Raw genomic sequence first — 142203 nt, forward strand, 5'->3', positions numbered from 1 at the left:
GTCGCCCTCCAAGATCGAACTTTCGAATAAGATCAAGGCTTCGGCTCGCGTCTCTTCTGCGGCGCCGGTATTCCCCACTATATTTGATCGGGTGTTTACTTGGGCTCCAAGGATAGAATACACGTAAGCTTCTATGCTGCGGTTCAAACGGGCAAGGCCGGCTTTGGTTAGTCCTTTACCTTCTGGGGGTATGAAATTAAGATATTGCTTCGTTTGCTCGTCGTTGGTAATCTTAATAATCAGTGGATTGGCCCCTGCATACTTACCACCCTCGTCTTTGAACAGAGGTCCGTCTCTGACTTCCTTAGTGGTCTTAGCGTTTGGTTCAAAGAAGGTGCTACTGTCGTGAGTTTCTTTGTGATACCCAGTGTTCCATCGTAGATTCAATGCATGAACTTCCTTATCACTTAGCTCGTGTCCACCAATCCCCCAATAAGCCCAAATATGTCCCAAACCATTGTTAGCACCGGCAGTACATCTAAAATCCTTCCCTACAACACCGAACTCCTTACAAAGCCTGTCATAGGCCGGAACGTTGTATTTATTATCTCTTGCATAAAACGTGGCATCTCCCGGCAATGCAGTAACACCCATCTCATGCAGTATTCTTCTAACCGTGAAGTGAAAATGAAACATAAATATTGAATTCTTCATCAAGTTCGCGCTTACCCCACAGCCACTGGTGGCGCACCAAACTGCAAAGTTTAGTTGCTGCGGCCAATAACGCATGTTAGGACCACTTAACCATTCATGAGATTCCTTAGCGGTGGTATGAACAATGGGAACTTCTTTGAAGATATCTCGCACCTTTAACGGAAAGGAATGGTTGTTAAAGACCCGCATGTTCAACGTTAAGTCCAGGCTTGGGTGTTTATCAAATGAAACTGCGGGTATCGGATAAGTACTGGTACCAAGCAATAATTCCTTTGACCAACCTTGCGTTACCGTGGGATGCTGCACAGATACCGTAGGCGTGGGTTTTGGTTTAACGTAACCAGGATTCTTCAACTGATTGTCTATCTGATTAACCAGCGTAGGTTTCAAATCCTCATTACTATACATTCTTTCGCCGTTATAGTAAATCCCATCGGGTCTTCTTTCGAACTTACTAGGGTCTGCATGCGGAAACATCTTCCTAAAGGCCCTCCAGTTCCAGTAATCCCGGTTGTCGTGATGCGGCTGCTCCTGTATATCATTCCCAAAAGCGTCGTACATTAGTATATATAATGGATGTTATACCATCAGCACCTAAGTTGTACCCAGATGTTCCCTATACTACGCCTAACGAACTAAACGCCGAAAACTTTCGTCTGAATAAAGCGAACTTAATCTTGGCTTACTTGGAAGGGCAGGCAAAACACTACGAAAAAGTCCGAAAAAAGTACGTCAGAGCCCGGAGTACGCTACATAAGATTTCGATAACTTCAGGGTCCATATCTGTTGTGTTAACGGGCTCCGGCGTTGCTACTTCGCTTACTGGACCGGGAATAATCGTTGGAGTTCCTTTGGCCGGCGTTGGGGCAGCCTGTGGTATTATTTCGGCTGTTGCTACGGGCATTATGAAACAGTTGTCAAGCAAAATATCAAAACACGACACGACAATAGCTCTGTCAAGGGCTAAAGTAAATACTATCACTGACCTTGTCTCAAAGGCTTTGCGTGATAGAAAGATAGACGACGTAGAATTCTCGCTTATTCTAGCTGAAGAGGAAAAGTATGAGAAATTAAAGTCGGATGTAAGAAATAAAAAAACAATTGTAAGAGATCTTTCCGAGGAATCTCGCAAAAAGATCTACCAAGAAGCAAAAGAAGAGCTTCAAAGAAAGCTTGCTCAGTAAACATCTGCTTCGAAAAGAGCGTGACGGGATTCTATTTACATATCGAACGTCAGTCTAGAAAATATGCAAATTAGAGTGTAAGACATAAATATAATAATTTTCACATACATAAGCGTCCAGATGTGTCTGGCGTTCGCTTGTGATCGTGGACTTTGGGGCTGGGGAGGCCTAAAGTCCCGAGTTCGAGCCTCGCTGTAGACGCATTTGGACCGGTTGCTGTGAGTGAAAAAAAGCCTCCCCCACTCACAGCAACCGTGGGGGGAGGGGTAGAAAGTGCGATTCAACCCCGCGATGGGGGGTTTCGCGATTGGAAAAGTTGGAAAAGTCAGGGGGTGTCTCGGGACGCTGTCCGGAGTTCACCCTCTGGTGGGTCGTAAGAAAGATATATGTGTATGTACTAGAGGGCCTCTGGCGCGGGATGAAATAAGCCCCGTAAGCCCAAAATGCAAAAAACCCCACTGGGGATAGCTTGGTGTTCTGCGCGATGCATTCCCCAGTGGGGTTTCTGGCAAAATAAACGCCAGTTTTGCATTTTTATTTTCTCGGAATCCATCCTAACAGGGGGTGGTTGGGGTCTATTTTGTAAAATATTTCGTAAATTACGTCAGGATAATAAGGAATATCCTTATCCAGCCGACAAAACATCCACTCGGCTTTTGTCATATCAGAAACCTCAGGAATAGACTTACCGGTAATTTCAGACAAAAGATAGGGGATACTTTTATAATACTTCCCTAGCTTTAATTTTTCTAGCGTTTTCCGCAGGCTTTGTGGCGTTGGCTCTTCTAAGTGGCCTATAATTCTTTCCATTACTTCGTTATCTAAATATACTGGCTGATGACCTTGTATGTAACTCATCCAGTCTCTGAAGTATTTTATTCTTTTGTATGGGGTCTTCTTACGGCCTCCATTAGCGTAATACTGCTCTCTGGTGGCATTTGGTACGGCATTACGAATATTCTTACCACACTCGTAACATTGTGCTGACGTGTCGTCTTCTATTTGCATTTTCTTACCACAACAAATATACTTATTTGGCTTAGTAGGTACAAACTTGGGTTTTAAGCACTTTATACAGAAGTCAAAAACAAACTCTTTACAATCTTCGCACTCCATATATAGACTAACATATCTTACATAGACGCGGGATGCGGGTAATCGCGGTACGAATCGAGGTGGGTACTTTAGACGGGTAATCCTCCGGTTGTCGTTGCGCTGGAACCCCCATCCCCTATACTACTCATCTACGATGGGGCTGCGAGTGCTAACCTGTGCTCCTAGAATGCAGTAAACAAAGGCTTCGATGCTGCGGTTAATCCTTGCTAGGTTTTTCAGTCCAATGCCCTTTGCGGCAAAGAAAGGCGCCCAAGGATACTTCTCTTTGCTCTGAATGAAGTAGATTAGATTTCCCTTTGTTCCACTACCTCCTAAGTCTGAGAATTCGTAGAAGCTAGGATATCCCATGCCCGGCGTTTCTATGCTGGCACCAACATACGAAGCATAGGTGTAAGTCTCTCCTAAACCATGGGCGGCACCCTCTTTGTTGCGAAAATCAGGGTTGGTAAGCTTAAACTCATTCCTTAATCGCTCCCATGCGACTTTGTCATATTTGTTATCCTTTGGGTTAAAGGCAGTGTCACCAGGAGGCGGCGCTCCTAACTCAAACAATATCCTACGAATAGTAAAAGCAACGTGGAATCTTAGGAAAGGAATATGGAACATATCCGCGGCTATACCGCATCCTTTAGTAGCAGCCCAGACAGCAAAGTTTAACTGCTGCGGCCAATACCGCATGTTGGGACCTGATAAACATTCTCTGGATTCTTTCCCTGAGGTATGTTTCATGGCAGTTTCTCGAAAGATGTCTCTGACTTTTGTCTTGAAAGTCGTAGGACCCACGGGGATTTCTAAGGAGGTAACCATCTTAGCAAAGTCATCCGCTCCACCTTTGTTGTCGTAAAATGGGTAATTCTGGGTTGTCACTAATAGATTCTTTGGGAAGTTTGGCTCCTTTTCTACCGTCTTAGGATGCTCGGCGGTCGCCTTTGGCTCCAAGTCCGCATTACTGTACATTCTTTCGCCGTTGAAGTAAATCCCATCGGGTCTTCTTTCGAACTTACTAGGGTCTGCATGTGGAAACATCTTCCTAAATGCTCTCCAATTCCAGTAATCCCTGTTGTCGTGATGTGGCTGCTCCTCAATATCATTCCCAAAAGCGTCGTACATTAGTATATATAATGGATGTTATACCATCAGCACCTCCACTTTATCCTGAACTTCCTAAGGAACCTAACGAATTAAACGCTGAAAACTTTCGTCTGAATAAAGCAAACTTGATACTGGCTTACTTGGAAGGGCAGACAAAACACTACGAAAAAGTCCGAAAAAAGTACGTCAGAGCCCGGAGTACGCTACATAAGATTTCGATAACTTCAGGGTCCATATCTGTTGTGTTAACGGGCTCCGGCGTTGCTACTTCGCTTACTGGACCGGGAATAATTGTTGGAGTTCCTTTGGCCGGCGTTGGGGCAGCCTGTGGTATTATTTCGGCTGTTGCTACGGGCATTATGAAACAGTTGTCAAGCAAAATATCCAAGCATGACACGACAATAGCTCTGTCTAGGGCTAAAGTAAATACGATCACTGACCTTGTCTCAAAGGCTTTGCGTGACAGAAAGATAGACGACGTAGAATTCTCGCTTATTCTGGCCGAAGAGGAAAAGTACGAGAAATTAAAGTCGGACATAAGGAATAAAAAAACAGTCGTAAAAGATCTTTCCGAGGAATCTCGCGAAAAGATCTACCAGGAGGCAAAAGAAGAGCTTCAAAGAAAGCTTGCTCAGTAAACATCTGCTTTGAAAAGAGCGAAACAGGATTCTATTTGCATATTGAACGCCGGCTGTCTGGTTCATATTCAAATTAGAGTGTAAGACATAAATATAATAATTTTCACATACATAAGCGTCCAGATGTGTCTGGCGTTCGCTTGTGATCGTGGACTTTGGAGCTGGGGAGGCCTAAAGTCCCGAGTTCAAGCCTCGCTGTAGGCGCATTTGGACCGGTTGCTGTGAGTGAAAAAAAAAGCCTCCCCCACTCACAGCAACCGTGGGGGAGGGGTGGAAAAGATAGAAAGTGCGATTCAACCCCTCGATGGGGGGTTTCGCGAGGAAAAGTTGGAAAAGTCAGGGGGTGTCTCGGGACGCTGTCCGGAGTTCACCCTCTGGTGGGTCGTAAGAAAGATATATGTGTATGTACTAGAGGGCCTCTGGCGCGGGATGAAATAAGCCCCGTAAGCCCAAAATGCAAAAAACCCCACTGGGGATAGCTTGGTGTTCTGCGCGATGCATTCCCCAGTGGGGTTTCTGGCAAAATAAACGCCAGTTTTGCATTTTTATTTTCTCGGAATCCATCCTAATAGGGGGTGGTTGGGGTCTATTTTGTAAAATATTTCGTAAATTACGTCAGGGTAATAAGGAATATCCTTATCCAGCCGACAAAACATCCACTCGGCTCTGCTCATATCAGAAACCTCGGGAATAGACTTACCGGTAATTTCAGACAAAAGATAGGGAATAGCTTTGTAATATTTCCCTAGTTTTAATTTTTTCAGCGTTTTCCGTAGACTTTGTGGGGTTGGCTCTTCTAAGTGGTCTATGATTTTCTTCCTTACTTCGTTGTTTAAATATACCGGCCGATAACCTTGGATATGACTCATCCAGTCTCTAAAGTATTTTATTCTCTTATAAGGTGTTTTCTTACGACCTCCATTGGCGTAATACTGCTCTCTGGTAGCATTTGGTACGGCATTACGAATATTCTTACCACACTCGTAACACTGTGCTGACGTGTCGTCTTCTATTTGCATTTTTTTACCACAACAAATATACTTATTTGGCTTAGTAGGTACAAACTTGGGTTTCAAGCACTTTACACAGAAATCATAAGCAAACTCTTTACAATCTTCGCACTCCATATATAGACTAACATATTTAACTACATAAACACGGGATGCGGGTAATCGCGGTACGAATCGAGGAATTCACTTTAGACGGGTAATCCTCCGGTGGTCGTTGCGCTGGAACCCCCATCCCCTATACTACTGACCTCGATAAATTCGGAGCTAATCAATCTTAGTTGCTGGCTCAAGGCAAACAAATTAAGCTTGAACATTACCAAAACTTAATTCATGGTCACAGGCTCACGGCAAAAGCTAATTACCCAGTTAAATGATGATATTCATTTTAATATCGATAACAAAGAAATCAAGAAGGTCCGACCCTATAATAGACGGTAGCCTCTCTTGGTCTGCTCATGTTGAGGAACTATGTAAAAAATATCCATAGCTATTGGAGTTCTAAAAAGATTCAGACCTTTTATCTCTCCCTCTATTGCTGTCCAGATTTGCAATGCTTTAATTCTCCCTCATTTCGACTATCGTGGTACAGTATGGCATGGATTAAGCTGCCAATTAAGTGACAAATTACGAAAGCTACAAAACCGTGCAATTCGGACTTGAAGACAAACAAGACTTCGATCGAAGAGCTGCTTTATTGTGATATTTTATAATTGTCATAGATAAGTTTTTGTGTGTGTGTTTGTAACGTGTCCAGATAAAATAGTCAAAAATCCGAATATCTTAGTCATATACATTGAGTGTGATCGTCGGTTTACTCGAGAAAAAGATTTTACGAGAGGTATGTATATAAGAAAACCAAGGCATGATTCAGAACACCAAGTTTTCTGGAGTATTGAATTCGAATACTTAAGGTGAACGACACATTTTTACTGCGTTTTGAATAGTAAAGAACGACCTTCGGTTAGGGTGACGTTTTCGACATCAGAATATTATCGAAAATTTGGCTTTTCACACAGTGTAACACAAAAACATCAATTTGCAATGTCCTTTAAAGCTGAGTAGAATCTATATAGTTGCTCTACAAAGACAGAGTCACTTTGAGTCGCTTAGAATTTTTTTTTTTTTTTTTGAGGACTCATCTAAATTTATAAAATGCATGGCATTTACTCCGTGCCTGGCAGTCTGTAATCATGGTATCATAAAAGCATTAAAATAGCAACACCTTAGCCGATTTGGCCTATATTTGATATAGTATCGCGAATATCCTATAAGTCATAGCATTTGATTGACCGAGAAAATGGCACGGCCTTTTGGCATCGACGTTCGGCTCCTAAATGCGATGGTTCACATCTCAGAACAAAAAATGTTTTCTCCTTTTTTTCCTTTTTACTTGACAAAAAGTAAGTTCTTTTATACTGAAAGATGCTTCTCATATTATTTCACAAATTCTGACAGTAATGAATAATAAGTCCCTTGTTGAAGGCTGTTTCCCGAAATTTGGAAATCGGTCTCATTTTTGTTTAAAATTGGCGATAAGTCATCAAAGGATGATTGTAGACCAATATCTATCCTGCCCACTGTAAGCAAAATTATAGAAAAAGCTGCTTATTCTCAGCTTTATGCCTATTTGGAAGATATTAACAGCTCAACATAAAAGCTCAACAACAAAAGCTTTATTCAGCTTCACCAATAATCTCATCAAAAAGATAAATAATGACCAATCAAAAGAAGTGGTTTTCTTGGATTTGCGAAAAGCGTTCGAAACAGAAAACCACACTATAGTTATTAAGAAACTTAAACTGCTGCTGGGTGTTAAAAGAAATGATTTCATTCATATTTTAGCGGCAGGACGCAAAGAACAGTTTGGACTTAAGAGATGTCCCCTGCGGCTAAGGTATCTATTGGTGTTCCGCATGGGGTACATACTTGGACCTGGTATACAACAATGGGGTACGTAAAAAGAAAAAAACATTAAAAGAAAATTAATTAAATATAGAAAAAGAAAAAGCAAATGATTAAATCTGAACAACACTTATTGGGTCATCACAACTGGTGTGTCACAGGTAGACCAATAATAAGAACTGTCACGTCACGTGTCATACAGCTTGCACCACGCTCACTTCTTGTTTGGTCATTACTTATAGAAACGCTGTTCAAGAGAAGAAGAAGACTAGATTGGCGTGAGTTAAAGATTTTTATTGAAGTCTTTATATGAAAAATGGAATTACAGATCACTGAAAAACCACAGGATGCGCAACCTCATTAAAAGTTGTTCTTTGGGTTTTTGTGTTGAAGTGCTTTTTAAATAACAGTAATAAACCAACATTATACCTTGCTATGCAAGTTTCTACTCAATTCTCTAAACCAATATTGTCGGCTCAGAATTACCACGCCTGGTTGGCTCATAGCATTTGATTTGACTACGGGAATAGCGCTTATTGGGGATTGAGGACTGGCTTCTAAATGCAACGCGTTCACATAGGAATGTCATCATCTCTATCAGAAAAAAAAAATTCATTTCTTTTTCAACTTTATGGCACAAATTATTTCCTGACGATGTGGAACATTACAAAAGTTTTATATACACTAAACAAAACTTAGGCATTGGTTTATAGATTGATAGTAGCTGAATTGGACATTTTTTCGAAAGCAGGTGAGCCCATGATTTTACCCACCGCTTACTAGTTTTTTCAGCCTTGTACATTTATAATATCATCAGAAAAACACATAAGCCCAAAAAACTGCTCTTGGGTTCCTTGTATTGCGCATCTTTACTAAACTAATATGGTTAATATGCTGCAAAAAATGATCTTTAATTGGCAAAGCGCGCGGAAACGAGCAAGGAACTTAGGTGAGTTTTAAAGTGCCTATCAAGCCTACAGGATTTTTTCCTGATTTTAATGCTCTTATAGAATAAATAAGAACGGCTTTTCCTTTCTTTATGATATCTCTTTTCGTTGCCAAGATATTCAATATAGAAATCACGAAATGATGTAGTCAATCGAGGATCCTTATAAAAAGTTAATTCATCAAATAGAGAAAATCTCTGTGAGAACTAGCTCATAGTGAAACTTATGTTGGTTATAGTGCACTATGACCACCAAAAGTTTCAGTCAATTCGTCGAGCTAATTGTGTTGTCGTCTGAGAAAGCATGCATCTTATGATCACGTGATAGTGATTATTACAAATTTGAACGTACGTGTTTGCGTTAAACATGAAAAATAGTTAAAAGCCTTCAAAAATCTAAAATATTTACAAAGAATGCATGGCTTGGGTACATGTCTAGTCCAGGCACCCCAACCACACATTCTCTGTAATCCCCAATCTTTCTATACCGTAAAGTCTAAAATCTGCTGACTGGGAAACCAATTTCCAATTAGTCATTTCGAGGATGAGGGAAAAATGGAGTAGAGTTGGTTTTTATAGTGCACTGTGGTTCTGTTTTGGGAGAAAATATTTCGATAGCGTTTATTTTGTCAGCTAAAAGATCCCTAAAATACACTGTGATGCCAATGAGAACAAGCTTTTTTCCTCAACCTCGGAATGGTGAATACGCAAGACTAATTGAACGCATCTTATTGTTACATTGTGTTCTTATAAAACACTTCAATGTCATCGATGGTATATAAATCTTCAATGCCTGTAAAGAAGTTACAATATTGATTATATGCACAGCCAGGAGGAATGGCATAAGCGTATGGTTTATTAATATTATATTTCATTGTCGAGGCATGAGTGTGTATTTTGAGGTCTTTTAAACCTCCAAACGCTGGTCCATAGTTATGATGATGATGGTATACAGCTATGTTGGTTTTTATTATGTTAAATTTCTGAGGATTGAAGCCACGGATGTTGAATAAAGTGAATATGAATGACTTTGTAGAATTGTAGAAAGTATTGGTACCTGTTAATAAATGGAATATTATCAGATAAAAAAGAAAAAAATTATGATACTAAGGACGTTAATGAGCAAAGATCCTAATCGCCATATTTCTTCTAAATTTTGCATCATAATAAAAGTACATTTTCTCATTCTAAAAGTAACATGAGAAAATAAAAATTGCTGGGGGTCACTGGCAGTATGCAAACATGGAAAAAAATTGTTATCGCTAGTCACAAGAAGACCGTCAAAAAGAAATCTTATTTTCCTGACATATCTTCCCAATTTTTCACTGAGCTATAGAAAATGACCCAATTTTTTTTCAAACGTCAAGCTGGAAATTAGAACTATGTGGCATTCTTGATATTTTGCTTATCAACACATTGGAATGATTGTGACGTCATCACGTTGAACACGCACGCAATAAACTATTGCATAGAAAAGCTGCGCGCGAACAATGAACACGAATATTGTTAATGACTCAAGCGAGCAAATACGTTTGGCATATTTTCCTTAAAACTTTGCATGGTGCAATAAGATTGTCATAGAATTTAGAAGAGCGAATTTTAAAAAATGGGGGATACCAAACCTAGGGAGAATAGATCAAGTATCAAAATCATTTTTTTGTAGAAAACATAAATGGATTGCTAAACGTTTCTTGAAACAACCTTGGAACGTCTAATAACTAATAACCTAAAGAATACTTTTATGTGTAAATGATTATGAATGCCTATAAATAACACTGTAGTTATTGAATCGAATTTACAGGCAATTTTCAACATTTGCTTTGCCTGGCGCGACGTAGGTTGAAGTTTTCATCTAAATACCTATTTTCATTATGAACTTTTCATAATTTTCTTCAAATTTGATACATTATTGATAGCTTATCTAGCAGCTCATTTTCATCAAACAGTCACGTGCTGATACATCACTCTGAGAACAAATCGATTCAGCTAAAGGCCCCTTCATTTACGTGTAGAAAAGGTTGTGACGGATAGCAAACAAACTTTAAATTAAAGATTTGATCTGTGTTTTTTCTGACATTTTTTTCGAGTTAAATATTATTAAAGAACAGAAATCATTTTTTTAAAATATATTCACCTTATACAAATACACCTTTAGATATTTAGAAATATCTAAGCTTTTTATTGCTTCGTATCTTACAATCGAAAGTATCGCACAAGGGAGAAATAGGGTTTGGATATGACATTCGTAATCCAGCAAAATTTAATTAGATAAACAAAAAAGTCCGAATTTTTTTGCTATCCAGTAAGAGTCGTGTGTTTATGTATTACAACTGGCGTATTTTTTATCTTCCAGGTTGTTTACGAGATAATACCCGCGAAAGGACATGAAACATGTTAATCATTTGATGTTCGTATTAACTTACTTGGAGACGACCATGGCACATCTGTGTATCCACCCCATATGTACTGGTTCTTCCTTACTAAGGTAACCGTAGCTCCTTTACCGTCACATTGAGGATGGAAGGTTCTTGTCACATCAAAGCCGTCGTTCTTGCCCGACCAGCATCTTGTCCATCGGGTGTTCACGACATCTTCGGGTACTTCATCCATGAAAGTCTTTAAAGCGGCATGATAACTATAATTGCCATAATCCCTGAGCATGTCTGATTCCAACGCTAATTATGGAATAAAAGGAAAATTGAACCATTGCTTTGTGAACCATTGCTTTGTGAATGGTAGAACGAAGGATCTGAACGAATGGACAAGCGAACGAACAAACGATTTGATCAACAAACGAACGAATGAGCAAACGAGCAAACGAAATAAGAGAAATAAAAAAATAGATGCATGGATGCATGGATTCGCCATGGAAGAATTGACAACCAACGTACCAATCGTAATCTCTGTACAGTTTCTTCCGTTTCCAACGTAACCATCTTTGCACGTGCAGTTGAACGAGCCAATGGTGTTGGTACAATTAGCATTGCCACTGCAGTCATGCTGTCCTGTGGTGCATTCATCGACATCTGTTAAGATTCAAAAGAAAAGAGTAACACTTTTAACAAGTGTGGAGAGCGCTGCTAATGCGCCGCTTCTCCCTAACGCGACCTGGGTTCCGTTCGCGCACTCGGTGTCATCATCCTCTGTTTCCGAAGACTGAGCTATCACTCCTTGCATCTTCCACGTAAGATAAATTACTTTTTTTTCCCATTTACAATTTTACACTACAATTACAAAATACGGTTCTTAAATCTATTTTGTGTCATACCTTTGCAATACTTGCCTTCGTAAGGAGGTCTTGGGCACAAACATTCATAGGTGTCGTTATCATAGTTAGGAATGCAAGTAAAATTGTGAAGACAGGGAGACTTGCTGCATTCGGACTGAAAGAAAAATTATTAAACTAATGTTTACAAATTCTTTTTTTAGGAGAATTTTTAACTTTTAGTTTTTAATTTCTTTATGTTCTTCGTGATCTTTGATCAATTAAGTATGCGTAGTACTATACTCTCAGAGCCTACAATCACATGATTATATGTGAGATATGGAGTGCCTCAAGAGACACGTGAAACACATCGCTTATCAAATTCCCATGACTTGACATGAGCATTTTTGCGAATACCCGTTTGCTAAAGAAAAATGCTTTCTACTCCTTTGGAACTAAAAATTAAGAGATTGTTCTCGCCCTCTGCCACGAGATAGCAAGAGTAGACCTTATTCTACTAATATGTGAAGTTTGGAGCAAAAGTAAAAAATATGTTTTGTTCCTCCGCTTGAAAGTGGGAGGTTTATCAAGTAATTCCCGGTTATACTTCTACCGGAAGTCCCTAATACTTCTTCCTGTTTGAAGTGGAAATCATTCAACTTAGCATCTGAAGAATGACTGAAAAATGTACTAAGAATGAATGAAGTGAAGAACATTCTATTAAAAAATCCTTATCGACCCCGATCGACCTCTTCAAGTTTCCCTGATATTTTGGTTTTAATGGCAAAGCGTGTAATTGTAATGCGACACACACCGACACTCGCAACGCTCAAAGCACTAGATTTTCCGAATTTTATGAAATGAAAACCACCATAAATTTAGAAGAAGTCCTTAAGAACACACAGCAGCAATAGATGCTTAACAAAAATTAAAAATTAAAAAATAATCTTTTTATCATAATTTTGCAAATAACGAACTTTTTTCTACCGCTTTACTATTTTTAAAAACTGTGTGGGAATCCATTTCCAGTCGCGTTTCAATCTTTGACGATAATCAACGTGGTCATCCCAATAAGTCTTTCGTAAAACCCTCCTCACCAAGGAGCTCTCTCAGTAATGAATTTCTAGACAATGCCATTGTTGGCAAGGAACGTTTGTGACGCTGATGTTTCAATGACGTTTTTGGTTTGTGTTCCTAGTTCTTGTGTACCTGCCTTAAAGGTTTTAGCGTTGTCTGAAAGGATATGTTATGGTACACCTCTTGCTTCTAGCATCGTCTTGGACGTGATGAAAATAATTTCAGTGACTCCGCTCTTCCATTTTCTTGCATAGTGAAGAACGAGAGCAGTAGCTTTGATTGCTCGATTTATTGTGCTGCATTTTGCAGTGTCGATGGTGTTTAGTATGCTTGGATGTTCTTCTTTTGTGGCAGTTGAAAACTTCATTTGGATTACTTCCATGTCAGCACTGGTTGGTGTTCGATTCCGGTCCTCTGGCCACATTTGCTCTGGTTGCTTTACCATCATGGTGGTCCTTCAAACCATAGCTTTTCTTTGATATATAAGGGTTTGGTATTGACACCTCGAGTCAAAGTACCTCCAGGTGTTTGGGTTCTCGCAACTTTGATTAGTTTAGTGGGTTAAGGTTATTAATCTCCAGCTAATTTACTTTTTGTTGCTATCAAGGCATTCATTTTCTTGTTTTCATTGGTGTCAAAATACGGTTCACATAAAAACGTAAAACTCTTCATATGGATAACCAAACATCTTTATGTAAAGGTAAGCTTAAGCTTATAATTTGCTCGGCTTTTTGAAAGAGTTTTCAAGTCTGTCTTTTGGATGTCGATTTATCTTTAAAAAGTTGGGAAATCTTCAAAATTTGGATTCTAATGAAAGGCATCCAAGGTAAATTTCACTAAATTTATATTTTATTGCATTACCTGTAATTATCTTTAGTTTTTCAAGTAAAATTAACCAGGAATTCGAAGCGTAAAAATGTCGGCTATGGAAAACTTTGTCGTTAATTAACAAAACTAGCCTCTAGGATGGCTGGTGATGAGTTATGCATATGTTACAAAATTCCTAAGTGGGAGAGAATAGTAAGGTCGAAAACAAAAACTCGTGCAAAGGAAAATTATGTAGTGCATTTCAATTTGATTTTTTCACTTCATAGTTTTCATTTTGGGGGACATTATCTTCATCTCGAATAAAAAAAATATTGAAGACTTTTTACCCGTTACATTTTAACATTTCAGTTTTATCTAAATTGGGCTCCATGTGTCCATTATAAGCTCCGCTTTTAGGCAGTGCCTAAAAGACCTGTATTGTTTTCAACTGCTTTGTACGAGTTTGCGTAATTTATTAAACAATAACAAGTGGATGAAATTAATAATAAAGATATCGATAGTGAAAGATCTAGAACTTGTAAAAATTTGATCTTAATAGCCAAACAAGAAAATTTCAATTAACTTAGAACTTTAGCAAAGCTCTGTACTTTACAACGGTCAGAAGAAATTGCGCAAATTCAATTGCTTACCTATCGTGCTTTGTGAACCCGTGTCGATTGCACACCACTGAAAATATGATCAAACGGAATAGAGCGCAAGCAGCATGCGCGGTCAGAAAAGCAATGAGATTATAAAAGATAGCATAGAACATTTTAAAAACAATCATAATAACCTCAGGTTTTTTTTCTCAAATAAGCTTACTTCGGGTTCGTAAACTCGAAAATGTCAAAACTTGCTTGAGCAAACACTTGACGAGCAAATTTCCAAAGCATTAGGATGTAACGAATGAAGTATAAAAAGAAAAATTATATCATTCTGTAAACAGTTCAAGCAATAAAATCATATTAAACTTCATCTGATTTTATTACAATGAAAGTGGAATTTTGATAAAAACAAAGTTTTCAAAAACGGCGAGCATTTTCCAGAAACCGTTTCTAGGGAAACGAATATTAGGTAATGAGAATCGGAAGCAAATCAGGATCACTTCCCTTGCTTTTCCCTTCATTTTTCGAATTGAATAATAGTAGAATCGCGATAAAAAACTAATTGCCATTTTGAGACGGCAATACCACAAAATATTGACTGCTAGTTAGGAGAAAATATACTATGCATTGGGCTCCGTCGCTTTGCGACTCCGCCCAATACGGAATATATTTTGCATATAATATATACTTATAGAAATCACGATTAGGCCCCGTCCACACGTATCCGAAAATTTTTGTATCCGCAAAACAAAATTTGCGGATACAAAAATTTCCGGATACGTGTGGACGGGGCCTTAGAAACGTACTGAAATTTATGTTGAAGGAATTCGAAACCCTGAGTTGAGAATACGACGTCATCAACTTCCTAATTAGCGTAGACTTATAACTTGACTGAATTTCTCTCGAACCAAAAATGCTAACAAGAAATGCATATGCAGAACTAGCTAAGGCCTCGTCCACACGTATCCGCCAATTTGTTTTGCGGATACGGGTTGCGTCCACACGTGTTCGGAAATGTTTGTGTCCGTATCCGCAAATTTTACGAAAACGGATACGTGTGGACGGTGAAAACGATTCGAATACGCTGCGTGTGGACGCAAACATTTTCGTATTCGCAAAAAATAATTTGCGGATACAAAAATTTCCGGATACGTGTGGACGGTGAAAACGATTCGAAAACGATTCGAATACGCTGCGTGTGGACGCGAACATTTTCGTATCCGAAAAAAAAAAAAATGCGGATACAAAAATTTGCGGATACGTGTGGACGGGGCCTAAAAGAAGTCACAAAACAATATTGAAAACAAAACTGTTGAAGCATACGTTAAACGGATTTAGTTGTTTAGAATATGACAAAGTACAGACTCACTTCCTTACAAGAAATATTGAGCCATATTTTTTCAGCCATCAGAAATGAAATATTCTATATCATATTTGATTTCTTTTTTTTTTTTTTTTTCTAGAAAACTGTATATGCGTAATTGATTTTAGTAGCAGCAGTTAAAATATTGTCCTTTAATAATTAATTTGCTGTTCTCTCTGTGTTATTGTGAATAATTCATTGTGCGAAGTTTTTCTTGCAAAGACGACAAGGAAGTTTAAATATACATACTTTATTTGGTAATACAGGTCAAATATTCAGGCAGCCAAGGGCTGACCGATGTGGACATGTGTACTAAACTAATTTATACTGATATTAAAAAATACTTACATTTACATATAGTTATAGAATTATATAACTCTTGACTTCACCAAGAAAATATGTTTCAAATTGAACTTTCAAAAAGCTATTTAATGAACTTTAGTAAGTAACTTACCATCAAATGATTGTTCAAACTCCTCATATTTGATTCGGCGAAGTTAAAAGGCAAATTTAAAGTAAAGTTTTGCTCAATCGTTTCAAAACGTAGGGGCCGTATACATGATTCCGGAATGAGATTCATTTCGGAACGAGTTCATTCCGGTTGCCATATTTGTTTACATGATACCAGAGTAAAGTTTCATTCCAGAACGGAATGAGTCATCCCGGTTTTCATTCCGGAACGAAACGCTCATTCCGGAACGATATTCCATACCGTTATCATGTAAACGTGGAACGAACACTCATTCCGGAATGAAACTCTCTCTGGGGAGAATGAAACAAATAACGCATGCGTATCAGACATTTCAATGCGATCGTAGCTTGAACTCGTTATGTGGATTTTTCTCATGTAAACGCGATATGAAATTTCATTCTCGTTCCGGAATGAATTCATTCCGGTATCATGTAAACGGGCCCTTAAGTTTTTTTTTAACTCAAAAACATATTTCCTTTCCATTATTTTTAAAATAGCATTTCGAAAAACTTACCCTGATGCTGTAGTGATTAAAATCTGAATTCGGACTTTGAAACTTGGACGAAGAGTTGTATTTATCAGTCGGCAACATCTCACAGAGGTACTGGGCTTTCCCTTGGTAAAAGAAAATTGGCTTTTTTCCAAAGTTGATGGATAAACAAGTCAGGTTACTGGCACAAGCAAGAAGACATTGTTTATAGTTCTGGGCGTGGAACTGGCGTGTGTCGTCTACTTCTAATGTACTGTTTGGGTGAAAAAGGAAGTTAAGATAGCCGAACTCTGGTTTTCGGTAATAAGGCTGTTTTCCAACATTGAAAGTTATTTTGGTTGAGTTCGCTCCGCTGAAAAATATAGCGAAGCAAAGCACCCAAAGAATAGTAAGTGCCTTCATGTTTTTCTGATTCTCTTAGCAAAGTGTTCAACCGATGACTAATATCTTCAAATGATTGTGAATCCAATTGCGGTGTCATATAAAACTTGAAATCCTGTCATCACCTGTTCCAACGCTTTGTTTTGAATGTGAACAAGAGTTAATTTAAAATGCAAACATAATTACAGGGGGTAAATACAGTTATATTGAAGTTTATTATTGTACGTAGTTTTCATTATTATAGATGTTTTGTATCAACCACGTAATACTTTGTTCTTAACCAAGCTTTTTATTTTCAACTATAGTTACTGTATTCTATGCTTTTTGAATTTACCTCGCGCTCTATTATTATTTTCAATACCCTGATGGTGTAGAATTATCTTCGAAAGCTTGGAAGAAAAAAGTATTACGTGGTTGATACAAAACATCTATAATACAGTTATGTTATTTGAGAAGGGGAAGGGGGCGGAAAATATAGGCTTAATGGAAGCAAAAGGAAACCAAAGGGAAATATTTTAAATGTACTTTCTTGAAATGATGTTTTCTGCGTTCTAGGCCTGAATAAACATTATCCATCGGATAAATCCTTATCCAGCTGTTGAAGTTTGTCCAGATGGTGTGATAGTTCAGTTGCACAAAGGTTAAACAAAAATTTTCCACTGCGTTTTATCATATGGAGCTTTATCCACTTGTCAGTTCATATTCGAGTATAATTTATTCAGACTTTGTACAACGGGCTCCAGCAGGGCAACTGTTCTTAGAAATATTGAATATTGTTCTTATTTTAATTATGTTTCGCCTAGCACAATGTTTTTTAGGCCTGTTCTTGGTATACTCGGGCTTGCTTCGGAGAAAAAGGTAAAGAAATTTTTGGTTGAAAGTAAACATTTCGATAAATAGTTTTATGAATATTTTTTTAAAGAGAGGGAGAGAGAGAGAGAGAGAGAAAGGTTTGATTTCTTTATCCAGTGAAAGATTTACTTGGAACCAAGGCAGATGTAGTACTTATATAGTAGTGCTTCTCACCACAGGCGTCTGGGGTTCTATTTTTTTTCCGGTATTCCCTCCTCCGCAAAACACGCGAACAGATTCAGTTATTAAATATATTCCTTGCACAAAAAGTTGCTCTTGCATTTCAACTGAATATATGGGTGGCTTTTGTATATTCTAGGCTTTGAAGATTCGTTTTCAATAATGAATGTTCAAATCGAATAATAAAATCAAGAATCCAAAAATAAAGTCATTGGTTTGACTGTGATTTTAAACTACTCCTTGGTGTAGTATTCATTATTATATGGCAAGGTAATTTCACGCGCTATGATTGGTCAATTTGCGGTCCATAACTTACGGTACGGACCGAAAAATGAAATGGTTCACTGAGTGTACGTACTTATGATCTTTTAAAACATTCAAATCTTTATCAAAAAAATATATATCTGGATGAAAATCGTCGGAAAACCTTCAATAAATAATTAGAGATAACTGAAAGTCACTGGCATTTAATGTAAAACTTATCAAACAAGCGACAACTCTTTCATACAAGCGAAACTCTTTCGATCAAGGCTCTACACGGCACTAGTTGAGCGATTTTGTACGACTAGAAAAAACTAGAAAAACTAACTATGCTAAAGCTAAAACTATGTCAAACTACGAACTAAAGGGTGGTGAACAGCGGCTAATTCAGTAAATGAAATAAAGATAGGTTTACGAGTAGAATTAACGTAAATTTGTTATTTCAGTGAGCTAACAACGTCCAGTTTGAACTTATCTGAATCGATCGGGTGAAGAAGCCAGTAGTTTCTTTCGTAAACGTTTTAAGCAGTTTTCTAGGCTCATCCGCTCTTTAAGTATGTCCATATTTCAGTAATATTTCACCCCCACTTGAATTTGAATGTATTTTTAGACAGGAGAGTTGGCAGTACCTTTTTTAATTGAGTCGAAAGTGTGCCTTCTTCATGACTTCAGACATTGTACATATGGCGGCCTGCTTTAAACAGTCAAAACGTTGAAAATTGACGAAAACTATCCATGTTCAGCCAGCCGTAATTTTCCAAAGCTTCTCATTCATTTCTGGAGACAGTTTTTGAGTTTTTTTCTCAATAAAAGGCAGGAAAACAAGCGGAAGGCTGTAGTATTTTACATCTTGGTTGTGAATATCTTGAAGTTTGAAGTACGACAGTTTTCTTCTCAATCTCATGTTGAGTTCTTGAGGTCTTCTTTTGATGCCTTTTTTGCTCTGCATTTATATGTTTTGCAAAAGAAAGCCTCACTTTTGTTAACTAGTATTTCAGAAAACTTTAAACTTTAGCTAAATTCTTTCAAAGTAAACTAAAACTTCGCCTTTTGAGCGACTCAAACACTACATGACTTTTGGAACGTACAGGAAGCCCTTCCAATGCAGTTCTCGTTTGACATGCGCTGTCAACTTTACTTTTTGTTGCTTCGCCTCTTTTTGATCTCAATGCCTTGCCATATAATAAATATCTTATTAACCTCGTTTGCTCGGTCTGTACCGTAAGTTATGGATCCTCGTTTTTTCCACTTTTTTATGGCCCGCGCGCTACGCGCTTGGGCCATAAGGCAGTGGAAAAAACTCGGTCCATAACTTACGGTACGGACCTCGCACTCGGTTAATAAGAGCTATGTATTACTTTATATTGATTTGAAGTTGAATTATTATTAACAACTTTTTTGTTAACCAACTTGCGTCATAGCTTTTCCAATACGTGACTACTTCCATAGAAAACAAAACTACCAGCACGAATATCTCAGTCATTTAATACTTCAGCACGCCAACACTTCCTAAGACAAAAAGAAATGAGGTGTTTGAATAAATAATAGCGGATTAACTTCAGGTACTTTTCAAGGTTTTCAACTGAAATTTCAGTTCATGTTTTTTGTGTTTAAATGCAATCTGCTTTTCGTAGCCCATGATACTTTGCATTTTTGGGGGTAACTGGTCAAAAACGGTACCAAAATTACAAACGTTCATGTCAAACACATGAAATAGTGTTTCCGTCCTCCGATTTCCAAACACCGAGAAGTTAGGGACTGTTTATATGGATGCGAGCCAGCCTAGTAAGCAGGCTAGCCCGCTTTACCGAAATCTCGACTCATCCTACTTTCTTTTTAAGAGCGACTGTCGGTAAAAATCGACCAAAATCGAATGTTCATGGCACTAGTCAAAAAATCGATTTCGCTCATATTTTGTTTTTCAATAGCCCTTAGTGTGAAATAAATAGAGGTGTTTTTAGTTTCGAAAAAAATATTTCTCACAGGAAATCTATTTCGCCCAAATGCACGGAAAAAATAACCGCCGAGGTCAAGTAATTTAGTGCAAAAATAGGCGCATCCTACAGCTAAACCACCTAAGGTGGAACCAAACTAATTCAGAGCAAATTTTGGACAATTTAATCTCGCTTGCTTAGCAAACGTAGTGCGTCATTTAAACGGAATTTTTCATATAATGTGTCTAATAATTCAACATTCTAACTATGTATTTCATTTCAAGGGTTTTTAAGTTTTTAGCCTGTTATGGCCGAAGAAAATCAAACAGTGCTATTTTTAATTTTTGGCTTTTTTCTCCTCATCCTCAGGTATGATTTTTCTGAAATTTTCAGAATCTTATCATCTAGACTAAGGCAGCCTTTATATAAATTTGGATGGAAAGTCTAGGGCAGGAAAAAAGTTATGACGCCGCTTGATTGAACTTCGATTCAAAATTTGTTGAAGCATATAAGAAATTGCGCTGTAGAAACATTGGCATTGAATAGATTAAATAGAAGGGAGGTGTTCCTAAATAGCTCACCTCGTCGATCGAAAAAAACGCTCACGGTCGTTCCACAAGTTCGGGAGAATATTTGCATAACGAAACGTTCAATGTCATTGTGTTTATGCAGAATTCTGACGAACCTGTCACGAAGTTAACCTTGTGGAATGTCCGAGAGCGATGTTGTCGACCGATTTTTAATTGAATATTTCTAGCGGGGTGAGCTCTTTAGGTACACCTCACCTTAAGGTGGCTCCATGGGGTTTTATCCTCGAGCTACCATGCAACTTCAAATCGCAAATACGCGGACGCAAATAATAATAATAATAATAAATAGGTGCTTTTAGGGCGCATTTCTAACCTCGATGCGCCTAACGATGCATATTTCTAACCTCAATGCGCCTAGCAACGCATATATATATGATTAACTGAAAAATCAAACAATTCAATACTAATTTTATTTTTAGACATTTCAAGGGAAAGATGAAATTTTCGAATGAAAATGTTTTTACTGAAATCGGAATTAATATTAGATCGCTGTTAAGCGTTGGTGCGTTTGCTTTATTGCCTACTTTCTCCAATTTTTGACCTAGGTTTTCTTATTTAAAGAAAAACTTTTTATTTACTGAGGGTATCCAATCTTTCCAGATTTCAAAATCTAAATGCTCGCTTTCCAAAGTTCGTTACAATAAATAGTCCGCCGGATGCAGATCGCGCACAACCTAGTCAATTATACAAAAATTATACAAAATAATCATTTCCAACGCTTAAAACCAACTGATTTATAATCTGTACGATCTAATGGACAAGAAAAAATATTTTGACAGTCATCGAATGAAACAAACAATATATAAAGCGATTTTTCTGTTTTGCATGGTTATTTTGTATTATGCTGACAAAAGAAATTCAAACTAGGCAATCAGATCACAGCAGTTGTCATAGAAACAGAACAGCCTTCCCTCTCTGGAAGTTCTCAGAAAATTCAAGATGGCGGATTTTCATCTTAAAAATGGATTCAAAAATGCTAAAAAAGTCAAGCTTCATCAGTTGAAAACAGCAAAAAAGGTTGAGAATGGCAAAAGGAGGACTCCCTGCTTGCTATCTGAGAATTAAGAAGGAAAGAAAAAATCAGTTGGGCCATTTTACAGCTGTTCAAGGTCCGTTGACACGAAAATTGAAGCGAGAGACGTTGAAACTTGATGTTGAAACTTTAAGAGCTTTCGCCTACTTTATCCGTAAAGAGGTAATAATACTTCTGTACAAAGAAAGCAGCTTATTCAACTTTCCTCTTAGTGTTTAGGAATTGAAAAAAGAAGGATATTTGATGATGATTTATGTAAGTTTTGCAGAATTTCTTCGCAATACGCTTACTTGTTTTCTCAAAAAATGTTGAATATTTGAAGTCTTGAAGATAAAAAAAAAAAAAAAAAAAAAGATTTCTAAACATGTTTTTACTTAAATAAAATATTGTTTTGTAAACCGATTTTTGACAAAAACTAACGAGTTCTTCGCTTGGTGCATTTTTTCCAACAGGCCTTTTTTCTATCTAATTTTGGTTCGAAATTTTTGCATCTATATTCGCACTCACGGGTTTTCAAAAAGCTCAAATAGCACTCGCCCTATTGGACTCGTGCAATTTTGAAAATTTTGAAACCCCGCTCGTGCAAATTTAATCCAAAGTGCACTCGAAACCATGCGATTTCCTATACAAATTGTTGTATTGTGTGTGTTTCACTAGTTTGTGAAAACCACTCTAGTGAATCAAACTAGAAATACGTTTGTTAATTCATGAAGTCACTAAAAGATATATCTTTTTTCAAATATTCTCCTTTAATTTCATATGCATTGAAGGATTTTAAGGCAGTCAAATAAAAATAAGTACAAAGTTGTGAACTTGCGAAAGAACCTCATTTAGAAAAAAATCGTTCGACGATTTTTTGAATGCCGCCATTATCGATATTTTCTATCGCTTTTGACAACAAATGGGGTCATTTAGCTTCATATCAAAAAATCCATAACGTTAGAAAAAAGTCACAATTTGATCCATACTCGTATTCGAATTCATGAATATACACTAGCCATCCTGATGACGTAATAGGTATTATATAAGGTAGCATAAATTATATAGATGTGTCACTTGACGCGAACCAAGTTCGAGAGAAGTCACTGTTTATGACTTCGCCGTTCGTCCAGCAGAGATGGCCGAGAATGCTCAGCAAATGATTGCCGTTTTAGAACCCCCTTCATCTCAGCCGACCACTTCAACAACTACAGCTTCAATTGTTACGCCGCTTTTGAGTTCTTCAACCTCGGTAACAACAACTACTTCAAGTTTAAGCTCATGCTCGATTGCCACGGCCACGGAATCTTCATCGTGGGGCTCGATCTGCGACTCATTTCATGGAGAAAATTACCAAGCTACAGAGGTATATCTTAGTTTTCTTAGATTTTACAGTGTTTTTTTCTGTTTGGGATATCCATTTTTCGCGGTTTAGGCTATTTTGCTTCGCTTGCCGTTGATTTTGTACAACATGGTTATGCTAATTAGTAACGGTCGATAAGTGCAGCTATCTGTTTATGCCATGCTTTCATTGTTGTATTGGGGACAGAGGAGCCCGTTTTGGCATGAGGGGCCTAACTCTATTTTAAGTTCATGTAAGGCCAGAGGTGCCTTAAGGCTTGAGGAGCCTTGTTTCAGTTACATCAGAGTAAAGTATGGCCTGAGGTGCCTTGAATTGAAAGGGAACAGTGTGAAAGGAGAAAAAGATTAGTGTAAACATTGTAAATTATTATAATATCAAATGATCAAGCAGTTAATGTTCAAGCTGAAACTCAAAGGGAAGTGGAGGGGAATTCAAAGTGAAAGTGGCCAGAGATATCTAAGACCAGAGGAGCCTGAAGTTGAGTGTATAGAAAGTGATATTAGAATTTATGGAGTTTCCCTGCTGCTGGGAGAACGCGTCCATATGCTCCATACCTTCGTGTTCGTGGTCCTAGAACATGTTTCATTTGTTATCAGGAAGGGCATATTGCTCGGTTTTGCCCACATAACCAAGCTGTTAAACGCTATTGTGTACGGAAAATGGCTAGGCACTTCGAACGGAAATGGAAATGAAGTTGATATTAATGATATGAATCAATTAATAAACTCTACAGTATGTAGCAATTTCTGTTGTTTTCTTGAGAATCTATTTAGGTTAGTTAAGTGCAAGAATATGACCACAACGAGTGCTTTGTCCTTTAGGGCATACCCTTGAGCCCGCATCAGCGAGTTATTCAGCTGTCATCTTCTAGGGCTTGCGGCTTTCATGTTTATTATCTTCGCCGGATTTCAATGTTCCTTTTCTTTTACGTTCCTAGTTATTCACCAGAGCCTGTTCTGACTCGGTGCGTTTAGAGCGTCGTGGTGTAAAGAATGAAATAAATTGGATTACGGCTGATGGAGACCCAAGTCCAGGAAGAATGAATGTCAAATGAATGATGCCAAACGAATGGTAATTGGACTGTATGTAAAGAGAGTATGTTTGGGTGTGTCATCATAATAAGGTTGGGGATTTTACTAGGATGTCATGCTAATAGGTTGGTCTTTATTTGGCGAGCTCACAGGTAGCCCAGTAGAAAAGACATTTTACGACTGACCTTCACAGGCAACCCAGTAAAAACTTCGTTGCGGGATATCATTTTGAAAAAAACACCTAGACATTCTCTCGCTCACTACGCTCGTGAATTTCTCGCTTCGCTCGAATAAAAAACTCTACAGCAGACAAGTCAAGTATTTTAAAGCCTAATTTTATCCTTGTGAAAATGCCCCCCGTAAAGAATTGACATCTTTAACATAAAAAGGTACCCTACTTTGAATATATTAGCTAGCTTTTAATGCCGGAAAATGTTCGTGGATATTGATATCAATCCTTAATGCTAATTTTCATGAGGTCACTCGATATGTGACGTCATAATTGAAAAAAGTACCTAACATTTAGGCGGTGCCCGAGTTTAGCTATGTACAGGGAAAAACTAAATACGGAAAGTTCATGAGTGAGCACGACGAACAGCTTTACGTTTCTAATTTGCCTAGTTAGTATAACCAAGTTTTTCAAACGACAATTTTTTATGGCCTTGAAGTAAAGTCTATTTATAGAGTCAGTATGTTTCACTTATTCAAACTCGTGACCGCATTTTAAAATAAAAACCGAAACCTTATACATCTTGAATTAGTCAGGTGATCACTCTTAATTCAACCCGAGATCCATCTATGTACCAATTTCCATCAAAATCTAATGAAGTTTGTGGGAAGAGAAATAAAAACGTGTTCGTGAAATACTAACTAAATCGAGAGGTCGAATTTAATTGGAACAAGTCTATCAAGACTGTACAGTCCAAAAGGAATTTCTGGTTTATGAGATGTTCTTAAAACGTACAATCAGACTCATTCAAAGCTAGGGTTTTCCCATAGGTAAAGCGTTGCAGGATAGACTGGAATGTATTATTGGTTTATCAGTAAGTACTTGCAACAATTCAATTGATCACTTCACTCTTAAAAGCGATGTCTGATTATGATGGCGTCAAAACGCCGAGAAAGTTGCAATAAACTTTTCGTCATAAATTTTATAATTAAAACTTTCAAAACAAAATCGACCTCAAGCAGATAGTACGGAAAGTTTGGAAGGTTGGTCAGCTTTCTGCATCTCATTATTCTTAAAGTGCTACTCTGACGAAAAAGGCTCCAAACGCGCCAAACGACGCAGCAGAGGAGCGCCTCGAGCATGATGGGACAGGGACAGGGAGCCCACAAAGAGATACAGGTAAACCAGGCTATCCACTTCTATAAGAAAGTATGTAGTAAATAGATTTTGCTAAAATTTTGTAGGTTTCGCTAAGATTCTGGAAATAAAACTTCGAGTATATAAAAAACAGAAGTGTACTTACCGTCTGTGGTTTTTAAATTAAAATTTGTTTGGCACAACGTTGTCCCCACGAGGATTGAGTGACCACAGGCAGCCTAAGCTCTGTATTTCACTTTCTTTTGATCACATTATTTTGTGGAAAAAGAGAATAACATTTACCGACCTTAGTTTAAAGTCTTTATCTGTTTGTCTCTATGCAATGTACTCAATTTCAGACGATTTGGACGGTTTTTCTTTATTTTATCCATCTTCTTAAAGTGCTACTCTGACGAAAATCGCTCAAACTTGGATTCAGCTGAAACTTCCTAAGAATACTCTTTAAAGGTCCAATAATCACTGTATGAAGTGTTTTCTCGATATTCAGGACGAAAGTATGATACTTTTACGATGATTTTTTGGAGTCTGTGACGTCATACACTCAACATCAAACGTTGCTACATATATTTCTTTGTATATAAATCCTTAATTTTTTTTTGTTTCTATGAAGCCCAGAGGGTGGCTAACGTGGGGAAAATGTTGTGTCAAACAAATTTTAATTTAAAAACCACAAGACGGTAAGTACGCTTCTGTTTTTTATATGCTCGAAGTTTTATTACCTGTGTCTCTTTGTGGGCTCCCTGTCCATGTCCCATCATGCTCTAGGCGCTCCTCTTCTGTCGTTTGGCGCGTTTGGAGCCTTTGCTAAGGCTTCGTTGAGGTGTGAGTGGGCAACGGTAATATTAGTGTTGATCATTATAGGCCATCTCAAGACGTCGAAATACCGTAAGTGATATCGAATGAATGATTTCTAATTCTATTTTTGATTATTTGATATTTAGAGTGTGATATCGGTTTGAACTAAGCACGAAATCAAGCATTTTGATTATGCAAACCTAAGGACTTTATAGGCCTGTGGCATGTGTAGAAAAACTAGAATTTCCTCAAAAAAATCGTCCTCGATGCCCTTAAGGTTAATCAGGCTAGACTAGAGAATGCAGGGCCAAATCTGAGACGAGCCACTGGCACGTCGGGCCGGTAGTGAGATAAATTTATTCAAACTGATTCACGAGCTACTGGAGCTACTGGTAGCGAGATAAAATTATTCAAACTGATTCACAAGCCAGGCTCTTCGGCTCGGTAGTGAGATATTTTTTCATCAAACTGTTTCACGAGCATCTGGCTCGTCAGACTCGGTAGTTAATTATTTTATTTTCAAACTGATTGTCGAGCCACTGGCTTGTTTATACCCTCGCAGCTGCTATCACTGTCGTCACGCAATGGGCTATTGCATTTATGCACTAGTCAGTTGTTTCCACCCCACCCCCCCCCCCACGGGACATAGTGGGGGAATTGGAAAACGAAGCATGGTAATCTTAAGTGAAAATAAAGGAATAGAAAAAACTTTTAAAGAGCACTCTGACAAACTGTCAAAACTTCAATGGTTTATTCTTTGAGCATGATGCGCAGAACCATTTTTCCGACTTTAAGTCCTTTCTTTAAGTCCCATACACTGGAGGTAAAGCCATTCCATGGGACATTCTGTAGATTGGGAGTGAACAGGAAATTGGGAAAGAATGTGTAAAAGTGTGCACATTAGTCAACTCAAATATATGATAGGAGCAGCTAATTATATATTATATTTTTCATGACAAAAATAATTTGTACCTTATCACTTTCTTTTGCCCTACTTTTTTTGTAACGGAGTTGGAGAAAAGTGTAAATTAAGAAAATTATTGTATTTTTTTGTTAGTTTGTTATTATATTTTAGGAAATTTTCTAGAATCTTCAATCTTGAACTAAAAACAATTTACAAGACCTTTTACATCTTTTGCATGTTTTAGTATTGCATAAATGTCTCAGAAGGTTGTGACTCCTAGCTTCTTTAACATATCTTTACTTATTTCTGCAACCATTTTCTTTTGCATTCGATTAAAAATGGAAATAAAACAATTAACAAACGCATTAAAGTTTAAGCTTTGCTATTTATTCATAAGAACACAATACTAAAGTCATCTTTTGAAATGTATTATATACATATATACCTTTCATTCGTAAACTTTTCTGCGTAGCAATCTCCGACTGCATCTGCCAGTGAGCACTGGTCAAAAAATCTTTCCAAAATGCTTTTAATATTCCTCTCTGTTGATACAAAACACTTGGGTTTATAGGAATTCAAAGATGTAAATATCAGATCAACTACACCAAATGGTACATCAAGTAAACACCCACACATAAGAACCTAAAATTTAAGAACCTGTTAGCCTAAAATTATCAAATTATGACCCATTTTTATAAGAACCTATTTAGCCTAAGATTTGAAACAGGTTCTTAATTTTAAAAAAACCAACCTTACTGGAGAAACGAGCATATCTGGTATTTATCAAATAATTTCCCCAGAAGGAGAAGAACTGAGTTAGCTTATAGTTACAGTATTTCTCCCTGTATTGCTCAGCAAATTCCCCACGTCCCACCTTGGGGGGTGGTGGAAACAGCTAACTAGTGCATTATGTGATTTTTCGTATCCCCTCATTGAGGACCGTGGAATTCTTCAGGGGTCTGGGGTATTTTTATGATGGAATTGTCATGGGGTTGGGGTTTTTTTTTCTGCTGGAATTCTTCAGGGGTCAGGGTTGCTTTTGTGCTGTGCTGGGTTGAGGACCACGATTTTACATGTATTCTTTAAGGTAATGTCATGAACATTAGCAAATAACCCCAGCTTGGTAGTAAAATGCGCTTCCCCTCCTTGTATTAAAAGGACCTCTAGGAGAATATTTGGTTTGTGAGTTGAGCAAATCATTTGTGTGTGTGCATATGTTATTTATATGCACAAACAAAATATTCTTGTGCATACAAAATGTTTGGTTTTAGTTGCCTGTCAATCAGACTGGCAATTCAACTGTGTTCCTAAAGGGGCACAGGGGCAACTTGCAAAGAACTTGTCACACACAAAGGTTTCAGTATGAGGCTAAATGCTCAGGCGGTAAGAATAAATTTATTTTAGCTCGTAGACTCATGCTGAAACCTTTGTGCATGACAAGCGAAGCATATCTCGCTGGTGGGCTATTGTTCACATGCTATAATGTACTTGACATTTGTTGGTTGAGGCTTAAGACCAGAAACAAGCACTGATATTAGGATATAAAATAGGGGTTCTGCAACGGGTGAATTGTGGATCGACCCTATAAAATGATGTCACACTCCTTATAGCAACGTCATACCTCTTTGGATAGGTCACATCTGTTTTTAGAATGACACCCTATCATGATGTCATATCTCCTTACAGCCCATCAGCTGCGTTGCGGACTTTCCTGTGCCACCTCTTGGCTGTATTGGGGAAAGTCATATCTATTTTCAGAATTATGACGATTCTTCTGACGTGTCGAGAACCAATCAGCGACCGTTTTGGAAACTCCAGAGTGATTTCCTTAGTGGCCATCCTGGATATAGGTCATATCTATTTTTAGAATTTTTTTCAAATATCCTGAATTTATCTAATTGAATCTTTTATTTTTCACGCTCCCCATTTATCCAATTTCATTTTTAACTTTTTGTTTTGGAAAGTAGTTACATGTATCTTATGCCATCCTATTATTCTATATTTTCAATCTTAGGAATCAACACTCAAATCTAGTAGTATGAGATGTTACTTGATCCATGATCTGATTATAATCTACAATCTATTTCTCTTTTGTCCATTTGGGTTGTTAGAATCCTGACTTGTATTTTATTTTAATTTTTTTGTTCAAACAGAGACACTCCATGATTTGTCTTATTTATTAACATTCTAATAAACCTATGAAGTTTTACTCCTCTTTTTTCTTTTATGAGACTCTGAATTATTTTTAAAGTTGTCCTTCAATAGAATGATATGACGCCACACACCTAAAAGTTTCTAAACTTGTTCGAGATGAGGTTTGTGTTTCCTCATTTGAGGTATATAATTAGTAACACACTGATGGTGTTGACCACTATTTATTTAAGTTCTTGGAAGTCTCTTTCAATAGTAAACTTTGGACTTTTTGTATTCATCATCCTTCAGAAAATAAGATAACAGAAGATAAATTCAGACTCTTTATTCATCGTACTTAAGTGCCTGTAGCGGACATCTTCTTTCGTTCAGTGGGGACATCTAATTCAGTAATGGGTACACAACGCAAAACGCTCGTCGATTATATCAGCGATTTAATTCTCGATAATCTTGATGTTCTTCAGTTATTTCATTCACAATAGACAGATTTATAATTACGAGGTTCACTAGAAATAAAAAGTTACAAATTAAAAGCCTATATCTTACGGAAAATCAAATATAATCTTGACATACCATATGGTGTACGTATTACGATCGTCTTGCTGCCTGTCCCGGCTTACATCCCATAATTTCAACTTATGAATATTAATAACCTACGCTAATTAGGAAATCAAATAGTTGTCGTCTACATTACTGGCCCCAAATGAGGCATTTCTTATGTATCATTTCTTAAATCATTGTCCTGACGACAATAAGAAATTAATTTGGTTTCATAGCACAATTATCAATTAACTCAACAATGTTCTTGTGTAATTCGCTAACAGTGCTTCCTTGATTCTTGAGGCTTTAATCAACTCCTTCCAGCAAGCACAATTTGTGAATGGGACGGACCAACTCTGTCTTAGACGTCTTGACTCTTGCGGAGCGTACAAGTCCCTCCCTTGCCTTGTAAACTTCTAGTACACATGCCAGAGGCCACTGGCCCCGTTTAACGGTCTCGTCCACCACCAAAACAACATCACCTTTCGCTAGGTTCCTTTGTGGGGAGATCCATTTCTGCCTCAATTGTAAAGTTGGTAGGTACTCTTTGAGCCAACGGCGCCAGAACAGATTGGCTAGATATTGACACTGTCTCCATCGACGTCTGCCATAGTTATCAGAAGCCGTGAATACACCTAGAGGCATACTCGCTCCTGGACGCAGTAACAGGATATGGTTAGGCGTTAAAGGGGAGTCGTCCTTGGGATCATCACTGCAAGTTGTCAACGGCCTACTGTTAAGAATGGCCTCCACTTGCGTCATTAAAGTCAACAGGACTTCGTCTGTAGTAACTTGCTCCCTCAACAGGGCCCTTAAAATGGACCTTACAGATCTTATGATTCTCTCCCATATTCCACCCATGCTGCTGGCTCCTGGGGGATTAAACTTCCAGACGATTTCTCTCTGTTTTAGGAAACTCTCGATCTTCTGAACATTCCATTCTTGTAAAGATTTGCGTAGCTCTCTCTCACCACCCTTATAGCTAGTACCATTGTCGCTTCTGATTTCGATGGGTCTTCCTCTGCGATTCATGAACCGCTGCAACGCATTGATGAAGGAATCTGCTTCCAAGCTATGAGCAACCTCTAGATGTACGGCTCGTGATGTTAAACAAGTGAAAATGCATCCGTACCGTTTCTCTGTGCTCCGACCTCTTTTCACTAAGAATGGACCAAAGAAGTCTGTTCCAACAAATGAAAATGGTGGTTCGTCAGGGGTGAGCCTGTCAACTGGCAAGTTTGCCATCTGTTGGGATATAGGCGGGGCCTTACGTCTTCGGCAGTCAAAGCATGTCGTCAGCACACGTCTAATTAGGGATCTTGCGCTTACTATCCAATATCGCTGTCTTACAAGGGCCAGTAGGTGTTCTCTTCCAGCGTGGCCGTACAGTTGGTGATAGTGTCTAATAACAAGCTCGCAGACAGGGTGGTTCTTCGGTAGAATTGGTGGATGTTTGGCTGCATCAGAAATTGGGGCGTTCTCTAAGCGGCCTCCAACTAATAAAACTCCTCCTTTAAGCACGGGGGCTAGCTTGAAAATGCAACTTGCCTTTGGTAGGGGTTTCTCTCTTGTGGAAACTTTGACTTTCGACTTCTCAATCTGTTTGCTCAAGATATTCACTTCCCTTGTGAAGCCTTGGCCTTGTACATCCTTGATAATTGCAACTTCTGCTTCTCGAATCTCTTTCACAGTTATTCTTCCTCTTGTAGCAGGCTTAACTTCAAAATCATGCTTTGAACTTCTTAACTTGTTTACGAAGTAGTTTCTGAATCTCAGCATCCAGGCAATGGCCACCTTTAAGCGATACCAATCAGAGTAATGCTCGTACATTCGTTGCAGGAAGTTCTTTGAGTCCCTTTGCTGTGCCATATAGACCTGTCTCTCTCTCTTCACTTCTGGGTCGTCACTTGGTACCTCAGATATCTTGAGAACTGGTGCTGGCCACGAATCTTGGCCTTTCCATAAAAACTCAGGGCCGCACAACCATCGCCTTCCTTCGTCTCCTGTAATTTTCTCCGCGGTCAAACCTCTGGACGCATCATCCGCAGGATTGTCTTTGGTATTCACATATCTCCACTGCTTGGGGGTAGAAAATTCGTGAATGATAGCAATCCGATGTGCCACGAAGATGTTGAATCGTCTTGAGAAGTTGTTGATGTATTGAAGCACTGTTGTAGAGTCAGTCCAGAACGTCGACTCAGTCAGCGGCAGATCTAGCTCGGCTGTTAACATCTTATCAATTTTGACTGCTACAACGGCCGCCGATAGTTCTAAGCGAGGAATGGTCACTGGTTTTACAGGAGCGAGCCTTGACTTCCCGTTCAGGAACGAACAATGTACTTCCCCATTAATGTCAACCATCCGCAGGTACGATACGGTGCCATAAGCTGACTGGGAAGCATCTGCGAAATGGTGCAATTCATAGGTGACGATGTCTCCAAGGTCAGGTGACTTCAAGCATCTCGGTAGCTTCATATTTGACAGTCTTGGTAGGTCTTCTAGCCATCTCTTCCACTCAACGAGGTTATGTTCAGGGATTGGGTCATCCCATTTTAGTTGCTGTCTACAAAGTTCTTGCAAGATTAGCTTGGCTAACAGGACGAATGGAGCAGCGATACCCAATGGATCATACACAGAACTCGTTATGGATAACATCCCACGTCTTGTAAGAGACCTTTCCTTTACCTGTGTCTTAAATCCGATGCAATCTTTCTCGACATCCCATTCAACTCCTAAGGCTCTTTCCGTCGGAAATCGTTCAAAGTCTAGTTCCTTTACAGCCTTAGCTCTTTCAGATTCAGGTATCGACTTGAGGACTTCTTTACTATTGCTCATCCACTTTGTGAGACGAAATCCTCCTCGTCGTAGCATTTCAGTCACTTCAGGTGCAGTTCGTATAGCGCCTTCAACAGTACTTGTCGACTTCAGCATATCATCCACATAGAAGTTCCTATGCACGATGTTCAAAATCTCATCATTAAATTCGGTTTGATTGTCGTCAGCTGTTTTTCTGAGTGCAAAATTCGCACAACTTGGCGAAGACGTTGCACCGAAAATGTGGACTAGCATTTGAAAATTTGCTGGCTGTTGACTAAGATCTCCATCAGGCCACCAAAGGAATCTAAGCATGTCACAGTCCTTGGGCTCAACCTTGACTTGCAAAAACATAGCTTCGATATCTGCTGCTAGTGCTATGGGCTCTTCGCGAAATCTAGTAAGGACGCCTACGAGATTGTTCGTTTGATCAGGTCCTTGCAATAGTTGGTCATTTAATGACATGCCTTTCCATTTGGCGGCGCAGTCGAATACCACGCGTAGCTTCTTGGGGGTAATCACAGCATGGTGGGGTAGGTACCACACTCTCTTCTGGTCAAAATTCTCGTTGGGAAGGCGACGGGCATAGCCCTTAGTCAGATGGTCATCTATAACTTCTTTGTATTTCTCATAAAGTCCAGGATCGTTCAGGAATCTTTGTTTTAATGTTGCAAGTCTAAACTCAGCCATCGGTCGATTGTTCAATGTACAATAACTGCTGTTTCTCCACGGCAGGGCCATTTGGTAGTGACCCTCAGATAAAACCGTGCTTTCCTGCATGATAGACAACGCTCTTTTATCTTCTGCTGACATGCATTCTTCGGAACTTAGTACTGCATCTCCGAAATCGGTCCTCCAGAATCTTTCAACTTGAGCCTTAAGCTCATCACCATGGGAAGATATGTAGTGTGTGTTCAAGCTTTGTTGATGCCTAGACTCAGTCATCGGTCCTACGATGGTCCATCCAAGGAGTGTCTTGACCGCATACGGTTCCTTCCGTTGTCCTCGTTTCTCTTCTAACGCCCAAAAGGCTTCAGGCGTATCATTGCCGATGAGTAAAGTAACTTCATCAGTGTCTATTTCAGGTATTTGTATTTCTGCTAGATGTGGCCACCTACGAATGTCTTCATCTCTGGGTGCACCTTCTGTAGTGATGTGCAATTTTTTGACTGTCCATACGGTCGGTATCTCGACGACATTGTCTGAGTCAAGAGCTGTAACTTCCAAACTCGCGGTTAATCCCTTTCGCTGAACGTTTGCCTTTTCGATAGTTGTCAACGAGAATGTTCGTTCGGCGCCTTCGATTCCCAGCTGTTCTATTAGGCGTTTCTCGCACAATGTCGTGTCGGATCCTTGGTCCAAAAGAGCGTAGGTGACAACAGATCTCTGACCTTTCTTTCCACGAACCTTTACGGGCACGATTGGAAGACATACTCTTTTCTCCTTGGCAAGAACATCGACGCTGTTTACGCTATCAGCCTTGACGACATTATAATTTTTAGCACTGTTCGTATTGTTACTTGAATCCTGGCTCGGCTGTTGATTAAGGTTAGAGCTGTTCGGTGGATGCAGCAACGTGTGGTGTTTTCCCTCACAGGAATCCACTTCACGCTGTTTTTTCTGATAGCAATTCTTTGCTCTATGTCCTCGCTTAAGGCAGTTGTCACATAACCCTTTGTCTCGAACAAACTTCATTCTTTCACCTTGCGTCTTCTTCTTAAATTCATCGCAGCTTGTGAGAAGATGTGCTTGGGCACAAAGACCACACTTTACCTGGTCGTTTAAAGTATATGCGGCCCTCGAAGCTAATTGTGAATCCTTTGTTGTTGCCGTCACTTTCGGCGTTTCTGCTTGGTGTGTCGCTAGGGTGGTAGCTCTTGGCGGCCTTGGCGTGTTCTGAAACGGTTTACTTCGGGGTCGCATTCTGTCCCTGGACGTGTCCTTTGAGTCCATAATCTGTCCGAAAACAGGATCATTTGCGGCCTTTGCTCTCTCAGACAAAAATTCGGACATATGGTCTATGCTGGGTTTTCCTCCTCCGCTTCGTATCACTCTAGCCTTCTCGAGCCACCTAGCCTTTAGGTGGACAGGGAAACGTTCTGCTATTTTCTTCAAGTTGTCAGCATTGTTCAAGTCGTCATAATATCCAACGGCACGTAGAGTTAATTCACAGTCCTTTAACTTATCGGCGAAAACTTGCAGGCCTTCTCTATCAGACGCCCTCAGCGGGGGTCCCTCAGTTACAAGATCAATGTAGGCCGTGGCTATGACATAAGGTTCGCCGAATCTTTCAAGCAATAATGTTCGTGCTGTGAGGTAGCCGTCGGTAGAGTCCAATACTACACAGTTCTTGATCACTTCTTTAGCCTTGCCCGTACAATATTGCAGTAAATAATTCAATCGTTCTCCGTTATCCTCAGTCTTTGCTTCAATGTTCTGTTCGTAGTTGCGAATAAACCTCCAGTAGTGTAATGGGTTTCCATCAAAGGTTAATAGCTCTGGTTTAGGAAGCATTAAAGCGTTGGTCATGGCGCTGGTGATCCTTTCTTGCTGCTTTATCAGTTGACTGAGGACCTTCTCATGGACTGCTGGCTTAGGTGGTTCATCGTTATTGGCAGTGTCGCTTAGACGGTTATCATAATCAGCGACGTAGAACTCGGGTGTGTTCAGGTCCAGCCATGCCTGTGGTGTCGGTGCATGTGCAGCATGAACAAACTTCGGTTTGGGCTTCCTGTGTACTACATCAGGCCATTCTGTCGTCGTAAACGGGTTACTTGAGCTTCCCCTTGTCGGTGTTGCTAACGAACTGCCAGGCGTCTGGGCCATCGGGGCTGCGAATGGGTTAGTGGAGATCGGTGTTATCGGAGTTGCAAACGGGTTCACAGGGAGGCGCTGTCTAAAGTCTGCAACTCTAGTCGATTCCTTTGGGGCACTTCTTGGTGTGGAGCCAAAGGGGTTTGAACCAGGTAACACGTCGTCGTCGTCGTCGTAAAAATTGTATAGCTCAACTCGTTCGGCCCTTTCATAGATTTTTAGTTCAGTGTTTCTTTGTTCCATTTCGTGTTGAGCTTTTAGTAATGTGTGTCGACGTTTTATTTTATTGACTTGAATTGCCTCCTCTAACCGCAATTTCATCGTCATCTCTTCAATTCTTTCTTGCAATTCTTGCTCTTCCTTCAACTGTCTAATCTTAAGCTCGGCAACAGCTTGATCTGCCCTCGCTTTCAACTTTAACTTCGTTGCTGTACTTGATTGGGAACTTTCGTTAGAGCCTGCTTGGCTACTAGAATCGCAGGGTTCGACAAGAGGCAGATCAAAGTCAATGAACGGTCTTTTGTTCCGGTGGGTCCACGCATCAATTTCTCCCTCAATGTCTTTTTTAGCTTCTAGCTCTCTACTGTAAATGCCTTCAGCTTCTTCAATATCCAACTGTTCCTTCAAGCATTCTAAGTGCTGTTGACAACACCGTTCGAAGTTATCAAATGTGTTCAATATTTTCTGCCTTATCCTCAGAACGGTATCAATATCATTGAAATTCTCTGATTTCATCACTTCTTTTATATTTCGATAATTCTTTGTCAATTGGCCAATATATCCCGATCTTGAGCGTCTTAGAGCTTCAGCTCTCTCTTCTCTCACTCCGTCACAACTTTCACGATCAGCGGGCTTCTTGCGTCTTGCCGGCGGGCTTCCTGTGTCATCATCCATCGCTGCACATGGAAATTCGAGGAATTCACAAGCCGTACGATTCTTGTAAACACTCTTCGGAGATGAAATAAACGCTGGATAACTGCAGAATCAAGCTTAATAAATGTCCATCAGTCGGTGAATGACATATGTGAACAATAATGTAGCGGACATCTTCTTTCGTTCAGTGGGGACATCTAATTCAGTAATGGGTACACAACGCAAAACGCTCGTCGATTATATCAGCGATTTAATTCTCGATAATCTTGATGTTCTTCAGTTATTTCATTCACAATAGACAGATTTATAATTACGAGGTTCACTAGAAATAAAAAGTTACAAATTAAAAGCCTATATCTTACGGAAAATCAAATATAATCTTGACATACCATATGGTGTACGTATTACGATCGTCTTGCTGCCTGTCCCGGCTTACATCCCATAATTTCAACTTATGAATATTAATAACCTACGCTAATTAGGAAATCAAATAGTTGTCGTCTACAGTGCCTATGAAGCGTACCAGGTTTTTGATCATTTCTTAAAGTATGACATCTGCAATGTAAAATTCCAAAATTTCAGATGATTTAAATAAAAAACCTACGATTTTATAGAGATTTGAATTTTCCAATATGGGCTTTCAAAAATGGCTTTTGAGTCGAGTGGCCAAAATATCACATGATTTAGGCTTGTGATGTTACTTTGGTTGCAGTCTTCGCATATCAAAACAAAATGGCAGAGAACAGACCAACTCAGAGACGAGGAAGATATTGTTTAGCTGGTGCTCCAAATCAGTGAAGCTGTAAAAATACCACTTTTACACCTAATGTAAAAATGCATCAGTTTCCTTCTGATGCAGCTATTCTGGAGAAGTGGGTAAAATTTGTGCAAAGACATCAGCCTGATTTCCGGGAGCCATCAAGCAAGTATGCCTCACTGTACACTATTTAGTATTACTAAAGTTTCATTGTTTGCACTCTAATTTAATTCAATTCAGTTCAATTTCAGTTTATTTACAGTTTTTTTCAATTTTATAGAATAGAATTACAAGGAAATATATAGTTTGAATAACATTTAAAATATTATACGTGTACTATAATTAACCTATTATAGGTGTAAGTGTACGGCAGCCAAAGGAGCTAAAGCTTTCTAGTTGCCTGTCGTGATTTTCATTTGGTGTCAATATAGAGGAGAAAAAAAAAAAAAAAAAAAAAAAAAAAAAGGAAGAAAAAGAAAAAAAAACTACAAGGCTATAATATCATAATAGTACAATAATATTAAATTCAACAGTATAAATTTCCACTATAGCAAAAAAAAAAAAAAAAAAAAAAAAAAAGGGATAAATTAAATAATTATGTATATATATATATAATGATATAATTGTTATTGATTATTAAGTAAGAATTCCTTATACATCTGTTTGAAGGATGAATAAGGAAGACTTTTGATTGATTTGGGTATTGTTTCCCAGATTTTAGAAATACTAAAATTTAATGTAAATTTACCATGATTTGTTCTTACTCGTTTTTTATAGAAATTATTGTTAGCTGAAAATCTTGTATTGTAAGAATGAATATCTGACACAGGTATTATGGATTCACTGAAGATATCAGATATTCTGGAAGGATTGCTCAAGATTTTATGAGTAAATAATGCCTGTTTTATCTTATATATATTTTCAACATAAAGGATGCCTAACAGTTTGAAGTATGATTTCGGATCATCGCTTCTCCTCCTTAGTCGAGAAGACAGTTTGTCAGTATTACTTTTATAAGTATCTCCCCAACTCATGATCCCATGATTGACATAAGGATATTTTAATGCATAATAGAGGTATCAATGCAATCTATATAAGATTCCTATATTTTCAGCTATTTTATTACTAACATATGACAAATGATTTTTCCAGTTCATAAATTCGTAAATATATAAACCTAAGTACTTCATGCAACTTTTTTGCGTGATGTTAGGAATAGTTAAATGGGCATGTTTCCGCTGAGGAGTTGTTATTAACATAAAGTTTGTTTTGTTAAAGTTAATTGTCAGTTTGTTGGCACTGCATTATTTATATATCTTCGGAAATTCATTATTAACTACTGTTTGAAGCTTGGCTAGATTTTTAGAAGAATAAAGTATATAAGTATCGTCAGTGAAGATTCTGAACCTTAAAATATTTGATGAGTAAGGCAAATAATTTATATAAAGAAGGAATAGAAGGGTCCAAGCGTAGATACCTGTGACACACCACATTTCATGAAGAGATGGTTTGATTTTTCATTACCAATAATGACAGAAGTAAACAGACAGGACATTCAAATGTAGGAAAGCCTCTATGACAGTTTCTTTCGACATTCATTCAACTAATGAAAGAACTACAAAGGGTGAGTATGGGCAATGAATGTTGAAATTATTTGTATTTAGAGTATCTACCAATCCACACACTGTATTTAATGCTTGATGTTTCTTATTGTACAGAAAATACCTCCTTGTGAGTATGAAACTAAAGATGACAAGGTGAGAGTGAGACAGACGACAAAGACGAGGAGGAAGAACACCAACAACCATTATCTGGTTATTATGTCTGGTTCAGCTGTGGTGCTAAATCAAGTTATGAAAACACACATGATGAGGACAGTAAATGGATAGCTAACACTGAATCAACAGAAGATGAAAATACTGATGTTGAGATGGAAGATAATTCCTACCATAAAGTGAAGTAAGCTTTATATTATGTAGTAGCATTTGACAAGGGTACTAATATGTGATTAATCACTTCCTGTATGAGGCTCTTTTATGCGGTTGGCTCCATACTACCATAACTTTTTATATTAAGGACATGGTACAGTTCAACATGATCTTATGTTGCTTCAAGTATCAAAACAAATGTTGAACTCTTTTCTTCTGTTTCTGTTTCAGTGTTGATTCCAGCACCAGACCCTTCAGACCTCAGTCATCGGAGAAATCTTGTCAGCTAAATATAAAAATATATACCAGATAAAAAGTTAAAAATATAAAAATATAAACATATATACCATGTTGTCAACAACACTACTAAAAAATGTCAATTTTGAAGTTTTTCAGGTGGGTAAAATCTAACATACTGTATATGACAAAATTGATATAATCTTTTAGGCTGAAATATGGTAAACAGATGTTAACAGTGTTTTTTCAACAGGGAAGACTATTAACACTGTAGATAAGGCTTATTGTGACACTATTGATGATGTTTTTGCTGACATTATTTAACGCTAAGGCTAATGAAACTGTTGGGAGCACACAGACTGAATTGGAGGGAGTAAAGCAGTGCTTTAGTTTCCTTGAAAGGGCTGGCTTGACAGTCACCATGGAGAACTTGAAAAAAGATTGTGGATCAAACGAGGTAGTTTGTTTCTCATGGGTCTGCTTAGTAGGTCTACCATAGTGGGAGATCCAGGATTGTAAAAAAAAGGTTCCAAAAAACGTATGCAATTGGCTACACGAAGAGTAATTCCAATTTCATTTCACTGAGTGTAAAAAACATGATCGACTATACCAATATCTCAAGAAGTGGGGTTCCTCTAGAAAAATAGAAATTTATCTTGTTTATCAATGATTTTGCATGCACTGCTGCTCATGATAAATTTGAAAGCATATTGACCTAGAAAACTTTGCTTGGTTACATACGAATGCTGTCCCCAAATGCCCAGACCAGCTCATTGGAAGGTTTTCATGCTACTTTGAAACACTGGCATCCAAAGATGATAGCGTTTTCTTGGTTAGGGACTATACAATGTATGCAGGTATTCGATTTATTTCAATATCATTAATAATTTAAAATTCATATGAAGCCCATAGTACAGAGTGTACTACAGCTCAATGGATTGTTAGAAAACAAACACATCAAAATAATTAGACTATTTTTCTTATCAGACACATTCTTCATTTCACAAGTCTCAATTTCAACGAGAATGTGAGTAGAGAAAGTTAAGAAACAAGAAATAGGTCCAAATGTCACAGAGTCACATATCCAAAGTTTAAGCTTGGTGAGGAGGTAGTAAGAGAGGTGCCTATTCCACCAACATATGGTAAGGATTTTGTTGGCTGTGGCATAAACATTGATTAAAAAGCGGCTGGATAATTTTTCTCAATTACTGGAACATTCTGATCCCTACCCTAGATGAACACCCTGAATATTATGTACATTAATACAAATATATATTGATACTACAGCAACAAGGCTTGTACCCACATCAGCCTCTAAGTTGATGCAGTATTTAAGTTTATAAGGTGTAACATATTATTTTGTGTAATGATACTTTCCTTATTTATAGGATATGTTGATTGCATGAAAGAACTCCTGTTTTCATTAACCCTGTGGAGAAATGAAGAACATGCTCTCAAAGCATAATAACAAAACCCTAAAGCCCTTTAACTCACAGTTCCCTGAGAAACTACCCAAATCAGAGGCAGACAAGAAATTTCAGGCAAACAAGGAAAGAAACCACAGTCCTCTTTTTCCATAAGGTATGCAATGAGATTGTATTGTTGCCATTTGCATTTTCAGACTTTTTTCAATAACATACTCTTTTTATGTAAAATTGACGCTTTATCGATCATATTTTACAGACGAGAAATGGATGAGTTAAAGTGATCTTATATGATGACAGTTCTGAGTCAAGCAGCGAGGAAAGACGATCTACATTTTGTGTTTGTCTTGCCATTGTTTCCTGATAAAAATGTTGCTCAGGTACTCTGAGGTCAACAACAATAGCTGTATATAATTTTACAACCCCCTGAATCTGAAAATTTTCCCATTTTCCATTGCTCTGGCTAAATTTTACCCCCCCCCCCCCAAATCTGCATTCCTTTTTGCCTAACAGTTTATTGACCTATTTAAGGTGACTGCCTACTTTTGGAAATTGATTTAAGCTTTTTTTAAAACTTCGATTTTCCGAATTGAAATTTAATGCTGATTCCAAATCTGGAAAGAAAAATAGGGTGTCCCGAGCTTGTTTTTGAGATAATCAGCATTTAATGGAAGCCTACGCACGAGCTTTTGGAGTAAAAATTGCGCCACCGGAAGTGATAACAAAAAAATTAAGATTCATAAGATAATAGTTATTTGCTGACTATATGATTGCAGGAACGAAGGTTAGTCAATCCTTCTACAATAATACATGGAAATTTTCGACAAAAAGACAGAGATACATTGATTTGTCATATTTTGTAGTTTCGGTGCTCTTAAAAAATCTCATAAAGTCGAACAAAAATCCCTACAAAAATCTATTTTTTCATGTGTTCCTGATTTAAACTTTTCCTAGAATCTCGATATAACCTAGATTTTTAGGAGTTTTTTCGAATGGGCTATCAAAAAATATAGAGTCCCGTGCAAAATTTGAGGGTTTTGCTCAGTTGAAACTCAAAACGCGTATGGTTCTTCAATAAAATCTTGTAGATTTTTCAGCGGTTTTTGAGCGCGCGCACATCGTGGGCTCAAATCGAACGTTCAAAAGTAGACAGCCACCTTAAGTGTTATCACAATGATGGCGAAAGGTTGAGCTGTAACCCATTTTCTTAGAATATTTTTCAATATTTTATTGCATTTTTTACAGTCAGTTCATGCACCAAATGGGTTGATTGCCAACTTATTTGGTCCCATCGAGGGATGTAGGCATATGATGCCTTCATGCTTGCAAAGAGTGGCCTCTCTAAGCTGACAAGGTTTCAAAAGCCTAATGGTGAACCTTATGTCGTATATGGTGACCCAGCATATGGCATAACAAGAAATATCCTGTGCACACATTACCAATGGTCAACAACAGTTCAACTCCCGCATGAGTAAAAGTCAGGTCAAGTGTCAAATGGGGTTTTGGCAATATTATTCAAAATTTTGCATATTTGGATTTTAAAAGAAACCTCAAAGTTCTGCTCCAGCCTGTTGCCAAATTCTACCTGGTTGGAGTAATACTGACCAACTGCCACACCTGTTTATATGGGTCCCTGGCAAGTACTCACTTCAACCTGGATCCCCCATCACCAGAAACTTATTTTACAGATGCTTAAAGTAAAGCCACAGGTTACAAATATTTTTATAACAAACACAACACTTTTTAGTTTAACTGACATGTTTCGGCAGTAACATCTGCCATCTTCAGATGGATATCGTGATGCAGATTGCAAAATATAAATACCTAAATAAACAATAGAATTAATGTAGCGTAATAATACAAAATGAGAAACAATTAACTTTTTGTTATAAAGATAGTAGGAAGTCTGCTTCTAAACCCACCTTTTTGTAATAAATAATGATGATAATATAACAGTTCTTATAGCAATTACGAAGTCTCAATGCCTTTACAGAAATCCCAAAAGACCAAAAAAATATTATGAACAATCTTAAAAATGCAGCTTCTAATGAATTAAAATAAAATAAAATAAAATAATAAAAGTTAGAATATATATAACTTTTGCGTTTAGTTTACATGAGAATGGAACGAAGCTAAAGGGCCGTAATTACATTCACCTAACAGAATTCCCAAGATAAATATCCCTTAGCCCTAGTAGACGAGTTATCTCTCCTATTTCGTTAACATGTGTTTTGCTAGAATCAAACACAATCCTAGTACATAGGATCTGGCTATTTTTCAGACAGGAAGATCCTAGTACCCGAAGGAAGCCTGCCAATGTGCATGTAAAAAGAAAGCAATACATATATAGCCGGTAGGTTGATTCGCCTGCAAGGAAGATCTTGCCAGTAGGATCTGGATGAAAGCGAGCCTGAGGTAACATAACTAACTAGATAGATCAATATTATTAACCTTAAGGCGACACTTGAAAAAGTATAAGAGATTTGAATACTCAAACCAGTAAGACAGTGGGAGTAGGTTGAGTTTGACAAGCCTGTCTTTGTAAGATAGATCTGATTGGTACCTGAGAATAAATTTTTCTGGTGCAGCGCTAGACATGTTGGAGGAGTAAGATATCCAGTGAGCTTGATTTGCGGTGCCCAAACCTGACTGCCATAACAAAGGATTGAACGCACAAGCGTAACATAAAGCTGAAATCTGAGAGAAACCCCCTACAGAATAAGGACTATTGCGTCTTAAGGAAACGCAGAACCTTATTGGATTTAGCAACGCAAACTATGTGATTATGCCAGCCTATGTCATGTGAAGTAATAAATCCCAGGTCTTTTTGTGAGCGACTCTCTTTTAAGGCGTTGAAGCCAATGATGTAAGTACGAGACGTTGGATTACGTCTTCTAGATATTTACTTAATATACTGGCAATGAACCCAATATATAAAATTACTAGTGTGCAACCACTAAATGTATGAAATAGTACTACATAATAAGTGTATATATGGAAATACAGTTTAACAAAACATAGGCAACAAAATAATTAATTTGTTTAAATGTCCACTATTTTAAGTATCAAAGTAGTATTACATGTATTTAGTGACTGCAGTTCACTCCTAGTCTACATATATGTCTTTTTAAAATTCTCCTAAGAATTTTCTCTTTATGCCCCTAATAGTGTTACAGCCATTCCCCAAAGAGTGAATGCACTTTAAAGTAGAGTGATGTCATTAAACCCGTGAAATAAACATTAGAATAGGACGTTTGCATGATGGCGTCATTTGACTCCCACTACCAATATGCTTTGCGAATTTTCTTTCTTGTTTAAATTTGTATTCCCTCATGAGAATAGTAAGACAATTGGTGCTGATTAACTGAACAAAAGAAAGTGTGCAAGGGAGTCTGGTAGTAGAGGTCAATGACGCCATCGTGCAAACGTCCTATAACACGGTTTAGTAGACCCTAATTCCATTTATTTCTTTTGTGTCTATTTGACTATTACTCGTGGATTAATAATTTTTATTTCACGGGTTAAATGCCTCACTCTAATAAGACGAATTATTATTATTATACCGCACACAAAGAAATGCATATTTACCCCTTTTGCCTTTGCTGGTGCTACTAGCCCCAGATTTGGAGCTCTCATTTGAGTTATCTTCACCTGATGAGCTACTTTCATACTTTTTCTCTACACAAATATACAAACAGTATTACTCTTTTGAACCATGCCAGAGTATTACCTAAATGAACAACGTGATTATACAAACTCACTTGCCATCTTGGTCTCCTACGCAGCCGCTATTAGTTTCGTCACGCAACGCTAACTCCCCTAAGTAGCGGCTGCATAGCCGAGCACAACATTCCATTCCCTCAAATTAACCAATCACAGCTCTAGTCCCAAAATCGAGAACTAACTCGCGCCATTATCAATGCAAAATGGCGCACTTCGAGAGGGCGTTGGATAAAGTGAGCACAAAATTTCAAATAATGGCTTTTAACGACTATCAGAGGGTAGCTATATGTTTCATAGTAGAAGAGAAAAGAGATGTATTTATAAATTTGCCGACAGGCTTTGGATAATCTCGTATTTCAAGATTTAACTGTCTGTGTTGATAACCTTTCGAATGAGCAAGAACATGATACTTGTTGTTGTGTCACTCCTGATCAATCTCAAAAAGCTACTATTATGGACATTTATCTTAACTGTAGAACTGTAGAACATTTCTTTTGACTGAAGAGATTTTGCTGCCCCTCTAGAGCTGATCGCGAGTACGATTTTCAAACTTTAAGAGGACTTTGTAGCAAGCGTTGTTATACAAACGAACAAACTTTGTGATTAATTATTCAAATCCACGTCAATCGCAGATATGATAAGACTTGAAATATGTCAGAACTTTTGTCAAAAACGAAAAAAAAGATCTTGTTATTCTTCAGACAAGATTGAGAACAGAGATAACATTTATCCTCCCTTTCAGTTAGTTTTCGCGGAATGTTGATTATTCTCCTGCTTCGAATGGGGCGGTAAATCAATGTCACACTGTTCCCTAATTGGTTAACCACAGACAAAGGGAATGGAATGTTTTGCTCGGGTAAGCAGCCACTATTTAGGGGAGTGAGCTATTGTCATCTCCACCATGGCTGCCTCTCTCATTTGTTGCCCTTTCTCACGCTCTGCCTTCTCATTCTGTTTCTTGTTTTCTTTCTTTTTTTCTTCAGTGCACTTTCGAATCATGAATATCCTCCAGAAGCTAATGTAGCTCTGTATATTCCTCCTTGGTGCCAGACCTATTCAGTAAGCACGAATTTAGGCCCTTGGGAATAATTTGACATATATTTGATTGAAAAAACCACACGCACGCATTGCTCACCTTTTAAGCGCCTTTTTATCTTCATCGACATAGTTTCCTTGTCTTCTGTGGTGAAATGAGGAGAATGTTTGCGATTCATCCCATTCTGCTGGGCTCTTTGGTCTCCTAGATGCCACTTCAGTGGCTAAGCATAGCATCGTTCCAGCTGTTTGGTTACCTAAAAAGACAAAAAACTCTTTCAAAATTCAAACGTAAAACATAAATTTTTTGTACTTGTTTGCATGCGTGTGTTTGCTAGTTTCAAGCCGCCATGTTAGTTTTTCCAGAACTTTCACTACTCTTTCATCGTCTAGAGTTCATACATAATTCATAGTTCATAAATCAAAAATATACATTTACGTAATACACACATATAAGAATATAAGTTTGAGCTTGAAACGTGAGTGAATGGCATTAAAAGTACTAAAAATACTTGCTGTAAATCCCTTACCGCTAGAAGGGTCTCCTGAGGTTCAAACCTGAACTGCAAACGCTACGGCAAGACCATGATGGTCTTAGATGCATGAAATGCAGTCCATGAAATGCTGTCATTTGAATCTAAGTTCTCTTTTCCATGGAGTGTGAAGACTTTTTGTGTCTACTGCATACTGCATATTAATAAGCAGTAGACACTATGCCATCGAGTTTACCCAGATATACTTCATATAATTTGGCTGCTCTGTTGGCGACTGCTTACAACTTTTTATCGATTGAGAAACGTTTGACCAACGTATCAAACCATAATTCGGTAGGATTCAGTGATTTCTACAAGGTAATCGCAGCCATTTTTGTAGTGAATTTTATCTGTTTTTTTTTTGGAACAAGCTAGGCACACAGGTTTTGTGAAATGTGTCGAGTGTTGTTTAATTAAAGTGCTTTTAGGTATTTGCAATATCTAGAAAGAATTTATCGCAAAAAACGGCCACTGAATTTGCGTGTTTGTGCTACACAAAGCATGACAACAATGTCGCTTCATGAACGATTGTTACAGAACCGATGCAATGTGAAACTTACTCGGATTGTTACAGTGACAATATTTGAGCCCTTAAAAGGGATAACTGAGCTCCGTAGGCAGAATATTAAGCCCTGAATTCTTCGATTGCACGTTACGTCATCGCGGCTATGTTGGTGCCATTTAACAAAAGATTTCTCATTAGCATCCATTGTTAACGGCACCACAATGGCCGCCATGGTTTTGTCTTTTGACTCTCTCGGGAATGCTTGCAACCCATCAATACCTGCAAGTGAATATTCTGCATATACATGATTCAAAAATGTTGCTTTGTATCTATCAGCAGTAGACACGTACTCATCGAGTACGTATTTTTTAAGCCATTGCTTTTCCTTCTCGTATCCATAATGAAGGTCAGTGTGACAGTCTCTTCTTCCATCTGTTGAGTCAGTGGTGGAGCATACAAGTCTTCTGCTAGAACTAATGGTTGTACATCAGTGAATTGCAATGGAAGTGATGCAAAGTTTTCTCTCTTGTTTGGGAAATCCGTCCAAAACATTTATCTCACAAACAGTCCAAGGAACATCTTCTGTTGGGTGTTGTTAAGTGAAGTGGCAGTTCCATGAAAATGAACCACGTGTGGTAGTAGAATTGGATTGTGGATTGTTGTAAATGATGAGCAGTGAAATAGAATAGGATGCTTGGTTTGAGTTGACTTCATCAGCTGCTGTCTACATACAAGTGCCTTTAGAGATGGTGGGATAGAGCTGTCTTGACAACCAGGAGGAAAAGTTCCTTTGAAAGACTGGTGTTTCAAAATCTCTTTGCGCACTATTTTTGCATCAACTTTGGTATCTTGTTTGTTTGTATTCCTTATAGTGTCTCCAATGTTATGATCAGAAACCAGTAGTATATCTCGTCTTTGTGAATGTGCTGAGATGTCTGGAAATGCTAGGAGTATTTTTTCCTTTAGTCTTGTAGTGTTAACTAGTCTCCCCCACAGCCGCTTTCAGTGTCGTCACGCAACGTTTTCTCCCCCGAGTAGCGGCTGCTTACCCGAGCACAACATTCCTTTCCTATGAATTAACCAATCACGGCTCAGTTCTCGAAATCCAGGAACCATTCGTGCCATATGGAAAACAAGATGGCGTCGTTAGAGGAAGGTTTCGAGACAGCATCCAAGAAATTTCGTATTAAGGAGTTTAATGGTCATCAGAAAGAAGCTATACAAAAGATTTTACAAGAAAAACGAGATGTATTTGTAAATCTACCAACCGGGTATGGGAAATCGCTAATTTTTCAAGCTCTGCCGTGTATTTTCGATCATATGTTGGGTTCGTGCGGAAGCATCGTTGTGGTTGTTTCTCCGTTGTTAAACCTAATAAAAGACCAAGTAATGTACCTTAACAGTTTGGGCATCAGTGCCATAAGCATCAGTGATACTGAAAGTGAAGATGATCGTCTTGAGGTAGAACGAGGGAAATACTCCTTGGTTTATGGAACGCCAGAAGCATGGCTTAAGAATGAGCGATGGCGAGCGATGCTACAGAACATGACGTATTCAGAAAAACTCTGTGCACTAGCCATCGACGAAGCACACATTATTAAGCAGTGGTAAGTGTTAGAAACAAACTTTCTTGTGCATTTCACGCTGTGTTTACACGCCGCATTCACTGTTAAAATACTGCAAGGAAGACTAAAAGCTTAAATGAGTTCAATTCTGAAAAGCTCTTTGTTGTTATAGAACGCTACGAATTCATTCCTACAATTGTCAATCACTTTATATATTTACGTATTTTCATAGCAGGTGAGGTGTTGTACCAGTAGAAAAGTGTGTTTCACGAAAGCTACTCTATAGCGCTAGTTGCTGTGGTGAAAGCTTGTTTGTATGAAACACAAACCAGCGTTGTATCATTCTTTCTTATCTGCTTAGGGTTCTTTAGGTTTTTTAGAGTATACAAACACCAAATAAAGGTGTGCATATAAACATTTACATGTAATTATACTGAGAGTGAATTAAAGTTTAAGTATTAGTTATGTTTAGTCTGCTTTTGTGTAAAATTTACACGAAAGCAGACTTAACATAACTCATTTAATGTTAAAGTATGAAAATGACCGTTTCTGTTATATTTGTAGGGGGACTTCAATAAACAAGAAACTGGCACCATTCAGAGATGCCTATTCCAGGCTACATGAGTTCAGAACCCTTGCACCTGGTGCCAAAATGATTGCTTTGACTGCAACAGCCACCAAGACAACAAGAAAGATAATATTTGATGTTCTTAGAATGAGGAATCCTCACATAATATTTGAGAGTCCCAACAAAGAAAACATCCAATATTCTGTTGAATATTTACCTAAGGATTTTGAACTGGAGAATTATTTTAGCTGGTTGGTAGAAGATTTGAAAGAAGAAAAAAAGTCTTGTGACAGAACAATAATATATTGTCAGACTATAAACCAATGCGCTTTATTGTATGCAACGTTAAGAGGACTTCTTGGGAAAGATCTCATGTGTCCAAAATCCACTGGACCATTACTTGAGATGCTACACTCATGCACTCCATTATCTAATAAGCAAAAGACCTTACAGTCTTTCACAGAAGAAAATGGTACTGTACATGTGCTTATAGCAACAATAGCTTTTGGTATGGGCATTGATTGCAAGGGTGTGCGCAGAGTTATTCACTTTGGTCCTTCAAAGAACATTGAAAGCTATGCACAAGAAACTGGTCGAGCTGGAAGAGATGGAGCCCAATCATCAGCTTTCTTGTTGTATAATGGAATATTTCTCAGCCATGTGGAAGGAGACATAAGATCTTACATCGAAAGTGAAGAATGCAGACGTAGTACTCTCTTAAGTCACTTCCAAGCAGAGTACACACCTCTTACACCTCAACACCTATGTTGTGATATTTGTGCTTCCAAATGTAAGTGTGAAATGACCAACTGTAGAAAAACTTCCACCTACCCTAAAAAGGATGTAACTACCAAAGTCTTTGTGCCTCTCAGATGTCGACAAGCCTCTCAAACAGAGAAGGAGCAGATGCAAAATATGCTTAAAATTTATCACAAGAGTCTGGTAGCACAACTATTAAAGACATCCCCTCAGGGAAATTTAAACACCCTTACAGATGTTTCTTTCTTACTTGGATTCTCAGATGTACAAATAAGTCGGGTATTGGATAACATTCAATACTTGTTTACTTTGAATGATATATGTAATCTCATTGAGATATGGGACACAAAACATTCCAAGAAAATACTGCAAATTGTAAGTAATGTTTTTGGAGATGTGGATGACACTTTAGCCTTTGAAAGTGATGATAACACATTGGATGACGATTTGTTACTCGATGAGTGGGAGGTTTTCCTTGAAGATGATAATCTACTAAACATGGCAGCAGAAAATTTATTTCAAGAATCTTATATAACAACAGGTCAGCACCAATTATCACATTTGGCTGAAGACTCTTTTTATGAACACAACGTTAGTGACTCAAATGCATCAGTTGATGTGGGTATACCCAATGCAATACATGATGCTTTATCAAAAATGAGTTTAGATTCCTGAACTACCTGAACAGTTAATATTGAAGTTTACCACTGTTTATCAAATTCATATAACAAATATTCTATAAGCTTTGCCCTTGTGCTTCTGTCTAATAAATAGTACATTAACTTTAATGTCTATGTTAGAATAAGAGCAGGAGTGATCAATTTAAATTCTATAAGCTGCAGTTGTGAAGTACTGAAAATTTGAAATAGCATGCTTATTTGACTCTGTAGCTCTTATTCTCATTGGTTATTTACTATTCACTATCAAGTAGTATTCATAACTCCACATGTTTTTCTTATATACACTTATTTCAATAAAGTTAGTCACCAAACACCTAGAAAGCTGAGATCACAGAGCATCATGGGTAAGTTTTCATATCAGAAAAAGCATATATATACAAAGCTTTTTTTAAAACAAACTGCAGCTTGATGATGCTCAGAAGAGGTGAGACTGTAACCGGTAAAAGGTTTGCAAGTCCATGAACAGTTATCAAGCGGTTGGAATTGTAAAAATTAATGAATCTACCCATAATCCTTGTTGGCCTCAGCTTTATGGCTTTTCAGGTGACTAACGTTATTGAAATAAGTGTATACATTGAATACTTTATCCATTCAGAAGCTTGATTGATTAGACTTTTCATGTATTTCCATAAAACACAACCATATCTGAACAATTGTAATTGTAGACCTAATTAAAATTACTTTCTGACAATCCACTTATTAGTGTTTGTATTATAATTTATATTTCGAGAAACAAATTTGATATTTTAACCTTCATAGGAATGCATGAGCTGGTTTGACTTCATAGCTAACCTTAAACTTCACTAAACATTCTATCTTGCTCTAATGCCAAGAGAAACATATTTCTTATGCTTGTTTATCCATTTGAACATATCAGACATGTCCAAACCATCAAGTCTGTTCCTTTGGAAATGAAGAAAGTAGATGTACTTGCGTTTACCATCAAAAGTGAAAACATCTTCTTCCTTGACTTTCTTTACTAGCACTTCAACATTTCTTAAAATGGAACATACTCCATGCTTCCCAGAGCTTTGAACATACTGGAGAGAACTGTCAATGTTACTCAACACTGCTCTTGTGTGACTTTCTGCATTAGCAATGCGTGTGACTGCTTTTTCAGATATGTTTGGACCAAGATTCTTTATGGAGCCCTTAAGATAGTTGTTACTGTGCTCAACATCTAGATCAAGTGCAATGTTGGTGCCAATTTTAGCATGGTTGTTAACAAATCTGTTCCATATATATCTATCACTGTCACGAGGTGAAAGTAGAGCATTAACCAGAAAAAACTGATATAAACACTCAAGTGAGTATTTCGTGCTACCACTGCCATCAGCTCTGCAGTACAGCAATATGTATTTGTACTGTCTCATTATCCTCTCTCCATCTCCCTCCTTTATAGCATCCAGGAAGTTTTTAAAAAGAAATCCATCTGCCAGTAATGCACACTTATAATCATACATGTCATCTTTACTGGAGTCCTCACTCTTTGTAGTGGGTTTGGTAGGTTCAATACTTGGATTACCTTCTGTGATTTGTACAGGAGGATCATGGGACAGCTCGTGGTCTCTCCTACTTTTTCCATTGAACTTAAATGACCTTTTACAACCTGGGAAGCGACAAGGAAATCTACCATCTGCGGTTAGTTGCTGTTGGTTTCTTGCATTTTCTCTTTCTTGTTGCAGTAATATGCTGTCAATCATGTGATTGACCGCATTCTTGTCAAAGATGAATTCATCCACAACCTTGGCTGATATATTTAGTAAAAGTTCAAGCTTCACAGACTTGGGAAGTTTGTCCACATCTTCTGGCAAGATTTTTTGTGACTTATCAGTTTTGCTTTCCAGACCCAGGACCTTCATAGCAGCAGCAATCACTCGTGACTCTATGACAGTAAGTAAAAAGTCTCTGTTGGCTCTATATGATGATTTGGGTTCACTTGTCACATTCCTTTGATTGATGAGAGTTCGGTCAGAGAATAATGAACAACTGTCGGAATCAGACTTTGCATTGAAAAAGCTATTGTAAATCAACTAAAAAAAATCCATAATTAGAAAAAATATGATTTACAGTTAATGACCACATTTTGTTGTTTTTTTCCCCCCATTTTTCCTGGCACCTAAATTATAAAGATTCAACAATATTAGTGTCACAGAATTGAACTGTGAGGAAAAATTGTGTTCTTGCATTATGTTGGAAATGTATGCTTGAGACTAGTATTTTTAAGTGTACTTACTGTCAATAGTTTCACAGCAGCATGCCAGTCGCCTATTTGGAGGTTTATTCCATCCAGGCTCTCTTCTTGGGATTCACCATTTGCCACTGAAGAGATCACATTGACTGCTCTTTCTACAGTGACTTGGTCTCCAGTAAATATCTGACCATCAACTTCGCCATCCCACTTTATGGGCAAATAGGTTTGAAATTGTTGCAATACAGCCAACATGTCTGCATTAATATTCTCATTTTTGAATATGACACCTAGGGGCACCTATATTTGAAAGTTAATTTTTCGGGTTAGGCTTCACGAATTTGCAACATCCCCTGTGATTGGTTAGGGGCGGGGTTGGGGAAAGGTTGTTGTTTTCCATTGTTCTACACGTGTGCCCTCCAATGGGATCACATTTTGCAAATTCATGAAGAACGACCCAATTTTTCCATATTTTAAACTGTATCTATATACTGGTAATATTAAAAGGGAGTATTTTTATCACAAGTGAATTGGAGGGTTGGGCTTAAAAAAGTTTGGCATTAATTCCTAAGAGTGAGGGGAGGGAGGGGGGGGGGGGGGGGGGGGCAGGACATGTCAGACTATTTCTTGTACTAAATTTCACTTCTTAATTTTTAACTTATACCAACTTCATACTTTACTGTGGGTAAAATTCTTTACCCCACCTTCAGTATATATCTCTCTCAGCCACTACTAGTGCATTATGAGCCATTATATTTTCCCTCATATTAATTCAACAATGCTTAAAAAAGTACCTTTTTGGATTTTTGTGACAGTTCCTTTGTGTACTTGTGCGGAATGTGATGTATACAAACATCTCTGAGAGGTTCCAGTATGTCAAAGTAGTTGGAGATAATTCTTGATGTCAGAATCATGTAGTCCATTCTCTGCCTTTCCGAATCACTGAGACTGGGAAGAAACTTAATGTTTGGAACATCTAAAATATCTGCCAATGGTTGATCAGACTTCAAGTGGTTTCCACCAACTCTATTTTCTACCATTTTGTGGTTAACCCAGTGGAAGTCATAGTTTTGTTCTGTCACTGTAATATTTCGCCTTTTTAAAGCAAGATCAATGTTATCAAAAGCAATAACAAAACCAGGATGGCATGTGTTAAGAAGTGTTGATGTATCTTTTGATATCTTACTTGCCTCAATGATGCTTTGGTTGGAAATAGCTTCTTTCCTCTTTTCGCCAAGGCTCTTTACAAAACTATTTTCGATAGTGATGATCTTCTTTGCATCCAGAAGAACTTTATTTTGTCCTTCACCAAAATCATCAAGTTTTCCTAAAATCACTTTGTTGGAGGTTGTTAATCTGAGCTTGGTGAACCTGCTTAGAGTAGACTAAAAGCGAAAAAAGAAATGAATGAATGAGAGTGAATGAATTAATGAATAGATAAATAGTTATAACAACAATAAAGTTTTCAATATTTAGCAATAATTATTGCAATATATTGCACATTCTTAGTTTTATACTCTATTGATTCACTATAGTATATTTAATACCTCTATTGATCCACTCTTCATAAGAATCCCCATCACATTAGCTGTTGCACTCATCTGACCATTTCTTTGCTTTACTAATACTGACCCAGCTAGTGCCATACTCGGAAACCAAGTCGTGGTGCTGGCATTTGACCGTGTAACTGATGATGTCAACAAAAAAGAGTAAAATATTGGCGCTCTTGCCTTCCATTCCTCGCATAGTGACTGAAATTTGAAGTTCACTAAGTCATTATTTGACGTTTTTCTGAGCAGAGAAGGATTCTTTCTTGAACATAGCCCAGTAATTTCTTTAGAGACCAGCTCGAGAACTTTTTGAATTACAGGAGTTCGAAGCTCTTGACATTTCATGACTGCCAATGCGACGTTAGAAGTTTGGCCATACGATAACGCCTTGGCTAAAGGTTCGAACTCACTTTTCACGACTTTTCTAACAGTTTTAGAAGGATAATCGATCACTATTTTCACTTCTGGTGCACTGTATTTTACTGGTGACGATGTCGGGGTAGACGTGAAGGCTGGAGGAGCGAAGTAAACATCAGAACTAAGAGCGTTACCCAGAAGTTCACAATGAATATCCATGGAAGTAAACGGTGTGATAGTATCAGATTTAGAAGACGTAGTACAAGTGGCAGGATATGACAAAGCTTTAGCGATTTTAGTCTTGAGCTTTACATTGCAATCGTTGTTAACAACTGATCTGGGTGGCTCATCTTCTTCGTCGCTGTCAAGCTTATTCGAATTCAATCTCTTGAATCTTGAATCGCCTTGTTTAAATTCCAAATACCTTGTCTTGATTACGCTTTTCAAGCTTTTCAGTTTCTTTTTGGCTTCTAATATTTGGGTAAGAGCTCGATAGCAGATGGGGGAGACTAAGTGTTAACACGTCTGGTTACGACTTGCAGTTCTTCGATTTTTACCATATACAGTTTTGCAAGATCTGCTAACGTAAAGGAGCACTGTCACGGCGCGCGCATGCGTGAACTTTAATGATATGCAAAGATTTTTAAGGGTCACGAACTCAAACATTTACTGGGAGTATTTTAATATATTTTAATACATAATATATAATATATTTTCAAAACTATTTTGAGCCATGTAGTGCAAGATGGCTCAAATTAAAGCTAATTAAATTTCCTCTTAAGATATTAAGAGTGAATGTCAGTAAAAATCAAACAAAATTTGAAAATTCGCTGACACAGCCAAAAAATCGATTCGGCTTACATTTTGCCTATTGATAGGACTGGATGAGTAGGTAAAGGAAATAGGAGGGATTTGATCAAATATCTATTATTTTGAGAAATTACGAGCAAAAACGATTTCAGCCCAACTTTCGCTCAATCCGACCCAAAGCGACCTTGGTATTTAGGCGTTTTATAAGTGTTCTGTACAAACGCTAAAACAAAAGCAAATTTATTGATTGATCGCATCTATGTTAATTGGACCTAGTACAATCAAGATGTAGTAATTTCAACGGATATGAATTATTTTTGAGAAGAACGGAGGCCTTTTAAAATGACGACATGCATAAGGTGACAAATTCACCTGTAAACCACCTATCATTCGAGCAAAGAATAATGTATGTGGTATTTCATCAAAACTCTCAATATTTTCACCAGATATCCTCGAAAGGAAGTTCTTTAAGCTAAGTAAAAAAAATTCCGGGCTCTTTTTGATTTTGGCAGCATAAGCGCCCTTTAAGTTTCGCAAATATTGAGTCTTACTCCACACACTGAAATCGACAACAAACTGCATGCGCGAAAGAGGAAGTCAAATAATTGTTTTTCTAGACCGAAAAAATACTCAAAAGTACTTCTTCATACCTTAAAACGATTCCTTGGTATGTCTAGCTACTTTATATTTAATTATTTAAAATATTTTGGGAGTCAAACTGGAGTTTGAAATCCACGCGTGGCTCGACTTTTTGAGACATAATTACGATAGTTAACTAAGTATGCTTTGGTGTATCGTAAGGTTCTGAAATGGCACATCGGTTGTGCTATAATACTAAATGAAAATAATTTATATTCAAACGTTAAGTCAAAAGTTTATTTCAGTGTCGTTTGAAGGAACTTTGCCGAGAACTTTCACCATACGACTTTTGATAAAATGCCAGTAATAATAACTTGTAGATTTCCAATTACCTTCGTGAATATTTAAATTCAATTTCCCCCCGATTACTTTCACTTGGTCGTCTTACAAACAAGATGTCGTGTTCCTTCAAGATCATATGTGGAGGAGAATGCGGCGCAGAAAATCGTGCGAGAAAAGCTGAAACCGTAATTCCATTAGTGTCTTGCTGTAAAGAAATAGCGAATCATAAGAAATCGCTCGATTTTTTCGGTATAGAGACTGAGGTGGACATCATACTTGCTCGATGTGGAATGTTCAATTCATCGGGTTCAAATGCTCAAGAGATGACTATTTGTCCGTCGCATCGATCAAGGCTAGGAACTGGTTGGAGAAGGACAAGGAAGTCATGCTGTTTGCCCCCCTCGATTTCCAAACACGCAAGAGATTCAAGACGTGTTCCATTGGCACAAAGGGGAATCAATTTCTTTCAGTCTCGCAAAATAATGGAAATAACAAACGAGCTTATCCCTGTTGGTTCTGGTAAGCAATGAAAAACTAATTTATTTATGAGATGTTATAATTTGTTGCTGTTATGAAATGTTTACTGCTCTTATAGTGTTGGCTTGTTAGGCGATGGTATATACTGATTTAAGTCAATGGTTAATGAGTTACTAAGTGTTCATGATAGGGGTATCTCCCAATATGTTTGTGCATGTCATGCTCATAAGAATATCACTTAATAAATTTGTGATTGTTGAGACTTTTTAAATCAAATCAGATATTATTCTTTGAGAAGTGCAAAGATCTTAAATTAGTGGAAAGTGTTCCCCCTTGGTACTCACCTGTTACTCCAAAACCTATCTATGAGTCGGATGATGCTAAAGCTTTCTGGGATGTACCGGTGTATGCTAAACACACCTGCGTCAAAGCCAATAGGGTGGATGTACGATTCGTGGACCACAAGGCAAAGCATGTCTGGGCAGTAGAAATGAGCTGCCCATCGATTGAGAATCGTGAAAAGAAAGTTGAGGAGAAGGCAATCAAGTACGGTGCACTACTCTTGGAGTTAAAACAACAGCACCCTGGTTACGAGGTACAGCAATGCAATATCATAATTGATGCATTGGGAGGATGGTCAAAGAAGCTAGAGCAAACTATGAAGAAGCTTCTTGGTGCCAGATCAAAGTGTGTTTTGGAGAAGATGCAGAAAGCCATCATCTCTTACTCGCTCCATATAGCACGAACATTTAAAGCAACTGTTATATAAGCTTGAACTTTTCTGAACCATTTTAAAGACAATGATTTTATAGGGAAATCTATTTAAATTTATTGTAGTTAGTTTCCTTTTAGACTGTATAGGTTACGCTGTGCGCCCTATACAGGTGATAGATGTTTCTCATCTATACGTTTTAGTACTGCACATCATCATGATGATGATGATGATGATGATGATGATGACTTTATTTCACACGGAAATCAGAAAGCTAACCACATATTTACACTGAAGCTGTGCATAAGAGAGAGAGAGAGAGAGAGAGAGAGAGAAAACAAAATATAAACTAGAAATGAAAAATTAATTAATAGTCACTAATACGAAAAGAAAATTCCTAAAAAGATCCCTAATAAAATTCTAAAAATTCTAAAATTATTTTAATTATTTAATTATTTCTTGCTCGCCAATAATTAGTTGTAAAACTTCGAACAGATTTAGATAATCAGGGCCGTAACCAGAAGATTTATCGGGAGGGTGCACACCAAATAAAAACGGACCTATGAGTAATATAGAGACTCTTTTTTGTTATCAAATATCAACTTTTTAAATATGAATTCAGTATAAAGAAGTCTATAAAATCAAACAAGTGATCTTTGATTATCAGTAACAACAGTTCAGTAACACTCATACCTCTCATTTGTGTCTCAAGTAACGAGATGTCTCAATTAACAGTAAAGTATCAAGCTCCATTCGACGACTATGCTTTCTTGAATATATGGTAATCGCTTCTACGTTAATGGATGAGGTTCGATCGTAATGGGAATGCAAAACAGCAAGACTCGATAATCTTGACTGGTGCATGGAAGATCTCAAGTAATTGTTAAGCCGCCTCATTGTACTTGCAGACCTCTCTGATTCACAAGACGTTGCTGGGATCGTGCAACCAATCACAGGCAGCCCAAACAAGGTTCCCGTGTATGGTTTATAAGGGAATGTATGGGAGTTATGATTAAGGCCATGAAAATAAAATGTTTCACTCAACAATTTGCCACAAAACTTGCTGCAGTTGTTGCTTTTACTTTTTTCAGTCTTCTGGCGAAGTTTCAGCGCGATTTGAGGCCGTTTAGTGTTTTTTTTCAAAATCCGCTCTCCTCTACCTAAATAATGGGAAGGCTGGAGACTTAGCACCCGATATCGAATACATCACGCTAGAAAATCCAAAAAAAATCTCTCTCTCTCCCCTTGAACTGCAATAAAAATGCAACATGTCAAAGGAACGATACTTTCTCTATCATAACATGTATTCAGTGTGTTGCCCTAATTCCGGACAGTCCCTAATCTCGGACACTTTTCCTTTAAAGTTTAAAAAAAAAACCCACGAATATTGTAATTAGATAAAGTGACGCTACGGAATTAAGAGCGACTGTCCAGAAATATCGAGCAAAATCGAAAATTTGTGGCCACAATCAAAAAAATAAAAGTCCTTCATTTTTGGTCTGTAGACACTGTTTGATGTGTTTATGAACGTACTGGGGTCGGTTTTTCGATCTACGTAAAAAATCCGGATTTCCTTGAAAAAAACGATTTCATCCCGTGTCGGTCTAAAAATTGCTTTAGTTTATGCAAAATCACAAGATGTTCAGGCAATAAAAAACGTACTGTACCAAACGACGTCACGTCCGGCTCCGCGCAAAATGTCGTTTGTCACGCCATCAGCTCACATAATCCGCTTTGACAGGTTTGATCCCTGCTTATTTACAAAGTAATGCAAACTTTCAAGCATACTCGGTATGTGAAAATACTATGTGATAAGCTGGATACCACTAGTGAGGAATAGTAGCATTTATAGAGCATGTTAACAGTCATTTATGATTACTAAGTTTACTACGCACCGATGGAATGCCACCGAGACAAGCAAGCTGAGTGTCTTCAACACCGAAAGTGTAGGCTTAACTTCAACAAATAATCGTTTAAAATAATAACAGAGGCCAATCATGCTTAGATAGTCCTTAGATAGGCTAATGTGTGGATTAATAAGCTGTTAAAACTATTTTAGATGACTTTTTTCGCGGCCGTGATCTGTGGTGTGGAGATGTAAAGAAACTGCTAATTTGCATATTTACATGGCAAATTTTTCCAACTTCGCATAACGTTTTCATAAGGCCTGTGAAAAAACCCAAACTAATTTTTGTAGTTCGTGTTATTCTATCATTTGAACATTGTACAGCTTGAGTTTTGTAAAAATTGGAGAATGGCCACATGCAAAAAATCGCTTTTATAAATGTGAGGTAAAATCGAGACTGTGAATAACTGTGCTGGAAGAATGCAATTTTTTCTATCTAAAGTTTAGTTTAAAACGTCTAAAATCACCTGGAACAATTGTTCAACACCCCTTTTCTTGAATTCAGTTGCAAATTTGATTGTAACTTGGGTTTTCACTTGGAGCGAGAATGTTTTTGAAAGCGTTATTCGCAGCCGTTTCTTGAGCAATTTTTAGACCGACACGGGATGAAATCGTTTTTTTCAAAAAAATCCGGATTTTTTACGTAGATCGAAAAACCGACCCCAGTACGTTCATAAACTCATCTAATAGTGTCTACAGACCAAAAATGAAGGACTTTTATTTTTTGACTGTGGCCGCCCCGTGCTCGATATTTCTGGACAGTCGCTCTTAAGAGGGCTAGTCCCTAAAAACCAAACAACGTGAGCAGACCTTGAAAAATCAAAATTCTTCAAACTTTGCCAGATCATAGCATTTGGGCTACTATTAAACACAAAATAACTCAAAGGCTTATTGGGACGTTATTTTTTATGAACGGAGGCAATTTTGATTTTCGCCGTTTTAGGGCGACTTTTGGGGTTGGAATACTACCTCTCAACCCAAGCTCATTTCTATATCAATCTCAAACGCTATGCACTTTTAAAGTTGATACATAGAAAGTATAGGCATTTTTCTACATTTTATTAGTTTTCTTGATAAATATGTAATACGTGGAATATTTTACAGATTTTTGAGTTTTTTCGATTTTGAAGCAAATTCAAGAAGAGCAAAAATAAGCCAACTTCACACTAAAATATCTCCACTGGTATGTCGATCCAGGACAAAAAAATACTTCTGGAACAACGAAGGGCATGTCTTCTTTCGAAATGTAAAATAAAATTTTGGGGCCAGTTGAAAACAGGATTCAGAGAGTCGAAAATTGAAAGACTCATAATCTCAAACATCCACGCGTTACGGTATTGTTACGTCACGCAAACTCGCGTCTTCAGCGTAGTGAACAAATCCCTTTGCCCGTAGAATGACTTAGATCATCAAAACTGACTAGCAAAATCATTTCTTATAACCTTTAACACGTTCGAGTTGCATTTTGTGAGAAATTAAAAATTATATTTTAAACTGGAGCAACTCACTTCACACTGGAAATAGTAAAATTTTCTAACAAAGTTAAATGAACGAAACTCATTTGATTTTCCATCTCGCTACACGCAATTCTTAGGAATTTAAACATTAATTTTATAATTATTTAGCAGTTAATTAGAACTTACCAAAAATACAAGATAGATTCCATTCATTTGGCGCGCGATTTTCGATAGCGAGAGTTTATATATTTGCCGCGATCGGAACTACAAACAAATAACACGATATTGCGTTACACACAGGAAACCCAAGCGCAAGATCTATAAAATAATAATAGCGGTCTTGGCTGTATACTGATTTTCTTTATGATTCTGACCATGAATCAATCAAACGGATCCCAGTACACAAGAACACGACTGTAAAGTTGTCCTTAAAAGATCGATATAAGGGGCCTTTCGACGACTGGTGATGTTATCCGTATCTATATCAAAATACTCACAAATGCTAGCAAGCACGTTAATACTTAATTGTTTAAGCCCATTAGACTTGTTAAGCCGACAAAGATTGTAGGTCTCGTGTGTAATGGGATGTAGAAGCCCACATTGCTGGATGACTTCCTCTCGCGTCGATTGATAGCTTTCTTCCTCTGTAGCTGCAGCGAATTGCTCTCCCGCTGCATCAGTAGCTAGGGTATCTACTGGTACGCCCTTCAGCTTTGCAGCTGTTCTACTGAAATACGATTGTATTTGCTGTGGTGTTAAGAACTCATCAATCGTGAACAGCCTGTTGCCATTGCTGTCTTTAGCATATCTCATGTCGCGCGATACAGTCCCTGCGTCAATCTTGTGGCCAGTTGCCTGTCCTATTAAAAACTTGTCGTTAAGATAAAGTTTCTGTCGGTCACTGAATCGCGATGTCTTTTTAGATCTTTTCAAAGCCCAGCCCATTGGTAGACAGTCATCTGCAGGTGAGGTGTAGAGCATCGAGCTGGACATATCTGGGACACTATCAGCACCATAAAGTAATGTTTCTCGGTAAATAATCTTGGCCTTATCCATTAAGCTCTCTCTCTCTTGAACACGCTTACATTCACCATATTGGATAAGGTTTTCAAGAGAACTATATCTCTTGTACTCTTTAACGCAGCCATCTTTAGGGCAGGCGAAAAATTTTGCGGTTGATCCTTCACTGTCTTCTACGTCGTCTTCCACTTTATCTTTTTCGTTATCTCTACTTTCTTGGGCCTCCACACTCTCCGGTCGTTGAATGATTTCAACAAAATACCCTTCTGAAAAAGATTCGATAAACTTTGCAAAGGAAGGGCTTCGAAAATCTAACAAAAAAAAAAAGATATATTGATTAGTTCTTATTTATTAATTCTCTCTCTCTCTCTCTCTTCATGTTCTTGTTTTTTCTTATATTCTTTTTTTCGTAATTTTTTTCCTCCTCTTTTCACTACCAGTTTATCATTTTCGTTGTGGGAAAAAACAAAAACGATAACATATATAATGATCGTAATATTAAAAACAATAAATAAGGAGGGCTTAAATAAAAATTCGTTAATTACCTTGTTGTGTAGCCCAGTCAAGAGATTTCCCTTTACCAATGTCATACGCTTTCCACATCGTAAGCTTATCTTTGCTGTACTTGAAATTATTAAAGGAGTTAATCCCAACTAGTTTAATTCCCTGGATTGTTTGTAAGCCAGCAGCGTCAATCACAGCAACTCTAACACCACGCACACCACCATGGGAGAGAATGGCTTCCTTTAAGGCTTCTGCATTGCAAACATCGTGTCCTTCGTTAATGTAACGACGAAAGTGTGCTTTGATCGTTGCGGCCTTACGATCACAAGAGCCTTTCCCTCCTTGAGGATCGCTAAAATCAATACGCTTAACTCTAATTCCGGTCTCTTTCTGCATGAAGTGACAGGCAGTTATCATAGCTGCACTGTGATAACACCCCGCGTTGTCTTGCTTGTACACAGCACCAGTGATTTCAGGATACTCACTTTTGAGTTGCCTCTGGGTGTGTTCCATGATAGACACCACGTCATCGCTGTCTTGGCTACAGTTTTTTGCAATGTGTACAAATGCTTGGTGCTGGAGCTGTCCTGCTGCTGTTCTTCGGACCACTACAGATATGTGCCAACTAATCCCTCTCTTTCCGAACCAATCGGTCTGAGTTTCTCGATACTTCTGGGGAAGAAATTTCATCGCCCAGTCTTGGGTGATCAACACTGTACTCTCATCTAATTCATTTATCATGTCGATTCGTGATTTGTCTTGTCTCAATGATCGAAGTTGGTGGGATTTCCAAGTATCTATAGCCTGTATTGCCTGTTGACAAGAAAACATCATATCATCGCCCTTTTCGTTTCCTAGACGCTTCGAAACGTTTGCCACTGCGTTCTTGATTGAAGAAAGGACAGTTTTTAGTTCCTCACAAGAAGAGCAACTAAGGTCATGTTGGTGATCGCTACATGATGAACACAACTTCTTTTCATTTGGGTCGTTGAGTGCGTAAACAGTACAGTGATCTTTCACTTGAGATTTCTCTGATATGTGAACCTATAATAAATTCATATCGTTTAATAATAAAATCACACATTTCCCGTTCTTTTGGTCGTTTTGTGTGGTTTTGGGTTCTTGCCCTTTCTCCTTTTGCAAGAAAACGTTTTTTTTTTTTTAAATCTAAAAATGAGCTTGAATAAAGAGATAAAAAAGATCTTAATTTTTTCAATGCGCTGTGGTACTGAATACGGTTTTGTTTTGTTATGATTACGAACCTTGTAGTCGTTTTTTATATACTGCTTTCCTATTTTTAGCATTCCTTCGCAGTTTTTGATCCAGGCTTTGTCTTGGCCATAATCAGCAAGTTGATTGATAAGGATAGTCAAGTCATCAAAGCCTTTTGCTCCATCTGCTGAAAGGTAATCTAGACCTTGGAGGGATTTTCGCACTGTGGCAGTGCAAACCGAGAGTATTCGGTACATGGTAGATGGACTTAGAACTTTCACATTACTTTCATTACAGAACTGGGTATACTGATTTATGATCCTCTGAGGAATCATAAGTCGTATGACATTGGGAGTCTCTAAAACCTGACCATTCGATAAGTGCAAGTAACGTTGACCGAAGGGAAGATCCTGTACGACATGGCTGCTTGTTATAAAGGACAGGAAATGATCAAGCTGGTTTGGATCGATTCTAATTCGAGGACTTTTCTCTTTAAGAACAGGGTTACCCCGACCATGCTTCAGAATGTGCATTCTTGCTGCCTGAAAACGATACTTAGTCAGGCCGGGAATAAACTTTTGAATCTGACAAAATGTCACCAGGTCACTCATGATTGCAAGAATGTTGCGTTTGGTATCCCAGCTTCCTGCATTTTGGTACGCTTCAGCCAAAGCTTCAAGATACTGTCTCTCGGTTGATTGTAAAACGCCAAGAACTTTATCGACAGAGTGAGAGGACTGCACAGCTTCCCAAAGATTATTCGCATCACCCGGAGTTAAGACATCCAATACAGAAACAATGGCTTCGGTGGCTCTATTGATGTAGACGTTCTTGCTACGCTGGCTCATATTTTCCCATGGTTTATTGGGCTGTCCAATCGAACCAAACTCTGCGTTACCTTTGCACACTCGTAGAAATTCGTTTAACTTCTGGAGTTTCTGTTTTGAAAGGTCTATGGAGCCATTACTACCCTCTGTTGAGTCTGAAAAGATCACTGCTGGGTCCTCCTCTAAGTTCAGCTTCTCTAATGCATATTGCAAATCATCTAATAGCTGCAAAAGAATTTGAATCATGTTCCCCCACTAGCATTATTTACTCGATATCATCTTGAACGATGATTCTCAAATTATTTACTTACTTCACTCCCCGCGTCACTGTTTTTTGTTGCACACTCACTTGAAGCAATGTCAGGCTCTTCAACGTTTTGTTCATCATCTGACGTTTGAATGACCGGATCTTCTTCATTCTCGGGTAGGGATCGATATTGCAGTAAATCAACTTCAGACTTTAATTGCATTCGACATTGTTTGCAGATTGCTAGAAAACAAAACATTTCTGACTCAGTTGTAGTAGGCTTATATACGTAATTACCAACAGTAGGGACATATGGTTCCGCAGCGTAAGAGTGTTACTTCCATATATGGACTATACGGGGATGATCCGCTGAACAGGGTAGGGTTTGTCGAGCTGCTTGTCGTAAACAGGGTATGCAATTTCACTCAAGTTCCAAGTTCTTCTTGAGTTTCCTGTCATATTCAGGGTTTCTACTTTCGTATTGACCGAAACTGGTTATTATGGTCGTAAACAAAAACAAAAAAAAAAAAAACGATACGCGAGATGACATGACAATTGAAACAGGAACTCAGTGCAATAAATTATATATTTTTTCATAAACAGGGTCTACAATTTTGAGTTTTTATGTCATAAACAGGGTACCCCTTTCAGAATCCCAGTGGAACACCCCTACCAAAATTCTGGCGGAGTACCCGATCTTGCTGTTGTTTGGCATCCTTTTATAATTAAGGCAGTCTAAATGAAAGAATTTTCCATTTTGACAGTCTTTACTGTGACATTCAAGAAGCCTTTGATCTAATCTTGGCTTGGACTTACAAATGCAGATGCTATCCAGGCTGAGTGCTTTGTTACATGTATCCTGCTCTGCTGCATTCCTGGTTTTTGCACTTCTTTTGAATTCTGGCAGCAGACGACAGGTAGGACAATACCAAATCCTCGGGACTTGATCACTTATTCCCAGACATGACGAATGAAACTTTATAAAAGGGCACTTGGGGTTGGAGCAGGTGATGGTTTCCTCTTCAGTAGCTTTTCTGCAATAACAAATAGAAATGTCATTGCAAACTACTGAAACTTGTGTTAGACTTGGCATGTGGCATTTTCTTGTGTACCATCGACCCAAAACTTCTGGGAGAATGCAAATCCTCCAAAACTTGGTCAGCTTTGGTTGTAGTGATTCCCACAGGATGTAATCAGGATATATCCTTTCATGATAAAACACTGGTTGATTACTAGCATTGAAGGCAAAGACAACAAAGTCACAGTACTTCATCTTAGTTATATTCAGCTGCTGCTGGACTTGGAAATAGTACTGGTGGTTTCTCTTCATCCTGAATTGACCATTTACCTTTTCAAGACAGGAGGTCTTCTTTGAAATGTAGGAATTAAAATCACCATTTTCAATTCCATAGGGACATTTAACCTCCCCACAACCATCACCACAACAGGAACAAGAAGGCATGAAGTCAGGAGTGGCATGCAACCAGGGATGTTCTTTATCCACAATAATTCCACAATACCCAACTTGAAAGTCTTTGTGAGTCTGCTTCATAAGAGAAACATATGCCTCAACAGCAGATGCCTCATGTTTCTTGCCATGGGTAACAGCTTTCGAGGTGACTTTAAACAAGTGGGGGTAGCAGAGAGACTTTATCAAAGACTGTGAAGGCTGCGTCGCATTACTGTGTGCCACAGACCAACTGACTGAAGCACCAATGCGGCCAGCCCGATGTCGGTAGAAGAGGTTACCCTTGGATTGCTTTCTTGTGTCTGCTTCAATGGCATGTAGTGCTCTATCATCAAGGTTTAAGTTGACTTCGAAACATTTTTTTAGCAGGTCTGGATAGCTGAGGTTGAGGTAACCAGGGTCATATAAATCTGGTATTGTAGCAACATGTTGGCTTCTTGATATAAATCTATCACAATAAGGTTTAAATAGACTTAGGATGACTGGTTTTGCATTCAAACCATTCAACTTTTCCAGCTGAGCGTTCATTTCATCCTCATTTGGTGGTCTTAAAACGTTCGATGTTTTGCAAGGCCTTGCTTGAGCGCTGGATTCTGACTGTTTCTCCCCCACACAGGCATCTATCTTAAAGTCCAACTCAGCTTTTAGCTTCTTAGATGATTTAAAATTGATATCCCGAGCTCTAGCGTAGGGAACTTCATTCACGTAGGTCGGCAAAAGCCACGTGCATTTGACTTGGGTACATGCTAGTTTTCCGTTGATTCTTGTCCATGCTTCGATATAAAAAAGCACGCTTGCAACATGGGAACACGTTTCCGCTAAACCTGCCTTACATCCCATGCAGTGGGCCGAAATAACAGTTCCTTCTTCACTTGAAATAATCCAAATGGGGATCGGAGGGTCATTCATACGCTGGGAATGTCGCACCTTTGCTAAGACCACGTACTTTCCCGCGATAACCTTCCCTTGTACGCTGGTGATAAATCCAGAAACCATCTGATTATACGCTTCCAAACTCTTAAAGGCTTTGAACTGCTTAGCTGTATAAAAGCTGGTATCCAAAACCAAATAGGATAATAGATCCGTAGCTTCGATAGGAGGTAAACATTCCGGATCCAACTTCGCATTCCACAGCGTAGCCGGGTCGATACCAATCACTGAAATTTTCTCTACATAACGACGTTTTACACGACTTTCTAGCTTTTTAGAGTATTCTGATAACAGAGGAACAAGAGGGCAATCTTTTTCATCGGGTTTTTCTAATATTTCTTGAGCAGATTCGTCAGATTCCTCGCTACAACTTTCAAACATACTAAAACCTAAGCCAAAACATTGCAATTTGACATATGCAAATTAGCCGTCTGTACACCAATATGGCCGACGACCGGAAATACGATACCCTATGACGTAAAGTGAAAACCGAGAATTCGTTCCCGTATTATTTCGTGACCTTGAGACTCATTCCTATCGGGGGCTTAATCTTGAACTCGTGATATCCTTTTATCACTGCATTAATTATGAGAACTTTAACCATAATGAAAACAAAAGTCCGCGGAATCAAGTCGATCGACGAGAGCAATCAAATTGCATCATTTGTATTATGGTCTATTTCAGGAATACAGGAAACCCAATTTCAAGTTCTCGCACTCTATTAAGAGGGGTTTGCACTAAGGGTCACCTATGAGTTGCAAAATAAATTTTTTCCAAATTTCTCAAAATTGGCATGAGTGAAGGCCTCCATGCACTGAATTCATCGCTATAAGTTTTAGTTCGATCGGAATTTTATTTCCGGCAAACGGCGCGAAAATGTGAAATTTGACGTCATTTCCGGTTTTCAAAGGCCGTTCGTGTGCACTCCTAAAAGTGCTAAAAATCACTAGATTTCGTACATATTTTACCAAATAAATTTACCAGACTAAAAGTTGATATGATAGTGACTATTTAGAGCTATTTGTCTTTAAAGCAAGATATAAATTTAATATTTTATAGATTTTTCAATTATTTGTACGTTTTCACCAGGTTTTACGTGCATCATATTCAAAAATCTGTATCGCCACTGGTACATGGCCTAGCTCAAAGCTATTGCACCAGGAGTAAAGAGGGATACCCATGGCTTAGTTTTATAAAATAAAATTTTGGGGCAATTCACAAACGAAACTTGGAGAGCGCTGTATGTCAACCCCATTTTCAGCCATATTTGACATCAATTTACAAGGCGTTGTGTTTACAATCCACGAATAAGACCCCTGAAATCACGAAATCATGCCTCTATTCGCTTGCAATTCACAATAAACTTCCTAAAGCCACAGTACAATACTTTAATTACAATGTTCGAGCTGATACAATCAAGGAAAATCTCTTGGAAGAGGTTCGAAGCATTCATCATGACTGGATCTGAAACCAGTTGAATCGAGTCTGGCCATCACTATATCGGATCACGCTATCGATGCCAAAAATGTCAAAATATCAAAAACTAAGCTAACCTTATGTATTAGAAGGAGTTTAAACGTGTTATAATATTATATTCTTGAAATATCTTACCTTAATTTCACTCATTATTAACACGGTGCTATATCTAAATGGACACTACCGCGACAGACTTTGAAAACAATGAAGAATGCGTGACATAAACACAGGAACTCCAAACACCGCGTAATCACTCTTGTGTTCTACCAAAAAGAATGCGTTTTATTTTGTTAAGTCATCTAGTTGACAATGTTAATGAACTATTTAGTTTTTACGTGTTTCTATTTGTAAAAAATATTTGTTCAAAATTATATTTTGTTTTTAAAAACATTCTAGCTGCGCAGTCATTCCAGAAGAAAGTGATTGTAAAGCGTAAATATCTTAAAGTGTTACTACGACGAAAATATTTTTACGATTATTTTTTGGAGTGTGTGACGTCATACACTCAACATCAAACATTGCTACATATATTTCTTTGTATATAAATCCTTAATTCATTTTATTCCTATGAAGCCCAAAGGGTGGCTAATGTGCTTATTTCACATTACTTATGACTATAATTTATATTTTGGGGTGTTTGGGTATTTCTTTCTCCCTTTACTACTGATATTTTGATCATAAACTACAAAGAAATGTATGGAGCGACGTTCGATGTTGAGTGTATGACGTCACAGACTCCAAAAAATAATCGTAAAAATATCATACTTTGGTACTGAATATCGAGAAAACACTTTATACAGTGATTATTGGACCTTCAAAGAGTATTCTTAGGAAGTTTCAGCTGAATCCAAGCGAAACACATTCTACATTAGCGGGGTTATCTAGAGGTCCGCCGCATACTCCACCAACATGAGCAAATAACCCACACGAAGCCATCCGACTGTTCTTGATAATATCTAGAGAAGTACACCAATATATTTCTCAGTTCAGAAAGAGTTTTTGGCCTGTTTTTGGCCTGTATATTCTAGTGGCCCTCCCTTTCCTTATATACAAAACAATTTGGCCCTCCCTTAAATACTTGCACAATTCTTTCTGCAGGCCCTCCCTTTTAGCCTGCATGAAAAATAAGACAGACAGACAGACAGACTTTTTTATTCGGTAACGAGTATTAGAAAATGCATGGACATTTTACCCGAATAAACATTGTAGTGGTTCTAGATTATCTCGAGGACTATAGTCAAGATGCGTGACGTTCAAGTTCTAAATTATCAGTTTATTCAGAGTTCAGTCAGTCAATGATTTCACAATTCCACGCTGCAGGATTAATTTCACGAGTTCAGGTTTTCACGAGTTCAGGTTTTCACGAGTTCAGGTTTTCACGAGTTCAGGTTTTCACGAGTTCAGGTTTTCACGAGTTCAGGTTTTCACGATTCGCTAGAATGACAATTGCAAAACCTTCTATGAGAATATATTCTGTCCAAGAAAAACGGAATCATTATACTTACACATATGTGCTGTCCTGAAGATAAAATCATTCGAATTCCGGATTCATTTTTTAAAAACCACAACAACTTGTCTACTCTTCCCTATAACAACTCTGTCCCATTCCCACGAGCTCCTTCTCTCTCTCTCTCTTCCACAGGGAACCCACTTCTATCATGCATAAGCTATAACATTCCGCCCCCTATGAACGGTCTATACTAAAACGTTCATACTATAACAGTTTCAACTAAATTATAAACGCAAAGTCTGAGTCTCTTGGTTCAAACGTCATCTTCATCTTCGGCTTCCAGCAAGCATAACTTGTGGATTGGACGTCGGTAGCTGTTTTCCTTAGTCTTCACTTCTACACTTCGAACCAAACCATCACTTCCTGGAAACACCTTAGTAACTCTGCCTAGCGGCCATTTGTTCCTTGTAGGGTTTTCGTCAGCTACCAGCACCAAATCATCAATCTGTATGTTTCTCTTTGGTTGTCGCCATTTTTGTCTCTCTTGTAGTGAGGGTATATATTCTTTCAGCCATCTCTTCCAGTAATGGTTGGCTAACAACTGTGCTTGTCTCCATCGTTTCTTGCTGTATTTGTCCGATTCGTCTATCATCTCAGAGGGTAGGTTGGTGGTTGGACGGACGTTCAGGAAATGACTCGGAGTTAACGGTTCGTCATCATCAGGATTCGGCGGATTTCGAGTTAGCGGTCTGCCATTGGAAATGCGCTCCGCCTCGGTAAATACGGTATGTAGCACTTCTTCGTTGACTGTCTCTTGTCCCATTATGGCTTTGATGCTTCTCTTGACAGTTTTCACAAGCCGTTCCCATACACCTGACATGTGTGGGGCTCCTGGTGGGTGAAATACCCATTTGCATCCGCGTTCCATCAGCTCCCCCGCAATCTTGCGGGAGTCTATCTCTTTAATGGCTTCCTTGATTTCTCTGCCCGCCCCGACAAAATTTGTTCCATTATCCGATCTTATTTCTTAGACGTGACCTCTTCGGTTCAGGAACCTTACCAAGACCATGATAAAGTCGTCAGTTTCCAGCGATTTTGCGACCTCCAAGTGGACGGCGCGGGAGTTCATGCACACAAAGATGGCTCCCCATCTCTTCTCGGTTACTCGTCCTCTTCCTCTCTTGATATGGAAGGGTCCAAAATAATCTACCCCTGTGTAGGTAAATGGTGGTTCATATGGTGTTAAGCGAACTTTTGGTAGCTCACCCATTTCTTGGTTTGTCGTTTGAGGTCTCTGTTTCTTGCAATCGATACATCTTCCGAGGATTCTTTTTATGGCAACTCGTGCTTGGATTACCCAGAATTGTTCTCTCAGGAGGGCTAGCACTTGCTCTTGACCACAGTGTCCGTTCTTCTCATGCAAGTAACGTATCAAGATTGTCGTAACGTGACTCTTCCGAGGCAAAATTATTGGGTGCATTGCGTCATGGGAAATTGGTGCCTTAGCCAATCTTCCACCAACACGAAGTAGACCATCATCATGTAACTTTGGGCTTAGACTTGCCGTGGGGCTGTGTCCTTGAACTTGTTTCTTCTTCTTGAGGCTCTGCATTTCTTCGGAAAAGGCTTCACGTTGCACGATCCTAGCAACCTTCAATTTAGCGTTCTGCAGGTCTTCAGTAGAAATACGTTTCTCTTTCACGTGTCGGGACTTGATCCATTCGGTGAATTTGACTAGCCAGGCAACTCGGCGCAGGAGTACTATCCAGTTGGAATACCTCCTTGTAAGTTCCTCCACAGATGATCTGCGTTCAGGTACGGTCAGATAAGCTTCTTTCTTAACTTCCAGATCTTGTACGCTAACTTCTTCAAACTTGTTCTCGGGCCAGTTCTCTTTCGTCTTCCACAGAAACTCTGGTCCTTTAAGCCAGCGTTGGTTCTTGAGATATTCTTCAGTGTCAAGACCACGGCTTGCATCATCTGCAGGATTGTCCTTGCCTGGACAATGTCTCCACTGTTCGGGCAGTGTTTCCTCTCTGATTTCGGTCACTCTGTTTGCGACGTATATTTGGAAACGTCGAGTTTCGTTTCTGATATAGTTTAGAACTATCATGGAGTCGGTCCAAAATGTTACTTGTTGGACATCAAGCTCTAGCTCTTTCCTCACTGTCTTGTCAAGACGCGTTGCAAGTACCGCTGACTGCAATTCAAGACGAGGGATGGTGAAGGTCTTGATAGGGGTGTTTCTGGACTTAGCCATCACAAATGAGCATTCGATTCTTCCATCATGATACTCGGCTCTCAAGTACGATACTGCTCTATACCCGACCTCGGACGCATCACAGAAGTGGTGAAGCTCAAGAGAAATTCTTTGTTCACTTGTTCGCGTAAAATAACATCTCGGTACGCATACTCGCTCCAGCAGTGGAAGATTCTCTTTCCAGGTTGACCATTTTTGTAGGATCTCACCTTCAAGTGGTTGGTCCCACTTATACTCCTTCTTCCACAGTTCTTGCATGATTCTTTTTGCAGGCAATATCACCGGTGCTGCAAAGTTTAGAGGGTCGAAAACCGCACTAATAGTTGAAAGAGCTCCTCTCATTGTATTCGGTTTCTGCAATTCTGACACTTTAAACCCAAAGGTGTCTGACTCAACATCCCAGCGTACACCGAGGGCTCTTTCTGTTGGTAGTTCTTGGAGTTTCAGATCGAGGAAGGACGTGGCTTTCTTTTCTTCTGGTATTTCAGCTAGGACCTCGCGGTCGTTGCTGATGAACTTCGTTAACTTGAAGCCTCCTTTCATACACAGCTGTGTCAGTTGGTCAGCCATGCGCGTTGCAGCGTCCGCATTAGGTAACGACTTTAGGACGTCATCGACATAAAAGTTGTTCTTTACAGTGTGAACTGTCGCAGTATCGAAGTCGTCGCTGTTGTCATCCGCTGTTTTCTTCAGGGTTGAGTTTGCTGCACACGGCGAGTCTCTTGCACCAAATATATGAACTGTCATCACATACTCTTCAGGAGGATCATCAGCATCTCCACTCCACCATAAGAATCTTAGAGAGTCTTGATCTTCTTCACGTACTCCGACTTGATGGAACATGCTTTCGATGTCCGCTACAAGTGCAACTTTGTCTTCACGGAATCGCAGTAATACGCCAAGCAGACTGTTCGTGCAGTCGGGTCCCTGAAGCAGATTCTTGTTCAATGACGTACCTTCATGTTCAGCAGCGGCGTCGAAAACGATACGCACTTTTCCTGGCTTATTAACGTTCGTAACTCCGAAGTGAGGTAAGTACCATGTTCGCGGTCCAATCTGCGAAGTTTCTTCAGCGGAGAGTTTGCGCGCGTATCCTTTCTCGATGTAGCCATTCATGGTGTCACGATACACTTCTTCGAACGCTCGATCCTTTTGAAACCTTTTCTTGAGGCTCAACAGTCTCTTTTCAGCTTGCTCGCGATTGTTTGGCAATTTCACATCATCTTTCTTCCACAGCAGTCCGGTCTCGTAATGTCCTTCTTTAAACACTGTTGTCTCTTCAAGCTTCGCTACTGCTCTCAGATCTTCTCTTGAAAGCACCTCTTTTTCTTTGACATTCTGTCTCGTTCCATAGTCATCTATCTTCCAGAATCTTTCTATCTGTTCACGTAACTTCAGGTTTTCTATGTCCGTAAAGTGCAAGTCAAGTTTCGTTCGTTGTGTTTTTCCTTCAATAGTACCCGTAATGACCCACCCAAGGGGCCCTCTCTGAGCCTGGAGCTTACAGGTAGGTTCATCAGATTTCTGTACTTCAATTATCTCGTGTGCTTCGTCAACATCCTTGCCAATCAACACAGATACCCGCGGGACTTCTACTTCCGGTACTTCAATGTCTATCAGATGAGGGTACGCATTTCTGTTGATATTGGAAGGCAAGAGGTCTTCAAAAATGCTGAATTTTTGTGATATCAACCCTTCCTCTACTGTGATTGGTTGTCCTTCGCCGTCGGCAGACTGTATCCGGAACTCAGCCAGTTGAAACTCTTCTTCTTCTTTATTCATCAGCGTATTGACCGATATTCTTTTCTTTCTTCCTTTGAGTCCTATCATCTCTGCCACTTCGGCGTCAACTACGGTGGCACGGGACCCGTTGTCCAGGAGTCCATACGTCGTTATCGCACTTCCATCCGGCGCGGAGATCTTTATCGGTACCACGTGCAGAAGTATACTTTTGTCTGTATTTCGTACGTTGGTTGCGTACTGGTCGGTTTTCCTCTGTTCAGGAGCAGGCCTCTGGTCGTTACTCGGTGGATCCTTTCTTTGTTCCCTTTCTTCAGCTTTCTTGTCGACTGGGGCTGCTTTCGGTCTGAGAAAGTTGTGTAGCAGCTTGTGGTGGCGTCGCTCACTTCCGCATCCACAGCTCTCGTTCGATTTGCATTGTGTTCTTAAGTGTCCCGCTTTCAAGCAAACATGACACAGTTTATTATTCTTCACGACGTTCCATCTGTCCGTGATGTCTTTCCTTGCGAACTGTGTACAATGTAGAAGGTCGTGGCTTCCAGAGCAGCAGACACAGCGACCCGGCGTACTTGCGTTTTCTGTTTTACTACCGGCTTGATACGCTTCCTTAGGTCTGACGTCGGTCGTGAAGGTGGCGGTTTTCAGCGGAGGTTGAGCTTTCATTACCTTGTGAGTGAATCTCATTGGTCTAGCAGTGTTCGTTTTCGATTCACTGTTCCGTGATGAAGTTGTAGTGACAAAGGCGGGATCGTTCTTGATTGCTGCTTGTCTTTTCACAAATGCCGCAAGGTCCTTCAACTTCGGTGACATCCCTTTCTCTCTGATGAAGTACAGGGTATCTCCCCACCTTGCTGATAGGTAGTTTGGCAACCTACTTACGATCAGCTTCAGGTTCGACGTCGTGCTTGCTTCAATTTCGTATTCTCCTTCCAGCTTCTTCGATGCAGATTCAAGTTGTTCTGCAAAGTTACGTAGTCCTTTGTTGTCATCATGGGCTAACTTTGGACCAATGGTCAGTTTTTCGATACATGCGGCTGCAACCGCGGATGGGTGTCCGAATCGTTCCTCTAGCAGCTTCACAACATCGTCGTACTTGCATCCAGACGCTCGTTGAACTACTTCATACGCTTCTCCGCAGACAAATTTCGGTAAGAACTCCAGTTTTTGTCCGTCGGTCAATAATCCGTCCTCTAAATTGTCTTTCAGGCGGCTTCTAAGACTGGGGAAGTCGTCAGCATCTCCGGAGAACTTTACAGGCTGCATGGCTTGCAACATGTTCAACTTCAGCATAATTGCATTGTGGGTTGTAGTTTCTTGTAAGATGGATTCTTCTCTTCGAGGTCTCTCAGAATGGTATCTTTCGTCGGCCATAACGTTTTGGGCGTGGCTCTTGTCAGCGCTTTCTTCTTGCATGTCGTACCTCTTAGGAACGTGGGAGTTTCTCCAATATTCATCGTACTTCTCGGGGCATTGGGAGCTTCTCTGGTATTCATATTCGTATTCTCGTTTTATTCTCTCATCGCGGTCATCCGGTACATGGATGCGTGTGGTTTCGTTCACGACCCAATCAGTGGTCTGGTCTTCCTTTGTCAAGGGGGTGCTTGTGTAAAGGCATGGTCCACGTGGTAATTCTAGATCGGACTCTTCATCCTCTGACATAAATTCGGCTTCCTTTTCTGCTATCTTGGCTTCAAATCTCAGTTTTCTTACTGTTTTTTGCTTCTCTAGTTCAATGTCTATCTTGTGCTTTTCCATTTCCGCTTCCAATTTTGCTATTTCTTCAGCTTGTTCTGCCATCATTTTCTTCAATTCCGCGTTTTTCTGTAGTTCTCGTTTCTTCGAAGAGCTCAGCGATCTAGTTTTCGACTTAGTAGACCCCCCTGCGTAGGAATATTGGCTTATTGTCTCATTATCTCTTTGTCGGCGAACTGGCACCTGCTCGTCTTCTCGACATTGTTGTGCCTGTCTCAAACGCTCGCATGCGGCATAGGCACACTTGTGATAATTATCTTTGGCATGTTCGTGTTGTTGTCTTACTCGTAAAAGTTCTGTTTCACTTACATCTTCCTCGATGTAAACACTGTATTCATTTCTGTACAAATCCCATGCAAGTTCTAATTTCTTTAAATAATCAACAATTTTTTCGGCTTCGAAGCATCGTTCCACGTCTCCAACTTGGTTGACAAGTCTTGACAGGTGGGATAAATATCCCGCCAAGGAATGTCGTCTTTGTGTAATCCGTTCGGCTTTACGGCCTTCGAAATCTTTCATATTTTCTTGAATAATTCTCTTACCTCTTCGGGATCCAAGATCCAACTCTCGCTCAAGTTGTCTCCCATATTCAGACGGTCCTTTTATCATGTTTTCAAGTTGTTTTTCTAATTCGAGGATTCTTTCATGTTGTTGCTCGATGGTCAAGTTCGGGTTTCCTTCGGCATTCATCTTGTGTTTTCTTTCTCGATCAGTTCGTTCAGATTTGACGATATGTCGAATTTTGTAGTGGTTCTAGATTATCTCGAGGACTATAGTCAAGATGCGTGACGTTCAAGTTCTAAATTATCAGTTTATTCAGAGTTCAGTCAGTCAATGATTTCACAATTCCACGCTGCAGGATTAATTTCACGAGTTCAGGTTTTCACGAGTTCAGGTTTTCACGAGTTCAGGTTTTCACGAGTTCAGGTTTTCACGAGTTCAGGTTTTCACGAGTTCAGGTTTTCACGAGTTCAGGTTTTCACGATTTGCTAGAATGACAATTGCAAAACCTTCTGTGAGAATATATTCTGTCCAAGAAAAACGGAATCATTATACTTACACATATGTGCTGTCCTGAAGATAAAATCATTCGAATTCCGGATTCATTTTTAAAAACCACAACAACTTGTCTACTCTTCCCTATAACAACTCTGTCCCATTCCCACGAGCTCCTTCTCTCTCTCTCTCTTCCACAGGGAACCCACTTCTATCATGCATAAGCTATAACAAACATTAACGTATGAAGGCTATAATTGTTGATTTATAGTAGTTTTTCTTATGTTATAATAGATTCACCTATTTAACCTATTTAGTACAATTACTATTTATTGCCTAGTCTGGGTCAGAAGACCACATACTATATTAATTCTGTATTGTATGTGATCTTTTTATAAAGCAGTTGTGGACATATTTTGCTACTGCAACTGCTAACATTTTGGGCGGACTTATAAATAACATAAACAACTCGTTCTCATTTAACAAAAGAGAATCATTGTATGTTATTTATGTTCTTGAAGATTTCTTCCCTTAGATTTGAATATAATGTACAGTGAAGAAGGAAATGCCTCTCATCTTCTACACTATCTGGGCAATGGAAGCATCTCCTTTCTTCTGGTTTTTTAAGTATTCCCTTGAATGCCTTCAATTTTCGATTTCAAGGTCGTGATTACTAATTCTCAATTTGGTTAATGATTTTCTGTGTTCAGTAATCTGTTTTTACCAGACTATATGTCCTTAATTTATTTTTTTGGCCTGGTGGGCCTCTTCTAGTTTTTTCATCGTTAAAGAGTTCCCCTTGCCAGACTTGAATTTCTATATCCGTTAATCTAGTTTTAATTATTTTGAATGGGTTCTGACTTGAATAATGACCCTGCCCCCCTTTGCACCAGCCCTCCCCTCCCCCCCTCTAATTTTTGACCTGTCCCTTACATGTCGTAACAACCGTAGCAAGACTTTACAGCTTACCTTACATGTTGGAAATCTTTGAGTTCAGGAAAGAAAGAGAGACAAATGTGTTGTCGGGAATGCGGATGCTCGCCACAAAATTTCGACGATACCCCTGAAAATATATGTCAGGGCTTAATTTTTTATTCTGTTTTAACATGTGCATCTCAATACAAGTTAACGTTAGTCAAGACTTGTCACTTACCTAATTTCCTCAAAGCATGCTCAATCTTTAGGATCTGTCCAATCTTATCGAATGATACTTCTTTAAAAGAACCTCTGTTGTAAATCTAAATGCTTGGTGATTTCTACTATTGCATACAAAGAAAGTAGACCGACAAAAACAAGAATTATAGTATGCCTTTCTCACCTGCGTCTTAATCAAGGACCATTAACTATGTAGACTGAGAAGCAACAACGTAGAGACATCCCGGACTTCTCGTCCAGGCAAAGGTTTTGGAATTATGTTTTATATGAAACATGACAACCACTTTGATAAATAATGTGAATTTATTTTGCTTTTAATAATAACTTTTTATAGAAGTTCATAACTGCTTTGCTTTAAGATATTTACGCTTTACAATCACTTTCTTCTGGAATGACTGCGCAGCTAGAATGTTTTTAAAAACAAAATATAATTTTGAACAAATATTTTTTACAAATAGAAACACGTAAAAACTAAATAGTTCATTAACTTTGTCAACTAGATGACTTAACAAAATAAAACGCATTCTTTTTGGTAGAACACAAGAGTGATTACGCGGTGTTTGGGGTTCCTGTGTTTATGTCACGCATTCTTCATTGTTTTCAAAGTCTGTCGCGGTAGTGTCCATTTAGATATAGCACCGTGTTAATAATGAGTGAAATTAAGGTAAGATATTCCAAGAATATAATATTATAGCACGTTTAAGCTCCTTCTAATACATAAGGTTAGCTTAGTTTTTGATATTTTGACATTTTTGGCATCGATAGCGTGATCCGATATAGTGATGGCCAGACTCGATTCAACTGGTTTCAGATCCAGTCATGATGAATGCTTCGAACCTCTTCCAAGAGATTTTCCTTGATTGTATCAGCTCGAACATTGTAATTAAAGTATTGTACTGTGGCTTTAGGAAGTTTATTGTGAATTGCAAGCGAATAGAGGCATGATTTCGTGATTTCAGGGGTCTTATTCGTGGATTGTAAACACAACGCCTTGTAAATTGATGTCAAATATGGCTGAAAATGGGGTTGACATACAGCGCTCTCCAAGTTTCGTTTATGAATTGCCCCAAAATTTTATTTTATAAAACTAAGCCATGGGTATCCCTCTTTACTCCTGGTGCAATAGCTTTGAGCTAGGCCATGTACCAGTGGCGATACAGATTTTTGAATATGATGCACGTAAAACCTGGTGAAAACGTACAAATAATTGAAAAATCTATAAAATATTAAATTTGTATCTTGCTTTAAAGACAAATAGCTCTAAATAGTCACTATCATATCAACTTTTAGTCTGGTAAATTTATTTGGTAAAATATGTACGAAATCTAGTGATTTTTAGCACTTTTAGGAGTGCACACGAACGGCCTTTGAAAACCGGAAATGACGTCAAATTTCACATTTTCGCGCCGTTTGCCGGAAATAAAATTCCGATCGAACTAAAACTTATAGCGATGAATTCAGTGCATGGAGGCCTTCACTCATGCCAATTTTGAGAAATTTGGAAAAAAATTATTTTGCAACTCATAGGTGACCCTTAGTGCAAACCCCTCTTAATAATAAACAATATCAGCATTATTATATCGGTTGAAAATTAGGTCAAAACATACATAAATTGTAAAGAATAAAGCTGCTTTATTTTGTGTCCGGAATTAGGGCCCATTGTCCGGAATAATGGCAGTTTGATCTCCTCGAAAAAGATTTAAAAATCGCTTGAAATCATCACTGAAATGACCAGATTCTTGGTGACAGTATTTTATACATACAATCTATGTCCGTTCAAAATATCTTATTGTAACGATAATTTTCAGTAAAGATATCGCAATTTATTATAAAACCGTCCGGAATTAGGGCAGCACACTGTTCTGAATGCCACCACGCCAAATGTTTCCAGAAAAATCCTGGCTTAAAGTCGAATATTGGATTTCTTCTACAGCGTGTGATCGATGGTGTTCAAACGGCCGTTGTAAAGCGTGAGGGGGTCACGTCACATACTGCATTCTGATTGGCAACAAACCCAAGTCTGTCGGGGAAGGGGAATTTGTTTCGAGCTTGGTATCACTGTTCGGCCAATCAGAATGCTGTATGTAACGTGACCCCCTCACGCTTTACAATCTTGATAATAATTTCTTATTTTTGTTACGAACTTCGTTTTGCCCACCGTAACTTCCAACGTTTAAGCTCTTGGTCGATTACTTAAGGCGATGGCATATCATTACAGTAGAGATCAGTTACACTTTCAAGTCAACTTCGATTTTTCAAATAACGGATGGCACCAGTCCAAGCAGGGAGGCGGCAGTGATGCTCATATCTGAAACGGTATCAAATAAAACGCTCGTCGCCCTTGATCTGCTCCTGCAATTTTCAGTTTGAATTTTGCTAGTTGATTGTTACAATTGATTTGGTATACTTACCAGAAAACGGTTTGTCCAAGTGATTTATTATATGATCAAGGAAAGGAATGGCAATATTCATTTTGTAGTATTCCTGCGGTGTCTCTGAGGAAATGTTGCTTCTGTGATTTTGGGTTTTTGCTATACGCGGCATTGCTGGCTCTACACAACTTGATTAGCCATTCTTTCAGAGTGTTTGAAGATTTGGCTGAAGCAATCATCTACATTGTCCCTCTCTTGTTTATAGACTTCCTTCGTTTCATTTATCTATAGAAGGGGGAAAAAAAAAAAAATATGAAAAGCGTAAACCATGTAAAGAAGAAATAGATAATATAAGAAGGCAAACGTAGCCATATCATACCATCATATGCACGTATGACATCCACAGCTCTACCTTGCAACAACATAGTTATTCCAGCCTTATTGTGATAGGTACTGATAGACTGTGAGGAAGACAATTATGAAATCAAAGTCTGTTAAGGACTTGTGAATCTACTGTGCCTCGCTTCGATTTTATGCATCCTAATCAACATACTGCTCATACTTGTCAACATGTTGCCTGATCCTAATGACTTCTAACGCTTCCACACCGTATATGTACGCTTGGTAAAAATGACTAAACGCTATATGGCGCTGAGCCCATCTGGTGCGACATACATCAATATTTGCTTTTCGGTTTGATTCAGCTGCAACACCTCCTTTCACTACTGTTTCCAACAACCCATTTCTCTTAGGGCTGTTTAAAAGGTAACGGCAACAATTCTTCATCAAATCAAGGACATTGCGTACAGGTGTTAAACTGCATGAATGACTTAACACAAGATTAAGTGAATGACCACTGCAGTGAACGTAGGTGGCTAATGGTGCATCTATTTCGATTACAGCTTGAACTCCAACTGTAGCCGAAGACAAGTTGCTAGCTCCATCATAGCCTTGGCCGCAGTATGTTTTGCAATTCAAGACCGAGATCTAGAAGCGTTTTCTTGATTTCCGAAACTATTCTCTCTCCTGTGATCCGTTCCAGCTGCACAAAGAAAATAAATGTCTCAAGGATGTCATCAGCCTTTAGCTCAACATAGCGTATACAAAGGGAAAGCTGCTCTATATTGTGGCTTGTGACTTCATCAGCGATTATAGCAAAAAAAAACGAGCTTCCTTGATCTCGTTGATGATGTTTTTAAGAACAATGTCATTTGCTAAAATATCACTTATCTCATTTTGAACCCTAGGAGATGTGTATTTGGCATTCCTCATTTGAGTTGAAGTGAGATGCACATTCAGGACTTCATCATATTTCGCCAACAACTGTAAAAGCTCCAGATAGTTCCTGTGGTTCCCAGGCTCATTTAAGTCTTCATTTGATGCTCTTAAAGCTATACACTGTTTAGCACAGAATATAACAACTAGTCCAGCAGATACGTGCGAAGATTGTGCGTTTTGTGATAAAAGCATGAAACTTGGTACAAAGTTAGTGCTTACCCTAACAAACATTTTTGAGGGTAGGGCCATCCCATAATTTTTCTTTTACAGAATTTACAGATCTTTTTGAAAATTCACCAAAATCATAATTTGGGCTCCCTGTATAATTATATTATGCCTTTTAAAATATCGGTAAAAAGGTACGAAAACTCTCATTTCAAGCACGTGATGTAAAATAACTATAAATGAAGAGTTTTCAGCTTAGGAAATCGTTAAAGTACCTTGATATTTAATTTATTCCTGAAAGCAACGTCCATCGCAGGTGCAGAGAGCTGTGCACGGCAATTCTGCTTTAACACACTTGCACCTTCCAGTACATCCCTTCTTACAACCACAGCGTAGCAGTTCCCGACACACTTTTGTGGCCTCAGGAATATCCGTCCAGAAAGTAGCCCATCCAGCTTCTTGTTTAATCCATCCCCAGTCTTCCGGTGAAGGAAGTTCAGTTACCACGATGTCCATCTGGGACCAGCAATGTCCAGCCTGGTAGGTGGCTCGTTTAATGTGCTGAACCAGTGCTGCTCGTGTCGGTGGTAGACAATCTATACCCCTAGCTTTCTGGCAGAAAAGGTGTTTGCGAGCTTGGTTGATGCAGGTCTGACTACTAGTGCGGTCGTAGAGCAGTATAACAAATCGCTCCAATGGGGCCAACCATTCCCCAATTGTTGATGGTGCAGAGGCTAACGCGCAAAAGGCAGGTGTTACTTCATTGAAGTTGTTCCATGTATCCCATGCTGTCTTCTTCCCTTTGCCAGCAAAGAAAGACACCGTGTCACACCCAGTCATTGCATGGAATACAGGTAAGGCTTTACTTCTATCAGGGCCAAGTATTTGCGCAAGGGTATGTGCTGGTATATACCTGAAGGTTTTACCTGTACCAAATGCAATCCATATCTCATTGCCTTCCAGTCGAGAAGCAGACGTAACTGCAAGTACAACGACGTCTGTGTCAACAGTTCGAATCGTGACTTTCTTATAGCCTTGCATCACAGCATCTTTCAAGTGAAGCATCATTCTTGTGTCCGCTTCCTCGTGCGTGCATGGGGAAAGTACAGATTCATCTCTTTGATGATTACATAACACTTCACTTTCCACTGTACTTATTATTTCCTTATCGCTGTCGATCGACATCGTTTGATTCGCCAAGAAGCCAAACAACTCTTTCTTATTTTCTTCAATTCGTAGAAACTCGTTCCACTTTCCAGGAATAGCACTCGATGGCTCAACACGTCTTCTGATCCCCCTTTCCTCTTTTGGATCTTGCTTCAGCTTTTAGACTGTCAGGGAGATATACGTCCCACACGATATCTAGTCGTTTAGCATTCATCAGTTGAGCTTCTATGTATGGCAAAATGACTTGTGTTGCATAATCTTGGAAGGTTTTTGCAGCTCCAGGCTTTAGCATGTTCACAAGTGCTGCCCCATCGACGATGATAACTTCCACAGCAGGACTGGCCATGACATTTGCGTTTTGAGGTATAAGATGTTCTAAGCAGTGTACTAGGTCAGACTTTGTTCCCGACCTCATTGTGCCATCAGATTGTGATAAGGATGGTGGTTGTCCCTGGTTTTCGTGTTTAAAAAACTCATCTAGATCGCCATTACGGATCTGGCAGGAGATGTACAGCCTTGAAAATAGAGAGCAGTCATTTTTCAGAGAGCTAACTTTCTGTTGAGCTTTGGATTTCTTTGCTACAGTTGGTGTTCTGAAGAGCTGAAGCTTATTCCTCTTTATAGGCTCTGTAATAGGCTTTGATCTGTCTACAAGCCGTTCGGTAACGTAGCTGTTGTACTGTTCTTTTCCGATACTTTCGATTTGACGTACAGTGTTGACTACTGCTGAATCTGCAATATCTCGACTGTCTAGTGCAAGAAGATCGTCACTATTTTCAGTGAATGGACTTCCCATTTCCTCTATGACTGTGGTTAAGGATTTTACGTCACGCTGAAATGCAATTTGTACATGCTTTGATTCTTCGTGATGGTGGTTATCGGCAACCTTTTTCTGTCCTGTGTACATAGCAACCTCAAATTCTACAAATAATACAATGCAAGAAGATATTATTTTGGGTGCACACTAAATAATAATGATCAACAGATATTACAGAGCGCAAGAGCATGTTGCAAGCTGAAAAAGGGCAATTTCATGCCATAAAGAAAACTGTCACAAATATTTGTATCACCTGAAATAACGCGGGCAATTTCAGGACCAGAAACCATCCACCGCCTTAATGCCATTGGGTTTTCCGTTAAGCCTACAGCTCCACCGTCTCCTTTTACACACGCATTGTTTTGTTCGTGGGCATGGTCTATTGCTATGGTGGAAAATCTGTTGGGGGTCTTCTTCACTGTGAAATTTCCCTTGATGAACTCATTAAAGACATTGGGGTGAGTTTTGTGTAGTGCCACCATATCTCTCAAATGGACGGGTATCCATCTTGCGTAGTTGGTATGATCCAAGGAGAAGAACCAAGGAACTAATTTGGTGAGAGCATCAATGTAAAGCATGAAATTTGCTTCCCTAATTGATCTTACAAATATCATTACGTGAAGCTCCAACTGCAAAATGATGTACCAGAACTGAAATTGTGGGAATGCTTTAGCTTGCCTGTCGCACCATTCATCCAAAGACAAGGCGGTCTCTTCTTCGCTTCTCACACTGTTTCTATACTCTATGTATGTCTTATGAAGGAGTAGGTAGAGACTGCTACACGTAACCTATATATAAGATATTATTTTCACATTATACTCTACATAATTATTCAGTAATTTTTATTTTTTCATGTTTAAGAACATGATGAATTATTAAAAATTCATTTGTTTTTATTCGTTTTCTCTGTCTTCCTTATTTTTAAACTAACCTGGTGTGCACGTCTGGTACGTGTCACATGAGAAGCCTTCAGAAAAGAATCCGCTTTACCAGGAGATGCAACATCTGCGTTTACTAATGCGCCTGTCCACCCACTTCCTTCAAGAAGATCACCAAGCATCTTTAAAGCCGCCATTTCGATGTGAAGTCCACCCATCATAACAACAAACTGGTCTTCTCCGTGACTTGTTGGCCAATTCCACTGGATGCTTTTCGCTATCGCATATAATGGCTGGTCAAAGGCAACAACTGGTGCTTGTTCAGGATTCAAGACTTGCAATGCTGCTCTCACAACATCCATAGAATGGCGGATCATAGCTATTGACTTCGCTTCATCGTAAAAGAGGGGAAGAAGGGAAGAAATTATTTGTTTGTCATTTTCATCACTTGGCTGATAGTTGGAATGATATGCAGCCCAGGAAAGTTTTTCGTCGCCTTCAAACGTGCCTCTAGACATCAGTGCTCTAACCTCTTCCAACCAGCTGTGGATATTACCAATTAAAAGACAGTTACGCCTTTAGCATCATTTTAAAATATTGATTATTTAAATCATAATAAATAATATATACCTGTATTCCTTTTGCAAAGCAGGATTGATAAGATGACAATCAGATTTATTAGAACCATCAAGCTTAGGTATTGCAGCATCATTGTGTCTTAAAACAACAGGTTCTACGGTCATGTACGATTCAGGAAGGTTACCAATCTTCTTACTTTTAGAACTAGAGTCTGAAGAAACTGGAATGTCTCGTAAAATCCCAGAGAAGTTGTTGTCTGCATGTTGGAACAACGATATTCCGGTGCCGTGGAATGAGTCGTGGGAACTTGTAGAGCTCGGATTGTGGTCTATATTGTCCACTGCGGCGGTTGTGAACAGTTTTCCTCTGAGTTTTGGCGGGCATACAGCCTTCTCTGATTCATAAAAGCGAATAACTTCATTGCCGAGGTCAGTGGATAGTTCGAGTACTCTGTCATATGAAATACTCAGCCCAAGACGGAACAGAGTGTCTACGAGCTCGCGTTTGCGTGTCTTTGTATGCACCATTAAACCAAGGTAGATGGGAAGGGGAGTTTCACGTTCCTGGCTGTGTTTGACATTAACTGAGGTGCTGTTTACTGATTTGTCCTTGTCTTTCTTCCTGCGTCTTATTGAACTGTTGTACATCAATAACTGTGAAATCGTCAGAGCGGACTGGACCTTTGGTGTATCATTTGTGAGTGTTTTTATGTTTGTCCCATTCATTACCATCGAAACCAATGCCAAGAGTGAAGGCGGAACAGAATTCTCTTGGCACTCAGTGTCAAAAGACCCATTGAAACTATTCTTTGATTTAAACATTTCCTTTCTGACAATTGTTGCAGCTCTGGCAAGACAGACGGCATCGTTGTCGGCATCATATTCACATGCTTTTCCTAAGGCATTCCCAACATCTTCATTAAACACAAGTAGAACTTCTCGTCCTTGCTTGATGGCAATGTAAGTCAGGGAAATAACTCAGTATTCTCTCTTTTAGTCTAGTGGAATGAATACGCCCTGTTGTGATTGTTCCAAGCTGCTCTAATCTTGCCTTGTACATGCTAATTAGATCGGATAACTTGAATACGGGTGCTATAGCGTCGTCCAGACGACTTTCTTCAATATATGATACAAGCCCTGCAAATGCAAGTCCATGATTAACAGCGTCCGAGTCTTCTTCTTCCTCATCTCTCTTTAAATCACGTGCTTTGTTATAGAGTGAAACAAGGCATGATAGATGATACTTTGCTTCTTGGGCAATAAGGTCTCCACCACTTAGCTTAACTAGAAGTTTCTGGTCCTGAAGTTGGTAGGCACACTGTCTAACACGTGTATCAATTTCAAATGTTGAAATGCTGTGTAGTGTAGAACCCTCATTGGCTTCAGGTTTGTCACAAAAGAAACACAGGTTGACGTTTGGAGAAGAAACTGTTTCTTTGCTCTTACGGGTTAATTTTGCAGGGATGCTCGAACTTTCCTCTTCAGGTGCTTTTCTTTTCAATGCACGATTAAGTTTTGTTTTATTATATTTCAGTCGGCACGAATCATGCCACTTCGCTTCATTATTTCTTAATGATATTTCAATGTCTTGACCTTGATTTAGTAGTCTAAATACCTTTAATGACTTTGGTAAGGCACCAATCTTGTTAAAATTCCGAAGATTCTCGGCAAGACTCTTGTATCCTGCTCCAGCAATAGAGGTATTTGAACTTCCAGTTGGACAACGAAGGGATTCATTTGATTCTTCTTGGCATATGATGCACTTTGTCCAGTCAATTTCCCAGTTTTGCGAACTAGAACTATCCACTAAAATTACTTCAGACTCCACAAGTTTATAAACTTTTGACATCGTGCCATTTATTGGCTTAAAATGGAGGATCTACTTACAGAAATATCAAAGATGCCAGAATGGACGCCATTTTGAATACACAGGAAGCCCACTTCGTGAAAACAGAATCCCGATGGTTATTTTACAAATTAGAAATATTTTTTCGTGTTCAGAAGCCAGCAAAAACTGCCTTTTTGGAAGTTTACAGCAACTGCTAATTACATCGTTCTAAAAAATTACGATTTTTACAAATAAAATTTTTATTGGTTTATTCACCACAGGAAGCCCAAACTTAGTTTTTTGTAAAACATTTTCTTGGTGTCAATGCCTTAAAAGAAAAATTATGGGATGGCCTTACCCTCAAAAATATTTGTTAGGGTAAGCCCTAACTTTGTGCCAAATTTCATGCTTTTATCACAAAACGCACAATTCACTAAAAATCTGCACATATCTGCTGGACTAAACTTCAAAAACGCTCTTTAAGATTTTCCTATTCCGAAGAATGTTCTCCTGCTTCTTTCTGTCCAATAGAACCGTTACTTTTGTCTCGGGATGTTCAATGCTGTAGATCACTTGATCTCCCATCTCTTGTGCGTTCATGTGGTAAGCAAGCTTTTCATGCTCTCGGCACTTTTCATGCTCTCGGCACTTTTCATGCTGCTTTTGGCCAATTTGAAAATGGCTCTATAACAAAACTTCCTTTTTTTGTTTTGCTTTGACAGAATAAAACGCAAAATATACAAAAAAGGCCGTCCAAGTGGGTACTGTAACGAAGCCATTGATGCTTTTGCAATAACTGGGGTTGAAATTTTCTGTTTTTCCCGCCTTGGAAAACACAATTAAAGTTATAACCCTCAGGTGGTACGATATGATTTCTGACAAGATTATACTTTTCCTCAGGTGTGAGGCGTTCAATGGCGTTGTCGATTTCCTTTACAGTCTTGGTCTCAACTATTTCACCTATATCACCTTGCATCGTCCCTGTAAAAAAATTTCAGAATGATCGGTTTTTATTAGGTATCAATAAAGATCATGCACGTAATCGATAATAATATGCTCTTCTATTGGTCAGTTGAATAATGAATAATTTGTGGAGTTTGTGAAAATCCATTCTATTCTAGTGATTAATCGAACTACTCATCCTTTATTTGTACTTACTTGTTGGAGAATTAGGATTTACTGCTGATTGAGAATCGTCAGTTAGAATGTCAGAAGGGACTTCATTGGAAGTTGGTGCGGAGTGAAATCCAGTTTCTTCAGTATCTAATGCAGTTACAGTTCGAAATGATCACAATGGTATAATAGGGCATGTCCCAGCAGGAGTTTCTGATCACTTCCAATATTTATTTGAAACTATTCGACAGGATATTAGCATATTTTGGTAATTATATCATAATTTGGCTAGATCGGAAAAGCATTGAAAAATTAGCGAGCAATGAGTTTCAAATCGATATACTTTTGTTGCATTTTCAGTGAGATAACCAGTAACGAACAGGATAGTAGATATCCATGGCCAACAGAGTGGGAAAAAGGAGGAGGAATTGTCATGCAGTGCAAGTACATAGTTTACTTTTCACAAGAAGTTTCGCATAGAGTTTCAACATGTTTACAGCAGTCGCTAGCATTCGTACCAGGAGGACGAATAACCCATGAAACTTGAGGGAGCTTCGCTATGGAATGCCGTTACTGCCAAAAGCCTTTCAGTTTTCACCACCTTGTTCAAATGGTCATACTAGATATTGAATTATGCACACCATAGATTGAGTTTCTTAATTGTACTTTCAAGTTCCATACCAAGTATGTCGAGAAATATTTTTAGTTTTAGTTTCTTGACAAAAAGTCGACGAGAACTCGACGATATTTCTCTGTTTCAAGACGAGATTTCCTCTGTTTCTCGACGAGATTTCTCTGTTTCTCGACGAGATTTCTCTGTTTCTCGACGAGTTTTCTCTATCCACAGGGAACCCAAAATACTTTTTACGGGTATCCTGTGGTCTAGCATCCATAGTTCTTTGCAAGCTATTAAACATGGCGGCTGGCTCTCGTGAGGAAGAACTTGAAACTTTTTTCCGTAATTTTGATAAGCTCTTGAATCAAGTGACGTCTTTAACCGATCACCTTCTTCTTGAATATCTTGAAAGGAAACTACAAGACTATATAAGTGTATTATTTGGAATGATTTGTCAGTTAGAAGGTGGAAAGAGCAACGACAATAAACCGTCCAATGAACCAGAAAATAAGGTTATGCTCCAACTATTAGAGGAGCTTTTTACTCTTTCCTATGGGAAATGGGAAGTCATTTTGCAGACAATATCAGAGCAGGAAGTTGAAATTGATCAATCAGGATACTATCCTCTCAAGGAGAAAACACTTGGGCGTCCAAAGTTTTCAATTACCAAAGAACAATTACTGATTCTTCGCGAGACTGGTATGAAATGGGCTAAGGTTACAGAGTGCCTAAACGTTAGTGAAAGGACATTTTACAGGCGTGTTTGAGACTATGGTATTCATGGGACATTTTCCGACATTTCAAACACAGAATTGGATAAAGTACTAAGGGAGATATTATCCATAACTCCACGTGCTGGAGAAAGCTACATTCGTGGAAGTTTGAGAAGCAAAGGAATACTTGTTCAGCGTTGGAGGGTAAGGGAGAGACTGCAAATCATAGATCCTATTGGAAGGCCAGCGAGGAAAAGTCAAGCAATACAAAGGAGAGTCTACAATGTCCCAGCACCAAATTGTTTGTGGCATATGGACTCCAACCATAAACTCATAGGATGGCCAATAGTAATTCATGGATGTATTGACGGCTATAGTCGAACAATCATCTACTTGAAATGTGCCACTAATAATTTGGCAAATACAGCTCTTCAATTTTTCCAATCTGGAACTGACATCTTTGGGATTCCCAGCAAAGTTAGAGGCGATTTGGGTGTAGAAAATTATGATGTAGCAAGGTTCATGATTCTGCATCGAGGTGCAAATAGAGGAAGTTTCATTACAGGGAGAAGTGTTCATAACACACGCGTTGAATGATTGTGGAGGGAAGTCAATCGGGTTGTAAACTACAACTACTCTGCTATATTCAAGCACATGGAACATTACAATATATTGGACTCAGCTAATGAAATTGACTTGGCAGCTCTTCACTTTGTGTTCATTCCCCGTATATCGAGATCTTTGGAACAATTTACTTCACAATGGAACTATCATGGTATCAGAACAGCTGGACATAGCTCTCCAATTGCTCTTTGGAATGCTGGTATGCTGTCTTGCAGCCTCTCCAGTTTACAACATCCCCAAGATATCTATCACTATGGTGTTGACTATGAAATGTTAACACAAGATGACTCAGATAATCACATTGTTGTGCCAGAAAATTCATGCCAACTTACTAATGGTGATTTAGAGGTACTTCACTCAAGCATTGATCCATTAGCTGATGACGGTGATTCTGGCATTAATCATTTTTGCAATGTAAGGTCTATAATTCTTGACAAATTACAAGAATAACTTTATTAAATAATCACAACCTTATCAAGTGTTTGGTTGCAACTTAAGAGTAATCTTAACCAATATTTTTACATGTACCAACAACTTTGCAGAGTGTTTGCAATATACATCCTGTGAACTTGATGTTAGTCCAATAGTCTCTATGGCAAGTTTATAGTGTTTGTTGGTTTGTATTTTGTTTTACTTCGAGGTGGGGATTTCAAGCACTGGATATGGACTATTAGTTTCACAGGTTTATTGCAATCACTCGCATACATATTCCGTAGTAGAATTATGTTCATGAAGTAAAAAAGATACATATATTAAAATGTTCTGATCTAAATGTACACAAACTTTCAATGCATCAATAATGGTTTACATTGCAACAATTTAAAACGGTTCGTAGGCTGCTCTTTAAAACAGTAACAAACAATATGATACATCTGAATGAAAATATAACTCTTTTCTTTTTTTCTTCTTTCTTTTCTTTTAACACAGACATTGCTTTCATCAATGAAGTGAAGCGAGTCAAAATATAGTCCTAATATATTTATAGTTCCTAGAAACAAAGGAACAAAAAACTATTTTTTTAAGGAAAAAGTCATTCATCCTTGCAACTCAGGCATTCTAGAATGATATGCCATTCATGCATTTACACTTTTCCAAAATACGCATTGACAAATGCATAGTCAAACATTTCAAACAGAACTTCTTCACTTGGAAGGTGGTACTCTAAAGTTGGCCTTCGTAGGTGCAAAGTGTTTGCACATGTATTTGCAAATGGAACAAAGTTCCAGGCTTTGTCTCCACTTGCCTCAGGAAACTCAATGGCTGGTGATGCACCAAACCCTAATAGTGGCTCTTCGTCTGCTCCTGTAACGAACTGAAGCACATGATTGAGAGTTACATTTCCCCTTCGACCACTTGCTGCTTCACGGCAATATTTATTAAATGCAGCATAAACACTGCTTTCATCTTTTCTGGCATTAGAACCTTCCTCTGAAAACTTTGGACCTTACACGTGTAGTAACTTTTTTCTAGTAAGCACAGCTGCTGGAGATGGACGAAAGAGTTGGAGAAATATTGGTATAACACTGCCAATCTGATAAAGACCCACCCTTGCAAACCCTTTCCGAAGGTTTTCAATGCATTTGGATGGTTTACTTGCATTGAATAGTTCCTGCAGGAGCTCTTCTGAAAGGAATCTTGAAATCGACCCATTTTGTAGAACACTAAGTGCCATTAGTAATCCTACATTTTCATAGTCTTTTGACAAGTGCTCCTTTAAGCCATTATCAAAATACATGGTCTTGATTTCCTGCAAACATAGCCTAAAAAATTCCCGTCTCGGGCCACCTGAATCTTGTGCACTTTCACCATAGAAGGATACCTCAAGTGTCAGCCAAGGATTCTCAAGTTCTTGGACTTCTTCTAGAGCACTATCAAGAACATTGTACCTGAAAACAAATAAAATTGTAAGACACAAGCCTTGACCTTTGGATATCTGAGCCCCTGAATGAAAAATCATACCTGTCAATGTTAATTAAATTGGTTTCTCCTTCCAAACTTTCAGAAGCTCTTTGGATGTCAAGATCCCTTCCAACATTGAAGGAGGATTGAGCACATCTTAGTACTTCCACAGGATCAGTGATGCCTTTCTCGTAAATATACTGTATACATAATGTAATAACTGATTGGAACTCAGAATCTACAGTTGTAGGTGATTGGGTTGGGATTGCCGCTTCCACTACTGACGATGTGTTTGGCACCGGTGTCCCTGGTTTAGTAGCAGACAATGCAGAATTGCTGGTGGTAGGTAAGGAGGTCACTTCATGCACCACTGAGGATTCATTTGAATCAGCCTTTTCTGCTGTAACCTTACTTCCAGAAGGTTCATCACATTTTTCTGGGTCCACTGTTGATAACTCTGTTGATACAAACAAATATTATCCAGTCAATATTCTGAATCACATTAAATCAGAAGGTCATGCATTTTTACTACAGAATAAGGCTGTATACAGGCATGTGTTTAACAATAAAATCATATTGTGTCATGCAATTTTGTAATCATATATATTTATGATTTCAGACCATAAATCTTAACGAAATATGGCCACCAACGAGTTTTAGAAATAAAACCCAATTTCAAAAATAACCACTAACATACTTAATTAAGCCCTATGTGCCACCTGGGCACGAGGTCGGCACGAGGTGGACAGGTACATAAAATATGAATATGAATTTAGGAAAGGTATGATAATGAAGTGGTGGTCGTAATTCGTTAAGGTCAATGTTGCACTCCATTCAGTTCAATAATTGTCATCATTTTTATTGCACATTGTGCCTGGCACATTACAGTAAGAAAATGTAAAAAACGTGAAAAAGGCTTTAAGTTTCAATGCTTCCGTTGCTTTTATTAACCAAAATACCTTTAATCTCATTTTCTTGCTTTTCAAAAACTGAAGTTTTAAAAATTAAGTCATCATCTTCATCCTCACCATCATCATCTGTTAGCTCATATACCTGTAGACACAAAATTGAAATTCTAAATAAAAGGAATATAAATAGAGTAACATTTCAATATTACAGTCAAAGCAGGTCATGTATACCCCGAATTTTACCTCAATAATACATTGTTACAAATGATATCCATACATAGACACATACACAGGAAGCCTGTCACCAAAAGCAACTGCTTTTTGCATATAGAATATCCTTTGATTGTTTAATCCAATCAATCAGTAATCGAATGTTTTGAATATTCGTTTATATAGTATCAAACAGAATGCATTCTTGAAGTAAATAATGGCTCAAATAATCATATATTTTTCGAATAAATAATGCCTTCTTAGGGGTTCTCTTGGCCTGGTATGACTGTAATTATTCTGCCTAAATCTATATTTACCTCAGTTTCAGTTTTTCTCTTCTTGGATAACTGGAGGCCTGGTATATCTAGGAAGGTCTTACTGGGTGTTATGTGAATTGGCCTATCTTTAAATATTTTCTGCAGCAAGAATGCAGACAACTGTTGCCCAGGTGCTAGATTGGGAGGCAGCAGCTTTGAATGGACTGGCATTAATATCTCAATATCATCAAATTCACCAAGTTTTGATGGAAAAAGGCTCTTCAGGTAGTCGCAAAGTGGCAAGTAGTCTAAGTCCTTGCTGAAAGTCGCCCCAGACACAATATAGTTGTTTTCAGATAGAAAAATTCGAACGCCTTGGCGGGGAACTTTGTCTTCATTCGGACCAGCAAGCAAAATAACGTCCTTTACATAAGTGCCACTTGCTTTTTTGTGTGCTGGTTTTTACTTGCTTTCGTTTTCGGCCTTTCATAAAATTATAGGCAAGCTGGAATTTAGGAACAGTAGAACTGCTTGTACCGCCGCCAGAGACAGTATTAGCGTTGCTTGTTGATGCAGTAGGCTGAGAATTTTGGCCTCTGAACGACCTCAAAATCTCTTGATGTACAGTGGCATCAGATACATTTGTCTCATTGCTCTTTTCATCCGCTTTCTCAAGCTCTTTACTCAGGGTATTTATATTTTCTAATATTTTTCGAATCGTTGGATTCATGTCAAAACTCCGTATGCCTCGTGTATGCCAATTCTAGAACGTACCACGTTTCAAAATGGCGCACATCAGCTTGCAAAGAACTATGGATGCTAGATCACAGGAAACTCGTAAAAAGTATTTTGGGTTCCCTGTGGATAGAGAAAACTCGTCGAGAAACAGAGAAATCTCGTCGAGAAACAGAGAAATCTCGTCGAGAAACAGAGGAAATCTCGTCTTGAAACAGAGAAATATCGTCGAGTTCTCGTCGACTTTTTGTCAAGAAACTAAAACTAAAAATATTTCTCGACATACTTGGTATGGAACTTGAAAGTACAATTAAGAAACTCAATCTATGGTGTGCATAATTCAATATCTAGTATGACCATTTGAACAAGGTGGTGAAAACTGAAAGGCTTTTGGCAGTAACGGCATTCCATACTTCGCATGTGGAAATCAATAAGTGTTGTCGTGTGAAACATTTGTATGATACACAACTTGGTGTCGTTTTTATTATGATTTGATTCATCTAAAAGTGACGTTCGTTATATTACCAGCTTTTTGTAACATAAAACTAAGTCATCATGCACTATCTAAATATTTACATTAGAAACTATAAGTTCATATAAAAGAAAGTAAAAACATTCCCCAGGTCATTTTCCTACTAACTTGAACAATTATTAGATTACCATGTTCAGAATGAATCACATTCAAAAGGTAATTACAAACAAATAATTCAGTAGCAAGTTAGTAGTACACCTTTCACTGCTGCAAGACTAACTTTGGTAGGTGCATAAACTACAGAATACCTAGAAAAGACATCCACAGTGCTGGAAATAACCCATGGACTTCTCTTGTGTGATTGTTCCACTACCTTCGTAAATTGCATATGCAGTTTCCTCGTCTGAAAGACGCTGATTTCTTCTCAAAAAGTCTTTGATCTGGCCAAAGCACAATTCACACGTATTAAACTCGGGAGAATACGGTGGCTGAAACAATAAGCGAACACCACAGGCATTCAACATCGCAGTCAATAGTGGCTCTACAAAGTGACCGTGATGAAAACCGCAGTTATCCATGATAACTGTATCTCCTCTCTCCAGGACGGCCGAACCATCTACTCGTGTTAAGTTAACTGCGTCCTCAAAAAAAAAAGGGGAGTTCTTGACCATTTGACGGGCCATCAAGCACATTAACAAAGTCAACTCCAAAAGGAGAGTGCAACAAATTTACAGTATATGTTGCATTACTGGCGTAACTTTGAAGCTCGAATGCGGGTACACCACAGGGCGAGTTACCATATCTTCTATTCGATGTAGTTTTTATGGCGCTACTTTCGTCAAAACAGTGAATATTGCCTGCAGTCAAGTCACTTATTTCATCGAGAAATTGATTTCGCCTTTGAATGTTTTCATTCGTAAGAGATTCTACAGGTTTTTGCTGTATTTTTTCCCCGTCATGTTGAGATCTTCTCTCAAGCATTTCGATACTGTAGACCTGCGAGGTACATCGATCACATTATTAACAACACCGTCCAATAATAGTCTCTTGTAATTCTGATATAAAAACGCTAGGTTTCATTAACTTCTCAATTTCTAAACAATCGATAACTTGTGGAGTCATTCTTGTTCTGTGTGGCCATTTTTTAAGACTTGGAACCGCCGAACTTACTCGTACTTCTCTACTGATAGTGTGCTGTGAAAAGCCGTTATGATGCATGCCAAGAACTTGTTTTCGCTCAATCTTCGGATAGGCCTGTCCACTATTATAATATTTCCCGAATCGATTTACGCAAATTCTTGTATCATGCATATTTACTAGCGGGAAATGGTTTCATATTTGTGATCATTTCATTGTTCTAATACTGCCGTGTGATTGGTTGATTCAAAAATTTGTAAGAAAATTTGCTTGGGTGGCTTTGGTTCGTGTAGTCGCACAGTAAATTGATGATGATGACATTGATAGTAGTATACAAACACCGGTTCTGCATCAATCCATCTCCGGAGCCGCGCCAGAGCCAGCGCATCGGCCGGACAATCCGCTTCGGATTTGGCCGGATGCTCTGACTTCTTGTCCGAATTTCTGGATAGCTCATGTCTATTTTTAGAATAGCCCTCTACTGAAGCCATCTTCGAGATTATGCCCCTTTCTCCTGGCAGTTGGATAATAGGCAATATCTATTTTTAGAAGTTCGACTTTCCAAACTTCTCTCGGGGTATCTGAATGGGTCATATCTATATATCGTTAGAATTTTTTTCTAAAATATCTTCGGGTTTGACATTTTGATCTATTGATTGCCACTCCATTTCGCCTCACTGCGACAGCCACGTTTGATATGCAAATAATAATCGAACTTCACGCATCAAGTATGTCGATCAATTATTATTATACTATCATAGATTGGATGTTATATTTTCTATTAAAAATATGTTTGTCTCACGAGTCGGAATCTAACCGACGACCTACAGATAATTGTTTTGCACTACAGTCTACCCAGTCTACCCCATCATCTAATGGAGAGTTTATCGAGTTGATGAATTTTAAAAACTTATGTCAATAATCCTTAATATATGTATTTTTAGAAATATAGAAAACTTTGAACCACATTTCCCTAAAACCACAGAAATGTTCTGCAGTGCTTTTATTCAAATGTTTTAGTTCCATGTTTATATACAAAAATATTAAATTACGTGATCCAGCTATTTCCACTATGTAGCTAGAATCTTGTACAAAACTCGTGACAAATCAAAAAAAAAAAAAAAAAACAACTAATAATTAATATGAAGCGTTTGGATTACTTTAGGCTATCGATATTGCATTTCTTTTACTGGTCCACGACTGTGGCTAGGGCTTCATTAGCCATATTCTCCTGGGCAATGGCTCGGACTGTGGGTTTGTCTTCGTGTAGTTTTACCCACTTCATGTTACCTGTAGACCGGTGCCTTATCTTGACAGGCCAATAATTTTCTCCATCAATGTAGACACCAGGATGGTTAGGATCGGCCTTGTTACGCGATGTTCTATACATTTCTATAATATCGTATTCTTCTGGAATAGTTCGGAATGCTGGTGCTCCTGAGATGTAGTTTTGCCACACGGGGATAGATGCATTCGACCAGATTATAGAACGATGTGTGAGTTTAGGTCGTTTTCTTTCTGGTTTTGTTTCGGTGCCAAACACTGGTGCTGACTCGACACTACTGCTCACCTTAGTATTGGCGGAGAAGAGATAAACTTGACAGCTTCCAAATATGTCTCCAAGAACTTGCTTATCGGCTGGTGTATCAGGTTTATCCACCAATAAGTATCCAAATGGCCTTTCGGTCTCACTGTGGTATGCAGACATGAATTGGTCTCTATTCTTATCAAACATTCGCTCTCTGACGATTCCAATTTGTTTTCTGTCACTAGGACTTCGAAAGAGGGCCAGATATTGAGCATTTCGACTTATATCTGTATTAAATTTTCCCTTAGGAAACATGTTTTGAAGCAAGAGGATAATGCTAGCGTTTCTATGACGACCCTGGGTAAATAATCGAGCTACTACAGAACTGTCTGTCGCTTCGGCCATCAGATCGTCCAGTATGATTATGTTGTTATATTTGGGATTAATCTCACTCAGATCCTCGGACAGCTCGGGTAAACCTCTTTCAAATTGAATTCTTTTTCCAAGGGATTTTATCAAAACGTCGTAACGATCTTGCCATTGATAATAGCACCAAAGAACACGGATATTTTTCTGCTCTTCATACATGATACGTTTCTTTTCTAAAATCTGTTGGACGAAATAGGTCTTACCACACTGAGTGGGACCCACGACCAAGAGAAAAAATTTATGGCGGAAGTTGAATTCTGGACAGGGTGCAATAGTCAAAGACGGCGATACTTTTTGGAGTTTTTGTTGATTTGAGTACAGAGCTTGTTCTCTTTCGAACGCATCTGATTTCTTTAAGACTACGTGCTGGCTGTGCCGGTAGTGATCTTGAGATGTGGTTTTGTGGTGCTGAGAACCTTGCAGTTCCTAACCACTTTTTCCTTTCATCCCCATATAGGTTATGTACTTGACGTAAATGATTACATATAAACTGTAGATCAGGCTTGTTACAGACAGGACAGTCTCTCTTGTACTCGTATGGCATGTTGACACTTTGGAAGCTCAATCATAAATGGAGGAGCATATAGTATTTCAGTCACTTAAGTTCCTTTTTTTTTCCGATATGGGGTAGATCATATGAGGTGGATGTAGGGTGGAAGTGGGGTGGATGTGGGGTGGATGTAGGGTGGATGGAGGTGGATGTACGGTGGATGTAGGGTGGATGTGAGGTGGATGTAGGGTGCATGTGGGGTGGATGTGAGGTGGATGTAGGGTGGATGTGGAGTCGATGAGGGGCGAATGTAGGGTGGATGTGGGGTCGATGTGGGGTCGATGTGGGATGGATGTCAATCTACACTAGAATCTATACTAGAATCTACACTAGATTCTACACTAGAATCTATACTAGATCTACTGTCTACACTATATATGGAGCTAGGCTATCAGCTATCAGGCTATCGCCTATTGGCTATGGATATATTTGAATAAAAGCACTGCAGAACATTTCTGTGGTTTTAGGGAAATGTGGTTCAAAGTTTTCTATATTTCTAAAAATATACATATTAAGAAATATTGACATAAGTTTTTAAAATTCATCAACTGGATAAACTCTCCATTAGATGATGGGGTAGACTGGGTAGACTGTAGTGCAAAACAATTATCTGTAGGTCGTCGGTTAGATTCCGACTCGTGAGACAAACATATTTTTAATAGAAAATATAACATCCAATCTATGATAGTATAATAGTAATTGATCGACATACTTGATGCGTGAAGTTCAATTATTATTTGCATATCAAATGCGGCTGTCGCAGTGAGGCGAAATGGAGTGGCAATCAGTAGATCAAAATATCAAACCCGAAGATATTTTAGAAAAAAATTCTAACAATATATAGATATGACCCATTCAGATACCCCGAGAGAAGTTTGGAAAGTCGAACTTCTAAAAATAGATATTGCCTATTATCCAACTGCCAGGAGAAAGGGGCATAATCTCGAAGATGGCTTCAGTAGAGGGCTATTCTAAAAATAGACATGAGCTATCCAGAAATTCGGACAAGAAGTCAGAGCATCCGGCCAAATCCGAAGCGGATTGTCCGGCCGATGCGCTGGCTCAGGCGTGGCTCCGGAGATGCCGATCCGATTGATGCAGAACCGGTGTGTGTATACTACTATTGATACAATGTAATATAAAAAATATCAGTCTATTTAACGACCTAAACATTGAAAAATTACACCTGTTCTTAACTATCTGGTACATAGTCCTATTTCTTTTGTAGTTTTTTTTAAATTTTATATTATTACATAGTTAATAGAGGGGAGCTGATTAAAAACTGACAAGCACACCTTTGGTGTCTTTCTTCTTCTCCTAGTTTTTCCTTCAGTTCCTGGAATACAATTATTATGCTTAAGTTAAATGAATTAATAAGAGTTAACATTGAATTAATAAGAATATTTTTACCTCGTTCATTTTTCGCATCTCATAATTTTTTTCTTGTGTTATTATCACTTCTTCCTGTAAAACCAAGAAAAGAGGGAATTTAAAAAAAAATAACTAGAGGGTATGACGGAATAAATTAAAGATGAAAATAAAAATTAAAAAAAAAATCGGTCTCTTTACAATACCTGGATGTTTTTGTAATTTTCCCTGGTTCTGCAACAAAACAAAAACAAAACAAAGCAAAAATTGTCAAACAGGCGATCAACTATATTTTCATTTCTTCAATATTTACATCCTTACCTTTTAACCTGTTTTTCCATCTCTTTGGAACGATCCTTAGTATAAAAAAAAAACAACAAAAAAGTAGAATATTAGAAATTGCTGAATTTTTGCTAATGGGCGAGGAGGCCTATCACGTGACTACTAAAGACGAAAAATGACGCAACGACTGATGATTTATAGTTAACATAGCCTAAAGTTAGATTAGACCTATTAATACATTTAGGCACTGCCTAAAAGCGGAGCTCCCGATACCAAATTAGGGAGCCAGGGAGCCCTCATTTGAATGAATCTGAAAGGTAAAAATAAGATCGAGAAAAAAATCTTCAATTATTTTTATTCGAGATGAAGATAACGTATCCCATAATAAAAACCATGCATTGAAATCGAATCAAAATGCACTACATTGTTTTTTATGCGCGATTATACCATCCCACTTAGGAATTTTGAACACAACTCACCACCAGCCACCCCACGGGCTATTTTTGTTCTTTGAAGGATTCTTCGACAAAGTTTTCCATGGCCGACAATTTTAAGCTTTGAATTCCTGTTTAATTTTACTTTAAAAAAACGAAAGATAACTACAGACAATCCAACAAAATATCAGGTTTAGTGAAATTTACCTTGGATGTCTTTCATTGAAATCGAAATTTTGGAGATTCCCGATTCTTTTAGGACGAATCAGGACTATAAAACAGACTTGAAAACTGGTTAAGGTGAGAAAAAACTAAAGCTTACTTGCGTCTTTCACATGATGTTTGGAAAACCATAAGAATTTTGATGTTTTTATATTAAATGTATTTTTACCGCAATGAAAAAAAAAATTGCTTTGGTAGCATCAGAGAGTAAATTGCCTGGAGATCATCAACTAACTAAACTTGAGAAATGAAGGCCCTGAACATTTTAAACCAAATGTGCCATCAGTTAAAAGGAAAAAGTTTTCTTAATTACTTCATTGAAATAATTTTATTCCTTTCATATGAGAATTAACTACTTCGAGAAGCTTGAAAACTAAGCTTACTAAATTTTGAGATTCGATTTTACCAGTTTTCATGTCTGTTTTCATGTGTGAGAAAGATACGAAAATCACGAACGACAAAAGTTTTCGAAAAGCAAAGTTTATATTCAGTATTAAACTTGACACGAACAACTGAGACAAAATAGAAAATAATGCAAAATACAAAATGACTAATTTCTTTGTCAGTAAATTGGCATCTGTAAATGTTTTTGAACATTTTTGTGGTTAGTCCGTCGATAGACGGCTAACCACTATGCTATCGCGTAGCATGAACCACTTCGCCTCCCCTGATAGGGCAAATCATTTTTCGCATTTTATGTAGTAAGTTTTTAATTTACTGAATTTATCAGTTCATTTAACTGTTAGAGCTTTCATTATACATCTCTAAACAGTGGAATAACAGTTTTCATGGCCAATCTTAACAGCGAAATTGCAAAAAAAAACAAAAAACGGCTGACCAATTTGTGCCGTGCTGCTGTGGGCCACTAGACCTTCCCCCTGGGGTTAATTGTTGGAATCGTGCCACAAGTCATGCTTCCTGTCATCTATCCAGGTCTGATGTTCGGTCATGTTGAATGCGATAAACTTCCGATAAGATGGTATGCCATTTTCACTCTTGGATTACATCATCATATAAATCATAAAAATTTCTTTTCCTTGTTGCTCGAGTTGCTACAGCAAATTTTCTGACGTCCTAATCAAGTCCGGGCCCAAGTAAGAGCGCACAACAGTCTCGACAAGATAGTCTCATACAAAACAAACTCATTACTCATATACTGAAAACTATAGAAATATATATATATATTGAAAACGATATTGAAAACTATATTGAGCATCCTAATTGGAGGATAAATGAGGCCGTACTTTACAGGATATATTCAGCCCTTCGGGGAATTTAATATAAACAAACCAACAAACAAAAAACGTATTGTCGGTTGTGAATTAAATCAGACCTTGAATCTCTTCCGATGAATTTTAAGATAATTCAGTCTTTTGCTCATGGGATTTTCAAATTCATTCTTAGAACAATCGACAAACCATATCTTTGCAATAATCTAATATGAGTTTATTGCGATCGATAACGATCAACAAGGCAACATTGTCTTAAAACTATTTCTATTTCTTTGCAATCATGTGATAAATAGGTTCTTGCTATATATACAGATTTGAAACAGCAGCAGGTAGGGGGACTCGCGATCGATGCCAAAGATATACGGGTTTAACTCGCGGACTTACGAAGACGGGTACAGCAGATTTACGGGATTTCCCGCGGTGTGTCCTTACTGCTGCTGTGTTGGGTACCGCAAACGGAGGTTAAAATATTTGTCGGATATACGATGCATGAATGTAAAAAGTTCACCAATGACTTCTGTGTGATTTGCCTAAGATTCAAAGTTAACATACCTAAGCCGAAGGGTTTCTGGTGTTGTGGTAAGAAAATGCAAATAGAAGACGACACGTCAGCACAGTGTTACGAGTGTGGTAAAAACATTCGTAATGCCGTACCAAATGCTACCAGAGAGCAGTATTACGCCAATGGAGGTCGTAAGAAGACCCCATACAAAAGAATAAAATACTTTAGGGACTGGATGAGTCATATCCAAGGTTATCGACCGGTATATTTAAACGACGAAGTAAAGAAGAAAATCATAGACCACTTAGAAGAGCCAACCCCACAAAGTCTACGGAAAACGCTGAAAAAATTAAAGCTAGGGAAATATTACAAAGACATCTCTTACATTTTGTCTGAAATTACCGGTAAGTCTATTCCTGAGGTTTCTGATATGACAAAAGCCGAGTGGATGTTTTGTCGGCTGGATAAGGATATTCCTTATTATCCTGACGTAATTTACGAAATATTTTACAAAATTGACCCCAACCACCCCCTGTTAGGATGGATTCCGAGGCGACAATAACATATTACGCGTAATTCATACGATGAATTTATATTACGCGTAATAATTTGCCAAATAAGGTTATGTAAATAATTCATATTACGCGTACTAATTCGCCAAATAATTCATATTACGCGTAATAATTCGCCAAATAATTCATATTACGCGTAATAATTCACTGAATTTATATTACGCGTAATAATTCACTGAATTTATATTACGCGTAATAATACACTGAATTTATATTACGCGTAATTTCTAGACTGACGTTCGATATGTAAATAGAATCCTGTCACGATATTTACTGAGCAAGCTTTCTTTGAAGCTCCTCTTTCGCTTCTTGGTAGATCTTTTTGCGAGATTCCTCGGAAAGATCTTTTACGACTGTTTTTTTATTTCTTATGTCCGACTTTAATTTCTCGTATTTGTCTTCTTCGGTCAGAATAAGCGAGAATTCTACGTCGTCTATCTTTTTGTCACGCAAAGCCTTTGAGACAAGATCGGTAATTGTATTTACTTTAGCCCTTGATAGAGCTATTGTCGTGTCATGCTTGGATATTTTGCTTGACAACTGTTTCATAATGCCCGTAGCAACAGCAGAAATAATACCACAGGCTGCCCCAACGGCGGCCAAAGGAACTCCAACGATTATTCCCGGCCCAGTAAGCGAAGTAGCAACGCCGGAGCCCGTTAACACAACGGATATGGATCCTGAAGTTATCGCAATCTTATGTAGCGTACTCCGGGCTCTAACGTATTTCTTCCTAACTTTTTCGTAGTGTTTTGTTTGCCCTTCCAAGTAAGCCAAGATTAAGTTCGCTTTATTCAGACGAAAGTTTTCGGCGTTTAGTTCGTTAGGACCCTCCTTGGGTAGATCAGGATAAAGTGGAGGTGCTGATGGTATAACATCCATTATATATACTAATGTACGACGCTTTTGGGAATGATATTGAGGAGCAGCCACATCACGACAACCGGGATTACTGGAACTGGAGGGCCTTTAGGAAGATGTTTCCGCATGCAGACCCTAGTAAGTTCGAAAGAAGGCCCGATGGGATTTACTATAACGGCTCCAGAATGTACAGCAATGAGGATTTGAAACCTACGCTGGTCGATCAGATAGACTCTCAGCTGAAGCATCCCACGCCTACTGTACCTGTGCAGCATTCCACGGTACCTGTGCAGCATCCCACGGTAACGCAAGGTTGGTCAAAGGAATTATTGCTTGGTACCAGTACTTATCCGATACCCGCAGTTACGTTTGATAAACACCCAAGCTTGGACCTAACGCTGAACATGCGGATCTCTAAGAAGCATTCCTTTCCGTTAAAGGTGCGAGATATCTTCAAAAACGTGCCCATTATTCATACCACCGCCAAGGAATCTCATGAATGGTTAAGCGGTCCTAACATGCGTTATTGGCCGCAGCAGTTGAACTTTGCGGTTTGGTGTGCCACCAGCGGATGTGGGGTAAGCGCCAAACTGATGAAGGAGTCGATATTTATGTTTCACTTTCACTTCACGGTTAGAAGAATACTACATGAAATGGGTGTTATTGCATTACCAGGAGATGCCACGTTTTATCCAAGAGATAATAAATACAACGTTCCTGCTTACGACCGGCTTTGTAAGGAGTTTGGTGTTGTAGGGAAGGATTTCAGGTGTACGGCGGGTGCTAACAATGGTTTGGGGCACATTTGGGCTTATTGGGGGATTGGTGGACACGAGCTAAGTGATAAGGAAGTTCATGCATTGCAGTTACGATGGAACACTGGGTATCACAAAGAAACTCACGACAGTAGCACCTTCTTTGAACCAAATGCTAAGACCACTAAGGAAGTCAGAGACGGACCTCTGTTCAAAGACGAGGGCGGTAAGTATGCAGGGGCCAATCCACTGATTATCAAAATTACCAACGACGAGCAAACAAAGCAATACTTTAACTTTATACCCCCAGAAGGCAAAGGACTAACTAGAGCCGGACTTGCCCGTTTGAACCGCAGCATAGAAGCTTACGTGTATTCTATCCTTGGAGCTCAGGTAAATACCCGACCGAGTATAATTGGAAATACGGGCGCCGCAGAAGAGACGCGAGCCGAAGCTTTGATTCTATTCGAAAGTTCAATCTTGGAGGGCGACATTAGCAAGGGCGTACAGCGTTACCAACTAGCTATACAAAATTCTAAGGCAAGGTTGGACTATGCAGTAGCCCCGGGTTGTTGGTTAATGCCCAGTAATTTATCTATAAATACTGGCTCTGTAGTAGGATACAACAACAAACTGCAGCGAGCTACTAAGGATATGAAGTTTGGGGTGAACGACGTGAACTCTGACACTCTTAGGAACATTCCTCACTTCGTAGAGAAGCCAAAAAAGTCACACGAAACGAAGCTACCCGTAGTTAAGAAACCATTAAAGAAGGTTATGCCTGCGATACCTGAGGAATATGACCATAACTTACTAAAGGCCGGCCTAGCAGTCGCGGGCGTTGGTCTGAGCTATTATATATGGCGATGAACAACCCCTACGTAGCTGGAGTAGATTGTGTCTATACGACTTACGCAGGCGAGAAAAAATACAACCAGGCATCTTGGGTTGATGTCACGGGCATGTCCGTGAATTTGAATTACTCAGGAAAGAAATTGATCCTTTGTAGTATTTGCATTGGTACGAGCAGCCATGCCAACGTCGGCTTCAGATTTCAAGATGAGAATGGCGTACTGCAGCCTATGCGCACGAAGACGAACAACAGGGAGCCTGCGCATTTCTCCGTAGAGCCCAACCCAGCCAGCACCGAGAATCAATCCGTTTGGACTTTTCACATGGTCGCCGATTGCCATGGAAAGGTAAAGCTGCAGATAAGAGTAGATGACACCGGGAGCGTTTGCGTGAATAGCATAGAAAATCAGAGAGATACGGTTTATAACCACGCAACCATTAGCACTCTTACGGTAATAAGTTTATAAACCTGAAATATATGAACCCACACGTAAAGGAAGAAGGCTTTCATTACTATTTAGGAGAGATTTATTACCAAGGGGATGAGTGGTTTGATACCGAAATTTGGGTAAAGGTTGGTGGTTTAGGATTGCTTATATGCACCCTTGACATTACCCTACGTAATAGCTGTAATCTTGGGATTAGAATTGTTGACGAAAACAATACCCCACTATTTCCATATAGGGAAAAGAAAAATAACAGGCACTCATCACACTTTACGTATGAAAGTGCGAAGGTCAGCAATGAAAACCGGTCGCCGGTGACCTTTCATATGATAGTTAATTGTCAATACGCAAAGCTTCAACTTCGCCCCAGCGACGCCACAAGTGATACATATAAAGGCTTCGTCGTATTTAATACCGCGGTAAGTAGTGGCGCCGTGGTAGATGCTATTTGGAATCATAAGACGATTTCTACTATGACCGCCATACCCTTAATACCACATTATCAAGGCGGTGCGAATACTATCTTTACTTATCCCCCGTCGAGAACGCCCCGGGCGCCTGACGACGATAAGCCACCAGTAATACGCAAGGATAAGATTAAGCCTTCATCTTCTTCAGGAGGACCACCCGAATAGCTACGACTAATATCCAAATGTTATTCCCCACGAACTTCAACAGTTCACCGCCGGCCCTAAGTGCCAGGCCAATAACACTACCAAGCAGCCCAGGAAGACCGGCTGCCATCTTTTTTCCCAAGTCCGTCAGCCCATTGCCTAATTTCTTTACGCCCGCGCCCGTAGCCTTAAGCGCGGATAGGATAACTCCTACTACGGTGCTAATAGCAACCGCAAACGCCAGCGGAACGCCATACTTCAAAAGGGCTCTTTTTACCTTTTCCTTGGGGGTAAGCCCCAGCTCCTTTTCCAGGTTTTCCTTTTGAGCCCGCAATTCCACAAGGCGTATTTTGAGCGTATCTACTTCCTTTTGAGCTGCTTCCCTTTCTTCCTCGGTACGAGTTTGGTCCTCGATTACTTCTTGCTGCCGCTCTATTTGCCCCTCCAGGTCCTCAATGGCCTGATCTCTTTGCCGGATTTGTTCCTCCTTGGTGTTAATTTCAGCCATTAACCGTCGCCGTTCCACTAAAGAGCCGGCTATGGTGGTTTGCAGGTTATCGGTATCGTCTTTAATTAGATCCAACTCCTGCAGGGCAAGGTTAAGAGCCCTTTGAGTTTGATTCCTTTCACGTCGAATTCGGGTTCTTTGGTCTACCAGCTCCCTTATTTCTTGATTTTTAAATTCGACCTCCCTCCTATGCGCGTCGGCAAGCCGTTGGTTTTGCTTCATGTATTCCTCCTCCCTTTCTTCCAACGTTTCCCGCAGCGCTTCCGCTGAGGCGCCTGAGCCTTTAGCCTCCTCCAAGTCCCTTTGTGCTTTATCCCTTTCGCGCAAAGCTTTATCCAACTGGTTTCTCATTTCTACCATTCTTTCGTTACCGAACTTTTTTTCGGTATCGACGAGTAGTTGAGTTTGCTTTGCGTATTCTACCTCCCTTTCTTTTAACGTTTTTTGCAGCTCCTCAGCGCGTTTTTCTAGCGCAACCTTTTCATTCAGGGTTTGCAACCTTTGTAACATGCTCCTAGTGGCACGCTGGAAGCCTTTTAATCTTGAGACGTCACCCCTAACGTCACCATTCTCATCAAAGAGGGGTTGTGGTTTCGTCCAGCGGTCTTTGTCAGGAAATCTCAGGTCTTGAACGCTTATGAGGACTTTGTTTTCGCGTTCTGTGAGCCTTACGTCGTCAACGTCAAAGTGGGAATAGCGCTGCGTTAGCTCTTGCGTTGCCCACTCTACGGTTTCCCGCGCGGCTGCTTCCGGCTCGCCCATGTTTTGAAGCTCTATGTGCTCACGCGGAAACGTGTACTCGCGTGCTTTGGGATGTCTTAGGGCCTTTGCAATCCTATCCCTTAGGGAATCGTCGACTTGTTGGGTGGGAAGCAGCGGTTCTTCATCACCGTCGTTAATGTCAGCCTGACCTTCCTCAGTGGTGGGATCGAAGTCGGGGTCTGTACCTTCTACTTCCATTATATATGATAAGCTCAAAGTTAAACCCCAACGTATTACCTAAGCAGGTTGGCGGACTGAAAGCAGAACGCACCTTTCACCGGGTTACATTCACACCTTCTAGCGCAAAGCCGGGAGAAACCTTGTACGTGGGTGTGCCCCGCCTAACGGATAACCTAGTCCTAGTACCCGGTACCTTGGCGCTAAGGTTTGACCTAGCGGTGCAGTCTAACCCCACGGATGAAAGGATTATCGTTAACAACGTGGGCCGCAACATTGTTTCTAAGATGCGCGTAAAGTTCGCAGGGGAATCCCTCTTGGATTTGAATAGGTACGATTTGTACACCACGTATAAGGATCTGTGGCTAACAGCCTTTGACCGCGCGCAAAGGATAGAACAAGGAATTGGTAGTGTCATTCTGCGTAAGGTCCGCACACCTACGAAAACGCAACCTACTGACGGCAGCGGAGAAACCGCAGTGGCAGACGCAAAGCGAATAAAGACAGCCTATGGTAGTAAGTATGTCATACCACTGGACTTCGAAGTGGTTACGAATCACGGTGTGTATTACCCAAGACAGTTATCCGAGTTACAGTTTGAAGTAACCTTAGCAGATGCTAATAACATCATTGGTGGGCTAAGCACTGCACTTACCACAACAACCCCATACTCTATTACCAACTTAGAGCTGCAGTATGAGACCGTGTACAGCGAAGAGCTGGCCCGTAGCGCTGGCATGGAATACAGCTCCGGGAAGGCATTCTTATACGACCACGTAGTAATGTATAAGACGTTTAGCTTCTTGGATAAGACGGATGAGGTTATCAATCAAAGCATTAACCTCCCGCGAAGAAGTCTCACGGGGCTGATGTTGGTGTTTGCCAAACCCTATGAGGCTGGTAAGCGCAACTCCGAGGCCTTTCACAACCCCAACATTACTAACGTAGGGGTCAACATAAACGGCGTTCCAAACAAGGTCTACTCCCAGGGGATAAAGCCCGCAGACGTGTACAGAGAGGCCATGCGCAAGTTTGGCGACCAAATTAGCCCTGAGGAATTCTTTAAGGACAAATATGCGTTATGGATTGATATGCGCACCATTAACGACGAAGACCTACATGGGCAGGGTTTGCGTCTAGTAAATACGCAGGATGGTATAACATTGGAGATCAAGCGCACCAAGAACACCGATGCCGGCGACGGCGACAAAATAAACTGCTACGTCTTCGTCGTGTCTGACGCGCAACTGAGCGTAGAAATGAATCAGCTAAAGAGCGTTGCCTATTGATCCACTCGCTCATCCTTTTGATAAAAAAATATCGTTGGTATATAATGCTTCGCGTATTCGAAAACAACGAAACCAAACTGCAATGCATAGTGCAAGGCGATAAACTATACTTCAAAGCAAAGGAAGTGGCGCTGGCGTTGGGTTACGAACGCCCAAAAGATGCAATTAAGGTGCATGTTCGTGAAAAGTATAAGGTAAAGCTTAGCAAACTTAGAGTGGAGGTGAATCGCCTCCCCTCGTATTCACAGCCTAATTCCCTGTACGTAACCGAATCTGGGTTGTATCAACTAATATTTAGCTCTAAGATGCCAACGGCAGAGACATTCCAGGATTGGGTCCTCGAGGACGTTCTTCCCGCATTGAGAAAGACAGGTAAGTATGAAATAGAAAGGCGGTTCGATAGTCCTAACAAGTTAGTCTTCAAAATGGAAAATGAGTTTGACCTGCATAAGAAAGTCGTGGACTACATACGCCGCTTCTACCCACAGATGCTCATAGCGCCCGGCTTAGGGGAATTGCAGGATTCTGACAGCAAACGCATAAAATGCTGGCAGAAGGGTTATCAAAGGGGTCAACCCGACCTCTTAATACTGAACGCGCATTTAAGGTATGAAGGGCTTTGCATCGAATTAAAGACGCCGAAAGGAAATGGCATACTCTCCGCAGACCAACGCAAGATAATTTCGCAGTATGACGCGAATGGTTACCTGACCATGGTTAGCAACGATTATGACGTCATCTGTCGTGCCATTAGCAACTACGCGGAAGGCATCCGTATTCCCTGTCGGTGGTGCTGCAAACGCTTCAAGACTGCGGAGACAAGGGCAGCGCATTTAAGAATATTTCATAGATATAATGATCGTCAACCAAATACACTGGCGTGACCTGATTTGCGGTAAAGCATACGAAATAAAAAATTACGTCGTCTTCGAAGACATCGACCGTTTACGGTTAGTCCTCAAAGACTTAGAAGGCAAGGAATATTCCCTTTGGGCGCCGGATTGCGTGCGGTACGTAATTCAGGGCGAGGAATTCACCCACTTACGCAGCTATGGTAAGGTAAATGGCCGATGGAAGTTTGACATTGAAAGAAGAGTCACTCCATCTCCTCTTTGTAGTTAAGCGCGTCTGCTAAAGTCCGCTGCGCTTTAGGATCCGCGGAGCACCAATGCCCCACAAAGGATCCTTCGGAGAATACCCTGTCGCAATGAAGGCAGGTGTATTTTTTACGCGGCTTACGAGGGGTAATGCAGTCGGCAGGTAGTTCGCAAGTAATACAGTCCATATATTGAAAGGGTAATTAGGAATCCTCCAAAGAAAGCGGCTGCGTAGGCTAGCATATATCCTACGACCTTCCTTAAAAGGGGTCCCTATTTTTATTAATGTTTCTTCTTTTCTTATTGAGTTCTGCATACCTTCTACAAAAGGGGTCCTTATATTTATTAATGTTTCTTCTTTTCTTCTTAATAAACAATCAAAGAATATTAATAAATGTAAGAGTGCATTTTGAGACTCTTTGCGCAAACCCTACTTTACTTACGGGCTTTCCTTACCTCCATGTTTTGAGCATGCCAATCATCAAAATGATCCAAGTACTCCTTAAAACCGCGGGGATGATGTTGCGGGCACAAACACTGCCAGATATGATCATCTCCTTTCCTTAAGCCGCCACACGCGTCACAGGGCGCACTCCAATACTCTGCGTTCTCCCAGCGCGTACCTTCGGCGCGGTCGAACTCCGTAAAGCGTTGGTCTATTTCTTTCTTACGAAGAGTTAACTTCCTTATGGTTTCCGCTGGGCAACATCTCGCAGCGATATCGCCATGCTCCTCGCATACGACATCCAAATCATAATTACCACGACATCTATGTTGATGCCATGCGTCGGTTAAGAGCTCCCCGCAGCGCGCACACACATCCTTTAAACACACCCTATTTTCTTGGTGGTATTGCAACATTTTGGGCGTGCTAAAGAGCCGATTGCAATCAGCACAACGTCTTTCCTTAGACTTCAAACACACCCTTCCTTCCACGTGATATCGCAGCGCCTGTTTACTGCTAAACTGCCGGCTGCAAGTGCCACAGGTGGTGACGTTATCCACCTCTTTAAAACATACCTTCTTTTTTTGGTGATATTGCAAAGCCTGTTTGCTACTGAACTCCCTGTCGCAATCCTTACACTTCATTATATAATAAGAATTTATTAACCCTTATAAGGGATACCGCATGAAGTCCTTAACGGACTCTTTTGCCCAACCGGCCATCGTCAAAAGCGCACCAAACCTTTCTGCGCGCTTCAGACCACACATTTCATCGTACAACTCCTGCACGCGCTCTTTTAACCGATCGATCTCCTCCCTTTGCATTTCTATGGTGTCTCTTTTATCTTTTGCGTTGCCGGCAATCCTTCTTACTGCGTCCACTGGGTCCATCGTATATATAATGGATCCGAACCATATTCCCTGCAATGCTCTGATAGTAGGACCCACCGGCTGCGGAAAGACCCAATTCGTAGTGGAGCAGCTATTAGGACCCTTTAGATACCGCTTCGACTACATAGTGCTGCTTTGCCCCACCTACGTGAATAACCGCACCTGGACGGGCATAGGAGTGAAAGATGACGACTTCTTTGTAGATATCTTAGATCCTAACGAGTTATCCAGCCATCTTAAGTTTTGGCACAAACAATTCCCTAAAGATACACAGACTTTACTCATATTGGATGACATCGCCTGCGGGGACGACGTAAAAAGACGCACTTCCGAATTAGTGAAGCTCGCTTTCAGCGGTAGACACGACAATATCAGCGTTTGGTTGCTTTCCCAGCAGCTTACCAGTGTCTCCAAGCCCTTCAGGGAAAACATAGGTTCGCTTGTCGTATTTTATACTCCCAGTAAGTCTGATGTGGAAACCATCTTAAGCGACTACGGCGGTGAGATAAGCAAGGAACAGTTGCATGAATACATCCGGCATTTAAAAACGCACCAACATTCCAAGATGATCTTCTCTTTGAGGTTTCCCTACACGGTTGGAATCTATGATTCCTAATGTATATGGACATTGAGCCGCTCTTAGATGAAGTCCCCGCGCAGTTAGACGAAAGTAACCTCAAGGAACAACTTAACATCCTTGTGTCTTCGGGGAAGTGTAAAGAAATGATAGGCAAGGAACTTACCCATGAGCAAGTTAATAAGTTGTCAGAAGAGGAAGTTAAGAAGTTCCATAAGAGGTACGAGGCCGCCCTTGCAAGTAAGACCACGGACGCCGTAGCAGACTCCGCTATCCGATTTGCAACTAAATTGCTTGGACTTGCGCTGCCCATAGACGACGTGGAGCAACTGCGGAAGGACATAAGCGAGGACTACGTTATTGCTCAAGAACTTAAGATAACCTGTGGGTGGTTGTCTTTGAAGTGCGGTAAGTTAATGGCAGTCGCCTCTGCGGCACTTCACGTAGCTCCGCACGTCGACTTGAAGGAACTTGCGGGCACCTTTGGTGCCTCTTGGAAGGACTTCAAGAAGGACAGAGAAGTCGAAAAGGTCTTCCAGGCAGCACTTGCTGAGGTACCTGATCAAGTCGCCTCAAGTACTTAGTCAAGTCGTTGTCAAGTCACCTCAAGTACTTAGTCAAGTCGTTGTCAAGTCCTTCTCAAGTACTTACCCAGGTTACCTTAAGTTACTTATCAAGTCCTTCAAGTCCTTAGATATAAATGAGTGAACCAGAGTCGAAGGTAGAGCAGCCCCAAGAGGAGCAAAAGATTACCAAGGCTAAATCTCCGGGCAGAGTCGCTGCCGGAAAGAAGCTCGCGGAGATGAACAGGAAGAACAAAGCCAAAAAAGAAGAAAAGGCGGAGGAAAAAGAAGAGGAATCCTTTATTAATCCGGGATACGTCATTGGCGCGTTAGGAGTCGCTATAGCAGCGGGCAGCCTCTACTTACAATGGCGGGCTACGAAGCCAAAAGTAAAGTGGGAGGCCGCAACATATCACGCACCTGTGGAACCGGCTGTTAGAAAAAGTAAGATCCCTGAAATGGAGTAGATTTATCACCCGCGGCGACCTAGATTTTCCTTCTCGCTTTGTAATATAATGTCGACCGCGTTATTGAAAACTGTTGAAGAAGCGGCTATTATTACTTCCATCGTTGCGGGTATTGGTTGGGTAGGTAAGAAAGTGCTCAAAGAAGACTTTACTGAAGACCCAAGCAAGAGCTTCGCTAATTTTGCTAAAATGACCGCTGCCGTAGGCGGGGCTGTCATGGTAAAGGATTACCTACGGAAGGAAAAGTACCTACCTACGGTGTGATTTTCTAATATATAATGGCTAGCGTGGTCGCAGGTGGAGTTATTGCAGCTTTAGCATTCACTGGAGCTAATTATGGTGGTCAGTATTTGGATAGATTAGTCAGAGGCGACAAAAGCGGAGATTTGGCCGCCGAAAGAAAGAGACACGACTTAGCGCTGGAGAAATATCAAAGGGACGTGGCGGCTTGGAATGAAAAAAGACAAGCTTACAGGGATTGGTTGGACAAGAACTACCAAGACAAAATGCAGGCGGATAAGAACTTTGAAAATACAGACTACGCCTTTAAACTTTATGTGCAAGCACACCCCGCGGCATTAACGGGGTTGAGAAAGCCTCAGTTTAAGAATTACTATCAGCCTTCTAAGAAACAAAAAGACAATGAGTTGGTCTTCATAGGAGTCGCAGGGCTGGCGGGAGGCGTAGCCTTGGCGTATCTAATATAATGATCGTCTTTTTGGAAAGCGACAAGAATAACTTTACTACTTATCTGAATCCTCCCATCAAAGCCTGTAAGGTTCGGTTGGTTAGTTGCTCTTTGTACAATTCTTGGTATAATTTGATTGGCGGCTTTGTCATTGGAACTTCCGGCACCAAACCAAAAATGCCAGATTCCCATTACACCCCCATAACACTGGCTAAGGAGCTAGCAAAGCATGGATATACTCTTACCACAGGATTACCCCATGAAATGAAATTCAAGAAAAATAGTGGAAGCGCTAATCTAAAGGACAGTTCATTGGTAGAACTCCTGGGCCTTACTAGTACCACGATAAATAGCGGCAGTACATATGACGTAAAATGGAAAGTCGCATCCTCTTACGAAGTCTATTGCGACTTGGTCCATAGTTACAACAATGGAGAAAAGTCTTCTCTTATGTCCAAGTTCCTGCCCAAAGGTAATCCATTTGACTCAGAAGAATACACTCCCATTTCTTTGAGCTATGATTTGTCTAATTTGGTAGAAAGCATAAACATCACCATTAAAGTGGACGGAGAGACGGTGGATTTCAACGGGCGAAAGATCAATCTTGTTTTGGAATTCATATAATGGGCCGCGTAGAGGACAAACTCAAGAGGATTTACTATGGGCCTGAAGGCTATTGGAGAGGAGCGTCGGCCATCAAGAAACTCGCGACCGCGGCCAGGGTATCAGAAGAAACGGCTAAGAACTGGCTAAGAAAACAAACCCTCTGGCAGGTTTATCTTCCCGTGCCCAAGTACATTCCCAGGCCCAGCTTTACCGTAAATACCCCCAATGAAGTTCATCAGGCGGATTTGCTTTTCTTACCGCACGACAAGGTGAGAAAAAAGGCCTATAAATACGCTTTGACCGTAGTTGATATCGCAAGCAGATACAAGGACGCCGAACCCATAACCAGCAAGGATTCTGGGGAAGTCGCAGAAGCCCTAGGTAGGATTTATAAGCACGTCTTGAAATGGCCTAAGCTGCTGCAAGTGGATGCGGGGACAGAGTTCATGGGCGTGGTTACTAAGACCCTGAAAGACCACGACACTAAGATTAGGAGAGCCGAAGCAGAGTACCACAGGGGTCAGAGCATCGTCGAAAGATTCAATAAAACCCTGGCTGAGCGTCTCTTTGGATACCAATATTGGAAAGAGCTGCGCCAGTGAACACGACGAACGACGTAAACGAATGAACAAGCTTTAATAATGAAACGTAGTCGCAAGATGGCCGACCAATAACAACAGTAATGAACAGGCGTCACTGGCGCGGGCGCGCGCGCATGACAGGCACAAATGTCCGCGGGCACAACGGGCTCGCTGGCGCAGTATCTTCTTCTTCCTTATTTTCTGTTAATTAACTGGATAACAAAGTTATTATGGTTCATACATCTACAGGTCGCATAATGTCTCAATATAGGAAGTAGTCCTTGAGGTAGGCTGGGGGTTTGCGTGTTCGTTGTGGTCTCGAGGGAGATTCTTCGCTGCTGAGTTCGTTGTTGATGGGCAGTGGGACGGTGAGAGTGACTTGCGAGGGTGGTGGGTCTTGCTCAGTTGTTTCTGGGGTTGTGTTGGTGTCTTCTTCCGATGCGTTGTCTTGATTGTTTGGTTTACACCAGCTTGGTAAGTCAACTTCGTATGGGCGGATAAGTTCCGATGGGGGTGTTGGTGGACTTGGTTCTTCTGACGCTAACGTTGGGTCTACGGTGGCGAAGTCTTCGTCGGCATCGTTGTGGATTACTTGAGTACTAGTGTGGGAGGAGGCGAGGGGAGCGGGAACGGCATAGCACTCACATAGCTTGACCTTGTATGATGTGGCGCGAAGTTGGGATCCGGTGAACTTCTTAATGTAACACCAAGGGTCGCTCACTTCTGTAACGATGTAGCGGTCACGAGCACGTAGTTTGTCGCGGTCAGCGATCAAATAAACTATGTCTCCCACTCGAATCTGTGGCTGAGGTGCGGCAACTCCGTGTTTGTCTTTGGACTTTTCGCTGTGGGGATGGTTAGTGGACCTCTTCTGGTGCTGCGCTACTATATTCTGGTAGTCAGATAGTGGGAGTTGGTCACAGGTGTATTGACTGCGCTGTGTCCATAGTTCACGAGCGGAGAGACCTTGATGGCGTAGGCGAGAGTTGAGACGAGCTGTTGCTAGTGCGAGGCCAGTAGAAGTAATGGGTCCACCTCCGGGCTCCTGTCGCAGAAGCTCTTCTTCTAGCTCTTGAATAGCCTTTTCGGCGACTGGGTTCTTATTCTTATTCTTTATGCGACCAACATCGAGCCAAATGTTCAAGTGTTTTAGACCGTCGTTGTTGCTAAGAGATAAGAAGCTTGGTGCAGGGTCTACTCGAATGACTGCTCTTGGACCGTCCAAAGGGTGTAGTTCCACAATGAGGCGTGTAAGGGCGTCGCGCAGGGTGTCGTACTTTTCGTCTTGTATTAAACAAGTGTTGGTGTAGGATGTCGAACACTCTCTGAGTAGTAAGATTGCTTGTCGTTGTCGTTTGATAACGTCAGCAGCGAAGGATATGCCGACGACGTCGGGTGGTTCTTCAGATGATTGGCTTACGAGAGAACTTGGAAACTTCCGTAAGGAGGCACATGGGTGGCATGACGAGGATACCCTGGTTAGGGCACTGTTCATGTCTAACGCAAAGAAGTGGCGTAGTACAACCATCTGAAGCTGGTTGCGAGATGGATGGTTTAGACGAACGTGGAGAGCTGTGAGAAGACCATCAAGTACGGACCGTGGTACTACTATTGCCTCAGATGAGGGGGTGAAAGGTTGGTTGCGTTTGACTACTAGAATGCCGTCTTTGGAGATGGACGTTACGTTTAGATAGCGTTTGATGTCTTTTATGTTAGTCAGTTTCTTCGAGGGTCTAGTTCCTTGTTTCAGATGGGCATGGACTCTGCGGAGGTCGGGACATCCGTTTTGGATTTCTCGCCATGCTGATCTCGTGGTGAATGGAAGTGACTTGGTGTTGTCGATGATGTCTTGAACGGACACGTCACGGACGACAGAGTCTTCTGTTTCTTTGATGAAACTGCACACCTGGCATGTTGGTTCTTGGCACTCTGGAGCGTTGCGGCTCGTAAAGTCTGAAGGGAGGTTAGCCGTACCGGCCAAATGCTGCAACGTGACTTGATATCGGCTAACGGTAGTTAGGAATGATGTTACCCGAGGGCTTGCGGAAAATTCGCCGCGACAGAGTTTATTGATGGCTTGGACGCATGGTTTGCTGTCAGTGAGTACGCAAGTATGGTGTTCAGACTGTATTATAAACGGGCTGAAGTGCTTGACGGCCGCGGCGATACTCAGTGCTTCAATTTCACAGGGCAGCCAGTTGACTTGGTGTTTGCGGAGTTTTGCGCTGAAAAATCCGGCAAGATAGAGGTTGTTCTCACGGGACACATATAGTGTTGCTCCGAGGCCACGTTTGGTTACGGAGCCGTCTGTTACGATCCATAAGGAGTCGGATGGACGTGGTAGAGCGATGGCTTTGGTTGACGTGAGGGCCTGCTGAGCAGCTTTAAACTTGTGGAGAAGACTTTCGTTCAACGTAAGTTTGTCTTGTGACTGGAGACCCGAGATTGCGCCTTCGAGGGGGTCGATTAGGGAGGAACACTCTGGTAGGACGCGGCTAAGGACTTTGTAGGACCCGATAAAAGAGCGCATGCCTTTGACGGTAGTTGGAGGAGGACAAGATGCAAGAACCGCGACGCGATGAGGACTTGCAGATAGTTTGCCTTGGGACCACACCCATCCTAATATGGTGGTGGACTTTGGACAGATGACCGTTTTAGTTGGTGAGAGTCTAAGGTTGCACCTGTCAAGCTGTTCCAGGACCCGTGCCCAGATAGGTAGAAGGTCTTCGGGGCTTGCTCCTCCGCAGTACAAGTCGTCTGCTATCTTTGCCACGCAGCCTTCTTGGATGAAGTCACCGAGTACTCGACACATCATCTCTTCGAGTGCTGTTTCTGAGCCGGGCATTCCCATTGCGGAGCGGCAGTAAACGCGTACGCCACGAAATGGTGTGGCTACGCCGCAGTACTTCCTGGATTCTTTAGCAAGGGGTATTTGGTAGAAGGCGCGGCTGAGATCAGACTTTATCAGGAACTTCCATGGTGCAATGGTGCGTAGTGTGGAGTCAACGTCTGGCATGAGTGATGGTTGGGGTTTGCTGTAACGTCCCACGTCTGCAAAGGCAGTGACGAGGCGATGACCGCCAGAGGGTTTCTTTATGAGGAAGGAGGGGTTCAGGTATTCTACTGCCACGTCGATATCTTCGGGTTTTTGGAAGACTTGGTCTCTTTCCAGTTCGTCAAACTTCTCTTGCAGCTCTATTAGTTGGTTTCGAGAGTATTGAGGAAGGCGCCCTTTACGTTGGGGCGGCTGTACCGGTCCCATGTTTACGCGGGCTTCTATATGGCCCGCTGCTCCGTTGTACCCTGGAATGTCCGGTTTGAAGACGTTGTCGTATTTCTGTAGGACCTTCTGGAATTGGTCACGCATGGAACTTGTAAGTAGCTTGTCTGGATCTAGACTTACGCTGCCTGAGGACGGCGGGGTAGGCTTTACTTCTGTAACGGGGAGTGTTGAGGGTGGAGCCGCTTCGGGAGGAGTCGCTGGGACGGTTGGGCGGGCCCAGCAGATGTGGTCGTGGCGTCGGACGGTGTATGGTTCGTCGGACGTGTTGGTAATTCGCACTTTACCTCCGACTGTATCTATGACTCGTGGTTGGGGCCATGGGTTTTCGCTGGGTGGAGGGCGTTTGAGTTGGGACGTATCACTACGGGGTTCAATGGCGATAGTGTTGTCAGTTCCCAGCTCGGGGGGGACGTCAACTTCTAGGTAATCTCCAGGCCAGATAACGGTGGTGGGCGACGATGAACGTAACACATACGACGTGGCGTGGCGTATGGTGTGAGCCTGAGTGCTGTGTTTTTCATCGGTGTGGTACAAGATGGTTTCGGAGCCTTGTATAGTTATCTGTTGAGTGGCTGGGCGAACTGAGATGTCGTTCGCGATGAGGAAGGGTATTCCAGCGAGTATGTCAACATCTATGTCCTCTACTACGAGGGCGTCGAGCGCGAGTTTCTTGTTGGAACGAGAGAGCAGGACGTGTACTTCGCCAATAACGGTCAGCGGTGTCGTACCATCGGCTTGCAATGCTTGTTGGGAAGACTTTTCGACGGTAAGACCAAGTGTCTGGGCAACGGACGCTTTAATCATGCTGGTTTCGGCGCCGGTGTCGAGGGTCAGCCTCACTGGGTGTTGTCGATAGAAGGCGTTGAGTAGGGGTGACCTTCTGGTGCTGACCCTTCGGGAGATGGAACGTGCGGACGGAAGGGCTGACGCTTCACTGTCAACTTGATCAGGTGCGTACAGATCTAGGTTATCGTCGTCTTCTTCTACTTCCTCTTCATAGTTGGTTGTCGAGCGAGTCTTGGCGAGGAAGAGTCTGTCCTCAGGAGGTAAGTAAGGGCACTTACTTAGGAAATGCTGTTGATCTGCGCGGCCTGCTTCTTTGCATAGTGGGCATGACCTGGGGCGTCTGGAAGTCGTTGGGCGGCGACTGTTTGGCAATTTGTTTGGTTCACGTGAGGCAGGGAATCTAAATTTTGACGCTGTAGCGCGTAGTATCTTGGAATCAGCGGCTGTGCGTAGTTCGTCAAGCAGTGAGTCCAACGCTTGGGAGATTTCTGGTTTTATCGATGCGAGGGTTCTGGAGCGAAGTTCCGTGCCATATCGTTGTTTTACGAGGTTTGGTAAGTCCGGGTGGATTAGTCTAAGCCAGGTGAGAACGATCATATTTTCAAGACTGGGTGTTGATTCCTCGTCGGCGGTTATAATCTCGCCATGGTGGGTGATATTGCCATTAGCGATGAGGAGATTGTCTTCGACGAAGGACATCAGTCGTTGAAAGAGGTCTTCTGGGCGTTCGTCATGTTCCAGTTTAATGTTATTAAAGTCGATAAAGTGTGCTCCGGTGGACTGGAACCCATAATGCATGCGAATCATTTGCCAGATGGAGTTGATAGATGTTGAGTTCTTGACAATTGAATTTCTAGAGATAACTGGGCAATAATTAGCGATTTGGCCAAGCATCAACTCCAGATGGGTACACTTTTGCTGTGCTGTTCGACGTCTAGCGACAGGGACTGCTTCACCGTCATCAGTAAAGCCTCTTAGAGGGCCTCGAGATTTCTTTAGCCACGTCACGGTATCACCAAGGAAGGATGCGAAATTTACGTCGAGAGATAATGTATACTGTAGGTTTTGTCTCCATGCTTCGAAGGAAGTGATTGTCTCGTTTTTAGTCAGTGTCCATTGTTTTGGTGCTCTTGTTGAAGTCATTTTTGGAGTCGATGGTTTGGGTGATTGTTGATGAGGCCGTGTGAATGTGTTTCGTAAGCTCTTGTGTACGTTTCTTGCTGTTCGTTTTCCAACCACCGTACAGGTTGGCTCGTTACGAGACTTCTGCTATTGATCGTTGTATTTATACTGTTGTTCGTGGGTCCTTTAATCGCTGCCACCACGCCAGTGAACACGACGAACGACGTAAACGAATGAACAAGCTTTAATAATGAAACGTAGTCGCAAGATGGCCGACCAATAACAACAGTAATGAACAGGCGTCACTGGCGCGGGCGCGCGCGCATGACAGGCACAAATGTCCGCGGGCACAACGGGCTCGCTGGCGCTGGAAGATCCCTCCAAACGCAACAGGGAATGGACTCAGAGGCTCCCCCAGGTCGTCGCGGCTTTAAATAACGAGGCGGCCAGGGCTACGGGAATGAAACCCAAGGATGCCATAAAAAAGAAACACGTGGAACACAAGTCCTACGTCAGAAGTTCGAGGGCGGTCGGACTGAAGGAAAAAAAGCTCCCCCGCGACATAGTGGTCAGATACCTCTATCAGACGGGGGAACTCGAAGGTGGCAGTAAGAGAGCCACGGATCCTAACTGGTCTTTGGAAACGTATGAGATTTCGAAGTCCGTCACCAAGCAAGGGCAACCCGTGTTGTATTACCTAGATGGCCCAAGTCGTGGATTTGTCAAGGAAGAGCTGCTCATAGTCCCCAAAGACTCAAAGTAGTGCTGCTCCACGTGCCCGATTACACTCTAGGCATGTCAGTCTTACGTTGCCTCTACAATGCCCGCGTTTGTTGTTGATACGATCCACGGAGAACTGCTGATCATCATTCGGGTCAAACCTCCATAGTAGAGGTATGTTGCATTTGGCACACCGTGCCCCTTTCTTATAGACGTCGTCCACGCATAGGTCAAACTTTATTCCCGCATAGCGGGGATCTTTGCTCTTTTCTTCGTCGTGGCGCTTGTAGCGAAGGAGTTTCTTGGCAATGTTCTCCTTTACTATGTCTTCTGGGGTGCGGTCGTAGCGCAGTTGCGGCCCCCAGGCTCTTTTTAACTGTTTGGCATACTCCACACGACTTACGGCGGTGTAGATAAGGTTGCTCCAACACAGCCGCTGGTCTATGATCCATAAGGTTTCTTTTATGGTAAGCCCCTGCGCGCTGTGGACTGTCATGCAGTAACCTAAGCGCCAATCTGGGTGGGAGGTAATTTTTTCCACCTTTTCTATGGGTACCCAGGCTTTATCATGTGTTACAGCATTTTGTAGTTGGATGTCGGTACCAGGTACCCAGACATCTCTTTTTTGCATTCGGGTATCGTGGGGTTTGTAAGAAACAGGTATGGGATGTGTAGGGAAGCGCTCTCGGTGTATATTTAGCAAGTCTTTCTGTATGCGAGACTGTGATGCGCGTTTGCTGCTTAGCACCAAATCCTTTGGATGCCATGTGTGAAGGAAGTCCTCGTAGGACTTCGCTCGTACCCTCTTGCGTAGTATCTTGTTTTGTTCCGCGTCACTAAGGCCCCAAAGTTCTGCTTTCAGGTTTCTTATTTGATCCTTACTGCGGTAGTCGGTGTTAATTTCTTCGGAGTGGTCTACCATTTCTTTTAACCATTTATGGGGCATCTCTCCGGTTATTGGAGGAGGCTGGCAAGGATCTCCGGCGAATATCACTTGACACTTTCCACGGAGGAATTCTACAAATTCCTGCAGGATTTCTAAAGGAACGGTGCAAATCTCATCCCAAAGTATCACCGGGGGTATGTCGTGGATGGCTTCTGGTACCCACTTTTGACCATTCCAGCGGAAGAAGCTGTGGTAGGTCTGCGCGTCGTAACCCATCTCCGTTAATTCTCTTTCCAGACGGTGCGTTGGCGTTAACACCTTTATCTTTGGAAAGAGTTCCAAAACCCTGGTAGTTTTACCACTGCCTCCCGTTCCGCAAAGGTAAGAGAAGCGTTGGTAAGAGATTGGGTCCGCAACCGACGGTAGAGGCTCCCCGGTTGGTTCCACGCTACCGTAAAGATGTTCTCCGTGATATTCTACACGGCCTCTCCATGCTTTTATCTCCTCATCTTTGACGCGCCATTGACCACTTTCTGCAAGTTCATCGGCAGTGTAGAACTCCTGCATCTTCTCTAACACTTCTGGCTTTACATACAAGGAATCCGTGGCTACGCGTGGGATGTCCTCTTTGTCAAACCGTAGCAGCATTGCTAAGAGATTGATGTGCGCATATGCTAGCATGCTGGCACGCAGATGGTAATACTGTGGTCGATGGTCTTGGTAATAACACAGCGCATTCCATTTCTGTTCTTTTTGACCTTCTATGAAGTAGTCCCATTTCTCTACGGATACCATCGTTCCTTGGTTATGTGCACGTTTTATGAGGAAGCTTAGTTCACCTTCGTCTGTTATCAAGCGACGCTGCAGAAAGCTGGCACACTTAGTAAGGGATGAGACCGGAATTGTGTCATACCCAAAACTTTACCCAGTTCCATCGACTAGTTCAGCTGAAGCCAACAATTCTCAAAGAAATCGCCGAAAGGTAAGTCGTCGATTGATAATAAAAAAATGTCACACATATTGGACTATATGCCCCAACTGTAGCACTATCGTTTGTTTACTATATAGATTCTTAGAGACATGATCGCTGCTAGTACTGGTGAGTCCAGAGAAGCCATGGGACCTGTTACAGAGCTTGAGAATGAAGACAGGTTACTTGTAGACAATGCAGAGGAGCCTGATACAGTAATCAGTGCCGAGGATTGTTCTTCAGCGCGGGATTTCAGCACCCAGACTCCAGATTGCTTGGCTTGCAAAAAGCTCAAAGAAGAAAAACGATTGCTACATAATAAATGCATCGATTTAAAAAACAAGATCGATTCTCTGGCAAAGGAACCCACTCCAAAATCGTCCTGTGGTATTCAGTGTAATTTAACACAGCTGAACGACCATGAAGAAGGTCTTGGAGAAAGGATCGGAGAGAATTTGGAACAAGACGATGAGTATGTAAATATGGAAGTGGAGGAAGATGATGAGGACACAGTTGACTATGACATTACAGAGGAAGAGCCTGAGAGTATCCCTGATGACGTTGACTATCACCCCTACACAGATACAGAGACAGAAACTGAAACGGAGGATGAAGAGCATATGACAGGAAAGAGGTATGGAATAAATTTGATCTTTATAGTTTAAATCTTGACAAAAAATAATTTGTTTTGCTGTTGTTTTGTCTTACAGATTCAATTCAAGCAACTATAGCACTAGAACTGAGCCTAAGTACATTGTCTTCTTGTCCAAGCTGTTATTGTTGTTCTCCTTCTGCCACTCCTGCAAGACTGAAAACCCTGTTGTGACATACCGAGAAGTAGGGACTATGGTCAATATCACTACTACATGCCAAAACCCCAGATGCCCAAAGAAGGAAAATACTTGGAGAAGCCAACCCAACATGACAGGCACTAAGATCCCAGCTGGTAATATTCTCCTGTGCTTTGCTGTCCTAACTGCAGGTGCTTCTGCAAGCAAGGTTTTCAGGCTATTTCAGCACATGGGAGTTGCCTGCATCACACTTACTACTTTCTTTAAACATCAAGGGGTACGCAATGTTTACAAAATGCTTTATTTATAAAAATGATCTATCATAGTTGAATTTAGTTGAGTAATGCAAACAAGGGCTCTGTACCTGAGAAGTAGGAGAATTATTTTCCATGTAAATTTATTTTTTGAATTTTAGGAAAAGCTGTTTCCTTCCATCCTGCTGTTTTGGAAAAAGTACCAAAAAGTAATGCTAAGTGAAGTAAAGTCACTGCCAGAGCCCCTAACACTATCTGGAGATGCCAGGCATGACAGCATGGGGCACAGCGCCAAATTTGGAGTATACTCAATCTTCCTTTGTAATTTGCCGAACATTATTCATTTTTCCCTCGTACAGGTATGTTATCATCATTGGATGTTATGATTCTACTATATCTGTCCTTACTGCCAAAACAGGTAGTGAGAATTAAACTTGTAAAAAAGCACTTTGTTGACTTTACATTCATTATGTTCTGTACACACATTCTTATTTGACTCTATAAGATAATTAATGCTAATCTTTGCATTGTGCCATTGTTCCTTTTAGAGAAATGAAACTGGTAGCAGTACGGCGATGGAGTACGTTGGTTTCAATAGGAGCATCAACTTCCTTCTTCAAATTGGCCTTACAATTTGAGATTACAATTACAATTTTACACTGAGCCAGTCCGCATCAGCAAGTGGTTCTGAAGAATATGGTCCTACCAATTCGTGAGATTCAGACCTGGGGTAGCTATCATCTGACTCGTGTGTTTCAGCATGTTGATGGCATTCGTCCTCAATTTCTCCATCCTCTTCCTCTGAATATATACTTGAAATCTCGCTTTCAGAGCTGCAATCACTCCCGTAATAGTTCGTAGCCATCTTGTGAAATTATATATTGAAATTTATGTTTTTTGAAGGAATGAAAGTCACTAACGGGTCAATGTTTACAATACTTTGTCTACTCGTATCCTTGACAATCGCTTTTCTCGGTTCTCGAATTTACGTCACTAGTTACCAGTCTCCTAAAACACGGCCAACACGACTGGGCGTCGCCAGAAATCTAACTTTGAAGGCTGATTTCGAGGTGAAAAAAATTCGAAATCGAAAAATTTTTTTTGGAATATTTATTTATATCATCTAGAGATGCCAAAACCGTAAAAAAAATTCTAGACCTGATATACACTTTAATTGACACATCGTTACAAAATCAAGGTTTTAATTGACAAGAAAACTTAGAATCACTTTTTCTAAACCTGCTTTCTTCTTTTCGAGAGCCATAAATTTCATCCGTAAGGTCTCATGGTTCTACATACATATATATTAAGAGTATCCTGTTAAGTTTTTATAGTAAATTGAAATTTAGCGACTGAATATCATTTCTCTTTTATACCTGGTGCGACTTTTCATTTTGTGTTAACAGTAATTTCACATCATGTTCCAAGGTCTTGTTTGTCTGTAAAACAATTGGAATTCTTATTTTACCCTTAAAATATGTCTAGTAGACCCCTACTTAAAAAACTTGCCACTTAACAGCTTTAATTATCTCCAGGTCATGGGTCTTCTCTTCCAGCTTTTTGTCAAAAGAATCAGCCGAGTTCTACAGAAAATCGGGCATTATTAGCTCAAAAAAAAGGTTTTCATCCTCCCCATCCCCTTAAACGTATTGTACGTTTTTACCTCTATACCGCTCGCACTAGTTTTCAACTTCTTCATGGTTTTTGAGTTGGCAATATCTGATGCCTCCTCAAAGTTCCCGTCCAATTATTGTTTTAGAGCATCATTGATAATGCTCTCTTGCTCCAGGACGTCCACTTTATCTAGACAGTCAAATGATGTCTGATAGACTGTTACGGCCCTTTGGCCCTGATCGCTTCTTTTTATTCTTGTTGAGTGTTCCTCCTTCGATTCGATCCATTATTAGATTTGCAAGGTCCCAATTTCTTGCAGATAGCTGGGAGACTTTGAAGTAACGAAATAATGTGCCGCATCCTCTCCAAAAGGAAAAATAGTAATGTTTAGTTAATAAAAGAAGAGCTAAGGTACTAGTACTAGGTACCAGGCTTGTTCCATGCCTTGCTTTTATTTATGTCCGGAACCCTGTTAAAATACGACTGCTGGGAGTAGAAATTATCTTTCGTCCACTTATCTGGCGAACCAAATTTCAAATTTGGGGGGCAGGTTGGAGACGAGTCCTTTGGAAGATGTTCACCAATTGTGGTTCCAGCATTCATGTCAGTGTTGAAAAGTACCTCCCCTATTTTCTTGCCGGAAATTTTCTGATTTGGTTTTTCTTCATATCTTCCTTCCGGGTTCCGCAATGTCATTTTTGTCATGCTCTCGTTGTTCAACTTAAGAGATAAAGGGATTTAATATGCATTTTAACCTTCTTGAATAAATATCTCCCGAGTACTTCAAATTAAGTGAGTTGCATATTTACCATAGCTTTCGGAGATGCCCGAGATGTAATATTCCATATAACCACTGTCCTCCAACGATTCGGGAATCGGAATATTGCATAGTAAAGTCTCGAAACCCTCCTCTTCCGTTCCTAAGATATCATGGATACTCGTGAACAATGAGTTCATTTAACCCGTTCTACTGACAACGGACTGAAGAACATGAATATAATGGCTACACCTACTTGAGGGGCAGAAATCCATAACACTGAAAGGAGCGGCTTTGGACAATGTCTTCGATGGGAGTGATACCACTTTTCTGCCCGTTTTCGAAAAACTCTACAAAGTCTTTCGAATTACTAAGTTCACCAACAGTAGCGGATTTAGAGATGTCGCAATTTTGATTATCCAAACCACCGAGGTTGCACATGATTTGCTTACTGACGCCTTTGCATTTCAACTAAAATGTACATCAAATTATTCATCAACTTTTAACATACGTGTACGGAAACTGACCAACAATGTGGCATTATTGGATTCGTACTATACGCACCGAAGCGTATTCGTCCTCATAATCTTCATGTTTTGGGACACTTAATGATCTACCTCCAACAGCGATTCGGTTTCATCGAAAGCAAGAAAAGTTCTGCCTCCCCTTGTTTTAAATCTCCAAGTTACTTCTGACATAATTGTTGCTCGATTAGAAGTATACTAATAAGATAGACGAATTGAAATTCAAATACAAGAGTTTTTCTTCGGCAGGATATAATTTTGAACACTAAAAGTATTTCTCCTGCAATTTACTGATGAATCGATGACGTATGTGTACATAAACGATAGGCAGTTCAGAACTGATTATAAAGATAATGATTTTTGCGTTCTTGGCATTTCCGAAACAGCAATCTTGTTTTTTTACTCAAACTGCAACCTTATGGACTAACTGACGGTAATTTCCAAAATAAAATGCGTGAAAGTGTTATATTTCTGTGGGACTTTCAACGATCCTGACGTCCATGTAACAATCTGCAAACTAATACCACGGATAGCGTGATTAGATGAAGAGCATTTATGACTTGTCAAGTAAAGAACTACAAATAGCTTTGATGACTACACTGGAGTGCACATACTATAACCGTGAAAACTTTAGTGAAATAAATTGCTCAAATTCGTACAAAAACGCTTGTTTTCTGTTCATTAATTAGTACTAAATAGTCCATATTGAAATTGTAATTTTTCATTAGACCTTTTTGCTTTATCGGTATTTTCGAAATCCGTGCACCCTAGAACAAAGAGTGATAATTATTTGCCCGTGGAATGTGGTTTTCTTTGTTAAGATATAGCACTTCGTACTATAAGGTGCGTACTGGTTGTTTTTTTTTAAGTGCAATATGTTACGCAAATACGCATTTTATTGGTTTATATTGTCATTTTTGAAAATATTGATGCTGTTCGGCACTGCCGACCAACAATATTGTGAAGAACAAAATATGCTTTATGCCTATGTCTTGACTCTGAGGTCTTGCCGTGTGCAGAAGAAATATTGGACTTCAGTTTATTATCCACGATGCTTCTTGTTTGTGGAGATGTTGGAGAGGAGCTAGACGTTTTAGAAAGACTATTTCCAGATTTCAGAGGGCACAGGCGAAGAGGAAATGACGTATGGTCCGAGCTACTCAATATACCACCTTTATTTTGGTATCTGACTGGTGAGACGTCAGAGACGTTTGAAGGACTATATCAGACAGCATATCCTTGGATTATCCAACCAAGAGACCCCAGGTTGCCGCATGTAGGTCTACCAAGGCGTATTCGACCAACCTTGCTTAATCCAAGAAATCGTCTTTTGGCTGCATTAATATGTTTTAGACAGTATTGTAGAGAAGAGCTGGTTTGTGCACTATTTCAGATAAGCGTAGCAACAGTTAGTGACGAAGTTCATAACATCATTCCCATAGTATGGTACATCTTAAGAGATCAAATTCGATGGCCAAATGCTGCCGAGTGGGCAACATTTAGGAATAGCTGGGATACTTTTCCTAATGCAGTGGGTGCTATAGACTGTACCATACATCGAATATGTACGTATTATCAATGCGTAACGGACGTACATGAAAAATGAACAAAAGTCTACAAGGTCTACAAACCTCGCCTAAAATATCATTTTTCAATAGTGCATATTTAACCACATATACGTTAGATGCCCGCGCAATTTCTTCGCATCGATTTTCGATTAGTTTTGTGTGCGTACACTGTACGCTAATGACGTCATTCCATGCACTTCTCCCTCATTTTTACCGAAGTATATCTTTTTTGTAATAGAAACTAAATCGATCCCTTTCATATGCAGCACATATTTATATTAATTGGTACCAACGTAGCCTAAATTGCAAATCAGTCTACCTCAACATTAAACATTAATCAAAATATGTAGGTGCTTTTACGCGGGTTTTCACCCCATTTCTTTTTAATATTGAGTTTTGTTTGATCAGGAACCCAGGTCACATGAATGATGCCGGTGTATATCATACTGTCCCCCTTATTGGTGGAGAAGGAATAAGTAAGTAAGTAATTCTATTTATTCACGTAGACACACAGGAACTTACAATAAAGTCTCGTTAGAACGTGCACGTGCTAAACTTAAATCTAAATAGCAATACAATACAGATAAAATTCTAGATCTAAAAATATTATCCAAGTGTGCAAATCACGGTAAAAGTATACTGAACCACCCCACCCCACCCATTCCAACCCACTCCTACTCATAATCTATAACCTAAATTCCCTAAATATACAAAAAATACATAATAGAAATCCATGTTAAAATAAAACCACCCCAAACCATATAAACCTAAATTAAAGGAAGAAATGTTATGAATTGTGACTACTAATTAAATAATAATAAGAAAGACTTAAGTAAATATTTTACAAATCTATGCCTAATATAACGATTCAAATTTTAATTTTCTTAAAGCCCTCTTGAATTCTTGCAGACTCCCACAGTTTCTGACATTAATAGGTAGCTTATTCCACAACTTATAACTAATATAGGAGAACGACTTATGCATCCATTCAGAGTTGAAATGAGGTTGAGCCAGATTACTTCCCTTCCCCCTTAAATTGTAACTAACTTCTCTTAGATTTATAAAATCCTTAATATATTGTGGACCAATAGAGTTAAGGCATTTATATATCAAGATCAATGCCTGATAATACCTTTTTTAAAGTGTCCATACGTACTAACTTTAACAGACTTTCATAGCTTTCGTTCTTAATTTGAAAAAGTGTTCTTAAAACATAATAATTAGCATCTTCGAGTCTGTTGTCCTGAACTTTCCCAAGACCAATAAGTATTATGCTACAATATTCTAAGTGTGGAACTATAAATGATTTGTATAATAGAGTCATTTGTGCTCACGGATACAAAGCGTGAGATTCGTTTTAAGGCAGATGTCTTTGCATAAACTTTCTTGAGCTGCTCTGTGATATGCTCCTTAAAGGTAAGCCTTTTATCCAATGTGAAGCCAAGAATTCTCAAAGTAGGTTCGATTTTTACATCGTTGCCATTGACTTGGAAATCGTACTTATATGTTGATGGACCAAGGATCATCGCTTGCGTCTTGGTATTATTTTCATCATGAATTCACGATCTTCATTTCTCTCCCTTTCCATCATCTCCATCATTGACATCATCATAGTTGGAAAGGTTTTTAGGGTCTCATTCATCATTTTTTGATTTTCTTTCCTGAGGTCTTTCATATTGAAATAGAATAGCACCTATCATTAGACGACGATTTGAAAGAACATATCAAACGGCGTGGTACGGTTCTCGTCGGAAATTAAAAAATCTTTGTGGCAATATAATATTTTCTTTCCCCCTTTGCGGTACCAATTAAGTCCTAAAATTGAAGTCTTTACTCCTGATATATTCTTATCGTAGGTAATCATTGTCTTAAAAACCCCGAAAGCACTGCTTAATTTTAGCCGGCTCGGTTTTTAACTCTTTTTTTTTTTGGTTGATCTTCTTCGGTATTGACGTCTTCCTGTCCTTCTCTTTTCCTCTTTTCAGCCTCTTTTCTGTCCTTTATGTCCGCTGTTCTTGAAGCAGCATAATGGACATTGGGCTTGCATTTGAACCAGTTTCCTGCATAGAATACAAATAGCGAGAATCCTGCTTCTCAATTTCGCGCACTACAGTTGAAGTCGCAGACATTCGTGGGACTGTGGCAGTTGGTGCTGTTACATTTGTAACGCGGGCTGGTATCCTTTCATCCTTTATGGTTTTCCTTCACCAAAAAAAAAAAAAACAACAAACATTTGTAGTGTGAATGAACGATCATAATTTATAAGGCCGGTTTTCACTAGCGACGCAAGTGCAACGCAAGAGACCTTATTTTGTAGTGAAAACCGCCCAACGCTGCGATAACGCAAGCACAAGATAGCAAAACTTTGCCTTATTTCTTACGCTAGGGCTTTTGGTTGTGCGCTAGTAAATATAGTGAACTTGCGCTTATAAACGTCCCGTTTTCACTCTGAAATTAACCTTAGCTTATGCTTGCGTTTGCCGCGCTGCTAGTGAAAACCACTGCAGGCCGTACAGATTCAGTGTGTAGGTGTACTAATACTGTTATGTTTACCTAGAATCAATTAATTGCTTCAACCTTCTGTATACTCTCTCTCGTTTTTGGGCAAACTTCGAAGTCCTGTAAAAGTTTTGTGTTTGCAACGGTAGTTGGAACATCCTGTTTTCCACGTGTTGAATTATTTTTGATAGTCGTTTCTCCCATAGATGTTTGCAACCTCTAGCACTAGGTTGTCTTCTCCCGTTGATGCTCTGACATAGGATCTTTCATTTCCGACGCCCTGCGAAGTCTGTGAGAAGAAAGAAGGGAGAGATATAATCTTATTTCTGTGCTATCCAGGTGACTTTGGTATTGAATCAAGCTGACTATTTATTGTGTACTTATGGAGTAAATGGTTAACGTTTATACATAGTTAATAGTGGTTTGTAATAATATCAATAATGACCGTTCAAGAAAAATATACTTTATCTGAGGAAATAAAGAATATTCGTAGAAACCGTCCATTATAAAGCTTTCTTTCGTCCAAACACCGTACAAGTGCTCGTTCACCAGGGTTTACACGTATCAATTATATCTTAAACAAAGAAAACCACATTCCACGGGCAAATAATTATCACCCTTTGTTCTAGGGTGCACGGATTTTGAAAACACCGATAAAGCAAAAAGGTCTATTGAATAGGATAAGTTTTACGTGTTACATAGTGGTTCAACTCTGTCAAATCGCACTTAGTATAAAATATCGGTAAGAAATTTAAAGATAGGTTTGAGTATGCGACAACTAATGCTTGCGCGGTAATGCCATAAACGACAAAATGATTCGAATTAAATTAGGCGCCAAAGGCAGAAAAGTTCACTGCTTTCACTGACTATAAGTGCGAATGCCCGTAAGTAGGCCACTGCGCATGGCTGGTTTGACTTCTGGCGCCTAATTCAAAATATTATTTTCGCACTGAAGTAGCCAGATATACTATACTCGCACTACTGCTTGTCACAAATGTCTCATTGATATTATTTACAAGTATCATAGGCTAGTAAGCTGTTGAGTACTAACCTGACTTGAAATGTTCTGCACAAAACATGTTATAGGAATGTGAGCCACGTGCCAGTGGGTATCTTAATTGGCTTTGGAGCTGGCAGGCTCCCAGTACTAATCTTTTCCTTTTGTCTAGCATTTCCAATCCACTTCTACAAGTATGATATATCTATGAGCATTTCCTATTAAACAGGCAAAAACTACTCAGATTGCATATATACCCCTCCTCTCACCCCTCCCCCTCCATTTTCACCTGGGAATACACAGAAGTTAGGTAAAACGACATTTCTTCTTTTACATGCTCGTATTTCGAATTCTTCCCTCGCATTTGGTTTTCTTTTTCTTTTTGAGAAAAGTGATTTTTTAGGCTTTCGACTGCTTCAGTACGTGCCAGATGATCGTTAAAGCTTGCATGTGAGCAATGAAGTTTCCAAACTCGACGACTTTTTTTACTTTTTGCCCGATTTTTATCAACATGGTACTGTTTTAGAAGAACAACAGTTCGTCATGGAAAATTTGCTAGTGTATCAAAATACGCTTTGTGTTGAGGTTAGTTTTGCTACGCCGTGTGCTTATAGAAGCTTTCATAAGCGTAAATCTCCACATGGCATTATTATTCAGCTTAACAATTGACCAGTAACCTTCAGGGTAAATGACTTTGTTTCATACAGTAAACTAATAAAGGGATGGAATCGATTACAAATACAATGATATAGCTATGAAATGCAGGGAATAAAATCAGTTGAAATGCCTTATTAAAGACTCGAAAAAAGTAATATAAAATGGTGCAACCTCCATATCTTTCTACTGTAAATGTCTTCTTTGACAAATGTACCTGTTGGCAAGGCTTGGACGGGTCTTTGGAGCAGTAGGTGGCTGGGCGTTAGGGGTTCACAGTCATTTGAGTCATCAGACGCTGCACACAGAGGTCTTGAATTAAGTATGGACTCCAGCTCAGTTAGGACCGTCGTAACTACTTTATCATCTACTAGACTTTCTCCAAGTATGACTTTGGACTGGTTCATAATTCGAACATTTCATGCGCCGAACCAAATGCTAAGAATTAAGATCATGAAAAGTACAACGTCTGAACCAATTAAGTTTGACCATCATAGTATTAAGATGGTCTGAATCGGTCTCCCGATTTCTCAAATTGTACTTCTCGACATCATTTTTTACTAGATAAATACAAAGCTTAAAACAAAAAATATATCACAATACTGGTCTTAAATATAAATTTTGACTACTGCTAAAGTTTGATGGTAAAATGTGCTTTAGCTGATTTTCTATGATTTTCTATTTTTATTTTTTATTTTCGTTTATTTGGCCCTATGACCCAGGCCTTAATATACTCGAGTGATGTGATTCTATGAGTGAGTAGTAACAACACATAGTGATTTATCCTCAAAAGCTGTGAGTTTTACCAATGGGTATCTCAATCCTGGCCTACTTTGCTTCAAATGTTCAACTATTTGGAACGTAGAGTGTAATTGTCATTGACACAGAGTTTAGTACAAAGCCTAGAAATGTGAGTTGCTGAGTAGGTGTGACAACTGATTTTTCTGTATTGATCACAAATCCTTATTCTGTAATTAGTGTTTGTGTATCATTAATAGTGAGCTGACATTCCTCAGCATCACTACCTTGAAGGTAGTTGTCATCTATATATCCTACTATAAAGTGCCCCTTTTTTCGCAAGGTTAAGTATACCGGTTTCAATAATTAAGTAAAGTAATGAGGGGCAGAAGAAAGACCATTTGGCATACATGTATATTGGTACAGGCAACCTTGCCAGTAAAAGCGAAGATATTTTTATTTCTGCTGAATCGAATTTTATTTCTGGCCTTAGTCTTGTTCGTTCCGGATTGCCAATTTCTAAATGGCAATGCTGTGCAATGTCCAGTATTTGGGGGTCAGCTGTGATGCATTCCCAAGCTGAGGCAAAGTGTCTAATTCTGCCTACAAATACATGTACATTTGTACTAACCTGAGGTGCAGTTGACATTAGTCGTTCTTTGTCTTCCCCTCCACCCTCTTTTTGAAGCGGAGGGGGCTCTGGTGGTTTTTTGACTGTTTGCTAGAGTTTCGTGAATAGTGACTTGGGTAACCAATTTTTCCATGACCAGAGTGTCTGTTGCCCCCTCTTGAGGGGCGATTTGATGTGTAGTCCTTAGTCAACTTAGAACTAAGACGATTTGTGTCAAATATATTTTTGACAGCTTTTGGCAGATCATCACCAAATAACTCTGCTGTGACAGGATTTGAAGGGTTACAGAGGTGTCCGTAGTTTGAGTTGAGTTGGGGTCTCATTAGCTCTCTTCGTCTATAGTTTAGCTCTTGGTTGGCATTTGTCAACATCAATACCCCATCCATGAGTGTACTCACAGTATTGTCTTTATTTATTTCTTCATCACCCATTAGCTTGTTCACTTCTGACACAATGATAGTGATTACCAGACTTTTCTGGACTTTCTGAAATTTTAAATCAGTTGATCGAGTGTTTTCGTCTAGGTTGTTCCAGACCCCTTGGTTTACCTTTGTCTCGGCCAAGGTAGTGCAATTCTCTGGGGTTTCGTGCTGTTTTTTCAGCTGTTATTTTTTCCTCGTTAGCTTTCTCCCTCATGATCTTATCAACGAGCGAGGCCAGTCCGTCGTCAATGGCAGGACCCACATGCTCGCTGAGCTGTAGTGTTTTTGACAATTTATCAATGAGGGGATTCTTCTTCTCTGAGTCATTTGATTTTTTCTTTTTTGGAGGTGGTTCACTGTCAATACGCGATCCATCGTCGTCCTTAGACTCTGTGTACGCGTGTTCGCCATCACTCGAGGACGAATAGTCACCGCCGTAGTTTTGCGATGCAATAGCATCGCCTAAATCAGCGAAACCTGAGTTCATTGAATGCCTTAGGCCTTCAAATGAACTTTTAAGGGCTTCTGCAATTATGCCGCCCAAAGCTTCTGCGTTTAAAGCCATTCCAGAGCTGCCAGGTTCGCTTGAAGTGTCCTTTACTTGCCGACTTGTTGTAGTTGGCTTTTTCCCGCCTTTTTGTAAACTTGTCTTCCCTGTTGGTTTACGAGTGTTATCATCCGTAGAGTCCTCCTTAGAAGACTTTTCCTTTCCCCTACTTTCTTTAAGAGGGGTTGTGGTTGGATTGTCACTCATTTTCCCGACTTTTTTCGCCTTTTTTCTTTTTCTTTTTTCTTTTTTCCCAAATGAGCGACGACCTAATCGACCAAGATGGCGTCAAGCTTCGCACTGAGTTGGCGCATGCGCTTGCATTCTCATGTGATCTAGAAGCACGATAACGAGGTAGAATTAGGTTTGTCCCTATGACCAATGGCACTTGCTTATTGAATGTTGTATTCGGGACAACTAGAAGTAACGTCTGGATACCCTCGACCACTCCACTACTCTGATCCGGAAATGATATTTCAGCTTCGATACAACCCAGATATGGCACATCTTGGCCTCCTGCCCCCCCCAATTTTTAGGATGCTATCTAGGTGCTGCAAAGCACAATGCGACCTAAGGAATTCATCAAAGAAATTTTCACTGACAGTGGATATTTGCGAACCAGTGTCAACTAACGCCAGACAGGGTACATTCTCTACATACGACAAACTTACATTTATGTCTCCTAGCAGATCAGGCATTGTGGGACCTCTACACTTACCTGGACCTACCGCCTGTAGCTCGGCAGAGGTCTTTCGGAGTTTAACGTAGACTTGTGCGACTCTTTTCGCGTCCACTACTTTTCTCCAAATTCTGAACCTTTTGTAGAATCTTGTTGAGTAACTTTGTATTGTCTGGAAGTTCTTTTACTTTAGTTTCTAACGCTCGTACCTTTCTTGTTAACTCGGTTATGGCACTGTTCTCTACATTTACATCTGTACTCGTCATCTTTAAGCTTTCAGCTTTTGTCTGTTGCATATATGGTGTCTTTTGTTCTTGTGGGAACTTTGTGCGCACACGCTCCAGTTCTTTTATCTCTTGTTCCACAGCCCTCAGTTTGGCTCTAAGTATGTCGAAATCACGAATACTTTCATGCTTATAACGCGTAGCGTTTCTTACTCTTTCGTCTCTGAGTCCCGTCCATATCTTACTTCTTAGCATTTCATTGGCTTGCGTCCTATCTACAGCTTCTCGCTTGATCGCCTTACTTAGTATGTCTTCCAGCCTGCACCCGTACGCTGCGACCGTCTCACCTGTTTCCTGCTAGGAATTATAAAATTGCTGAAGCAAGGTTGTACCACTTTCCACTGTACCATTTACCATCTCGAGTTTCTGCAGGATCTCCTTTAAGGTGGCATCCTCACCGAGATGCATGGCAAGACGACTTGCCTTTCCATTCAAAAACCGACGAACGCTTTGAAGCAGCAAGTCCTCGTGATACACTTTGTCTTTCATCAGGCATTTTACTTTGAACATCCAAGCCTCGAAACCCAAATCACCTTTAGAGGTTTCGCCTGTGAAGTTCGAGATTCTAGGGGATTGGCAGAGTACAAGGGGCTCTATGTCATTATTAGTTAGCTTCGCGGGAAGGTCGTCTTTTCGGTCTTTCCCATTCCATGGCGTGCAAGTATTCACTCCATTTACTGCATACGTTTCCGGTAAGGTAAAGCTCGTTGGAGGCAGGAGCCTGGTGGTTCCGGATGGCGTCTGATTCTGACTTACGGCATAGACACGTGTTGGCATTGGCGTCATTTGATACTGAGTGCTCGTTAGGTCATTTGAAAAACGAAAATCAAATGGATTCCCTTGATTATCTTGATCTATTGGCTGTACTGAAAACAGTCCTGACCGTCTGAGAGTGATAACGGCCTCAGCTATATGAGTAATCTTGTTCTCGTCAAATTTACTACGCTCAGCCATATTATGTGTGGAATATTTAAGAGGCTGTCCGCGTAAGAACGGATAAGGCAAAATTTGGCCCATCGCCGATTGTCCTGATTTTCTTAGTAAAAGTCCACTATTATATGCAATGAACAATTATCACATTTATTTGGATCAATTCGGATTTTTAGGTACTTTATGAGACGGTTTTCGATGACACCTCAAAACTTGCAAATTCACCGTCGGGAAAGCTGCGATTAAGCTGTACATATCGGGCGCCGCCAAAATTTTTTTACTAACTTAAATCAACTGAAAACTTTTACACATGAATTTTATAACTTTTGGTTATAATTAAAAGTTTTAACGATTAAATTTGATAAAATTTTCACTGAGATATGATTATTTAAATATATATACTAAAATTCTTAAACGCGTTAGGCGCTAAAATACCTGCAGTTGAAGGCGATTTTCTCGAAAGTGGGACCTAACCTAGAGTTTAGTCTATTGTAGCTCAAATGCACTAACACCAGTCTACAAACTTATGAAATAAAATTTGTGGGTACTCTTGTTTACGCGCCGTACAAGAAGTCGGCAATTCATTAAATTTCGCCAGGTTAAGCAAAACCGATAATTGCCGGTGCGATGAAAAAAGACCAAGTTTGGAACCAAAACTAACTGAGTATATCAAACAAGTCATTAAATACCAGTTTTGCCTTTAAGTAAGCATGTTGAGCCTTTTTAAACATTTTAGAAACGTTTTTTAAAACGATATTTATTTTTTATTGGTACGATATGCAAATTAGGTTCACAAATTTGCATCAAACAACATGAAAGCGTGAAGTTTTATTTTTTCCCTGTGAGCCATTTCTAATCAAAATTACTCTTCTAATTTCAGTACTGAATCTGTCACAAGCATATGTTCAGCTCATATAAACAATATGTCATTATCAATCTTAAAGAAAGGGAACTAGACTAGCTGAGTAAAACACCCGGACTATGCACATAACTGTTTTTGTACACCTCATAAAAACATTTTCTTGTACGGTTTACCATGTTAAATTGGAGGTATAATAATCTGTCAAATACATTTTAGCTTCATCAACAACAACTAACTTTAACTATTGCCAATACTTCGTACAATATGAGCTTTCAGACTGCTAATATCAGGTTGGCCAAATGCCTGCTAGCATGATATACACACAAACAGAAACGTGCAGGGGTAACAAGGATTACTGCTCCTCAGCTTCTTCCTCGGTGGCACTTCTTTAAATATATCATTAACATTTGTACAGTAATTATACAGAAAATATTTTACTGTACAAAACACGAACACTCCTCTATAAAGGACATAAGCTCTGCAATAAGGTCTTTCTTTCTGTCTTTCGATTTGAAAGGTATGGCAAAATGATGGCAGATTTGTTTTAGTATTGCCACGTTGAATTTACACAACTTGTTTTCTCGTACGCACTCGCAAAGATTAAAGGCGTCGTATGATATTGGATGCTGTGGTTTGATTTCATTAGCAATCTCTGCTATTAGTGCTTGTCGTTCACATTCTTCGTCTTCTTGCAGGAGTTCTTTACACTCAAGGTCAATTTCTGTTGTAGAAGATCCTTGTTTTCTTCTCCTGTTAGCTGCGAGGCGACTAAAGAAACCTTGTATTTGTGTTTTTGTTAACCATTCCTCTCTTGTAAACAAACGATTATTTTGTTCATCTGTTGCATTCCGCATATCAGTAGAAACCTTTTGAGGGTCTCTTTTATGTCCTGTCTGCTCACCAATATCAAACCTTGCAGTTAAGTAGCTTCTGACATTATCCGAAAATCTCGAAGATCCACTTCGTGGTTTGGATAGGGCCCAGTCCATCTGAACAGCATAGTTTGGTGACGATGACTTATTGTCATTTGTAACGTTAATAGTAGCGCATGCTTCGTCTTCAGTGATGTTGACTGCTGTGGTGAACCTTTCAACCCAGTCCCTCCTTAGTTTATCATATAGTGTTTCCTTTCTTTTTTCCTTTAAAGAATGGTCCCCGATGTCCAAATGTGATTCGAGCTCTGAAAAGGTTTGAAAACTCTTCACGCACCCCGGCTCCGAACACTCAAAAATTTCTAGCTCCAAATCCGTGTCATCATCTGATCTTTCTGGTAAAGGCTCCTTGCATTTGTATACTCGTGTATCTTTAGGAGCGAAAAAGTCATTAATGACCTTGAGATCGGTGCTTCCCTGGCTTTGTGAGACTAGCTGCGTAAAAGGAATTTCTTTACCACGACCTATTGCGTAAGATTTCCAAACACGAATGCCTTTCTCCTCAAATTGAATATTATGTAACTTGCTGAAGCCATCTATTTTCTTAACCTGCAAGGTTTCCTTCTCCTCATCTACTACGCAGACACATGCAGACGTACCTTTTACTGGCCTTTCTGAAAGTGCTGTTCTCATATTCTCTGCACATAGAATGTCATGTCCTTCGTTGCAGTACCGTCGGATGCATGTCTTCATCGGGCATAAAATTCGATCGCAAACATCCTTGCCATACTGTGGTTCTGAATAATCGTATCGACAAACAGCTATACCTACTCGCTCGCCGATATCTTTTGCTGCAGCAATTAGAGCGTTATTATGATAACAGCCGGCTTCATCCGACCGCAGATAAACCTGGGTAACATGCGGTTTCTGGATCTTGATGACCTTCAGTGTGTTTTCGATAACTGAAGATACTGCAAACCAGTCTTGCTGGCACGTATCAAAGAGGTGGGCATATGACTGTAGTTCTAAAGAACCTTTCTTCTTCGTATCGCTGGAGATAACTGTAGATATGTGCCAGCTTAACCCTCTTTTACCGTACCAGTCGGACTGCTTTTCACGGTATCTAAGCTGCTGGAACTTCATTGCCCAGTCCATTACAATAAGTGCTGCGTTCGGTTTGTTGGTAATTATATTCAAGCAATCCTGCTTTGCTGCTTCCTGGTTAACAGATCGAAGGATGTGAGCCTTCCATTGCAAGATGTGTGAGCGAGCCTGCTTGAAATCGTACTGTAGATCTTCTCGCTGCTCCTTGCTATAAGGGCTCCATAATGAGCTTTGTATTTTGCACTCTATGTTATCAAGAACATCTATAAGATTGCGACAGTCTTTGCAAACTTCAGAGTGTTGGTGTGAACATTTTTCCTGATAATCGAAGTCATTCTCGTCACTTAATGCAAATTTACGACAATGGTCAGGGCATGTGGACTCCTCTGGTTTGCAATGCACACGATAACCAGTCTTTAAGTAGCGTTTTGCACTTCTTAGCTTTCCCTTTACGTCAATGCACCATTCTCTTGTCAACCCTCCTTTTTCAAGATTATCAACTATCAATTCAACTGTGTGAAAACCAGCGGATCCATCTGCAGCAGTGTTGTCTAGGCCTTGTAATGATTTTCTCTGAGATGCTTCCCTGACGTCTAAAACTTTAAATAGCGTGGAACGGCTTAGTGGCTCACAGTTTTCCTCTCGGCAGAACTGTGTATACTGGCTTATCATCGTCGACCGCGTTACGGTACGCACAACGTTCGGCATCTCCATGGTTTCCCCATTGTCGAGTTTCAAGATTCTGCTTCCATATGACACGTCCTGGTAAAAGTATGGACGGTTTATGAATTCGATGAAATGGTCCACTTTGCTCATGTCAACCCTCTCACGATGATACTTCTTCTTTTCAGGTACAGTGCCTGGTCCTAAGGTTTTTGCGTGGCATCTTGCTCTGTGTATTTGACGCGTTGACAATTTTTCGTACGGCAAGTGTATTTTCTTTAAAGTGCTGATTGAATACTTGTATGCATACAGAGAGAGGATTTGGGTTTTGGTGTTTCTGTTATTAGCATTTTTATATGCGTTCATAAGAGTTTTCACTAGGTCATCAACTCTAGTTTCGTCATCCAGCTTTCCTAGATTAGAAGACGCCATTGCCTCAAACAGCTGTTGGCCATGGTTTGGAGCTATTACATCGCATACAAGCATACAGTCTTCAGTTGCTTTCTGGATAAAATGTTGTTGGTGATTTACATTAACATCATTCCAAGAATTAATCTGTAAATCCAAAGGTTCTCGGGAACAAGATATCTTTCTTGCGATGTCATCCATCGCTGCATTATAAACATTTAGGACATCTTTGCTTTTGGTGTTCCCGTATGCCATAGTATGGCCAATTCCTGGAGTCCAACATGGACTGAGCATGGGTGAATGAGGCGTCGATATTTCACGGAAAGGAGTTGTTTTCATATCTGCGGTATGTGTGCTTATCACCGAATTCGCGTAACATTTTGCGGCTCTAAAAGTAAATGAAAAGTAACATTAAAGTGTTAGCAAAAAGAATCAAATGTAAATTTTATGGGAATGAAAACGCAACATTGTAACCCATCTTTGCAAGACTAGTAAGACTACTGAAACACCCCGTTTAACTCGCGGATTGCAAATCCGCGTATTATTTGTTCCTTTCCTACTTAGTCAGGCAAAAAGGGAAAAGGAAGCAACCGGTTGTAAAATAATGGATATATTTCAACTTGTAAACTAACCTTTGATGATCATCGAAATGGGCTGTCTTTATGTTTTTCTTAGCTTGAATACGCTCAGCATGTTTCTTACGGCAACAAGTACACACAGCTATGTATATATAAAACAAATTCTGAATCAAAAGATCATTTATAGCAAAGATCCGCCTATATTCAACTTAAGTATATTATACTGGCAATTATGTTGATCACTGGTTGTCCGATTAAAGAACTGCAATTTATTTAATCTTTTGAATGCGTTAAAAAAGGGGGAAGTGGGGGGGGGGGGGGGGGGGGGGGGGACGAAATTCAAGTTTGGGCCCCGAAACGCCAAACCAAAACCAAAACAAACCAAAAAATAGCCCGTATTGCGTTTTACGTTCAGTTTAGTTTTTAGTTTACGTTTTAGTTTGGGGGGTCTCATCCTACGCCCTTGATATACATTTGCTTAACTTTAAACTAAAAAAAGGGAGAGATAAGTGCATGTACATTTTAGATAATACTTACGTGATCCGACAGCTGTAGATATACCAAATAAAAGGTGTATTTCTTCGGCCATTTGCCAATTTATAACGTGTCTTCCCGCCACGCTCGTAGTTTTACCAGAATGATTCGGGTATTGACAAGACTTCGGTGGTCGCCAGAATCTTCCTAAAAGATGTCTGTGCTTTGGACATATGGTCATGGATGCGACATGAGTTGATGATAAGCCTCTGATTCCAGCTCTCGCTAAAATCAATTCGCTTTCTGTAATATCTAAGCATTGGGACAAGTGACAGCTCACTAAATGAGCAGAAATACTAGCATTGCACTCTGATAGCACCACATGTGCGTCAGTGCCCCTACTGGATCCACATTCCGTCTGTAAGATTTCGTAAAAAGAACAACGGGTCGGCAAAGAAGACATTTCTCAACATAATACATCATTGGTTAAAAGTAGCTCGAACAAATATGACAAGGCTTCACAAGGCTTAGCTTGCTACGTAATACCATTCAGTCTGGTTTTAATTAAAAGAAATCTACAAGTTTTAGTACAAATAAACAATGCTAGCAAATCATCGAAGAAAACTTAGAGAAAAGTCGCAAAGACATATCCTGGTAAAAAAAACTATTTCTGTTTTGATTGGAAATATTTGATTGGAGTATATAATATAGGTTCACAAGTGGAAAAAACTTCACGCTTTCATGTTGTTTGATGCAAATTTGTGAACCTAATTTGCATATCGTACCAATAAAAAATAAATATCGTTTTAAAAAACGTTTCTAAAATGTTTAAAAAGGCTCAACATGCTTACTTAAAGGCAAAACTGGTATTTAATGACTTGTTTGATATACTCAGTTAGTTTTGGTTCCAAACTTGGTCTTTTTTCATCGCACCGGCAATTATCGGTTTTGCTTAACCTGGCGAAATTTAATGAATTGCCGACTTCTTGTACGGCGCGTAAACAAGA

At 39.9% G+C, this 142203-nt stretch overlaps 13 protein-coding genes, 1 long non-coding RNA gene and 2 pseudogenes across 16 annotated transcripts; 5 read left to right on the forward strand and 11 right to left on the reverse strand.

The window, feature by feature from the left end:
• Positions 1–7878: 7878 nt before the first annotated feature.
• Positions 7879–16993, reverse strand: LOC116290032 (uncharacterized). Of its 2 annotated transcripts, none has more exons than XM_031697007.2 (5): positions 16586–16993; positions 11811–11925; positions 11434–11568; positions 10966–11217; positions 7879–9599 (listed from the first exon to the last, which is right to left on the reverse strand). In XM_031697007.2, exons 1-5 carry the CDS (start codon positions 16961–16963, stop codon positions 9277–9279), a joined length of 1203 nt encoding a protein of 400 aa, XP_031552867.2. In that variant the 5' UTR covers positions 16964–16993; the 3' UTR covers positions 7879–9276. The 2 variants fall into 2 exon arrangements, with proteins under 2 accessions (XP_031552867.2, XP_031552882.1); XM_031697022.2 differs by lacking the exon at positions 16586–16993 and adding an exon at positions 16054–16342.
• Positions 16994–26265: 9272 nt separating this feature from the next.
• Positions 26266–37573, forward strand: LOC116290027 (uncharacterized). Its single transcript, XR_004196395.2, has 2 exons — positions 26266–26377; positions 37096–37573. It is a non-coding gene; the product is annotated as an uncharacterized LOC116290027 (long non-coding RNA).
• Positions 29759–36883, reverse strand: LOC148904717 (uncharacterized). Its single transcript, XM_089024932.1, has 3 exons — positions 36773–36883; positions 29916–36705; positions 29759–29848 (listed from the first exon to the last, which is right to left on the reverse strand). Exon 2 carries the CDS (start codon positions 36402–36404, stop codon positions 30189–30191), a length of 6216 nt encoding a protein of 2071 aa, XP_088881058.1. The 5' UTR covers positions 36405–36705; positions 36773–36883; the 3' UTR covers positions 29759–29848; positions 29916–30188.
• Positions 37574–40350: 2777 nt separating the features above from the next.
• LOC116290052 (uncharacterized) lies at positions 40351–43559 on the forward strand (annotated as a pseudogene). The gene is made up of 4 exons (XR_016118759.1): positions 40351–40447; positions 40694–40886; positions 40989–41109; positions 41975–43559. The product of XR_016118759.1 is annotated as an uncharacterized LOC116290052 (transcript).
• Positions 43560–46965: 3406 nt separating this feature from the next.
• Positions 46966–50135, forward strand: LOC116290069 (bifunctional 3'-5' exonuclease/ATP-dependent helicase WRN-like). The gene is made up of 2 exons (XM_031697054.2): positions 46966–48132; positions 48655–50135. Exons 1-2 carry the CDS (start codon positions 47651–47653, stop codon positions 50090–50092), a joined length of 1920 nt encoding a protein of 639 aa, XP_031552914.2. The 5' UTR covers positions 46966–47650; the 3' UTR covers positions 50093–50135.
• A 774-nt stretch (positions 50136–50909) lies between these two features.
• Positions 50910–54414, reverse strand: LOC148904718 (uncharacterized). Its single transcript, XM_089024487.1, has 4 exons — positions 53836–54414; positions 53083–53673; positions 52334–52498; positions 50910–52130 (listed from the first exon to the last, which is right to left on the reverse strand). The coding sequence occupies exons 1-4, from the start codon at positions 54412–54414 to the stop codon at positions 50910–50912; spliced, it is 2556 nt and encodes an 851-aa protein (XP_088880613.1).
• Positions 54415–60670: 6256 nt separating this feature from the next.
• On the reverse strand, positions 60671–64525 carry LOC148904719 (uncharacterized). The gene is made up of 4 exons (XM_089024769.1): positions 64353–64525; positions 63265–64266; positions 62044–63046; positions 60671–61809 (listed from the first exon to the last, which is right to left on the reverse strand). Exons 1-4 carry the CDS (start codon positions 64509–64511, stop codon positions 60863–60865), a joined length of 3111 nt encoding a protein of 1036 aa, XP_088880895.1. The 5' UTR covers positions 64512–64525; the 3' UTR covers positions 60671–60862.
• A 29-nt stretch (positions 64526–64554) lies between these two features.
• On the reverse strand, positions 64555–67174 carry LOC148904720 (uncharacterized). Its single transcript, XM_089024488.1, has 2 exons — positions 64931–67174; positions 64555–64568 (listed from the first exon to the last, which is right to left on the reverse strand). Exons 1-2 carry the CDS (start codon positions 67065–67067, stop codon positions 64555–64557), a joined length of 2151 nt encoding a protein of 716 aa, XP_088880614.1. The 5' UTR covers positions 67068–67174.
• A 2209-nt stretch (positions 67175–69383) lies between these two features.
• LOC148904721 (uncharacterized) lies at positions 69384–70592 on the reverse strand. The gene is made up of 2 exons (XM_089024768.1): positions 69668–70592; positions 69384–69596 (listed from the first exon to the last, which is right to left on the reverse strand). Exon 1 carries the CDS (start codon positions 70538–70540, stop codon positions 69926–69928), a length of 615 nt encoding a protein of 204 aa, XP_088880894.1. The 5' UTR covers positions 70541–70592; the 3' UTR covers positions 69384–69596; positions 69668–69925.
• A 47-nt stretch (positions 70593–70639) lies between these two features.
• Positions 70640–76054, reverse strand: LOC116287720 (uncharacterized). The gene has a single exon (XM_031694410.2). It carries the CDS (start codon positions 76052–76054, stop codon positions 70640–70642), a length of 5415 nt encoding a protein of 1804 aa, XP_031550270.2.
• Positions 76055–88579: 12525 nt separating this feature from the next.
• LOC116291585 (uncharacterized) lies at positions 88580–91821 on the forward strand. The gene is made up of 2 exons (XM_089024562.1): positions 88580–90078; positions 91667–91821. The coding sequence occupies exon 1, from the start codon at positions 88627–88629 to the stop codon at positions 89092–89094; it is 468 nt and encodes a 155-aa protein (XP_088880688.1). The 5' UTR covers positions 88580–88626; the 3' UTR covers positions 89095–90078; positions 91667–91821.
• Positions 90702–93668, reverse strand: LOC148904722 (uncharacterized; annotated as a pseudogene).
• A 20954-nt stretch (positions 93669–114622) lies between these two features.
• LOC148904723 (uncharacterized) lies at positions 114623–120051 on the reverse strand. Its single transcript, XM_089024755.1, has one exon. It carries the CDS (start codon positions 119789–119791, stop codon positions 114842–114844), a length of 4950 nt encoding a protein of 1649 aa, XP_088880881.1. The 5' UTR covers positions 119792–120051; the 3' UTR covers positions 114623–114841.
• A 2488-nt stretch (positions 120052–122539) lies between these two features.
• Positions 122540–124045, forward strand: LOC148904724 (uncharacterized). Its single transcript, XM_089025261.1, has 4 exons — positions 122540–122980; positions 123057–123414; positions 123553–123750; positions 123940–124045. The coding sequence occupies exons 1-4, from the start codon at positions 122829–122831 to the stop codon at positions 124027–124029; spliced, it is 798 nt and encodes a 265-aa protein (XP_088881387.1). The 5' UTR covers positions 122540–122828; the 3' UTR covers positions 124030–124045.
• Positions 124046–137531: 13486 nt separating this feature from the next.
• LOC148904725 (uncharacterized) lies at positions 137532–139124 on the reverse strand. The gene has a single exon (XM_089024489.1). The coding sequence runs from the start codon at positions 139122–139124 to the stop codon at positions 137532–137534; it is 1593 nt and encodes a 530-aa protein (XP_088880615.1).
• A 38-nt stretch (positions 139125–139162) lies between these two features.
• LOC148904726 (uncharacterized) lies at positions 139163–140483 on the reverse strand. The gene is made up of 2 exons (XM_089024490.1): positions 139258–140483; positions 139163–139187 (listed from the first exon to the last, which is right to left on the reverse strand). Exons 1-2 carry the CDS (start codon positions 140481–140483, stop codon positions 139163–139165), a joined length of 1251 nt encoding a protein of 416 aa, XP_088880616.1.
• Positions 140484–142203: the final 1720 nt, after the last annotated feature.

This window comes from Actinia tenebrosa, unplaced genomic scaffold (genome assembly GCF_029948245.1).
Source record: "Actinia tenebrosa isolate PJP-AT-01 unplaced genomic scaffold, QUT_ActTen_1.0 PGA_scaffold9__36_contigs__length_13948895, whole genome shotgun sequence".
NCBI lineage: Eukaryota > Metazoa > Cnidaria > Anthozoa > Actiniaria > Actiniidae > Actinia > Actinia tenebrosa.

What these genes read in the sequence shown, in the direction of transcription:
- LOC116290032 (XM_031697007.2), bottom strand. Translation starts at nt 16,963, where the DNA reads ATGAAGGCACTTACTATTCTTTGGGTGCTTTGCTTCGCTATATTTTTC. An exon ending in TTAATCACTACAGCATCAGG is followed by an intron (nt 11,926 to 16,585) that starts GTAAGTTTTTCG and finishes TTTTTCTTTCAG; the next exon opens with TCCGAATGCAGCAAGTCTCC. An exon ending in CTGTACAGAGATTACGATTG is followed by an intron (nt 11,218 to 11,433) that starts GTACGTTGGTTG and finishes TTCCATAATTAG; the next exon opens with CGTTGGAATCAGACATGCTC.
- LOC148904717 (XM_089024932.1), bottom strand. Translation starts at nt 36,404, where the DNA reads ATGGATGATGACACAGGAAGCCCGCCGGCAAGACGCAAGAAGCCCGCT.
- LOC116290069 (XM_031697054.2), top strand. Translation starts at nt 47,651, where the DNA reads ATGGAAAACAAGATGGCGTCGTTAGAGGAAGGTTTCGAGACAGCATCC. An exon ending in GCACACATTATTAAGCAGTG is followed by an intron (nt 48,133 to 48,654) that starts GTAAGTGTTAGA and finishes TTATATTTGTAG; the next exon opens with GGGGACTTCAATAAACAAGA.
- LOC148904718 (XM_089024487.1), bottom strand. Translation starts at nt 54,414, where the DNA reads ATGGATATTCATTGTGAACTTCTGGGTAACGCTCTTAGTTCTGATGTT. An exon ending in TGAAGAGTGGATCAATAGAG is followed by an intron (nt 53,674 to 53,835) that starts GTATTAAATATA and finishes TTTCGCTTTTAG; the next exon opens with TCTACTCTAAGCAGGTTCAC. An exon ending in TGTCACAAAAATCCAAAAAG is followed by an intron (nt 52,499 to 53,082) that starts GTACTTTTTTAA and finishes TTGCCCATAAAG; the next exon opens with TGGGATGGCGAAGTTGATGG.
- LOC148904719 (XM_089024769.1), bottom strand. Translation starts at nt 64,511, where the DNA reads ATGCAATTAAAGTCTGAAGTTGATTTACTGCAATATCGATCCCTACCC. An exon ending in ACAGTGACGCGGGGAGTGAA is followed by an intron (nt 64,267 to 64,352) that starts GTAAGTAAATAA and finishes ATTCTTTTGCAG; the next exon opens with CTATTAGATGATTTGCAATA. An exon ending in TGACTGGGCTACACAACAAG is followed by an intron (nt 61,810 to 62,043) that starts GTAATTAACGAA and finishes TTTTTTTGTTAG; the next exon opens with ATTTTCGAAGCCCTTCCTTT.
- LOC148904720 (XM_089024488.1), bottom strand. Translation starts at nt 67,067, where the DNA reads ATGTTTGAAAGTTGTAGCGAGGAATCTGACGAATCTGCTCAAGAAATA.
- LOC148904721 (XM_089024768.1), bottom strand. Translation starts at nt 70,540, where the DNA reads ATGGAACGCGGATGCAAATGGGTATTTCACCCACCAGGAGCCCCACAC.
- LOC116287720 (XM_031694410.2), bottom strand. Translation starts at nt 76,054, where the DNA reads ATGAATGCCGAAGGAAACCCGAACTTGACCATCGAGCAACAACATGAA.
- LOC116291585 (XM_089024562.1), top strand. Translation starts at nt 88,627, where the DNA reads ATGGCGGCTGGCTCTCGTGAGGAAGAACTTGAAACTTTTTTCCGTAAT.
- LOC148904723 (XM_089024755.1), bottom strand. Translation starts at nt 119,791, where the DNA reads ATGACTTCAACAAGAGCACCAAAACAATGGACACTGACTAAAAACGAG.
- LOC148904724 (XM_089025261.1), top strand. Translation starts at nt 122,829, where the DNA reads ATGGAAGTGGAGGAAGATGATGAGGACACAGTTGACTATGACATTACA. An exon ending in CTTTCTTTAAACATCAAGGG is followed by an intron (nt 123,415 to 123,552) that starts GTACGCAATGTT and finishes TTTGAATTTTAG; the next exon opens with GAAAAGCTGTTTCCTTCCAT. An exon ending in TTCATTTTTCCCTCGTACAG is followed by an intron (nt 123,751 to 123,939) that starts GTATGTTATCAT and finishes TGTTCCTTTTAG; the next exon opens with AGAAATGAAACTGGTAGCAG.
- LOC148904725 (XM_089024489.1), bottom strand. Translation starts at nt 139,124, where the DNA reads ATGGACTGGGCAATGAAGTTCCAGCAGCTTAGATACCGTGAAAAGCAG.
- LOC148904726 (XM_089024490.1), bottom strand. Translation starts at nt 140,483, where the DNA reads ATGAAAACAACTCCTTTCCGTGAAATATCGACGCCTCATTCACCCATG. An exon ending in GAGCAGCGAGAAGATCTACA is followed by an intron (nt 139,188 to 139,257) that starts GTACGATTTCAA and finishes TCTGTTAACCAG; the next exon opens with GAAGCAGCAAAGCAGGATTG.